The following is a 144,179-nucleotide window of genomic DNA, read 5'->3' as shown; positions in this document are numbered from 1 at the left end:
AGGAACGCTTCAACGGATCCTAGCGGTTCTGAGATTGTTTTTTCGTGACATATTGGGCTTCATGTTAGTGGTAAATTTAGGTCAATAAATTATGCGTTTATTTGTGATAAAAACGGAAATTTGGCGAAAATTTTGAAAATTTGAGTTATGTGACACAAAATAGTTAATAAATAACATTTCCCACATGTATACTTTACATCAGCACAATTTTGGAAACAAAATTTTTTTTTGCTAGGAAGTTATAAGGGTTAAAATTTGACCAGCGATTTCTCATTTTTACAACGAAATTTACAAAACCATTTTTTTTAGGGACCACCTCACATTTGAAGTCAGTTTACGGGGTCTATATGGCTGAAAATACCCAAAAGTGACACCATTCTAAAAACTGCACCCCTCAAGGTGCTCAAAACCACATTCAAGAAGTTTATTAACCCTTCAGGTACTTCACAGCAGCAGAAGCAACATGGAAGGAAAAAATGAACATTTAACTTTTTAGTCACAAAAATTATTTTTTAGCAACAATTTTTTTGATTTCACAATGGTAAAAGGAGAAACTGAACCGCGAAAGTTGTTGTACAATTTGTCCTGAGTACGCTGATACCTCATATGTAGGGGTAAACCACTGTTTGGGCGCACGGCAGGGCTTGGAAGGGAAGGTGCGCCATTTGACTTTTTGAATGAAAAATTGGCTCCACTCTTTAGCGGACACCATGTCACGTTTGGAGAGCCCCCGTGTGCCTAAAAATTGGAGCTCCCCCACAAGTGACCCCATTTTGGAAACAAGACACCCCAAGGAACTTATGTAGATGCATAGTGAGCACTTTGAACCCCCAGGTGCTTCACAAATTGATCGGTAAAAATGAAAAAGTACTTTTTTTTTCACAAAAAAATTCATTTAGCCTCATTTTTTTTTATTTTCACATGGGCAACAGGATAAAATGGATCCTAAAATTTGTTGGGCAATTTCTCCTGAGTACACCGATACCTCACATGTGGGGGTAAACCACTGTTTGGGCACATGGTAAGGCTCGGAAGGGAAGGAGCGCCATTTGACTTTTTGAATGAAAAATTATCTCAATCGTTAGCGGACACCATGTCGCGTTTGGAGAGCCCCTGTGTGCCTAAACATTGGAGCTGCCCCACAAGTGACCCCATTTTGGAAACTAGACCCCCCAAGGAACTTATCTAGATGCCTAGTGAGCACTTTAAACCCCCAGCTGCTTCACAGAAGTTTATAACGCAGAGCCATGAAAATAAAAAATAACTTTCTCTAGTAACCTTCCACGACGGCATACGGAGGTTGCCTCTTTGCCCTAATGGGGAACAGGAAATGGAGAGGTTAAAAGGCCCTCCCACCTCCCTCTCACCAGTGTCTTTCCTGTTCCCCATGGGACAGGAGAGGTTTACTTCGTATGCAGTGGTGGCCGGTAACTACTGCTATGCAGGCTCTGCCTAAAAATTATAACCGGGCAGCATGGGGTCGTTTCTTACCTCCCCTTCCCGCTTATGCTGCTCCCGTCGCGCCGCGCTGCGGTGTCCTCGGGACCTGGTCCTAGCCTTCCCGCGCCCCCGTGAGGGCAAAGCAGGCTAGTGTTCCTATCCGGAGTCCTCCTGGAGCTCTCCGGTGTCCTCTCCTCCACATGCCGCTGGCAACCCGGAAGTGAGCGCGCGCGTCACTTCCGGTCTTCTCTGGGCGCCTAGAGACACTTCCGCCGGCGGCATCTCGTGCAGGACGGCGTCCTCCACCCTGGGCCATGGAGGGGAGGAGGAATTCCAATCGCTGGGGGCTGGGACATGCCTTAGAGCATAAAACCTGCCAGAAGACGTCGCAGGTAAGACTATCCTATCATGGAGAGCAGTACCTGCCCTGCACTTGCAGAGCCCAGCGCTGCCCCTGCCACAGTAAGTGTTGCAGGGACAAGGGGTCCTTAGATGGTATTTTTGGGATATTACTATTAGCATGACTCCCTCTCCCCTCTCATTGCAGGGAGAAAAGTCTACCCCCAAAACTACTACAAAAAAGAAGTGTGCCATCTGTAACGTTAAGCTGCCACCAACTTGGGAGAAAAAACTCTGCAAGACCTGTACTGACAAGATTGTCAGGGCAGAGCAACCTTCTTTATTAGAAGAAATACGCTCCTTGGTCAAACAAGAGGTGCAATCCTCCCTAGCGGCCTTTACCCCCCCACCCCCACAGCCACCCTCCCCAGCTAAAAAAAGGAAAATCCAGGAGGAGGATTCTGAATCCGAATCAGACCTCTCCTATGCCTCATCCTCGGGTAGACGGGAGGAACCTACGTCCCCTATAACCTCTGAAGTTCGGAAATACCTTTTCTCTTCAGAATGGGTTGAGGATTTAGTAGCTGCTGTACGCAGTACTATGGGGCTGGAGGAAGAGCCAGAACCACAGTCCATACAGGACCAGATGTTTGGCGGTATATCCAAGGGTAAACGGGTGGGGTTCCCGATCCACTCAAATATATCTGATATGATCGATCAGGAGTGGGAACTTCCTGAAAAACGTCTCAGTACTCCATCTGAGATGAAGCATAGATTCCCCTTAGAAGGAGATCTGACTAAATGGGATGTTCCGAAAGTTGATTCACAGGTGGCAAGAGTGGCTAAAAGAACGGCTCTTCCATTCGAAGACTCGTCTCAATTGAAAGACCCGATGGACAGAAAAATTGAGTCTGTTAAAAAAATCGTGGGAAACCTCCTCGGTAGCCCTCAAAGCCAACATTGCTTCAACCTGCGTGGCTAGAGCACTTTTTCGTTGGTTAGGTGAACTAGAATCTCATATATCCCAAGGTACATCTAGGGCTGAATTATTGGAATCACTACCCAGTCTCCTTAGAGCCACGGGTTTCCTAGCAGACTCTTCTATGGAAACCATCAGAATTGCTGCCAGGTCATTAGTACAGACCAATTCGGCTAGAAGGGCGCTTTGGTTAAAAATGTGGTCTGGTGACATCACCTCCAAGGCTAAATTATGCGCCATACCATTTAAAGGTAATTATGTCTTCGGACCTTCCCTGGATGACATCTTGGAGAAGGCAACCGATAAAAAGAAAGCCCTCCCAGAGCAAAAAACTCCCAAAAAGAAGTTTTTTCGTCCCTTTCAGGGCCAAACCTCTCAGAGAGGGAAAGGCAAGTCTGGGAGATGGAGTTACCCGAAGGGAGGCGGGAGAAACATCCTTATCCCTCAGCAACAGCAGCAGCAGTCTCAACAAGAGAAGCGGTGACTTCGACCCGGTGGGGGGGAGACTCTCAGATTTTATTCCCCAGTGGCAAAAAATTACCAATTGCTCCTGGGTCCTCAAGGTCATCGAAGAGGGTCTTCTAATAGAACTCATCTCCTCTCCCCCACGGGGTCTAAAAATCACCTCCCTTCCCTCCATGAAAGACCAGTCCACTCTAGAGTCGGGTCTCAGGACCCTGAAGATGTCAAATGTGATATCACAGGTTCCGGAATCAGAGAAGGATCGGGGACACTACTCTCGTCTATTTCTGGTTCCCAAACCATCGGGCGAGTCCCGTATTATTATAAATCTGAAGGGCCTCAACCGGCATGTCAAATACCGGAAATTCAAGATGGAATCAGTGAAAAATGCGATTCCCTTGATAAGCCCGCACTCCTACATGGCCACTATCGATTTGAAAGATGCTTACTTTCACATCCCCATTCATCAGAGGCATCGCCAATATCTCAAGTTTGCAGTGCAGAAGGGACATATGATAGAACACTATCAGTTCAACGTCCTTCCATTTGGGATCTCCTCTGCTCCAAGAGTTTTTTCCAAAGTAATGGGGGAAGTAGTCTCCTTCATCCGGAGGCAAGGCGTCTGTATAGTGCCATACCTAGACGACCTTTTATTAGTGGCTCCCACCAAACAATCTCTGGAGTCTCATGTATCAAAGACCCTCGATATTCTGACATCTCTGGGATGGGTGCCGAATGTAGAGAAATCTCACCTACGACCCTCCAAATGCAGAAAATTCCTGGGAGTTCTTCTGGACTCTGCAAGACAAATGTCCTTCCTCCCTTTGGAACATCGTCTAACTCTACTATCAAAAGTCAAGATGTTCAGAGACACCAGATCTCCTACAATCAGAGAAGGCATGTCTCTACTAGGATCGATGACAGCTTGCATCCAATCGGTACCCTGGGCCCAAGCCCATTCCAGGATTCTTCAGGCACATATCCTACAGAATTGGAATGGTCAGCCCAGTTCTTTGAACAGGAGACTATACACACCGGGCTGTGTCAAGGCCTCTCTGGCATGGTGGATGACTCCGAAAAATTTACAAAAAGGAGTCAGTTGGTCTCAGATTCCTCTGACTACGGTCACAACAGATGCCAGCAAAAGAGGCTGGGGGGCCATGATAAATCACACACCTCTCCAAGGGCTCTGGGATCAATCGACGAGCAGAAAATCATCCAACTACAGAGAGCTAAAAGCTGTAGAGGAAGCCCTCCTGATGGGGGGTCATCTTATCAAGGGACATCATGTCCGAATATATTCAGACAATGTGACCACGGTGGCTCACATCAGACATCAGGGCAGTTCAAAAAACAACAACCTGAAGAAACTATCTGCCAGAATATGTTCCTGGGCAGAAAGACATCTGTTATCCCTGACAGCAGTTCACCTGAAAGGCTCATCCAACACTCAGGCGGATTATCTAAGCCGTCAGGACATTCACCCTGGGGAATGGGGTTTGAGCAACCAAAGTTTCGAAATGCTGGTGGACAAATGGGGTCTTCCAGAAATCGACCTTTTTGCATCTCGGCAAAATGCGAAAGTCGAAGCATTCTTCTCCCTAAACCCCAGAGACGGCTCCAGAGGAGTGGATGCATTGGCCCAGGAATGGAATTTTCGACTGGCATATGCGTTTCCACCAATTCCGTTATTGGCAAAGGTCTTGCAGAAGATTCGGGAAGAACGTACACCAACTATATTGGTAGCTCCTTTGTGGCCAAAGAGGAGTTGGTACAACCTGATTGTGGAATTACAAGTGGATGGGCCATTCCAGTTTCCGATGGAAGAAAATCTTCTCTCTCAAGGACCAATACATCTCCTAGACGTCCACAAATGGAATCTGGCGGCATGGCTACTGAAGCCCAGGTGTTGAGAGCCAAAGGACTATCAGAAGCAGTGGTTTCCACACTTCAAAAATCAAGGAAACCGGTGACCATTGCTATATATAATAAAATCTGGAAGAAATTTTCATCCTTTTGTCTTCCCGAAGTACCAGATCCTCTTAATCCAAATCTGTCGCAAATTCTAGATTTTTTACAAAAAGGCCTAGAAATAGGCCTCAGGCCGAGTACCTTAAAAGTACAAGTTTCCGCACTCAGTTCAATATTTGACCAGGATCTGGCAAATCATCGCTGGATTAAGAGGTTCATGACATCAGCCTCTAGGATGAATCCTAAAAAACAAATAACAGTACCTTTATGGGACCTGAACCTGGTATTACAAGGACTTACAGGTGCACCCTTTGAACCATTATCCTCCTGCTCGCAGAAAAATCTGATTTATAAAACAATTTTTCTAGTGGCCATTACCTCAGCAAGGAGGGTAGGAGAATTACAGGCTCTCTCAATGAGAGAACCATATTTGTCTATCCGTGATGACTCTATAATACTGCGCCTTGACCCCTCTTTTCTTCCAAAGGTCGTATCAGATTTCCACCGCTCTCAGGAAATCATTTTACCTTCTTTTTGCCAGAATCCAACAAATCCAAAAGAAGAGAAATTTCATACTCTGGATGTCAGACGCATTGTATTATTTTACCTAGAGCAGACCAGCTCGTACAGAATTGATCAGAATCTGTTTGTCCATCCATCAGGACAAAATAAAGGAAAGAAAGTAGCAAAAAGCACTATTGCCAACTGGATAAAGAAAGCAATAGCAGAAGCATATCTCGCTCAAGATAAAACTCCTCCAGTAGGAATCAAGGCTCATTCGACTAGATCAACCTCAGTCTCTTGGGCAGAAAGAGCAGGTGCATCAACAGAGCAAATCTGCAGGGCAGCCACGTGGTCTTCGTTGCATACTTTCACCAGACATTACAGACTAGACGTAATGTCCAACAAGGATTTAGTCTTCGGCCGGAAAGTTCTCCAGGCTGTTGTCCCTCCCTAGCGCCAATATTAGTTGGTATTCCTCCGTATGCCGTCGTGGAAGGTTACTAGAGAAAATAGAATTATTCTTACCGTTAATTCGGTTTCTAGGAACCTTCCACGACGGCGCTAGTTCCCTCCCTATATACTCCTGGATTAAAATCTGGGATTTAAGGTAAACCGGTGCTATGGTTTTCAGTTATAAGTCACTGGTGAGAGGGAGGTGGGAGGGCCTTTTAACCTCTCCATTTCCTGTTCCCCATTAGGGCAAAGAGGCAACCTCCGTATGCCGTCGTGGAAGGTTCCTAGAAACCGAATTAACGGTAAGAATAATTCTATTTTTCTTTCCTCAAAAATGATTTTTTAGCCTGGAATTTCCTATTTTGCCAAGGGTATTAGGAGAAGTTGGACCCCAAATGTTGTTGTCCAGTTTGTCCTGAGTATGCTGATACCCCATATGTGGGGGTAAACCACTGTTTGGGCGCATGGCAGGGCTCGGAAGGGAAGGCATGCCATTTGGCTTTTTAAATGGAAAATTAGCTCCAATCATTAGCGGACACCATGTCACCTTTGGAGAGCCCTTGTGTGCCTAAACATTGGAGATCCCCTACAAATGACCCCATTTTGGAAACTAGACCCCCAAAGGAACTAATCTAGATGTGTGGTGAGGACTTTGAACCCCCAAGGGCTTCACAGAAGTTTATAACGCAGAGCCATGAAAATAAAATAAAAAATTATTTTCTCAAAAATGATCTTTTAGCCTGCAATTTTTTATTTTCCCAAGGGTAACAGGAGAAATTTGACCCCAAAAGTTGTTGTCCAGTTTCTCCTGAGTACGTTGATACCCCATATGTGGGGGTAAACTACTATTTGGGCACATGCCGGGGCTCGGAAGTGAAGTAGTGACGTTTTGAAATGCAGACTTTGATGGAATGCTCTGCGGGCGTCACGTTGCGTTTGCAGAGCCCTTGATGTGGCTAAACAGTAGAAACCCCCCACAAGTGACCCCATTTTGGAAACTAGACCCCGAAAGGAACTTATCTAGATGTGTGGTGAGCACTTTGAACCCCCAAGTGCTTCACAGAAGTTTATAACGCAGAGCCGTGAAAATAATAAATGTTTTCTTTCCTCAAAAATCATTATTTAGCTCAGAATTTTTAAATTTTCCCAAGGGTAACAGGAGAAATTTGACCCTAATATTTGTTGTCCAGTTTCTCCTGAGTACGGCGATACCCCATATGTGGGGGTAAACTACTGTTTGGGCACACGTCGGGGCTCAGAAGTGAAGTAGTGACTTTTGAAATGCAGACTTTGATGGAATGGTCTGCGGGTGTCACGTTGCGTTTGCAGAGCCCCTGGTGTGCCTAAACAGTAGAAACCCCCCACAAGTGACCCCATTTTAGAAACTAGACCCCCCAAGGAACTTATCTAGACATGTGGTGAGCACTTTGAACCCCCAAGTGCGTCACAGACGTTTACAACGCAGAGCCGTGAAAATAAAAAATCATTTTTCTTTCCTCAAAAATGATGTTTTAGCAAGCATTTTTTTATTTTCACAAGGGTAACAGGAGAAATTGGACCCCAATAATTGTTGCGCAGTTTGTCCTGAGTATGCTGGTACCCCATATGGGGGTAAACCACTGTTTGGGCACACGTCGGGGCTTGGAAGTGAGGGAGCACCATTTGACTTTTTGAATACAAGATTGGCTGGAATCAATGGTGGCGCCATGTTGCGTTTGGAGACCCCTGATGTGCCTAAACAGTGGAAACCCCTCAATTCTACCTCCAACACTAACCCCAACACACCCCTAACCCTAATCCCAACTGTAGCCATAACCCTAATCACAACCCTAACCACAACCCTAATTCCAACCCTAAGGCTATGTGCCCACGTTGCGGATTCGTGTGAGATTTTTCAGCATCATTTTTGAAAAATCCGCTGGTAAAAGGCACTGTGTTTTACCTGCGGATTTACCGTGGATTTCCAGTGTTTTTTGTGCGGATTTCCCCTGCGGATTCCTATTGAGGAACAGGTGTAAAACGCCGCGGAATCCGCACAAAGACATGCTGCGGAAAATACAACGCAGCGTTTCCGCGTGGTATTTTCCGCACCATGGGCACAGCGGATTTGGTTTTCCATAGGTTTACTTGGTACTGTAAACCTGATGGAACACTGCTGCGAATCCGCAGCAGCCAATCCGCTGCGGATCCGCAGCCAAATCCGCACCGTGTGCACATGGCCTAATTCTAAAGGTATGTGCACACGCTGCGGAAAACGCTGCGGATCCGCAGCAGTTTCCCATGAGTTTACAGTTCAATGTAAACCTATAGAAAACAAAAATCGCTGATCACATGCTGCGGAAAAACTGCACGGAAACGCTGCGGTTTACATTCCGCAGCATGTCACTTCTTTCTGCGGATTCCACAGCGGTTTTACAACTGCTCCAATAGAAAATCGCAGTTGTAAAACTGCAGTGAAATGCGCAGAAAAACCGCGGTAAATCTGCCATAAATCTGCAGTGGTTTAGCACTGCGGATTTATCAAATCCGCAGCGGAAAAATCCGCAGAGGACCAGAATACGTGTGCACATACCCTAACCCTAACCCTACCCCTAACCCTAGTTCTTACCCCAACCTTAGTGGAAGAAAAAAAAAAAAAATCTTTATTTTATTATTGTCCCTGCCTATGGGGGTGACAAAGGGGGGGGGGGGGGTCATTCAGTATTTTTTTTTTATTTTGATCACTGCGATAGGTTTTATCGCAGTGATCAAAATGCACTTGAAACGAATCTGCTGGCCGACAGATTCGGCGGGCGCACTGCGCATGCGCCCGCCATTTTGGAAGATGGCGGCGCCCAGGAAAGAAGACGGACGGACCACGGGAGGCTCCGTAAGTATGATGGGGTGGGGGGGAGCACGGGGGGGGGGGGGTGGATCAGAGCATCGGGGGGTGGATCGGACTGCGGGGGGGTGGATCGGACTGCAGGGGGGTGGATCGGAGTGCAGGGGGGGTGGTTGGAGCACGGGGGGGGGGTGATTGGAGCACGGGGGTGAGCGGACAAGAGCACGGGGGGAGCGGACAAGAGCACGGAGGGGAGCGGAGCAGTGTAAAGGACAGATCGGAGGGCTGGGGGGGCGATCGGTGGGGTGGGGGCACATCAATGTTTCCAGCCATGGCCGATGATATTGCAGCATCGGCCATGGCTGGATTGTAATATTTCACCAGTTATAATAGGTGAAATATTACAAATCGCTCTGATTGGCAGTTTCACTTTCAACAGCCAATCAGAGCGATCGTAGCCACGGGGGGGTGAAGCCACCCCCCCTGGGCTAAACTACCACTCCCCCTGTCCCTGCAGATCGGGTGAAATGGGAGTTAACCCTTTCACCCGATCTGCAGGGACGCGATCATTCTGTGACACAGCATATGCGTCACAGGTCGGATTGGCACCGACTTTCATGACGCATACGCTGTGTCACAGGTCGGGAAGGGGTTAATACAGAGCTAGATAGCAAAAGCCGGCAATTGATTTACCGGCTTTTAAGCTATCTCCTTATAAAAAACGACAGGATATGAGACATGGATCACATACAGTAATCCATTTCATATCCCTTTTTTTTTTTTTTTTACATATTCCTCACAAATAATGTAAGAAGTGTCTGTGTGCAAAATTTGGGAGCTCTAGTTGTTAAAATAAAGGGTTAAATCACAGAAAAAATCTGGCATAGGCTCCTCCACCCCAGAAAAGGTGCATCTGTAAGATGCACCTATTCGGGCACTCTTCCCACTCCCGAGTAGTGGTGGGATATGGGGTATTAAAGGGTTAATGTCACCTTGCTAATGTAAGGTGACATTAAGCCTGGTTGATAATGGGGAGATGTCGACGATAAGACACCTATCCATTATTAATCCATTAGTAATAATGGGTTAAAAAAACCACATTATGAATAAAGTATTTTAATGAAATAAATACACATGGGGTTTTACCATCTTTATTGTACTCTCAATCCAAGTGACGACCCTTGTCATCTGTGGAAAAAAAGGGAAAATAAAAAAGCAACAATATCCCATACCTGTCTGCTGTACAGTCATGTCCCACGATGTAAATTTGAAGGGGTTAAATAATTTTCCAACCAGGAGCCTGCTAATGCAGCTGCCCCTGGCTGTAAAAACTAAAACTGCGGAATGAATGGAATGCAGGGGAACGTAGCTTCATAGACTTGCAGTGATGTGCACCCTGGTGGCATAAACTCATATGAACTCTAGCGTGGGAATTTTTCTGAATATTTTCCCATGCTAGAGTTCATATGAGTTTAAAATTGGACATTAAAAAAAAATTGATCTTTCAAAATACAAGATTACTTCACTCCTATTGTAAATGTCATATAGCTGGGGGAAAAATGGAATGCTAAAATTGCTAATTTGTACCTATCAAAACTTGACTTATTGATACTATTTTGGGGCATAAACCATCAGCTACTCCTCACAAAGCTCCATCTACACACAAAGCTCCATCTACACACAAATCAAATTACAGCTCTGAAAAAAATAAACTGCTTGTCGCCATTTTAGAAGTCTGTTGTTTTTATTTACAATGAAAATAATAAAGGGAGCCTTTTTTTCCCCTTGATTACGCATTATGAAATATTCAAGCTTAAAAAAATAAACTATTCTAGGAATCGCCTTTTAGTTATACAGTCTTAGCAATGTAACTTATAGTTCCAACTTGTTAAAGGGAACCTGTCACCTGAATTTGGCGGGACTGGTTTTGGGTCATATGGGCGGAGTTTTCGGGTGTTTGATTCACCCTTTCCTTACCCGCTGGCTGCATGCTGGCTGCAATATTGGATTGAAGTTCATTCTGTGTCCTCCATAGTACACGCCTGCACAAGGCAAGATTGCTTTGCGCAGGCGTGTACTATGGAGGACAGAGAATGAACTTCAATCCAATATTGCAGCCAGCATGCAGCCAGCGGGTAAGGAAAGGGTGAATCAAACACCTGAAAACTCCGCCCATATGACCCAAAACCAATCCCGCCAAATTCAGGTGACAGAGTCCCTTTAACCATAAAAGTGGGGAAAAAATGTGAATATTTTAGTGGATAACTCGACTAATTATTTGCATTGTTTTGTAATCGTTATTGCTTTATTAATTGGTTGATTCACTGCTATCCCATTTGCAATATACTCCTACTGTTAGTTTTTTCTTATATGGATGTGTTTCTTCCCCCTGCAATACAAGCTTTTATTCCCTGTCCCTCACTAGACTGGACACAGTTAGCATATACTGTACTTTCCGGCGTATAAGATGACTTTTTAACCCCTGAAAATCATCTCAAAAGTTGGGGGTAGTCTTATACGCCGGGTACGGCGCGTGTAGGGAGCGATCCTGGATGGTTCCCAGGGTCTGGAGGAGAGGAGACTCTCCTTCAGGCCCTGGGATCCATATTCATGTAAAAAAAAAAAAATGGGATATACTTACCCTCCGATGGCCCCCGGCTCTCAGCGGTGCAAGCGGTGGCCTCCATTCCTAAGGATGCATTGAGCGAAGGACCTTAGATGACATCACGTTATTATTTATTTTTTTTCACATGAATATGGATACCAGGGCCTGAAGGAGAGTCTCCTTTCCTCCAGGCCCCGGGAACCATCTGGACCGCATACGCCGTATAAGATGACCCCCGTCTTATACGGCGAGTATATACCAAACTCCATATTTTCTATTCGCCAAGACAGCACCCACGAGAGAGGGGATCCACCCCTAGGAACAGGAAACCTACAGAGAGATAAAAGGGGCGGCCCCCCCTCGCTCCTCAGTTGGTTTCCTGTTTCTAGATGGGAACCCTCAGAGAGAATCTCTGCATGTTAAGGAAGAGGAAAGCTCGTCTGGACTGCCGCCTGTACGTCTCTGCTGAGCGGCAGGGGCTCCAGAGCGAGTATCAGAGACGGGGGAATGTTCCTGCTGGCTCCCCCCTCTTCTGATCGCATCAGGATGGATGGTCAGAGGCAACAGTCTCCCTGCTGGGAGAAGGTTGTAGCGCTCCACCGCATATGGCAGAACGGCAATGGCCGGTGAGTACCTGTTGTGTGGGCTTGCCCCTCGGTATGATCATGGGCGGTGCAGATAGCGATGGCTGCGGCAAACGCCTTCCTCCTCCATGGCGGTGGATTCGGCCGCATGGAGAAGACGTACACACAGGTGCGGTATGGTCGGCGTCCCGGAAGTAGTTCCTTGAACTTCCGGGGGCGCGGGGTCAGACTGGCGTTTCCTGTATGGACGCCATTGAATGCAGCTGCGGTGGACGCGATGTCTGAGGCCCCTAATGGAATAGTTAAAAAAAAAAAAAGGGGCAGGAAGGGGTGTGTGTCCTCCGGCGCTATAAATTGCAGCTCAGCTGTGCAGAGGGTGCGTCAGCATGTCGTCCCATGAGGAGGTCTGTGAGCGCCCTGTGGAGGAATTGGTTGCACCCAGTGACAATGCTAGAAAGAGAGGCAGTGGACTATCCAAAGTGAGCGACTCCACTGACAAGTCAGGGAGGAGGTCGTCCCATGGCACACCCCAGGCTGAGCAAAGGAGCCGAGACCCGGTATACAAGTATACTTCAGGGTGAGTGTTATTTAGCTTCATGGAAGCTTATGTGGGTCTCCCCTCCATATGTTTTAATAGGCGAAGAGGACTGGGAAGACCAAGCACAAGCAATGTGCAATATGTATTGAGCCCTTACCTGACTCATATAGTAAAAAACTGTGTCAGGCTTGTATAGAGAACACCCTGTGGCAGGAAGGGTCTGTTAAAATGAATGAAATACGCCTTATGATTCGGGAGGAGTTTCAGAGTTTAAAAGGAAGCAGTCCATCCATAAATATTGAAAGGAGAGTTAGCAGAGCATCCTCGCCTAAAGCTGACACGTCGGCAGAAAGCGGGGAGGTCGAGTCAGACGTCTCTCAGTTATCAGGTTCATCAGATGAGGAGGACTATGTCTGCTTTCCTACAGATGGCATAAAAAACCTGGTTAAGTCAGTAAGGAGTACTATGGGGGTTTCAGAATCAAAAGAACCCCAGACCCAGCAGGAGGTGATGTTCGCGGGTCTTTCTCAACGGAAGGGCCATGTGTTTCCAGTAAACCAGGCTATAAAGGACCTTGTCAAGAAAGAATGGAGTAAAGGTCAGAAAGGGTTTGTGCCAGTGTCCTGTAAAAGACGCTACCCCTTTGATGACGAGGACTTGGCCACCTGGGCTAAAGTACCGAAAGTTGATGCAGCTGTAGCATCTACCGCTCGCCGCTCCTCTTTGCCAGTAGAGGATGCGGGTTCTTTGTCCGACCCAATGGACAGAAAATCTGATGCACTTCTCAAAAAATCATGGGAAGCATGTGTTACTGCATTTAAACCAGCAATTTCAGCTACATGTACTAGTAGATCCATGTTGGTATGGCTGGAACAACTAGATCAAAACATCAGAAGTGGCGTTTCCAGAGAGAAGTTGTGAGCCTCTATTCCATTGATTAAGGGGGCTGCGGCATTTATATCCGATGCCTCAATAGACTCTCCGCCTAGCGGCTAGATCAGCTAACCTCTCTAATACGCCTCGTCGGGCATTATGGCTAAAGAACTGGAAGGGAGATGCCCAATCCAGGTCTAAGTTGTGTGCCATGCCCTGTCAGGGTGAGTACCTTTTTGGAGCTGTCCTTGATGACATACTCACTAAGGCGGGCGAAAGGAAAAAGGGGTTTCCTAATCCCTTTATTCCTTCCTACAGAAGGGCGTTCAGGAAGCCACCATTTGGAAGGAAAGGAGGCTTTAAAGACCGCTGGAGTAACAGGGAGTTCAGGCAGAAGGGCAATCTGTTCAATAAGCGTCCCTTCAGACCAGCGGATAAGTTCCGTGAACCCTATTCCACCGGTGGGCGGTAGACTACTACAATTTGTTGAGCAGTGGAAAGAGATAACGGCCAATACATGGGCCTTAAATTTAATTTCGTCAGGTCTCACCTTAGACCTCATCCGGACGCCTCCGGATTCTTTTCTTCTTACCTCCCTAAAATCCAGGCTGCAGCAAGAAGCACTGGAAACTGAAATCAAGTCTCTTTTGTCCAAACGAGTACTAATAAAAGTTCCATCATCTGAAATAGGAAGGGGCTTTTATTCTCCCTTATTTCTAATTACTAAGCCTGATGGGTCCTTTAGGACTATATTTAATTTGAGGAAGTTGAACTCCTTCATAAGACCTAAAGCCTTTAAAATGGAGTCCATTCGGTCAGCCATTAAAAATCTATTTCCCAACTGTTACATGGTGGTACTGGATCTTAAGGATGCTTACTACCATCTGCCTATACACCGGTTACACCAGCAGTTTCTTAGGGTAGCAGTTGTATTAGATGGTCAGGTTTGTCATCTGCAATACAGGGCAATGCCCTTTGGCCTATCTATGGCTCCGAGGGTGTTCACTAAATTATTGTTGGAAGTAATGTCATTTTTGCGGTTAAAGGACACACTAGTCATCCCGTATCTAGATGATCTAATAGTGGGAAAAGACTCCCTACATTGTGAGCAAAGATTAGAGGAGGTAGCTTTTTCCTTACAATCTCTTGGCTGGATTATTAATTGGGAGAAATCCAGACTCCGGCCTGTTCCATGTCAGAAGTTCCTTGGTCTCCTTTTAGATTCGTTGATCAAGTATGTTGGCTGTCAGATAGTAAAAAAACCTCCATAATTGATAAAGTGAACTTAGCAATCAATAGGCGTAGTATGACTTTGAGAAGTGCCATGTCATTGCTAGGGTCTTTAACTTCTTGTATTCCTGCAGTTGAGTGGGCACAGTTTCATACCAGGCAGCTGCAGAAATTTATATTACAGGAGAGTATTAAAAATCAGGGACGTTTAGATCAGATAGTTTTTCTACCGTCAGAAGTGGTACACTCCTTTACATGGTGGTTGGATTGGGAAAATCTGTCAAAAGGAGTCCTATGGGTAATCACTCCTTCAAATATAGTTACCACGGATGCTAGTCCTGAAGGTTGGGGAGCACATTTTCGGGATCAGATGGTTCAGGGTCTCTGGTCCAGATCAGAGTATAGTAATTCTTCTAATGTTAAAGAGTTAAGAGCTATATATTATTCCCTGCTCCACTTTCTTCCTCAGCTGCGAGGCTCTCACACAAGGGTCCTCTCCGACAACACCTCTGCGGTGGCCTATCTAAACCGTCAAGGAGGTACACGGTCAGACACTCTCATGGAGGTGGCATCAGACATCATAATGTTAGCCGAAAGTCATCTGTTGTCCTTGTCAGCGGTACACATAAGAGGCATAGACAACTTTCAGGCCGATTTCCTCAGTCGTCACACTCTTCATCAAGGATAACGGATGCTCAACAGGAGGATTTTAAAAATGATAACAGCCCGATGGGGCATGCCTCAAATAGACTTGTTCTCAACAAGATCCAACCGTCAGGTCAGAAGGTTTGCCTCCCTATGCAGGCTAGACAATCCAGATATATTCCATGCCCTTCAGGTACCATGGACATTCGACCTGGCATACGCATTTCCCCCATGGAATCTATTGCCCATGGTGATAAGGGAGGAAGGGGCAAGAGTTCTGTTAATAGCCCCCTTTTGGCCCAAGAGGCCATGGTTTTCATGGCTCAGAGCCATGTCAATTACAGACCCTTGGATTCTGCTGTCTCAGGGTCCGTTTTTCCATCCTCAGGTGAAGGGCATGAACTTAACTGCCTGGAATTTGAGAGGCAATTACTAAGTAGGAGGGGGTTTTCTAGTGGGTTGGTAGATACCCTTATGAAGAGTAGAAAGCCTTCTACCACCAAAATTTATGTTAGGGTCTGGAAAAAATTTCTTCAGTTTCACACTACACAAATTTCTTCAGAGGTACCTATATTTTCAATACTAGAGTTTTTGCAAAAAGGACTAGAATTGGGACATTCGGTTAATACTTTGAAAGTTCAGGTCTCAGCATTAGGGGCCCTCTTCAGTTATGATGTCGCAGGTGATAGATGGATATCCCATTTTATATCTGCATGTGAACGGTCGAGACCAATAAATATACCACAGGTGCCCCAGTGGGATCTATCTTTGGTCCTGGATGCATTGACACAAAGCCCGTTTGAGCCTATTCATGAAGCCTCATTAAAGAACATCTCGTTGAAAGCGATATTATTAGTAGAATTAGTATCAGCTAGAAGAGTGAGTGATCTGCAGGCGTTGTCAATAAATCCTCCATACTTATCTATAACACCTGATAGAATAGTTTTGAAAACAGACCCATGTTACCTACCTAAGGTGGCCACTAGTTTTCATAGATCCCAGGAGATCCTATTACCTACTTTTTATAAAGACCACTCAACTCCAGAGGAAGTAAGACTTCATACCCTAGATGTAAAAAGGACTATTCTGGCCTATTTAGAAAGAACTAAGGACTGGAGGAAGAGTAGGGCCCTGTTTGTGTCTTTTCAGGGTAAAACCAAGGGATCCAGAGTCACGAAGGGCACGTTATCTTGTTGGATCAGAGAAGCCATAATTTTGGCTTATAGAGCCAAAGGAAGAGATCCTCCAGTGCATGTGGGGGCGCATTCTACAAGGGCCTTGTCGACTTCCTGGGCAGAAAGGGCGATAGTGCCAATAGAGCTTATATGTAAGGCCGCAACTTGGGCTTCGCCTGGCACCTTTTATAGGCACTATAGATTAGACCTATCTGCTGCTTCTGATCTAACCTTTGGGGTTTCGGTTCTTGACTCGGTTAACCCACCCAATCTATAGTCTCTGTAAATCTCTCGTGGGTGCTGTCGTGGCGAATAGAAAATACCGGATTACTCACCGGTAATGCTCTTTTATAGAGCCCACGACAGCACCCATTCACATCCCTCCCTTTTCTTTATATAGTTGCACGTGGTGCTTTTTTGGTGAGGTGTAAATATTAGAAAGATATAGTATAAGGTTGTAAATATGTATATATGCCTAAGCCTATTAACTAAAACCTGGCGGCGGTTCCTCCTATTCTCTGTAAAACAACTGAGGAGCGAGGGGGGGCCGCCCCTTTTATCTCTCTGTAGGTTTCCTGTTCCTAGGGGCGGATCCCCTCTCTCGTGGGTGCTGTCGTGGGCTCTATAAAAGAGCATTACCGGTGAGTAATCCGGTATTTTATATGGAAAAGTTGGGGGTCGTCTTATACGCCAGAAAAGTAAAACTAGTTGAAAGTAACTAATACATGTGAATAAAATGGGGTACCTTTTAATCATAAAAGCCAATCCACCATGACAAGGTGTACCCCAATTGGGACAGTACCTAACTCCTGTAGTTCACCTCCCTGTGTGGCTACAGATGTCAAAATAGCTGAGGACAATCCAGTATGTAAAGAGTACAAAAAACTAAAGCAAAACCAAATTAATGAGCCGGAACATAATTTTTGCCAGAGCTGTAAGAGACCACCACATCAAAACCCTGTCATGGGCAGCCCAATCTCCAGACCTGAACCCCATTGAAAACCTCTGGAATGTAACCAAGAGGATGATGGATAGTCACAAGCCATCAAACAAAGAACTGCTTTTTGCCCCAGAAGCAGTGTGAGGCAATGTTCCCATATAGCAGATTCGTGAGCGGATTGTTCCGCACTGCGTTTTACCTGCGGATTTCACCTGCGTTTTTACACCTGCGGATTCCTATTATGGAAAACGCTGCGGAATCCACACAAAGAACTGACATGCTGCGGAAAATAAACCGGAGCGTTTCCGCGTTGTATTTTCCGCATTATGGGCACTGCGGATTTGGTTTTCCATAGGTTTACATGGTACTGTAAACCACGTGGAAAACTGCTGTCAATCCGCAGTGTCAAATCCTCAAAATGTGCACATTGCATGAAAGACTGGTGGAAAGCATGCCAAGACGCATGAAAGCTGTGATTAAAAATCATGGTTATTCCACAAAATATTGATTTCTGAACTCTTCCTGAGTTAAAACATTAGTATTGTTGTTTCTAAATGATTATGAACTTGTTTTCATTGCATTATTTCAGGTCCAAAAGCACTGTTTTTTTGTCATTGACCATTTCTCCTTTTCAGAAAAAAAATATAATTTTACAATACAATACAAACTTTATTGCTTGGAACTATGTTGTCAGAAGTTTATAGAATAAAAGAACAATTCAAATTTTACTGAAAAATCTTAATATATACTTACCTTGTAATGTCTTCAAATCCTGTTCTGTCCAGATGTGCCTGGATCCCAGAATTCTAAGTGGCGGAAGTTCACCAACCGCCATATTGGGACACCCAAGTGATGGGTGTCTCAATATGGAAACTGCTGGTGGTACTAGCCTCCAGCGGAACATTGTCGCACCACACACACACACACACTATATGTCGTACGCACCATACACACACTGTACGCCGTACGCAGCTTCTTGCGCGGTACCACCAGCGGAACACCGTCGTACCACACACACTGTATACGCCGTACGCACCACACACACACACACACTGTATATGCCGTATGTACCACACGCGCTGTATACGCCGTAATACCACACACCGTACACACAGCCTCTTGCGCGGTACCACCAGCGGAACACCGTCGTGAACACGCCGCCACTGGGATCAGCTGAATGATTCACTGACCGCCGCCATCTTTGTACAGGAGGAATGCATGCGCAGTTTTAATGTGACCGTTGCTATCTGTCTGCAGAAAGATGTCAGTGGTGTGATTTACTGCATCTGCGCAAATTCCACACAGGCACAGTGAATCATTTGGCTGATCCCAGCGGCAGATGCGCGATGTGCCTACAGGCAGAGGAAGCCGTTCACATTAAAGGGGTTTTCCCATGAATGAAAGTTCATTTTACAAATTGTCTGTCTGACCGTGTACGGAGCATACCGCATCTCCTGGGCAGGGAAGGAAGCAAAAGACAATACTGACATTACAGCAGGGGATCACAGTGGATTCATTTTGTCAGGTAAAATATTTCACTGACTGTTTTTAAACAATATTTTACCTCACAAAATGTATCCTCTGGGATCTCCTCCTGGAATGTCTGTATTGTCTTTTGCTTTTAAAGGGAAAATCCCTTTTAAAAAGCAAATATCAGCGCCAACATGGCTCCTCCTAAAAAGTATGACAATGAAAGGAAAGCAGCAGAGGCACAACGTCGAAGACAACAAAGGGCGAATGAGACTTGAAGAGCAACAGCATCGCTGGGACAAAAACAATGCATATAGCACACTAGATGGAGGCCCGATGCTACTGCATCGGGCAGTGGGGGGGCCCGGCGATGACCCGCTGGAGGTACTGCGCAAGGGCCTGATACCACCAGCGGTTGCCATATTGGAATACCCATCACTTGGGTATTCCAATATGACGACATTGGGCAGCGGGGGGTCCGACAAAAAGACTGTAACATTTAGTCAACATCTACAACCCAGCACAGCAAGCCTCTCTGCCATGTCTGCACACACACAGTGCAACCTACTCCATGCCTCACCTTCAGGTCATTCTCAGGTAAGTACTTGCACTGCCGGGCGATTTCCACTGTAAGGCTGCAGTAGCATCGTACGCAGTGAAGAGGCAGTGACCCACAAAGTTCCAACACAAAAGTCTCTTTAAAGGGAACCTGTCCCCCCCAAAATCGAAGGTGAGCTAAGCCCACCAGCATCAGGGGCTTATTTACAGCATTCTGGAATGCTGTAGATAAGCCCCCGATGTATCCTGAGAGATGAGAAAAAAGGTTAGATTATACTCATCCACGGGCGGTCCCGCTGCGGTCCGGTACGATGGGTGTCGCGGTCCGGGGCCTCCCATCTTACGATGGCTTCCTCTTCTTGTATTCACGCTGCGGCTCTGGCGCAGGCGTACTTTGCCCTGTTGCAGTGTGCAGGCGCTGGGCCTCTGACCTTTCCTGGTGCCTGCGCACTACAGTACTTTGCCCTCAACAGGGCAGACAGAGTGCGCCGGAGCCGCAGCGTGAAGACAAGAAAAGGACGTCATCGTAAGAAGATGGTAGGCCCTGGACCGGACCGCGACGCCCATCGTACCGGACCGCAGCGGGGACTGCCCCTGGGTGAGTATAATATAACCTCTTTTTCTCATCTTTCAGGATACATCGGGGGCTTATCTACAGCATTACAGAATGCTGTAGATAAGCCTGTCACCCCCCCCCCCCCCCAAGGTGTTTTTAACTAAAAGAACCGCCTTGTGCAGCACTAATGCTGCATTCTGTCAATGTGGCTCATCTAGTTCGGGTCCCTGCAAACGCTGAAATAATCGCTTTTATAATGTTCCCCTCATACCTGAATTTGTCAGGGGGCATGTTTCCCCAACAACCCCCCCACCCCCACCGACACAAAAGCCTCCCAGCCATCACTCAGGGCCTCTGGACACACCCTCCATTTCTTTCCTCCTGTGCTGTAAGTTCGAAGGGCAGCGCCAACTGTGTATGCCTGAAAAAAAAACTTACAGCGCAGGTGACGGGGACGTTCAGGAAGGAAATGGAGGTGGCACATTATAAGGGCTCCTACTCGCTTGCGAGCAACTCGGATGATACTCGCATGTTGAAAACTCAGCTCCGCACCCGGCACTCAGAACGGCGCATGCGGCCACATAGGAATACATGCAGCCGCACCCTCCCCTCCTCTGTACCAGGTGCAGTGCCAGGGTATTGCTGTGTGAGACTCATCCAAGTCTCGCGCAAGTGAGTAGGAGCCCTAAAAGCGATTATTTCAGCATTTGCAAGGGCCCGAACTAAAAGAGCCACCTTGACAGAATGCAGCATTAGTGCTGCACAAGTGGCTCTTAGTTAAAAACGCCTGGGGGGGATGACAGGTTCCCTTTAATACACACAAACCTGTGGCCTTCAGGAAAACCCTGATTGGAAAACCGTGACTCCTATGCACACCTATAGACTTCATCCATCTGCATGCACAACCTGGGGAGAACACACTACCGCACATTGCAATCACAGCTACACCTGCGACTGACTTGCACACCTATGGCCTTCATACGCCTTTGTGCGCATTCTGGGAGCACAAACAGCGCCCCCTAGCTGTAACAGGGGTCACAGCCTCACACCACGTACTTATGCAGATCCAGGGGCGCCATTTTGGATAAGGTAGTAACTGTCAAGGCGGGAGGCAGAGGCAACCAGGAGAATGTCACTTCCGGCCCGAACCCCTTCCTCACTTCCCGGTGTAAAAAGAAGATGGGAATGACCTTTCTTTTTTTTTTCTTCAACAAACTTTGTTGAATTTCCTCAGAGCAGACACTGGTGGTAATATCCTAATAGTTCTTGTCCGGTTAATAAAATGGCTCCCAGCGGGGAGTAGTTACACGGGAGGAGGCGGAGGTGACAGGATGTGTTGGGGCTCCTTGTTGGTTTTGGTGGGTTGTTTCGATAATAAGTGACGCATGGTGATGGGGCAATATGGCAGCATTGGGCGGCGGGGGAGTCCCAGCAGCAGGGGGGGAGGGGGGGGTGTCTGGCGATGACCCGCTGGTGGTAGTGCGCAAGAGCCTGGTACCACCAGTGGGTGCCATATTGGAATACCCATCGGCGCGGTGGATTGTGGGATTCGAGGACGTCCAGACGGAATGGATCACAGACAATTTAAGCTAATTATATAAATAGATGGGGTAGACAGGTGATAGAAGAGAGTCAGCACATGGGGGTAGAGATTCTCAACGCTGCAAAGTCTGCCCCCATCGTGACATTACCGCCCTCCCGATGTGATGGCATCGGGCCTCCATCTAGTATACCTATAAAGAGAAAAAAATCAGACAAACTGAACATTTTGCAGTGGTCTCTTAATTTGTGACAGAGCTGTATGTTGGTCTAAGTGCAATGTGTAAGAGCACATTCACATTGTGGCCATTTAAAAAACAGAACCTAGGATAAAAACAAAGTGAGCAAATACTCTGCAGTAAGGAAATATTACATAAAGGCCGGCTTCACACTTGTGAGTTTTACGGACGTAAGAGCGCAGAAACTACGTCCGTAAAACTCGCAAAACAAACGGCACAATTATTCTCTATGCCCCTGCTCCTATCTGCCTTATTTTCCTGATCAGTATTATACGGCTTTCTACGGCCGTAGAAAATCACACCATGCTGCGTTTGTCACCGTATTGCGCAAATAAAACGTCAATGAAAGTCTATGGAAGCCCCAAAAATATGGATCACACACGGACCAGCAGTGTGACTTGCGAGAAATACGCAGCGGTGTTAGAGAGAAAAGCCTGTAATTCATTGCGGTGTACAGTAAAATCACACTGACAGCTTCCAGTAGAATAGGTAGAATAAATGTGTACACATAGAATAGGTATATATATATATATATATATATATATATATATATATATGTGTATATATATATATATATGTATATATATATGTCAGTGAGACACATATATATATATATATATTAATATTTCTTCCAGCGCTAGACAGCTTTAAAGCCGGCAATTCAATTACCGGCTTTTGCTTTCTCCTTCCTAAAACCCGACATGATATGAGACCTGGTTTACATACAGTAAACCATCTCATATCCCTATTTTTTTTTGCATATTCCACACTACTAATGTTAGTAGTGTGTCTATGCAAAATTTGGCCGTTCTAGCTAGTAAATTAAGGGGTTAAATGGCGGAAAAAATTGGCGTGGGCTCCCGCACAATTTTCTCCGCTAGAGTAGTAAAGCCAGTGACTGATGGCAGATATTAATAGCCTGGAGAGGGTCCACGGTTATTGGCCCCCCACCTGGCTAAAAACACCTACCCCCAGCCACCCCAGAAAAGGCACATCTGGAAGATGCGCCTATTCTGGCACTTGGCCACTCTCTTCCCATTCCCGTGTAGCGGTGGGATATGGGGTAATGAAGGGTTAATGCCACCTTGCTATTGTAAGGTGACATTAAGCCAAATTAATAATGGAGAGGCGTCAATTATGACACCTATCCATTATTAATCCAATACTAGTAAAGGGTTAAAAAAATACACAAACACATTATTAAAAATTATTTTAATGAAATAAAAACAAAGGTTGTTGTAATATTTTATTGAACGCCCAATCCAATGACTGAAGACCCTCATTCTGTAACAAAAATAACATAATAAACCAACAATATCCTTACCTTCCGCAGATCTGTAAAGTCCAACGATGTAAATCCATGGTCTGAGTGCCCGACGTCCACATATGGGCGTTGTGCTCACAGCCCAACACCATGCAGGATGCTTGGCATTTGCCACAGAACACGAGGACTGATAAATTCGCCACTGGTGCCCTGTGCTCTTCACAGATAAAAGCAGGTTCACACTGAGTACATGTGACAGAGTCTGGAGATGCCATGGAGAGCGTGGAGATCCTTCAGCATGACTGGTTTGGCAGTGGGTCAGTAATGGTGTGGGGTGGTATTTCCATGTGATCGCCAGAGATAGCCTGACTGCCATTAGCTACCGAGATGAGATCCTCAGACCCCTTGTGAAACCGTATGCTGGTGTGGTTGGCCCTGAGTTCCTTCTAATGCAGGACAATGCCAGACCTCACGTGGCTGAACTGTGTTAGCAGTTCCTGCAAGATGAAGGCATTGAAGCTATGGACTGGCCCGCCTGTTCCCCAGACCTGAATCCGATTGAACACATCTGGGACATCATGTCTCGTTTTATGTTTGCTAATGACAGGTGTTATGAAGGCAATCCATTCTATCTCCAAAAAACAAATCAGGAATAGGAATTCTTGGTTCTAACATAGATTTCTGATCAATAGTATCTTGAATTTTTTGTACATTTATAACGAGATTATCCATTGAAGAGCACAGACCCTGAATATCCATGTCCACACCTGTGTCCAGAATCACCCAAATGTCTAGGGGGAAAAAAAAATGAACACCGAGCAGAAGAAAAAAAAAAAATGATGTCAGAACTTTTTCTTTCCCTCTATTGAGAATCATTAGTTTGGCTCCTTGTACTGTTATGTTTGCTAATGACAGGTGTTATGAAGGCAATCCAGAAACACAGTGTGCATAGCGATCAGAGCGCACACAGTGATCTGACAAATTCCCAAAAATACAAGAACGAGCTCTGAGACGTGGAAACTCTGTAGACTGCACACCTGATCCTATCCTAAACACAACTAAAAGCGGCTGTGGATTGCGCCTAACAACTACCTAGGCAACTCGGCACAGCCTAAGAAACTAGCTAGCCTGAAGATAGAAAAATAGGCCTGACTTGCCCCAGAGAAATTCCCCAAAGGAAAAGGCAGCCCCCCACATATAATGACTGTGAGTAAGATGAAAAGACAAAACGTAGGGATGAAATAGATTCAGCAAAGTGGGGCCCGATATTCTAGGACAGAGCGAGGACAGTAAAGCGAACTTTGCAGTCTACAAAAAACCCTAAAGCAAAACCACGCAAAGGGGGCAAAAAAAACCCACCGTGCCGAACTAACGGCACGGCGGTACACCCTTTGCGTCTCAGAGCTTCCAGCAAAACAAAAGACAAGCTGGACAGAAAAAAAGCAACAAAAAAGCAAAAAGCACTTAGCTATACAGAGCAGCAGGTCACAGGAACAATCAGGAGAAGCTCAGATCCAACACTGAAACATTGACAAGGAGCAAGGATAGCAGCATCAGGCGGAGTTAAGTAATGAAGCAGTTAACGAGCTCACCAGAACACCTGAGGGAGGAAGCTCAGAAGCTGCAGTACCACTTGTGACCACAGGAGTGAATTCAGCCACAGAATTCACAACAGTACCCCCCCCCCCCCCTTGAGGAGGGGTCACCGAACCCTCACCAGAGCCCCCAGGCCGACCAGGATGAGCTGCATGAAAGGCACGAACAAGATCGGAAGCATGAACATCAGAGGCAAAAACCCAGGAATTATCTTCCTGAGCATAACCCTTCCATTTAACCAGATACTGGAGTTTCCGTCTAGAAACACGAGAATCCAAAATCTTCTCCACAATATACTCCAATTCCCCCTCCACCAAAACCGGGGCAGGAGGCTCAACAGATGGAACCATAGGTGCCACGTATCTCCGCAAAAACGACCTATGGAATACATTATGTATGGAAAAGGAGTCTGGGAGGGTCAAACGAAAAGACACAGGATTGAGAACCTCAGTAATCCTATACGGACCAATAAAACGAGGTTTAAATTTAGGAGAGGAAACCTTCATAGGAATATGACGAGAAGATAACCAAACCAGATCCCCAACACGAAGTCGGGGACCCACACGGCGTCTGCGATTAGCGAAAAGTTGAGCTTTCTCCTGGGACAAGATCAAATTGTCCACTACCTGAGTCCAGATCTGCTGCAACCTATCCACCACAGAATCCACACCAGGACAGTCCGAAGACTCAACCTGTCCTGAAGAGAAACGAGGATGGAACCCAGAATTGCAAAAAAATGGAGAAACCAAGGTAGCCGAGCTGGCCCGATTATTAAGGGCAAACTCAGCCAACGGCAAAAAGGACACCCAATCATCCTGGTCTGCAGAAACAAAACATCTCAGATATGTTTCCAAGGTCTGATTGGTTCGTTCGGTCTGGCCATTAGTCTGAGGATGGAAAGCCGAGGAAAAGGATAGGTCAATGCCCATCCTACCACAAAAGGCTCGCCAAAACCTTGAAACAAACTGGGAACCTCTGTCAGAAACAATATTCTCAGGAATGCCATGCAACCGAACCACATGCTGAAAGAACAAAGGTACCAAATCAGAGGAGGAAGGCAATTTAGCCAAGGGCACCAGATGGACCATTTTAGAAAAGCGATCACAGACCACCCAAATGACTGACATCTTTTGAGAAACGGGAAGGTCAGAAATGAAATCCATCGAAATATGTGTCCAAGGCCTCTTTGGGACCGGCAAGGGCAAAAGCAACCCACTGGCACGAGAACAGCAGGGCTTAGCCCTAGCACAAATCCCACAGGACTGCACAAAAGTACGTACATCCCGTGACAGAGATGGCCACCAGAAGGATCTAGCCACTAACTCTCTGGTACCAAAGATTCCAGGATGACCAGCCAACACCGAACAATGAAGTTCAGAGATAACTTTACTAGTCCACCTATCAGGGACGAACAGTTTCTCTGCTGGACAACGATCAGGTTTATTCGCCTGAAATTTTTGCAGCACCCCCGCAAATCAGGGGAGATGGCAGACACAATGACTCCTTCCTTGAGGATACCCGCTGGCTCAGATAAACCCGGAGAGTCGGGCACAAAACTCCTAGACAGAGCATCCGCCTTCACATTTTTAGAGCCCGGAAGGTACGAAATCACAAAGTCGAAGCGGGCAAAAAATAACGACCAACGGGCCTGTCTAGGATTCAAGCGCTTGGCAGACTCGAGATAAGTCAAGTTCTTATGATCAGTCAATACCACCACGCGATGCTTAGCTCCTTCAAGCCAATGACGCCACTCCTCGAATGCCCACTTCATGGCCAGCAACTCTCGATTGCCCACATCATAATTACGCTCAGCGGGCGAAAACTTCCTGGAAAAGAAAGCACATGGTTTCATCACTGAGCAATCAGAACCTCTCTGTGACAAAACCGCCCCTGCTCCAATCTCAGAAGCATCAACCTCGACCTGGAACGGAAGAGAAACATCTGGCTGACACAACACAGGGGCAGAACAAAAACGACGCTTCAACTCCTGAAAAGCTTCCACAGCAGCTGAAGACCAATTAACCAAATCAGCACCCTTCTTGGTCAAATCGGTCAATGGTTTGGCAATGCTAGAAAAATTACAGATGAAGCGACGATAAAAATTAGCAAAGCCCAGGAACTTTTGCAGACTTTTCAGAGATGTCGGCTGAATCCAATCCTGGATGGCTTGGACCTTAACTGGATCCATCTCGATAGTAGAATGGGTAAAGATGGACCCCAAAAATGAAACTTTCTGCACACCGAAGAGACACTTTGATCCCTTCACAAACAAAGAGTTAGCACGCAGGACCTGAAAAACCATTCTGACCTGCTTCACATGAGACTCCCAATCATCTGAGAAGATCAAAATGTCATCCAAGTAAACAATCAGGAATTTATCCAGATACTCACGGAAGATGTCATGCATAAAAGACTGAAACACAGATGGAGCATTGGCAAGTCCGAACGGCATCACTAGATACTCAAAATGACCCTCGGGCGTATTGAATGCAGTTTTCCATTCATCTCCTTGCCTGATTCTCCCCAGATTATACGCACCACGAAGATCTATCTTAGTGAACCAACTAGCCCCCTTAATCCGAGCAAACAAGTCAGATAACAATGGCAAGGGATACTGAAATTTAACAGTGATCTTATTAAGAAGGCGGTAATCAATACACGGTCTCAGCGAACCATCCTTCTTGGCTACAAAGAAGAACCCTGCTCCCAGTGGTGATGACGATGGGCGAATATGTCCCTTCTCCAGGGATTCCTTCACATAACTGCGCATAGCGGCGTGTTCGGGCACGGATAAATTAAATAATCGACCTTTAGGGAATTTACTACCAGGAATCAAATTGATAGCACAATCACAATCCCTATGCGGAGGTAGAGCATCGGACTTGGGCTCTTCAAATACATCCTGATAATCAGACAAGAACTCTGGGACCTCAGAAGGGGTGGATGACGAAATCGACAAAAATGGAACATCACCATGTACCCCCTGACAACCCCAGCTGGATACCGACATGGAATTCCAATCCAATACTGGATTATGGGTTTGTAGCCATGGCAACCCCAACACGACCACATCATGCAGATTATGCAACACCAGAAAGCGAATAACTTCCTGATGTGCAGGAGCCATGCACATGGTCAGCTGGGCCCAGTATTGAGGTTTATTCTTGGCCAAAGGTGTAGCATCAATTCCTCTCAATGGAATAGGACACCGCAAAGGCTCCAAGAAAAACCCACAACGTTTAGCATAATCCAAATCCATCAGATTCAGGGCAGCGCCCGAATCCACAAACGCCATGACAGAAAACGACGACAAAGAGCATATCAAGGTAATGGACAGAAGGAATTTGGACTGTACAGTACCAATGACGGCAGACCTAGCGGACCGCTTAGTGCGCTTAGGACAATCAGAAATAGCATGAGTGGAATCACCACAGTAGAAACACAGACCATTCAGACGTCTGTATTCCTGCCGTTCAACTCTAGTCATAGTCCTATCGCACTGCATAGGCTCAGGTTTAACCTCAGGCAGTACCGCCAAATGGTGCACAGATTTACGCTCGCGCAAGCGTCGACCGATCTGAATGGCCAAAGACAAAGACTCATTCAAACCAGCAGGCATAGGAAATCCCACCATGACATCCTTAAGAGCCTCAGAGAGACCCTTTCTGAACAAAGCTGCCAGCGCAGATTCATTCCACTGAGTGAGTACTGACCATTTCCTAAATTTCTGACAATATACTTCTATATCATCCTGACCCTGGCACAAAGCCAGCAAATTTTTCTCAGCCTGATCCACTGAATTAGGCTCATCGTACAGCAATCCGAGCGCCAGGAAAAACGCATCGACACTACTCAATGCAGGGTCTCCTGGCACAAGAGAAAATGCCCAGTCTTGAGGGTCGCCGCGCAAAAAAGAAATAATAATCAAAACCTGTTGAATAGGATTACAAGAAGAATGAGGTTTCAAGGCCAGAAATAGCTTACAATTATTTTTGAAACTTAGAAACTTAGTTCTATCTCCAAAAAACAAATCAGGAATAGGAATTCTTGGTTCTAACATAGATTTCTGATCAATAGTATCTTGAATTTTTTGTACATTTATAACGAGATTATCCATTGAAGAGCACAGACCCTGAATATCCATGTCCACACCTGTGTCCAGAATCACCCAAATGTCTAGGGGAAAAAAAAAAATGAACACCGAGCAGAAGAAAAAAAAAAAATGATGTCAGAACTTTTTCTTTCCCTCTATTGAGAATCATTAGTTTGGCTCCTTGTACTGTTATGTTTGCTAATGACAGGTGTTATGAAGGCAATCCAGAAACACAGTGTGCATAGCGATCAGAGCGCACACAGTGATCTGACAAATACCCAAAAATACAAGAACGAGCTCTGAGACGTGGAAACTCTGTAGACTGCACACCTGATCCTATCCTAAACACAACTAAAAGCGGCTGTGGATTGCGCCTAACAACTACCTAGGCAACTCGGCACAGCCTAAGAAACTAGCTAGCCTGAAGATAGAAAAATAGGCCTGACTTGCCCCAGAGAAATTCCCCAAAGGAAAAGGCAGCCCCCCACATATAATGACTGTGAGTAAGATGAAAAGACAAAACGTAGGGATGAAATAGATTCAGCAAAGTGGGGCCCGATATTCTAGGACAGAGCGAGGACAGTAAAGCGAACTTTGCAGTCTACAAAAAACCCTAAAGCAAAACCACGCAAAGGGGGCAAAAAAAACCCACCGTGCCGAACTAACGGCACGGCGGTACACCCTTTGCGTCTCAGAGCTTCCAGCAAAACAAAAGACAAGCTGGACAGAAAAAAAGCAACAAAAAAGCAAAAAGCACTTAGCTATACAGAGCAGCAGGTCACAGGAACAATCAGGAGAAGCTCAGATCCAACACTGAAACATAGCAGCAAGGATAGCAGCATCAGGCGGAGTTAAGTAATGAAGCAGTTAATGAGCTCACCAGAACACCTGAGGGAGGAAGCTCAGAAGCTGCAGTACCACTTGTGACCACAGGAGTGAATTCAGCCACAGAATTCACAACAGTCTCGCACCATCCACCAACGTCACGTTGCACCACAGACTGTCAAGCACTTGGCGGATGCTTTAGTCCAGGTCTGGGAGGAGATCCCTCAGGCGACCATCTGTCGCCTCATCAGGAGCATGCCTAGTCGTAGGGAGATCATACAGGCACATGGAGGCCCCACACACTACTGAGCATCATTTCCTTGTCCTGAGGCATTTCCACTGAAGTTGGATCAGCCTGTAATTTGATTTTCCACTTTGATTTTGAGCATCATTCCAACTCCAGACCTCTGTGGGATATTCATTTTGATTTACGTTGGTCATTTTTAGGTTTTATTGTTCTTAACGCATTCCACTATTTAATGAATAAAGATTTACAACTATCATATTTCATTCAGTGATATCTAGGATGTGGGATTTTAGTGTTCCCTTTATTTTTTTGAGCAGTGTATATATAACATAGAGTAGTAGAGTATAGAGTATAACATAGTGTATGTACACTATAACATAGTGTATATACAGTTGTGGCCAAAAGTATTGACACCCCTGCAATTCTGTCAGATAATACTCAATTTCTTCCTGAAAATGATTGCAATCACAAATTCTTTGGTACTGTTATCTTCATTTAATTTGTCTTAAATGAAAAAACACAAAAGAGAATGAAGCAAAAAGCAAAACATTGATCGTTTCACACAAATATCCAAAAATGGGCCAGACAAAAGTATTGGCACCCTCAGCCTAATACTTGGTGGCACAACCTTTAGCCAAAATAACTGCAACCAACCGCTTCCGGTAACCATCAATGAGTTTCTTACAATGCTCTGCTGGAATTTGAGACCATTCTTCTTTGGCAAACTGCTCCAGGTCCCTGATATTTGAAGGGTGCCTTCTCCAAACTGCCATTTTTAGATCTCTCCACAGGTGTTCTATGGGATTCAGGTCTGGACTCATTGCTGGCCACCTTAGAAGTCTCCAGTGCTTTCTCTCAAACCATTTTCTAGTGCTTTTTGAAGTGTGTTTTGGGTCAATGTCCTGCTGGAAGAACCATGACCTCTGAGGGAGACCCAGCTTTCTCACACTGGGCCCTACATTCTGCTGCAAAATTTGTTGGTAGTCTTCAGACTTCATAATGCCATGCACACGGTCAAGCAGTCCAGTGCCATAGGCAGCAAAGCAACCCTAAAACATCAGGGAACCTTCGCCATGTTTGACTGTAGGGACCGTGTTCTTTTCTTTGAATGCCTCTTTTTTTCTCCTGTAAACTCTTATGTTGATGCCTTTGCCCAAAAAGCTCTACTTTTGCCTCATCTGACCAAAGAACATTCTTCCAAACCGTTTTAGGCTTTTTCAGGTAAGTTTTGGCGAACTCCAACCTGGCTTTTTTATGTCTCGGGGTAAGAAGTGGGGTCTTCCTGGGTCTCCTACCATACAGTCCCTTTTCATTCAGACGCCGATGGATAGTACGGGTTGACACTGTTGTACCCTCGGACTGCAGGGCAGCTTGAACTTGTTTGTATGTTAGTCGAGGTTCTTTATCCAACATCCGCACAATCTTGCGTTGAAATCTCTTTTCAATTTTTCTTTTCCGTCCACATCTAGGGAGGTTAGCCACAGTGCCATGGGCTTTAAATTTCTTGATGACACTGCGCATGGTACACACAGGAACATTCAGGTCTTTGGAGATGGACTTGTAGCTTTGAGATTGCTCATGCTTCCTCACAATTTGGTTTCTCAAGTCCTCAGACAGTTCTTTGGTCTTCTTTCTTTTCTCCATGCTCAATGTGGTACACACAAGGACACAGGACAGAGGTTGGGTCAACTTTAATCCATGTCAACTGGCTGCAAGTGTGATTTAGATATTGCCAACACATGTTAGGTGCCACAGGTAAGTTACAGGTGCTGTTAATTACACAAATTAGAGAAGCATCACATCATTTTTAGAACAGTGCCAACACTTTTGTCCACTCCTTTTTTATGATTGGTGTGGAATTATATCCAATTTGGCTTTAGGACAATTCTTTTTGTGTTTTTTCATTTAGGACAAATTAAATGAAGATAATACTAACAAAGAATTTGTGTTTGCAATCATTTTCAGGAAGAAACGGAGTATTATCTGACAGAATTGCAGGGGTGTCAATACTTTTGGCCACAACTGTATAACATAGTTAACACTATTTTAATTAAGTGTGTAAAAGCCATCCCACCGTGACAAAGTGTACCCGATCAGGATGGACCGTAAGGGTATGTGCACACGCTGCGGATTTTGCTGCAGATCCGCAGAGGTTTTGACGCTGCGGATCTGCAGCAGTTTTCCATGACTTTACAGTACCATGTAAACCTATGGAAAACAAAATCCACAGTGCACATGCTGTGGAAGAAAACGTGCGGAAACGCTGTGTTGTTTATTCAGCAGCATGTCAATTCTTTGTGCGGATTCCGCAGCGGTTTACACAGGCTCCATAATAGGAATCCGCAGGTGTAAAACCACAGGTGGAATCCGCACAAAAACTGCGGTAATTCCTCAGTAAGGCTATGTGCACACGTTGCGGATTAGGCTTAGGAATTTCTGGTGCGGATTCTGCCTCTCCTGGCAGAAAACGCACCTGCGGTTCCGCAGCGTTTTTTGTGCGTTTTTGCTGCGGTTTTCTTGCGGATTTGCTGCGGTTTTTACCCCGCGGTTTTCTATAATGGAATGGGTACAAAAACGCTGCAGATTCACAAAAAAGAAGTGACATGCTACTTCTTTTAAACCGCAGCATTTTTTTTTTTCTCATTGATTTACATTGTACTGTAAATCAATTGCGGATCTTCAGCATTTCTGCACCTCAAAAAACTCTGCGGATCTGCAGAGAATCCGCAACGTGTGCACATACCCTAAATCCGCAGGTAGTCCGCAGTGCGGTTTACCTGCAGATTTACAAAAACAGGTGTGGAAAAATCCGCAGACATCCCACCTACGTGTGCACATACCCTAACTTTTGTATTTTCCCTCACTATGGGCAGCAGACAATGCACTGGACAGAGCCTGGGGCACTCACGAATTTAGCTCAGCGTTTTGTTGGTTTTTTTTGTGAAGAAACTCTGGGATTCTGCACGTTAAAAAAAAAGTTACATAATTTTTTTTCTGCCATGCTCCTCATAGACTATAGAAGAATAAAGCCGCTAAAACCTCACAGTGGCCATGAGTTTACACAAAATCCCATTAACTTTGCTTGACGTGTTAAACATAGCAGATTTTCTGGGTAAAAAAAAATACTTTTTACGCCACATGGGCGTATGGCCTAAAGCTTTACCTGCAAAGGTGTCTGTAACTAAACTTTGGAGAGTATTTTTATATAACATTTGAGGCCCTTAATATTGAGCAGATTAGTACATGTCTAGGTCCTGAGACCCCCACTGATTACTCACAGGTGGAGACGGCAGAGAGTGCACCCACAGGGAAGTGTGGATCGTCTAGAAGCCGTACTCTGCTGAGTGCTTGTGTTTCTCCAGCTGCGCACTTCTAAGGCTAGTTTCACATTTGCGATCGAATCCGCAGCATTTAATCCGCATTCGCAAGTGCAGGAAAAAACGCATAGAAACACGTACAAACGCGTTTTTTAGACGCATGCGGGAACACATGCGGTTAATAAAACGCCGCGTTTTCACGCTTCATCATGCGTTTTGTCATGCATTTGCATTTTTGATGCACAACAGTAGACTGTACCTTTGGGATTCTAGTCTCAAAATGGCGCATTCTTGTAACAGCCATTAATCTAAAAATGGAGACAGTCTATGAAGTGGTCAAAGCCTGTGTGGTTCTCCACAATTACATAATGGCTAAGGAGCGACCCAACATTGAACTGGATAAACCAGTTGCAAACCTATTGCCAGATTACCAGCATCACCCGCTGCGGTCAACTGCTGAAGTTAGCCACATGCGGGACTAATTTGCTGCCTTTTTTTATTCTGATATTGGACGTGTGGCATGGCAGGACAATATTGTGTAAATGTCCTGTTGGGATTTGGTCTGTATCAGTTATGTTTTAAATGTTACTAATATTTATTGTTAATAAACTTTATTTTTTGGTATCTTGACCGTGTCTCCTATGTATTTCCTCTTCAAACCACTTAGGCTGCCGTCACACTAGCAGTATTTAGTCAGTACAGGTCCTTCTCAAAAAATTAGCATATAGTGTTAAATTTCATTATTTACCATAATGTAATGATTACAATTAAACTTTCATATATTATAGATTCATTATCCACCAACTGAAATTTGTCAGGTCTTTTATTGTTTTAATACTGATGATTTTGGCATACAACTCCTGATAACCCAAAAAACCTGTCTCAATAAATTAGCATATTTCACCCATCCAATCAAATAAAAGTGTTTTTTAATAACAAACAAAAAAACCAACAAATAATAATGTTCAGTTATGCACTCAATACTTGGTCGGGAATCCTTTGGCAGAAATGACTGCTTCAATGCGGCGTGGCATGGAGGCAATCAGCCTGTGACACTGCTGAGATGTTATGGAGGCCCAGGATGCTTCAATAGCGGCCTTAAGCTCATCCAGAGTGTTGGGTCTTGCGTCTCTCAACTTTCTCTTCACAATATCCCACAGATTCTCTATGGGGTTCAGGTCAGGAGAGTTGGCAGGCCAATTGAGCACAGTAATACCATGGTCAGTAAACCATTTACCAGTGGTTTTGGCACTGTGAGCAGGTGCCAGGTCGTGCTGAAAAATGAAATCTTCATCTCCATAAAGCATTTCAGCCGATGGAAGCATGACGTGCTCCAAAATCTCCTGATAGCTAGCTGCATTGACCCTGTCCTTGATGAAACACAGTGGACCAACACCAGCAGCTGACATGGCACCCCACACCATCACTGACTGTGGGTACTTGACACTGGACTTCAGGCATTTTGGCATTTCCTTCTCCCCAGTCTTCCTCCATACTCTGGCACCTTGATTTCCGAATGACATGCAAAATTTGCTTTCATCAGAAAAAAGTACTTGGGACCACTTAGCAACAGTCCAGTGCTGCTTCTCTGTAGCTCAAAAGTGGCTTTACCTGGGTAATGCAGCACCTGTAGCCCATTTCCTGCACACGCCTGTGCACGGTGGCTCTGGATGTTTCCACACCAGACTCAGTCCACTGCTTCCTCAGGTTCCCCAGGGTCTGGAATCGGTCCTTCTCCACAATCTTCCTCAGGGTCCGGTCTCCTCTTCTCGTTGTACAGCGTTTTCTGCCACATTGTTTCCTTCCAACAGACTTACCATTGAGGTGCCTTGATACAGCACTCTGGGAACAGCCTATTTGTTGAGAAATTTCTTTCTGGGTCTTAAGGCCCCTTCACATTTAGCGACGCTGCAGCGATACCGACAACGATCCGGATCGCTGCAGCGTCGCTGTTTGGTCGCTGGAGAGCTGTCACACAGACCGCTCTCCAGGGACCAACGATGCCGGTAACCAGGGTAAACATCGGGTAACTAAGCGCAGGGCCGCGCTTAGTAACCCGATGTTTACCCTGGTTACCATCCTAAAAGTAAAAAAAAACAAACACTAGATACTTACCTACAGCCGTCTGTCCTCCAGCGCTGCGCTCTGCTTCTCTGCTCTCCTCCTGTACTGTCTGGGAGCCGGAAAGCAGAGCGGTGACGTCACCGCTCTGCTTTCCGGCTCACAGCCAGTACAGGAGGAGTGCAGAGCACAGCGCTGGAGGACAGACAGCGGTAGGTAAGTATCTAGTGTTTGTTTTTTTTTTACTTTTAGCATGGTAACCAGGGTAAACATCGGGTTACTAAGCGCGGCCCTGCGCTTAGTTACCCGATGTTTACCCTGGTTACAAGTGAAGACATCGCTGGATCGGTGTCACACACGCCGATCCAGCGATGTCAGCAGGAGTCCAGCGACGAAATAAAGTTCTGGACTTTATTCAGCGACCAACGATCTCCCAGCAGGGGCCTGATCGTTGGTCGCTGTCACACATAACGATTTCATTAACGATATCGTTGCTACGTCACAAATAGCAACGATATCGTTAACAATATCGTTATGTGTGAAGGTACCTTTACCCTCTTGCTTGAGGGTGTCAATGATGGCCTTCTTGACATCTGTCAGGTCGCTAGTCTTACCCATGATGGGGGTTTTGAGTAATGAACCAGGCAGGGAGTTTATAAAAGCCTCAGGTATCTTTTGCATGTGTTTAGAGTTAATTAGTTGATTCAGAAGATTAGGGTAATAGGTCGTTTAGAGAACCTTTTCTTGATATGCTAATTTATTGAGACAGGTTTTTTGGGTTATCAGGAGTTGTATGCCAAAATCATCAGTATTAAAACAATAAAAGACCTGACAAATTTCAGTTGGTGGATAATGAATCTATAATACATGAAAGTTTAATTGTAATCATTACATTATGGTAAATAATGAAATTTAACACTATATGCTAATTTTTTGAGAAGGACCTGTATTTTACATCAGTATTTGTAAGCCAAAACCAGGAGTGGGTGATAAATGCAGAAGTGGTGCATATGTTTCTATTATACTTTTCCTCAAATTGTTCCACTCCTGGTTTTGGCTTACAAATACTGATGTAAAATACTGACCAAATACTGCTAGTGTGACAGCAGCCTTAGGTTGTTAGTGGTAAGGCTGTTCACGTCATTGCGTCCTGATTCTGTTCTGCAGTATCTATTGGACGCAGACTGAAGAGACGATGGCTGTTTAATACAAAACAGATCTATACTCATCAAGTCAGGTGTCAGAAATAATGGATTCATAATGCACATATAACAGCCTCATGAATTCACTATTTCTGACACATGTCCAGGTGAGCATAGATATGCCGTGTATGACCGCCATCGTCCCTTCACTTTGTGTGACATAGATTACGTACACAGAAGAGAAAAAGGAGGTTATACAAGGCAGTTCTCTATTCACCAGGTCAGGTGTCCTAACTAATTAGTTTTTGGACACATGACCTGTTGAGTATAGTTCTGCATTGTATTGCCGCCATTTTCTCTTCAGTCTGCAACACTAGTCACAGACTAAGCAGAAGGAAGAGATTATGGAGAAAATACAAGTATAAATTTTTTGGCCCATCTTATATCTCTATACTAAAGACACACAAAGCTGCAGTGTTGTACTTGCTAACTACTGGAGCTATGATGTGGACAAATAAAGCGTGTGGTGCAGTGTTTTATTTGGCGCACTGTGTGTGTTGCCGGCGGCGAAATACACAACCACACATAATTGGGGGGCAAAAAACAGTAGTATTATTTTAGAACAACCAAAATATTTATTTAACTGCGCCTGCTTGGGGTAGAGTGATGGAAATGGGGGGTGTGTAGCTGTGAGGTCTGGCTAAGTGTGGACGACACAGGGGTGGCAGGAGAAGGGCAATTAAACTAGTGGGGTCTGGTAGTTCAGGGATGGGGCTTGACACATGAGAGGCCTGAGACGCACTGGAAGGGTGAGACAAACCTGACATTACTGACACACTGGGAGGTGAGGGGGAGGAATACTGATAGTACGCAGTTTTTTATCTTTTTTCCCTTTCTGGGATCTACGTGGTCTGGGAAGCCTCGGTGGGCTCATTTGTTGCGGCCTGGTCGTGGTGGGTGACCTGTCAGGGTCCGGCTGCACTGTGCTCGTAGAGCGTGCAGTCATGCCAGAGTCCATTGTGCTCGTAGAGCGGGCAGCCATACCAGAGTCCATAGTGCTCGTAGAGCGGAAGGCCATGCTAGGGCCCATTGTGCTTGTAGAGCGGGCAGCCATACCAGAGTCCATAGTGCTCATAGAGCGGAAAGCCATGCTAGGGCCCATTGTGCTCGTAGAGCGGGCAGCCATACCAAAGTCCATAGTGCTCATAGTGTAGAAAGCCATGCCAGGGTCCTGCTGCATTGTGGTGATGGTGGAGCGGAAGGCCATGCCAGGGTCCTGCTGCTGCATGGTGGTAGCAGTGGAGGAAGTCTAAGCAGGAGCAGCAGTTGTCATGGTGGTGGCGGTTGTTGTGAATTCCGTTCTTGGGCTCCCTCCGGTGGTTGTAAATGGCACTTTTGTGAATTCTGCCCTTGGGCTCCCTCTGGCCATAACCCTTCCACTTGGCTCGTCCTGATCGGCCTGGGGGCTCTGGTGAGGGTTCGGTGACCCCTCCTCAAGGGGGGGGGGGGTACTGTTGTGATTTCCGTTCTTGGGCTCCCTCCGGTGGTTGTAAATGGCACTTTTGTGAATTCTGCCCTTGGGCTCCCTCTGGCCATAAGTCTGAGGATGAAACGCCGAAGAAAAAGACAAATCAATGCCCATCCTAGCACAAAAGGCCCGCCAAAATCTAGAGACAAACTGAGAACCTCTGTCAGACACAATATTACTGTTGTGAATTCCGTTCTTGGGCTCCCTCCGTGGTTGTAAATGGCACTTTTGTGAATTCTGCCCTTGGGCTCCCTCTGGCCATAACCCTTCCACTGGAGGGAGCCCAAGAACAGAATTCACAACAGTCCCAATCATCCTGATCAGCAGACACAAAGCATCTCAAATAGGTCTCCAAGGTCTGATTAGTTCGCTCAGTTTGACCCTGTTTCCCAGAAGATGTCTGTTATCTGGGTCAAACTGAGCGAACTAATCAGACCTTGGAGACCTATTTGAGATGCTTTGTGTCTGCTGATCAGGATGATTGGGACTGTTGTGAATTCCGTTCATGGGCTCCCTCCAGTGGAAGGGTTATGGCCAGAGGGAGCCCAAGGGCAGAATTCACAAAAGTGCCATTTACAACCACCGGAGGGAGCCCAAGAACGGAATTCACAACAGTATGTGGGCTGTCCAACAGCACTCGGCATGGTGGTGGTGCTGTAGTGGTGTCCGGCACTGCTTAGAATGGAGGTGGCCATGCAGTGGTAGGCAGCAGAGGTCAGCATTGAGGTCAAGTGTGACAGTGTAGGCACAGGTGGATATGCCGCCACTGTCTGCTGAAAATACTGACTCTGCTGCATAGCCTGCACGAAAGCAGCATCGCAGGCCTGCATGACACTAAGCTGGAGATCAGGAGTAAGGCGTTCCGACATGCCCTGTTCAATTTGATTTAAAAAATGATGTGCTGGCCTCTGGAGGTCGGCTTTTACTTGGTCAAGGCTTTTGGTGACCTCCTGGATACGAGTATTCATATGGCTAATGGCAGTATCCATTCGGTCACACAAAGCCTTGAGTCCATCATGAAAAACCAAGCTCAAGTGCAAAAACTCGGCATGAGTGACTTGTCCGATGTCCTCTGCCGCTGCCGGGAGGAGCCCCCCAAAAAAGGGGCAGAACCACTCCAGAACCACTGAGAACACGGCTCTCTTGACGCAGGTCCTTGTTGAAGTGGTCCTTCATTAAACGCCAACGTGTTTTAACTTTGAGCACTGTTGAAAAAAACAAAAACAATGGTTAGACAATGGACTTTTGGCCATGCTCACACAACTGTGTGTGATGAGAGAAACTCCTGAGAGTTTCTCTCATCACACACAGTTTTAGTGCGCACGGCCAAGGTCTCTGCTGCATCACATTGCATTGCAATACTTACAAAATGCATTTCGGACCTGAGTCGGGGCGTTGTCCCAGCCATCCCACATCGCTTTGGCCACCTCATTCCATAGCCGCCGTATCGTCACGTTGTCCGAGTGCTGGGGGACCCGGGTGTCCCACAATGGGACTCGCTCATGGACCATTGAGATGAGGATATCGTTGTCAATGAGGTCCTCATCCCGTTCTGGAACCTAAAAAATAAATGAAGACATTAATGTTGGATACATTAACATAAGGATAAGAATGAAAACAGAGGCAGAGAAATGGCATGAATAAGGAAATTCAAGATAAAAATGGAGTCCAGAAGAAAAATGTAGAGAAAGAGGAAAGTAAAGAAAGGATGATTCAAGAATACTAAAGTGAGAATACAGTAAACAGTCAGCCAGGTATACTTACACGCTGCCGCCTTGCCACCCGTCTGTGACCCCACTGCTCCCGCTCACCCTCTGCCGCAGTGGAAGAAGTGCTCTAAAAAAAGGAATAAAAAATTGTCACCTGTGTAGATGTGACAGTGAATACTTACCAATCTGAGGAGTTGAGTACTCACTTCACTGACATGTTCGGCTTGTGAAGGCCCAGGATGTTGCTCCTCATCAGAAGAAGATGACATTCTGATGCATGCAGAAAGAAAGAAATGGCAGAAATTAGGACATGTAGAGACAGAAAATGGAAAATAAAGCCATTGGCTAGGATATACTCACATTGTTCTGATTGTAGATTCCTTCCTTCTGCTGCGTCTGGAAAGCTTCTCTGTCTGCTCAGTAGTAACCTGCAAATGTCCACTCCCTCCTTTTATCACCTTGTATGTGGGGGGGGGGTGGCTAATCAGTGCCTAGACATGTTTTTCTGTGGTGTAACGCATGCGTTCACAAATGCAAGCAAACGCATGTGCTTGTGGCCGCATGCGTTCACATAGACAGCAATGCGTTTTTTTGCCGCATTCCATCCGCTAACAACCACATACGTTTCTAGGCGGAAAATTGACGCCTCTAAAATTACTACATGTAGCGTTTACCGCGCCAAACCGCAGACGACGAAACGAAGCATGCGTCTTCAAACACGGCAAAAAGCAACCAATCGCAGACTCATGCGTCCCTAATATTAAATATAGGAATACACAACGCATGTGGATAATGGCGGAAGAAACTCTGCGGACACAACCACAAATGTGAAACCGGCCTAAGAGTGAGTGGAGATTGCCAAATCATGACAGTGTGTACAGTGGCAGGATCCCTCCACTATCTCTAGTGGGCAGTCATGTGTAAGGGGGTGAAGAGGAAGAAGTGCCCAAAGGAGGTTGCTATCCCTGCTCCTTACCTGGAACCACTTAGCCGGACAGCTGGGTTGTTGGGGGGAGGACTCTCTGCCCTGGACGGAGGAGACCATGTGACTGCTGGGAGCAGACAGCAGAGAGGAAGAGGTAGGGGTGGTGGTCCAAAAAGCGGGCAAGCAGAGGGCATGAAAGCAGAGCGCACCAGAGAGAGGGGACAGCGCGCCAGAGAGAAAGCAGGCTGCAGCACCATTCTCCCCAAGAGAGAGTGCTCCCCGTGAGGGCACTGAGGCTGAGATACGAGCCATAGTGAAGGCTGGATGTGAGGGTGTGGACTCGGAAGCCTCCATGATCAGAGGAGACTTTCCCCCTGACAGTGCAGAGACAGTGACCTGAGCGTGCAGCCCCAGTGACCGCAGTGACAAGCCGAAACCCCTGAGTGTGACAAGTAAACTGCTCAGTGTGTGTAGCATTGCTACTGCAGAGAGACTGTCAGCTTAACATACAGAGACTCAGAGGCGCCCTCTGCTGGTTGTTCCTGGAGTGTGGGAACTTTCCTAGAAAGCTCCCAGGCTCGAGTTCATATGAGGACAACCATCAGAGAGCGCCTCACTGCAAATGAAGGTAAATATAGGTCATTGACCTACTTTACCTTCATTCCCCGGGGTTTTGCAGCCAGGAGCACCGCTGCATTAACAGAGCTCCTGGCTGCAAAATATTTTAACCCCTTCAGATGGATTTACATCGTGGGACCTTACAGATCTTCGGAAGGTATGTATATTGTTGGTTTATTATTTTTTCTTTGTTACAGAGCGAGGGTCTTCAGATGGATTGAGCGTAGAATTACAACAACCTTTGTTTTTATTTCATTAAAATAATTTTTAATAATGTGTTTGTGTTTTTTTAACCCTTTACTAGTATTGGATTAATAATGGATAGGTGTCATAATTGACGCCTCTCCATTATTAATTTGGCTTAATGTCACCTTACAATAGCAAGGTGACATTAACCCTTCATTACCCCATATCCCACCGCTACACGGGAATGGGAAGAGAGTGGCCAAGTGCCAGAATAGGCGCATCTTTCAGATGTGCCTTTTCTGGGGTGGCTGGGGGCAGATGTTTTTAGCCAGGGGGGGGCCAATAACCATGGACCCTCTCCAGGCTATTAATATCTGCCCTCAGTCACTGGCTTTACTACTCTGGCGGTGAAAATTGTGCGGGAGCCCACGCCAATTTTTTCCGCCATTTAACCCTTTAATTTAATAGCTAGAACGGCCAAATTTTGCACATACGCACTACTAACATTAGTAATCTGGAATATGCAAAAAAAAATGGTGATATGAGATGGTTTACTGTATGTAAACCATGTCTCATATGTCGGGTTTAGCAAGGAGAAAGAAAAAGCCGGTAATTGAATTACCGGCTTTAAAGCTATCTAGCGCTGTATGATATATTAATATCTATACATATATGTGTCTACTGACATATCTATATATATAATTGTCTAAGGGTTTTTCCGTCTGTCTGTCTGTCTGTCTGTCCTGGAAATCCCGGCTCTCTGATTGGTCGAGGCCGCCAGGCCTCGACCAATCAGAGACCGGCACAGCATCGACGTAGAAATCCCGCCAGGCCTTGACCAATCAGCAACGGGCACAGTGACAATGATGTCATAAAGGACGTAGAAATCCCGCGTCTGATTGGTCGAGGCCGCCAGGCCTCGACCAATCAGCAACGGGCACAGCGACGATGATGTCATAAAGGACGTAGACATCTCACGTTTCTGATTCAGCGACGGGCACAGTATCGACGTAGATGTCATAATGGTTGCCATGGCGACGATGATGTCATAAAGGTTGCCTCGACCAATCAGCGACGGGCACAGTCTGCCGCGAATTCTGGAATCATCATTGTCCATATACTACGGGGACATGCATATTCTAGAATACCCGATGCGTTAGAATCGGGCCACAATCTAGTATATATATATATATATATACCTATTCTATGTGTACACATTTATTCTACCTATTCTACTGTAAGCTGTCAGTGTGATTTTACTGTACACCGCACTGAATTGCCGGCTTTTCTCTCTAACACCGCTGCGTATTTCTCGCAAGTCACACTGCTGTTCCGTGTGTAATCCGTATTTTTCAGGCTTCCATAGACTTTCATTGGTGTTTTTTTTGCGCAATACGGTGACAAACGCAGCATGCTGCGATTTTCTACGGCCGTAGAAAGCCGTATAATACTGATCAGTAAAATACGGCATATAGGAGCTGGGGCATAGAGAATAATTGGGCCGTGTGTAATGCGTGTTTTACGGACGTATTTTATGCGCTCATACGTCCGTAAAACTCGCTAGTGTGGCGCCGGCCTTACAGGTTGATCACAGGCTGCCGAACGGTAATTGGGCAGCATCTGAGATCCTTTTGGATCACAGGCATAGTTGGCACCAAAACAGTAAAAAACATATCTCCGCAATGGAGGCACTAAACAAAAAGCAGCAAGGGGATTTTGGCAGGTCCTGTTTAAATGGAATCTGTCAGCAGGTTTTGCTATTTAATCTGAGATCAGCAGAATGTAGAGCAAGAGATCCTGATTCCAGGGATGTGTCACTTATTAGGCTGTGTGGTGTTTCAATACAATCAGTGTTTTATGAGTAGGAGATTAGCCCTACTGCTGTGCTACCTAGTCCTGCAGTGATAATCTGTGTAACTGATTGGCAGTGTACACAGGAAGCTGGCAATCAGAGGTGTGGGCGGGTTATACACAGCTCACTTTTCTGACCAATGCTACCTGTACAACAGAGTAAACAGGGACTGTATCTAAGCTCCATCAAGCAGCCCAGTAAGTGACACATCGCTGGAATCAGGGTCTCTGCATCATTCTGTCTCAGATTACATAGCAAAACCTGTTTACAGATTCCCTTTGAGTGTCTCAGTGCTAATAATAGACCATTGAAACCTGCACAATTAAGTACATAGGTAGATAATCATTGTATGTTGAGTACCTTCATTGTTACTGAGCAAATCAAAAGAGCTATGTGCAAATCCAAGCCAAAGACCGTGATTGTTCTAGCCCTAAATTAGGGCTAATTAGTTGGTTAGTCACTTCTGGCTGTAGTCTGAGGTTTTCCAAGAGCAGTGCTGGGCGGGGAGGATTGCTTGTTTTTAGGTTAGAGTACAGACAAGCAGGTAAGTTCTCTGTTTATATGGACTGATTATTCGCCTACTGTTGCTTGGGTCGCCTATATACTGAATATCTCACCAGCACTGGGGTAACGCGTTCACAGACTAAAGCCCGGACATTGGGGGGAGTGAGTCCTGCACCCTGAATTATTCAGATTCATCCTAAAAGATACTTTCTCCCCTCCCAACTTGTGGCGTACATGCGGTGTAATGCCCTGGTCAGGCTGTCCGGAGCACCCGTGTGCATTAGTTTGCACAGGACAAAGTGCCGCCGACAACGATAATTTTTAAGCAACGTTCCCACGGTGAGTATTTGGTCAGATATTGATGTTGTAGATTAAATTAGATTACATGCTTTTTTGACAACCTTTAAATTCTTAAAGGTGACCTTCTGATTTAGGGTTAATTTTTAGGTACATAGTGTTAAAATGCTGCTTGGTCAACTTACTGAAAGTGCGACTACGGAGGGAGAATGAATTTGCATTCGTCCTGCAGTCAGTCACTTTAAGGTTATGTTCACACGTTGCGTTTTTGCAGATTTTTTACGCAAATTGAAAGCTGCCTTTTATAGTGCCAGCAAAAGCTATGAGATCTCATGCATGCTTGCTTGTTTTTCCCCCCTGGCCGAAATGGAAAACCGCTGCGTTTCTTAAATCCGCAGAGTCTTCTCTTTCAGCTTTTTTTCACAATACAAAACAATGATGATAAAGTGCAAAAAACCAACAACAACAACAATGCATTTTTTTTTTTGCTGAATTAAACTAACTTTATTAAACATGTATTGTAGACAAATGACACGTGTAATACGCAGATGAAACCAGCAGGTTTTGGCTTTAGAAAAAAAGTTTGGTAAAAAAATGTGTGAAAAATGTGTGAACATTGCCTTAGGCCTCATTCAGACATCAGTTTAAAGGTAATGTTACACTAAACGACTTACCAACGATCACGACCAGCGATACGACCTGGCTGTGATCGTTGGTAAGTCGTTGTGTGGTCGCTGGGGAGCTGTCACACAGACAGCTCTCACCAGCGACCAACGATGCCGAAGTCCCCCGGGTAACCAGGGTAAACATCGGGTTACTAAGTGCAGGGCTGCACTTAGTAACCCAATATTTATCCTGGTTACCATTGTAAAAGTAAAAAAAAAACAGTACATACTCACATTCCGATGTCTGTCACGTCCCCCGCCGTCAGCTTCCCGCACTGACTGTGTCAGCGCCGGCCGTAAAGCAGAGCACAGCGGTGACGTCAACACTGTGCTCTGCTTTACGGCCGGCGCTAACAGTCAGTGCAGGGAAGCTGACGGCGGGGGACATGACAGACATCGGAATGTATGTAGTGTTTTTTTTTAATTACTTTTACAATGGTAACCAGGATAAATATCGGGTTACTAAGCGTGGCCCTGCGCTTAGTAACCCAATATTTACCCTGGTTACAAGTGAACACATCGCTGGATCGGCGTCACACACGCTGATCCAGCGATGACAGCGGGTGATCAGTGACCAAAAAAGGTCCTGATCATTCCCCAGCGACCAACAATCTCCCAGCAGGGGCCTGATCGTTGGTCGCTGTCACACCTAACGAGATCGTTAGCGGGATCGTTGCTACATCACAAAAAGCGTGATGTTGCAACAATATCGTTAACAAAATCGTTATGTGTGAAGAGGTACTTATGAGTGATATTTTTTTTCTTTTTTTTTCTTTTTCTTCTATGTTTCTCCACCATCTTGTATTGGAAAGGTCATGAAAAACAGCAGGAGGCTGACACTAGGATGTGAGCTATTCGCATGTGTGAATGGAGCTGAAGTGACATACAAAAAGTGTCTGGAGCCTGGTGTCCTTGGCTGTGATCACACATTGTTCCAGCTCCATTTTACAAGTCCTTTTTCTTCTAATTGAGTCAATAATTTCCTAAGACCATTGAGGCCATTGTTTAACAACAAGAATCAGTAAAGGTCTTAGGTAGTAGAGTATTCACACTTCATTGTCTATCCAGAGAAAACCAAAGTTATCATCAGGAGGGATTGTCCAAGTAGTGGACTACCCCTTTAATAATGGCTGTTTTACAAAATGAGGCTGCATACAAAGGATCAAGGCTGGTGTAACCACCCAGGGCCATGGAAAGGCGTGGGGCCCACTCGCTGTCAGTGACACCGGCATGCTGGGGGCCCGGTGTCAGCACTAGCCCTGCGCCACACCTTAAACTGTTTAAAATACTTGCTGCTCCGGTCTCCTCAGCATCTTCTGATTCTGTGACGTCTCAGTGCAGAGGGCACTATGATGTCACTACAGCGCGCCCTCTGTGCAGAGCCAGAAGATGCTGAAAAGACAGAGGGAGGGGAAAGAAGTGAGCATTTGATTATTTTTTATGAATGGGGCATTTTATGGGGGCTTTATACTGTAGGGAGTACTATATGGGGCCATTATACTGTATGGAGCACTATATGGGGGCATTATACAGTATGGAGCACTATGTGAGGCCATTATAATGTATGGAGCACTATGTGGGGCCATTATACTGTATGGAGCACTATATGGGGCCATTATACTGTATGGAGCACTACGTGGGACCATTATACTGTATGGAGCACTACATGGCGCCATTATACTGTATGGAGCACTATGTGAGGCCATTATACTGTATGGAGCACTATGTGGGGCCATTAAACTGTATGGAGCACTATATGGGGCCATTATACTGTATGGAGCACTATGTGGGGCCATTATACTGTATGGAGCACTATGTGGGGCCATTATACTGTATGGAGCACTATGTGGGGCCATTAAACTGTATGGAGCACGATATGGGGCCATTATACTGTATGGAGCACTATGTGGGGCCATTATACTGTATGGAGCACTATGTGAGGCCATTATACTGTATGGAGCACTGTGTGAGGCCATTATACTGTATGGAGCACTGTGAGGCCATTATACTGTATGGAGCATTATGTGTGGCCAGTATACTGTATGGAGCACTATGTGAGGCCATTATACTGTATGGAGCACTATGTGAGGCCATTAAACTGTATGGAGCACTATATGGGGCCATTATACTGTATGGAGCACTATGTGGGGCCATAATACTGTATGGAGCACTATGTGGGGCCATTAAACTGTATGGAGCACTATATGGGGCCATTATACTGTATGGAGCACTATGTGGGGCCATTATACTGTATGGAGCACTATGTGGGGCCATTATACTGTATGGAGCACTATGTGGGGCCATTATACTGTATGGAGCACTATGTGGGGCCATTATACTGTATGGAGCACTATGTGAGGCCATTTTACTGTATGGAGCACTGTGTGAGGCCATTATACTGTATGGAGCACTGTGAGGCCATTATACTGTATGGAGCATTATGTGTGGCCATTATACTGTATGGAGCATTATGTGGGGCCATTGTACTGTATGGAGCACTATGTGTGGCCATTATACTGTATGGAGCACTATGTGAGGCCATTATACTGTATGGAGCACTATGTGGGGCCATTATACTGTATGGAGCACTATGTGGGGCCATTATACTGTATGGAGCACTATGTGGGGCCATTATACTGTATGGAGCACTATGTGGGGCCATTATACTGTATGGAGCACTATGTGAGGCCATTTTACTGTATGGAGCACTGTGTGAGGCCATTATACTGTATGGAGCACTGTGAGGCCATTATACTGTATGGAGCATTATGTGTGGCCATTATACTGTATGGAGCATTATGTGGGGCCATTGTACTGTATGGAGCACTATGTGTGGCCATTATACTGTATGGAGCACTATGTGTGGCCATTATACTGTATGGAGCACTATGTGAGGCCATTATACTGTATGGAGCACTATGTGAGGCCATTATACTGTATGGAGCACTATGTGAGGCCATTATACCGTATGGAGCACTATGTGAGGCCATTGTACCGTATGGAGCACTATGTGAGGCCATTATACAGTATGGAGCACTATATGGGGCTACTGTACTGTATGGAGCACTATGTGAGGCCCATTATACTTCATGGAGCTCTATGTGGGGCCCATTATGTTGCGTGGAGAGCTGTGTGGGGTCCATAATGCTGCATGGAGCACTGTTTGGTGCATGTTATTCTGTATGGAGCATTTTGAGGTGCCCATATTACTTTATGGAGCAATATACTGTCCGGTTTCTGAGGTAATGTAGAATGTACAAAAGATATCACTCATGTAATGTAAGAAGTGAAATCCTTGGCATTGGACTATACCTATATATCTCTGCTGTATCTGTGCATCAGGAATCGTGGTATGTGTTAAAGGGGGGGGCACTGAGACTGTCGCCCAGGGCCCACAAAAACTTGGAGCCAGCCTTGTGAGGGGCAAAGAAAACAAATCGTCCAGGTCTTCAGCTGAAACAATCTTTATTCGCTCATGTGATGAAGACAGGAGGCGCAGGTAATCATCATCCTCCTCTCTGTGGCCCCTGTCAGGAGGCAGTGATGGAGGGGTCACCCCACACCGTGTGTGCCGCTGGCCCCCATAGCCATGGAGCATGCACAGTGCCCCCGCTCAGGGGGCCAAACAAGAGCTGTCAGGGGGTCTGCTCCTACACGAGTCCCAAAAGGTGGCCATCCCCTTTAAGCCCCCGGTTACTTGCCTTTATGCACAGTCCCCGCTAGTTGTATTTGATTGTAACCTATTACTTTAGTATCAAGGACTTATCATGGGGCGTTATCAAGGCCAGGGCTCCACTGTTATGGCAGGAAAAAGTGGCAAGGCAACATTTGGTAAAATTTCCAGGGAAGGTTATTCATAACCCGGCAGAGGGCGCTCCTGCTCACTTCCAGCAGGCCAGTGACGAGTTGTGCTTTCTACATTCAGCACGTGACAAGGCGCAACAAGTCATTATAGATGGAGAATAATATCATTAGTGGAACCGTCAGGCTACTAGAAATGGTCACATGACCACAATAACACCGGAAACTAATCCAGGCCACGCCCAGGCACGCTGCCCCGCCTCTCGCAGTGTCTTCGCTCTTTGGATGGGCGTGGTTTCCATACGTCTTATGGGCGTGGTTTGCCGACTTCACCTGACCTATAAATACCGGAGCCTCTGCGGCTTTTTACCACTGTCAGACCGGAAGCGGCAGCTGCGACGATGGGTTCTCGGGCGTCTACACTGCTGAGGGACGAGGAGATAGAGGAGATTAAGAAGGAGACCGGATGTGAGTGCGGGGAGGACTGCTGGGGGTTGTAGTTCTGTGCGGACGCTGTTCCTATGGAGTTTCTCCCTGGGGCTGTCAGTCTGCTCAGCTGTGTGGCTGATATACTTACTGGACGGTGCAGCTTTTTAAAGGAATTGTCCACTTTAGTTAATTCTTCCCTTTGTTCTATAACTGAGATTCATGTATTTGGGGATAAAAATAATTTTAGGAATTGGGGGTCATTATAAATGTTGCACCTATTTCCAACTGCAGGATGAGGTAACTGAGACTTGTCAGTGAGCTCTTTCTAACGGTTCATAGCACGTTTTCTGGGTGTCAGTGGATTTATCATCATATTAAGGTTCAGTGTTCAGGGAAATGGCAGGAAGGTGCAACATTTTTTCTGAAACTGGATTGCAAAATTTTATATATATATATATATTATTATTTATTATTATACATTTTTATAGCGCCATTTATTCATATATATATCTATATATATATATATATATATATATATATATATATATATATATATATATATATATATATATATATATATATATATCTATCTCTATATCTCAATCCAGTTTCAGAAAAAATGTTGCACCCTCCAGATATAGATATATATATATATATCTCTGTCCTTTTAAAGGTGGACAATTCCTTTAAGATCTTATGTGAGTGAGGTGCGACTACCAGGACCCCTATAATACAGGAGGACTGGGCCGTCTAGTTGGTCAATATGTTTTAAGGATTCTCGTTAGTCCTTAGTTATCACTTAATTCTGAATTCACACGGGAATTTTTTTTCCCCTGTGCTTTAAATCTAAAATGTTTGAGTTAAAAGATATCTGTTGGAAACATATAAACATGTCCCCTGGAATAGGTGTAGGAAGAGGAAATAATGATCGGGCTGATGACTTTTAATATGCCTACTCCTTTTTCCATATATATGCCAACCCCAGAGGTAACATGTGAATGTGGAGCAGGGACTGGGCTGCTACCAGATACTCCGGAGAACAAGAAGGTTGGGCATGCTGAAATCAATCAGTCCGATCCTTTTCTTACTCAACATCTGCCATTTTGGCAGGGTGGGCACTATAACCCCCATATATATCAGATGGTCAGTGGGGTTTGCCATCATATGTCTGTGCACAGCCACCTTAATAAAAAGTGCTAGCAGAATCCGTGTGGCAATTCTTAAAGGGGTTGTTCCACAAGTGCTGCTCATTGATCTACCAAAATAAATGTTATAGCAGATGTTGCCATATAGAGTGTTGGGATAAATGTGTAGCCGACTGCCCCCCTAAGGGAGCCAACCTGGCCTGTATATAATGGCAGCCACATCTCGGCTGTGGGCCGGGCTCGTCTCTATGGTGGCTTCCGTTTTTTTTTTTTTTTTTTCTTTGTACATGTAATGAAAAATTAAAATAATTCTGGAAAGAGATCTTTCAGAAATTTTGTATTTTCTGAAGCTGTTCCCACTTAAACTTCGTCCTTAATTAAAAAAAAAAAAAGCCATGTGCACATAATTCTTCACTCCAGTTTTGTGATGTACAGTGGTGAAGGATTTATGAAGCCTTCTTTTTCTCCATCTCCTCCGTCGTGGTCCCAGAGTAGTCCCCTTATGACTGATTCAGTAGCTCTGATCTCTTTGTGGAGGTGACTGAAGCAGTAGTTGAGCAGATATTGCCGCCGTTCACACAGGAACTTCAGGACCTCCCTTTCCAGTTCAGGGAGGGCATCTGTCACTTTCCAGGAACGCTCAGGCCAAATCTGGGGGCAGCGTGTGATTCTAGGGTTCGAGCTGATGCCCTTTAATTCATGCGGTGCCCCCTCCGTTATTACACTTAGCGCCCCAGAACGCCCTTCAGGCTGTGTTTTCTGCCTGTGAGCCCCTCTGACGCCTTGTGTGCAGGCTGGGGACAGTGTACAGGCTTCTGTTATTTCCTTCCCGGAGGACTGTGTACATAGCGTCAAGGTCGGGCAGAATCCACGGCACTTAGGTGTAATCTGTGGCAGGGTCCTCGGATGATTTGGACATCATGCGGATCTGTACGTCGGTGATACGTGTGTGCGCCCTTTGTATTTTTGCTTGATTATGCAGACGCCTGAGGATCATTATTGTGGCGGACTAGGGAATGTTTACAGTCCTTGTGTATGGGCCAGTGTCGGTGGTATGGGGGCAGAACAATTGGGTCACCACCAAACAGCTTGCATGGACTGGGCGATGTGTTGCCAATAACGATCACATTGGCCCCCCGTAAACTCTGATTGGCTGTGTTTTTTTTTCCGCTAGATGGTGGATCGCAGGGGTGATCGGGCTCCTGCTGCTGTCTGATCACTTTTTACCTACCCATAGTAAGGGGGAGACTGTGAGTCTGGAGGTCGGGGGCTGTTTGTGCACAATCATGGCTCTGACTTTGTGCCAGTGAGATTAGCCATTAGGGCTTTTGGCATCTGCTGCATATCTACATTTCTGCTGTGTAATTGACTGACGGATCTGCTGAAGAGGTATTTAAAGGGATTGTACGGCCAGTGAAGTACGAAGTTCTTTATAGTTAAAAAAAACTATTTCTCACATTCTGCTTTACTCCTCCTCCTCTGGTCCAATGCTGAGTCTCTGCTGCCTCTGTCTGAGTCTGTAAGGCCACGTGTACATATTGCGGAAAGTGGTGTGGATTTTTCCGGGCTGATTTTGGTAAACCACACTGCGGATTTACCGCGATTTTTGTGCGGATTCCACCTGCGGTTTTACACCTGCGGATTCCTATTGAGGAGCAGGTGTATACCGCTGTGGAATCCGCACAAAGAATTGACATGCTGTGGAATAAACGACGCTCCATTTCCGCAAGTTTTTTTCCGTGCCATGTGCACTGCGGATTTTGTTTTCCATAGCTTTACATGGTACTGTAAACTCATGGAAAACTGCTGCCAATCCGGAATGTGTGCACATACCATTAAGGTACCGTCACATTTAGCGACGCTGCAGCGATACCGACAACGATCCGGATCGCTGCAGCGTCGCTGTTTGGTCGCTGGAGAGCTGCCACACAGACAGCTCTCCAGCGACCAACGATGCCGGTAACCAGGGTTAACATCGGGTTACTAAGCGCAGGGCCGCGCTTAGTAACCCGATGTTTACCCTGGTTACCATCGTTAAAGTAAAAAAAACAACCACTACATACTTACCTACCGCTGTCTGTCCCCGGCGCTCTGCTTCTCTGCACTGGCTGTGAGCACAGCGGCTGGAAAGCAGAGCGGTGACGTCACCGCTCTGCTTTCCGGCTGCCAGGCGCTCACAGCCAGACCAGAGAAGCCCAGCGCCGGGGACAGACAGCGGAATGTAAGTATGTAGTGGTTGTTTTTTTTACTTTAACGATGGTAACCAGGGTAAACATTGGGTTACTAAGCGCGGCCCTGCGCTTAGTAACCCGATGTTTACCCTGGTTACCAGTGAAGACATCGCTGAATCGGTGTCACACACGCCGATTCAGCGATGCCAGCGACGAAATAAAGTTCTGGACTTTCTGCCCCGACCAGCGATATCACAGCAGGGGCCTGATCGCTGCTGCCTGTCACACTGGACGATATCGCTAGCCAGGACGCTGCAACGTCACGGATCGCTAGCGATATCGTCCAGTGTGACGGTACCTTTACTGTCTGCTGCGCTGATGTCTCGTCAACAGCACTGCAGTCAATCAGTGAGGGCAGTGGCTCTGCCGGAGTAGACTGCATGAGTCGCTGATTGAGGATTAGGAACTGTTAAATGCAGATTGTAAGATGAGCAGCTAGTGTATATAGTTTCTTAGAAGGAACCCGATCCGGGAGCAGCATGTATCAGACGCCGGCTGCATGGTATCGGCCTTAGAAGTTTGACTCTGGAACACTGCCGTGTTTTTACAAAAAAAAAATGTAAAGGCGGCAAAGGAGACTGGCCGGAAAGACTGGTCCCCAGTCCACTTCAGCACACCAGCTGCCAGTGACTGATGGGCGTTTCCTGCATGCCACCCACCATAACTGATAACACCTGCATGTGGCCCAACCTGTCCATCAGTACCTCCCATTGAAGTGCAGTTTCCTTGTATGTAAGCCATGTAATGGCACAGGCCTATGACCCCATGGGCATGCTTTGGTGTGCCCCGGGAGTTTTCTTTGTATTCAGGGCAAAAGTAAAACCCTAGTAAGTTGCCCTTAGATCCAACAATGTGAGATTTCTGAAAACTGTTTATTTTTAGTAATATATAATATTTTCCTTTTTTCTTTTTCTAGTTTCTCACAGCCAGATAACACGGCTGTACAGCCGCTTCACCAGCCTGGACAAGGGAGAGAATGGGACATTAAGGTAAATCATTGGCTTTATAATCCCAAAACACTGGATTGTGTACCTGTTACACGTCTGCAGCCATTAAAGTCTTGCTTCACCTTTACGCAGCCTTTCCTAGTCTATATAAAGAATTATGAAGAGCTTTTAAAACTTTATTACGTCTCCTATAGCTCCGAGTTTCTCACTTTTTCTGCTCTTTGGGAATTCTTGCTTAGTCTACCTGTAAAATGCTCTGTGCAGGGATTTATTCAGAAAGAAATGCTGGGGGATTTTAGAAAGCTGCAGAATTATGAATACAGCTCTGGGATTGGATGGACATATCTATCTCCATGTTAGCATTGCCAAAGCATATGGTAAAAATACGGGGGTGGGGGAGGGAGGTATATAGAGGTCCAGGGTATATCCGATTCCTTTTAGAGGATAGGGGATGTTTCCAGGGTGGGGTATAGGAGTCCATGACATATCAGGCTCTTCAGTCGTGGGGATAGGGATATGTCCAGTGTTGGGGTACGGGAGTCCATGACAAATCAGGCTCCTCTTAGTCTGTGGCAGGCACTGACATATTCCGCTGCTACGGCCACTGCACTTTCCTCTTCCCCCAGTATTATCGGCAGTTTCTCTTCCTCCTCCTTGGAGGTGAAGTCTGGGAGGAGATCAGACAGTCTCTTGAAGTGAGTGTCCCTCACTGCGGAGTATTTGGGGCACCTCAGCAGGAAGTGGGCCTCATCCTCCACGGCCTCCTGGGGGCACTGCTGGCAGAGTCTGCTCTCTCAGGGCTAGTAGTTCTGTCGGTGCCGCCCGGATTCGATGAGTAGGCTGTGGGCGCTCAGTCTGTACTGGCTCAGGATCTGTCGATCTTTGGGGTTTTCTAGTTTCTCTAGATATGGGGCCAGTTTGTACTCCCTCTGTAGATTCCGGTATATTGTCAGTTTCTTGGATTTGTTTGTCATTCCTCCAGATGCTGAGATATTCCTCTTTGACTTTGTGTACCATCTTCTGGATTTCACCTTTTGTCAGGCCATGGAGGTTGATGGCTTGGTCAGACTGGCTTTGGGTACTTTTTCTTGGGAGGCTTCCTGGTGTAGGAGGGCTTTGTGATGGTAGGAGCTGGGACTGCTACTTTGTAGATGAGCCTTGAATGACAGTGCCTTCTTCTTTATTGCAATGTGTAGTGGGAATCTGCCCAGCTCTGCTCGGCAGGCGCTATTTGATGTGCTCCTATGGACTTGGAGAAGATGCTTGCAGAACCGTAGGTGGAATATTTCTGTCGGCCCAGCGTCCCACTTTGACCAGTTTGGGTATGAGGCTGGGCCCCAGACCTCACTACCGTATAGAAGGATTGGGGCAATGATGGAGTCAAAAATTTTTAGCCATACGGTTACTGGTGCCTTGAGGTGGTACAGACGCCTTCTGATGGCATAGAAGGCTTTGGATGCCTTGTCTTTTAGTAACTCTGTGGCTTGCTTGAAGCTCCCTGACTGGCTTTCTAGGCCCAGGTAGGTGTACCTGTTGGTTTCTGTAAGTGGACGGTTGTCTATCATAAAGGTAGGATGGCCGGTGGGTTTCTGCTTTCTTTTCTGGAACACCATGATATTAGTTTTCTATTCGCCACGACAGCACCCACTAGAGAGAGGGGATCCGCCCCTAGGAACAGGAAACCTACAGAGAGATAAAAGGGGCGGCCCCCCCTCGCTCCTCAGTTGGTTTCCTGTTCCTAGAAGGGAACCCACAGAGAAAACTCTATGGCTAAGAAGAGGAAGGCCTGCCTGGGCTACCGCCTGTACCGACTCTGCTGAGTGACAGGGGTCCCAGAGCAGGTGGACAGTGTCGGGGGAATGTTCCTGCGGGCTCCCCCCTCATCTGGTGCGGCTGACAGGGAAGCCTGAAGGTGCCAACGGTCTCCCTGCTGGGACACCGTTGGGTAAGTGCTAATGAATGCACGGCGCAGTGTGGATACCTGCGGTAATGCCCTCCTAAGTGGAGCTGAGCAGCGGTGCGGCGTCCCTGGGCGGAATCTTCCCTCCGTTCCCTCCAGAGGTAAGAGGCGACATGGTGTGGGAAGCAGCGCTTAGGGCGCTTCCGGTATGCAGCAGACGCGGGCGCATGCGCAGTAGCGTCGGCGTCCCATGGAAGGAAGCTTGAACTTCCGGGGTCGCGGTGTCAGAGGACCATTTCCGGGGGAACCGCCATATTGGATTCCCCCATGCGATCCCAGTGTCCGGACGCCGGACTTGTGAGTAAAAAAAAAAAAAAAAAATTTAGGAGGGGATGTATGCAGGAGTGGCTACACTATAAAGGTCAGGATTAGAAGTGCAGTCAGTGTGCATTATGTCGTCCCAAGAGGATGTCCGTGTGCACTCCATGGAAGAGCCACTAGTACCTAGTAGCGAAACCAGGAAAAAGAGCAGTGGACACTCTAAGATAAGTGACTCCACTGATAAATCGGGAAGGAAATCGTCCCGTTCCACATCCCAAACTAAGGCAACCCCGCAGCCGGTAAAATTAATACGCTGGGTGAGTGTACACATAGCTTCACTGAAGCATATATTGATTCCTTTGCTTGTATTATTCTAGGCAAAGAGGACGGGGAAGAGTAAGCACAAACAATGTGCTATATGTACCGAACCCCTGCCTGACTCCTATACTAAGAGTCTGTCAGGCATGTATAGATAACACCTTACGGCAGGAGGAATCGGTGAAAATGAATGAGATACGGCTCATAATTCGGGAAGAACTTCAGTCGTTAGGGGGCGGTTCTTCCTCGATTAATATCGAGAAAAAGAAAAGAAGAGTATCCTCACCTAGAGCTGACACGTCAGCAGAGAGTGGGGAGGTCGACTCTGATGTCTCTCAACTGTCTGATTCTTCAGGGGAAGAAGACTTTGTTTGCTTTCCAACTGAAGGCATAAACAACTTGGTTAAATCGGTGAGAAATACGATGGGGGTATCTGAGTCAAAAGAACCCCAAACACCACAGGAAATCATGTTTGCTGGTCTTTCCCAACGGAAAGGCCACGTGTTTCCAATAAACCAGGCCATAAAGGACCTCGTTAAGAAGGAATGGGGTAAAGGTCAAAAAGGGTTGGTACCAATACCCTGTAAGAGGCGCTACCCCTTTGATGACGAAGATTTGAGTACATGGACCAAAATACCAAAGGTCGATGCTGCAGTTGCATCTACATCTCGCCGGTTCTCCTTGCCCGTGGAAGATGCAGGTTCCTTATCAGATCCCATGGACCGAAAATCAGATGCGCTCCTTAAAAAATCGTGGGAGGCCTGTGTCACGGCATTCAAACCGGCAATTGCAGCCACATGTACTGGCAGGTCAATGTTAGTCTGGCTGGATCAGCTGGAGCAAAATATTAAAAATGGTGTATCCAGGGAGAAGTTACGAGCATCTATCCCTTTGATCAAAGGTGCGGCTGCCTTTATATCGGATGCCTCTATTGACTCCCTACGACTGGCGGCCAGAACAGCTAATATCTCCAATACGGCTAGGCGGGCTTTATGGCTAAAAAACTGGAAAGGAGATGCCCAATCTAGATCCAAATTATGTGCCATACCCTGTCAGGGTGAGTACCTGTTTGGAACAGTCCTTGACGATATACTCACGAAGGCAGGTGAAAGGAAAAAAGGATTCCCTAATCCCTTTGTTCCATCTTACAGAAGGGCCTTCAGGAAGCCACCATTCGGAAAGAAGGGAGGCTTCAGAGACAGATGGAACAATAAGGATTTTAAACAAAAAGGAAACCTGTTTAATAAATGTCCATTCAAGCCAGCCGACAAATTCCAGTAATTATATTCCTCCAGTGGGTGGAAGATTAAAACAGTTTAGGCAACAATGGGAAGAGATAACAATAAATACTTGGGCCATTAAATTAATATCTTCAGGCCTCACATTAGACTTTATTAGAACTCCACCGGACTCCTTCCTCCTTACCACCTTAAGATCCAGGCCTCAGCAAGAGGCGCTTGAAACAGAGGTTAAAACCCTCCTACGCAAACAAGTCCTAGTGGAAGTCCCATCTTCCCAGATGGGGAGGGGATTTTATTCTCCCTTGTTTCTGATTAGTAAGCCGGATGGCTCTTTCAGAACCATAATTGATTTAAGAAAGCTGAACTCCTTTATAAGGCCTAAAACATTCAAAATGGAATCCATTCGTTCAGCCATAAAGAATCTATTTCCAAACTGTTACATGGTAGTATTGGATCTTAAGGATGCTTACTATCATATTCCTATACATCATTTATTCCAGCAGTTCCTTCGGGTAGCAGTCTGTATAGAGGGACAAATTCGTCATCTACAATATAAGGCGATGCCCTTCGGATTATCCATGGCCCCAAGGGTTTTCACAAAATTGCTATTGGAAGTTATGTCTTTCCTAAGAGTAAAAGATACTTTAGTCATTCCATATCTAGATGACCTATTGATTGTGGGTAAAGACCCCCTACAGTGTGAGCAGAGGTTACGGGAAGTAGTGATTTCCTTACAATCCCTGGGGTGGCTGGTTAATTGGGAAAAATCTAGACTTCAGCCTGTTAAGTGTCAGAAATTCCTGGAGCTCCTTCTAGATTCAGCTGACCAGATTTGTAAGCTGCCTGAGGATAAGAAATTCTCCATAGTTGATAAGGTATCCTTAGCAATAGAAAATCGTAGTATGTCACTCAGACAGAGCATGTCATTACTAGGTTCTCTGACATCGTGTATTCCTGCGGTCCAGTGGGCTCAGGCTCATACTAGGCTTCTACAAAAATTTATATTAGAGGAAGACATCAAGAATAGAGGCTGTCTGGATAGAACAGTTTATCTAACAACGGAAGTATTACACTCCCTTAAGTGGTGGTTAAATCAGAAAAACCTTTCAAGGGGGGTTCTCTGGGTAATTTCCCCCTCTAGTATAGTGACCACAGATGCTGGTCCTAAAGGCTGGGGGGCACATTTTAAGGATCAGTGGGTTCAGGATCTTTGGTCTAGTTCGGAACTGGATAGTTCTTCGAATGTCAAAGAGTTGAGGGCAATATATTATTCCCTACTTCACTTTCTTCCTCAGCTCAGCGGCTCTCACACAAGAGTGTTCTCCGACAACACCACGGCAGTAGCTTACTTAAACCATCAAGGAGGTACGCGGTCGGACAGACTCGGGGAGCTGGCATCAGACATCATGGAATTAGCCGAAGGTCATCTGCTATCACTATCAGCAGTTCACATCAGGGGCACAGACAACTTTCGTGCCGATTTTCTGAGCCGTCACACCCTCCATCAAGGGGAATGGATGCTAAACAGAAAAATTTTCAAAATGATAACAGCGCAATGGGGTGTTCCTCAAATAGACTTGTTTGCCACAAGAGCCAACCGACAGGTCAGGGCGTTTGCCTCTCTAAACAGGGAGGACAAGCCGGACATACTCGATGCCCTCCAAGTACCCTGGACTTTCGACCTGGCATATGCTTTTCCTCCATGGAATCTACTACCTTTGGTAATAAGAAAAATAAGGGAAGAAGGAGCAAGAATTCTATTAATAGCCCCATTCTGGCCCAAAAGGCCATGGTTCTCATGGCTGAGGGCGATGTCAGTGTCGGACCCGTGGATTCTGCCTCAATCCAAGGACCTGCTCTCTCAGGGTCCGTTCCTTCATCCTCAGGCAAAGGGCATGAATTTAACTGCATGGAGTTTGAAAGGCAGTTACTAAATCTCAGGGGGTTTTCTAGTGGGTTAATAGATACTCTGATGAAAAGTAGAAAACCCTCAACTACCAGGATTTATGTTAGAATTTGGAGGAAATTCCTTCAATTCCATACTACACAACTTTCCGCTGATATTCCTATATTTCCAATATTGGAATTTCTACAAAAAGGTCTGGAATTAGGTCTTTCAGTAAGCACTCTGAAAGTACAGGTGTCAGCCTTAGGAGCTCTTTTTAATTTTGATGTAGCAGGTAATAAATGGATATCTCGGTTTATATCTGCCTGTGAGAGATCGAGACCAATTAGCATACCTCGGGTCCCTCAGTGGGATCTATCGATAGTCCTAAATGCATTGACTCAATCACCTTTTGAGCCTCTCCATGCAGCCTCACTAAAAAATATTTCTTTAAAAACGGTATTATTAGTGGCATTAGTTTCTGCCAGAAGAGTAAGTGATCTTCATGCTTTATCTATAGATCCTCCCTTTTTTGTGGTAACATCAGATAGGATACTTTTAAAAACAGATCCTTGTTATCTCCCTAAGGTGGCTTCTACCTTTCATAGATCCCAGGAGATCCTGTTACCTACCTTTTATGAGAACCACTCAACTCCAGAAGAAGAAAGACTTCACACCCTAGACGTAAAAAGGACTGTCTTAGCCTATTTAGAGAGAACTAGGGACTGGAGGAAGAGTAGGGCTCTCTTTGTGTCTTTTCAGGGTAAAACCAAGGGTGCCGGAGTCACAAAGAACACATTATCTCGCTGGATCAGAGAGGCAATAATCTTGGCGTATAAGGCTGGAGGGAAAGATCCTCCAATGCATGTGGGAGCGCACTCTACAAGAGCCTTGTCGACTTCCTGGGCAGAAAGGGCAAATGTGCCAATAGACCTTATATGTAAGGCTGCAACTTGGTCTTCACCGAATACCTTCTATAAGCATTATAGATTAGATCTATCCTCTGCTTCTGATCTAACTTTTGGTGTATCGGTCCTTGACTCAGTAAACCCACCCAGTCTATAGTCTCTGCAATTCTCTCTAGTGGGTGCTGTCGTGGCGAATAGAAAATACCGGATTACGTACCGGTAATGCTCTTTTATAGAGCCCACGACAGCACCCGTTCACATCCCTCCCTTTTCTGTATATAGTTGCACATGGTGCTTTTTTGGTGAGGTGTAAATATTTAGAAGATATAGTATGAGGTTGTAAATATGTATATATATGTATATACCCGAACCTGTTAACTAAAACCTGGCGGCGGTTCCTCCTATTCTCTGTAAAACAACTGAGGAGCGAGGGGGGGCCGCCCCTTTTATCTCTGTAGGTTTCCTGTTCCTAGGGGCGGATCCCCTCTCTCTAGTGGGTGCTGTCGTGGGCTCTATAAAAGAGCATTACCGGTACGTAATCCGGTATTTTTTTCTCGTTGATTGGCAGTGCCCATGTGCTACTGAAGGTCTCTAGGATTTTCAGATGGTCTTGGAGGCCTTTCTAAGTTGGTGATAACCGCACGAGGTCATCTGCATACAGCACAAATTTCACCTGGGTGTCATGGAGGGTAAGTCCTGGTGCTGAGGAGGACTCTAAGGCCACTGCCAGCTCATTGATGTAGATGTTAAAGAGCGTTGGACTGAGGCTGCAGCCCTGTCTCACTCCTCGACTCTGTTGGAAATAGGCCGTCCTCCTTCCGTTGACCTTAACACTGCAACTGTTCTCAGTGTAGGAGCTTCGGATGACATCATATGTTTTGCCTCCTATTCCGCTCCCCAGCAATTTTAGGAATAGTCCTGGGTGCCACACTGAGTCGAAGGCCTTCTTGAAGTCCACAAAAGAAGCGTATATCTTCCCGTTCTTTGTATTGTGGACGTGGCTCTTGATGAGGCTGTGCAGAATGTAGATGTGGTCAGTGGTGCGGTGGTTTGGCATGAACCCTGCTTGGCTCTTGCTGAGGACGTTGTGCTCGGTGAGGAAGGTGAGGATCCTCTTGTTCAGGATGCAGTTGACGAGTTTACCCAGGTTGCTGCTGACACATATCCCTCGGTAGTTTGCTGGGTCGTACTTGTCCCCATTTTTGTGTATAGGGGTTATGAGGCCTTGGTTCCAGTTTTTGGGGAAGCAGCCGACCTGCAGTACAATATTAACCCCTTTACCCCCAAGGGTGGTTTGCACGTCAATGACCAGGCCAATTTTTACAATTCTGACCACTGTCCCTTTATGAGGTTATAACTCCGAAACGCTTCAACGGATCCTGGTGATTCTGACATTGTTTTCTCGTGACATATTGTACTTCATGTTAGTGGTAAAATTTCTTTGATAGTACCTGCGTTTATTTGTGAAAAAAACGGAAATTTGGCGAAAATTTTGAAAATTTCGCATTTTTCAAACTTTGAATTTTTATGCAATTAAATCACAGAGATATGTCACACAAAATACTTAATAAGTAACATTTCCCACATGTCTCCTTTACATCAGCATAATTTTGGAACCAATTTTTTTTTTTGTTAGGGAGTTATAAGGGTTAAAAGTTGACCAGCAATTTCTCATTTTTACAACACCATTTTTTTTTAGGGACCACGTCTCATTTGAAGTCATTTTGAGGGGTCTATATGATAGAAAATGCCCAAGTGTGACACCATTCTAAAAACTGCACCCCTCAAGGTGCTCAAAACCATATTCAAGAAGTTTATTAACCCTTCTGGTGCTTCACAGGAATTTTTGGAATGTTTAAATAAAAATGAACATTTAACTTTTTTTCACAAAAAATTTACTTCAGCTCCAATTTGTTTTATTTTACCAAGGGTAACAGGAGAAAATGGACCCCAAAAGTTGTTGTCCAATTTGTCCTGAGTACGCTGATACCCCATATGTGGCAGTAAACCACTGTTTGGGTGCATGGGAGAGCTCGGAAGGGAAGGAGCGCCGTTTGACTTTTCAATGCAAAATTGACAGGAATTGAGATGGGACGCCATGTTGCGTTTGGAGAGCCCCTGATGTGCCTAAACATTGAAACCCCCCACAAGTGACACCATTTTGGAAAGTAGACCCCCTAAGGAACTTATCTGGATGTGTGGTGAGCACTTTGACCCACCAAGGGCTTCACAGAAGTTTATAATGCAGAGCCATAAAAATAAAACAAATTTTTTTTTCCCACAAAAATTATTTTTTAGCCCCCAGTTTTGTATTTTCCCTAGGGTAACAGGAGAAATTGGACCCCAAAAGTTGTTGTCCAATTTGTCCTGAGTACGCTGATACCCCATATGTGGGGGGGAACCACCGTTTGGGCGCATGGGAGGGCTCGGAAGGGAAGGAGCGCCATTTGGAATGCAGACTTAGATGGAATGGTCTGCAGGCGTCACATTGCGTTTGCAGAGCCCCTAATGTACCTAAACAGTAGAAACCCCCCACAAGTGACACCATTTTGGAAAGTAGACCCCCTAAGGAACTCATCTTGATGTGTTGTGAGAGCTTTGAACCCCCAAGTATTTCACTACAGTTTATAACGCAGAGCCGTGCAAATAAAAAATATTTTTTTTTCCACAAAAATTATATTTTAGCCCCCAGTTTTGTATTTTTCCAAGTTTCGCAGGAGAAATTGGACCCTAAATGTTGTTGTCCAATTTGTCCTGAGTACGCTGATACCCGATATGTGGGGGGGAGCCACCGTTTGGGCGCATGGGAGGGCTCGGAAGGGAAGGAGCATCATTTGGAATGCAGACTTAGATGGATTGGTCTGCAGGCGTCACATTGCGTTTGCAGAGCCCCTAATGTACCTAAACAGTAGAAACCCCCCACAAGTGACCCCATATTGGAAACTAGACCCCTCAATGAACTTATCTAGATGTGTTGTGAGAACTTTGAACCCCCAAGTGTTTCACTACAGTTTATAACGCAGAGCCGTGAAAATAAAAAATCTTTGTTTTCCCACAAAAATTATTTTTTAGCCCCCAGTTTTGTATTTTCCCAAGGGTAACAGGAGAAATTGGTCCACAAAAGTTGTTGTCCAATTTGTCCTGAGTACGCTGATACCCCATATGTTGGGGTAAACCCCTGTTTGGGCACACAGGAGAGCTCGGAAGGGAAGGAGCACTGTTTTACTTTTTCAACGCAGAATTGGCTGGAATGGAGATCGGACGCCATGTCGTGTTTGGAGAGCCCCTGATGTGCCGAAACAGTGGAAACCCCCCAATTATAACTGAAACCCTAATCTAAACACACCCCTAACCCTAATTCCAACGGTAACTCTAACCACACCTCTAACCCTGACACACCCCTAACCCTAATCCCAACCCTATTCCCAACTGTAAATGTAATCTAAACCCTAACCCTAACTTTAGCCCCAACCCTAACTGTAGCCCCAACCCTAACCCTAACCCTGGCCCTAATGGGAAAATGGAAATAAATACATTTTTCTTATTTTTCCCTAACTAAGGGGGTGATGAAGGGGGGTTTGATTTACTTTTATAGCGAGTTTTTTAGCGGATTTTTATGATTGGCAGCCGTCACACACTGAAAGACGCTTTTTATTGCAAAAAATATTTTTTGCAATACCACATTTTGAGAGCTATAATTTTTCCATATTTTGGTCCACAGAGTCATGTGAGGTCTTGTTTTTTGCGGGACGAGTTGACGTTTTTATTGAAAACATTTTCGGGCACGTGACATTTTTTGATCGCTTTTTATTCCGATTTTTGTGAGGATGAATGACCAAAAACCAGCTATTCATGAATTTCTATTGGGGGAGGCGTTTATACCGTTCCGCGTTTGGTAAAATTGATAAATCAGTTTTATTCTTCGGGTCAGTACGATTACAGCGACACCTCATTTATATCATTTTTTTATGGTTTGGCGCTTTTATACGATAAAAACTATTTTACAGAAAAAATAATTATTTTTGCATCGCTTTATTCTCAGGACTATAACTTTTTTATTTTTTTGCTGATGATGCTGTATGGCGGCTCGTTTTTTGCGGGACAATACGACGCTTTCAGCGGTACCATGGTTATTTATATCTGTCCTTTTGATCGCGTGTTATTCCACTTTTTGTTCGGCGGTATGATAATAAAGCGTTGTTTTTTGCCTCGTTTTTTTTTTTTTCTTACGGTGTTTACTGAAGGGGTTAACTAGTGGGACAGTTTTATAGGTCGGGTCGTTACGGACGCGGCGATACTAAATATGTGTACTTTTATTGGGTTTTTTTTTTTTATTTAGATGAAGAAATGTATTTATGGGAATAATATTTTTTTTTTTTTTCATTATTTTGGAATATTTTTTTTAATTTTTTTTTACACATTTGGAAAATTTTTTTTTTTACTTTGTCCCAGGGGTGGACATCACAGATCAGTGATCTGACAGTTTGCACAGCACTCTGTCAGATCACTGATCTGACATGCAGCGCTGCAGCCTTCACAGTGCCTGCTCTAAGCAGGCTCTGTGAAGCCACCTCCCTCCCTGCAGGACCCGGATCCGCGGCCATCTTGGATCCGGGGCTGGACTGAGCAGGGAGGGAGGTGAGACCCTCGCAGCAACGCGATCACATCGCGTTGCTCCGGGGGTCTCAGGGAAGCCCGCAGGGAGCCCCCTCCCTGCGCGGTGCTTCCCTGCACCGCCGGCACATCGCGATCATCTTTGATCGCGGTGTGCCGGGGGTTAATGTGCCGGGGGCGGTCCGTGACCGCTCCTGGCACATAGTGCCGGATGTCAGCTGCGATAAGCAGCTGACACCCGGCCGCGATCGGCCGCGCTCCCCCCGTGAGCGCGGCCGATCGGCTATGACGTACTATCCCGTCCAGGGTCAGATAAGCCCAGGGCACCTCGACGGGATAGTACGTCTAAGGTCACAGAGGGGTTAAACAGTTTTGTTATTGCAGCCTGGATGTCTGGAGGGCTGTATTTCAGCATTTCTGGGAGGATCCCATCTGGACCGCTGGCTTTTTTACCTTTTATCTGTGTGATCCGTTCTGTTATTTCTGTCAGAGTGATTGGTGTATCCAGAGGATTTTGGAAATCTTTGAACTTTTCCTCCATATCTTTCAGTCTTTTCACAAGCTCTTTTTGTGCCAGGTTCAGGTCTTTACTTGGGATGTCATTGTAGAGGTCCTTGAAGTGCTGGAGCCAGATGTTGCCGTTCTGGATGTGGAGGCTGTTGCTTTTCTGGTTGGATCCAAGGTGATTCCACAGTTCCCAAAATTTGTTGTCTTCAAGGGCATCTTGGAGTTGGGGGAGTTTGGTAGAGATGTCGTTTTGCTTTTTCTTTCTGAGGATGGCTTTGTAATTTTGTTGCACGGTGTGGTAGGCTTCTCTCAGAGTGGGGTTGTTGGGGTCTCTGTGTTTTTTATTTGAGGCCATTCTTAGGGCCTTCCGTATGGTCTTGCATTCTTTGTCAAACCAGTTGTTGGGATTTTGTTTACTCGGTCTCTTGTTGATGCTTCTTTTCTGGTCAGACATTTCTGCCATGGCATGTAGAATGTCGTTAAGGTCTCTTACCGCTAGGTGTACTCCTTCTGGGTTGAGTTCATACACATTATTATGGAAACATTGGAGCTTCTCCTTGATCTCTGGTCTGTTGATGGCATCTTTGTATTTTGGGGCCGACATCTTTGACCATTTGAAGGATGGTGGCAGGCTAAAGAGGCCGGTCTTTTGCGGGGTTTGTGAGGGTGATTTCTTTGTGGATTTGATGTATAGGAGCAGTTGGTTATGGTCTGACAGATGTGTTTGTGGAGTGACTATAAGGGCGCCAATATTTGTAGGGTCCATATCTGTGATGGCATAGTCTATCACACTGCTGCCCACATGTCTTCTCTATCTATCACCAAATCCGCTGTGACCATGGTGCGGAAAATACTGCGCGGAAACGCTGCGTTTTAGTTTCCGCAGCATGTCAATTCTTTGTGCGGATTCCGCAACGTTTTACACCTGCTCCTCAATAGGAATCCGCAGGTGAAATCTGTGGTAAAACGCAGTGCATTTTACCTGTGGATTTTTCAAAAAACGGTATGGAAAAATCCATACACTAATCCGCAATGGGGGTACATAGCCTGACAGCTCCTGTCCTGTAGTCACAGATTACTGATGTGGCCGATGGACTGGGACGTGAGAATCAGTTTAATTTGGAAAGAGTACAGTCACTGAGACCCTTAGTCATCTATTGATGGCTATGCTAAGAAAATAACATGCATTTTAAAGCCAAAACTGATTGCAGAAAACTATGGGGATAAAGGAAGAAATAATGTACTCCAACACTGCTGATCAGACCAGAAGTAATGATTGCCTTGCTGGATTTCCATTTTGTTGTTTTAATAAAAGCCAGAAGAAAAAAAAAATATTTGCAGGGGATTTAACCCAACATCCATTCCAATAGGTGGTTGGGATTGTAGAGGGCCCACTGGGATAAAACGAGTTAAACAAGTAATTTTAGCATTACTAATTGCCTTGTAGATATAATTGTCATGGTGCTGACCACTAATTACACTCATAAGAACCTGCATGCGTTAACGGCATGACCTTTCATTAAGGAGCTGGTTATGTAAGGCATGCCGCCGTTATCGTCTTCTAGGGCCATTTAGTAATATTTTAACTCTATAAAGAGGTACAGCCTTGTCACATGATGTGGCGCTTACATTGTTGGCTTGGAGCATAGCTGTAAACGATAGTGACCTTTTTATGGGGGTTTGCTTAGCCTTGTATACAGAGATATAAAGCGTGACCTTGTTCAAGGGGTTCTCTGCATTGGACAATCCTTACTTGTTGGGATGGGTTTCTAGACCATAAGCTAATTGGAAGTGCCTCCCCCATCCCTTCCTGGGACCAGCAGCTATAATATGTAAGGACCCTGAGAGCAGGAAAACACAGTTTCCAGGACGTCATCCTGACAGCACCCTGGAGGACGTCCTCCTCCCCTTGCTGGGACAGGAAACACACGAGTTTAAAAGGTCAAGTCCCACCCACAGTCCTCAGTGTTTTTCCTGTCCCTGCAAGGAAGGGACGCACGAGTGAGAAGCTGCGCAGGACTTACCGGAGCTCAGGGGGATCGTGCGGCTTGCCAATACCCTTCCCCCTGTCAAGAGGCTCAGGGCAGAAACCCTCCGGTGGGGGGTCCCTCTGCTCCAAAGACCAGGAGTGGACGAAGCTCCTGGTGGCAGCCGCTCCTCCCGGTGGGAGGCTCTCGGCTGCGGACGCTATCCACGCGGTGTGCGGCCATCCTGGGCAGCGTGGTATCCAGAACAGCGTCTCCTGGCAGGAAGTTGTCAGAACGCGTCACTTCCGGTCCGTCGGCATTTCGTTACCGCTACTTCCGGTAACGCTGTATGTGAGGGGGAAAGCGTGCAGTGAATCGCACAGCGGCAGAAGCGCTCCTGATCTGGCACTGAGAGCTGCGGGGACCTGCTACCCTCATCATGGACACAAGCACTCCAACCGAGGAGGGGGTAAGTGCGCATGGCGCAAGTTCCCCTATCTATATGCAGAAGCAGGCTCACCCCAGTGCTTATCCCTTCTTATGTCATTTAAGGATAAGGGAAACCCCGCGGGTCCTCCTGTTCAGATTAAGAAATCCGGCAAGGCATCTGGGAAATCCTTTTGATGTCCCTTTTGTAATATGAAACTCCCGGACTCCCATGGGAAATCTTTATGCGGGGACTGCACAGCTAAGGTCGTAAGGGACGAACAACCCACACTGCTGGCTGAGATGAGATCCCTTATACGCGAAGAAGTACAAGCTTCTTTGTCTACCATGGTGCAGAAATCCAGTCCTATCACCACCCGTAAGCGGGCCAGACGGGAGCAGGACTTAAGAGAACAGGAGGTTACTTCTGAGGACAAGTCTAACTCAGAGGACTTCGTCTCAGAGGAAGAGGGAGAGCTTCCGTCAGGAAGCCAGGATTACCAAAGAAAATACCTCTTCAAGGCACAAGACACAAATGATCTGGTGCAGGCGGTGCGATGCACTATGCAAATAGAGGAGACATCTAAACCACAAACCAGGCAGGACTTGATGTTTGGTGGACTTATGTCACGTCAGCAGACAGTATTTCCGGTTAGCGAGCACATTAAGGCCATGATTCTGGAAGAGTGGAAAGAGGCAGAACGCAGGCTGGTGTTATCCAAGGACTTTAAAGCTCGTCTACCTTATGAGCCTGATGACATAAAACTATGGGACGAAGTTCCCAAAATTGACGTTCCTGTGGCAAAGGTGGCCAAGAAAACGGCCATACCCTTTGAGGACTCATCAAACCTGCGTGATCCTATGGATAGGAAGGCTGACATATTGTTAAAAAGAGCCTGGGAATCTTCTGCGGCTCTAATAAAAACAAATATAGCGGCTACTTCGGTGGCTCGGTCTATGTATCTATGGATGGGTCAATTGGAGGAGCACCTATCCAATAAGACCCCGAGATCTGAAATCATAAATTCCCTCCCTATGATGAAATCTGCCACGGCTTATCTGTCTGATATGACTGCTGAGTCAGTCAGGTTTTCGGCCAGATGTAGTTCCTTATCTAACGCGGCTAGGAGGGCGGTCTGGCTAAGGTCCTGGTCGGGGGATAATGCTTCCAAATCTAAACTTTGTTCAATTCCCTTCTCAGGTGAAAGGGTTTTTGGACCCTCCCTGGATACCATTTTGGAGTCAGCCTCCGACAAAAAGAAGGGGTTTCCAGAGGAGAAATCTAAGAAGCCCCAGTCCTTTCGGAGAGGATTCCCCTTCAGAAGGCAGTCTGAGTTTAGAGGAGGCAGATCCAATAGAGGATCTTACAGGGGCTCCCGTAGCCAGGGCAATAGAAACAGAGGTTTCTTCTTCAGCCCTTCCTCAAAATCTAAATCGCAATGACGCCAGTCTCATAGGGGGTCGGCTCCGCCAATTTTCGCACAATTGGGCTCGGATCACTCAAAATCAGTGGGTCCTTCGGACCATCTCAGAAGGCTACAGTATAGAGCTCTACTCCCCCCCCAGCCCCCCCCCCCCCCACCAGACAGATTCATCAGTCCTACGGTAGTATCGCGAGACTCTCCCATGTTGGCAGACCTGATGGAAATGCTCTCCTCAGAGGTCATAATTCCGGTACCATCTCTGGAAATAGGCTTAGGACATTACTCCTCCCTTTTTTCCATAATGAAACCGTCCGGCGAATCTCGCACTATAATAAATCTGAAACCTCTAAATGCCTGGGTCAGGTACAAGAGGTTTCGTATGGAATCCATCCGTTCGGCAATACTCCTAATAGATCAGAATGCTGTGATGTGCACTCTAGATCTAAAGAGTGCCTATTATCAGGTTCCCGTCCACCCTTCTTCTCATAGGCTTCTGAGGTTTGCGGTAGTTCTGCCGTCCGGGACCTGTCACTTCCAGTTTCAGTGCCTTCCATTTGGTCTTGCCTCAGCACCTCGTATCTTCACAAAACTGGTGTCGGAGATTGTCGCTTTCCTAAGAAATCAAGGGATCAGAATAATCCCTTATCTCGACGACTTTCTCCTGGTGGCAAGAACGCCAGAGATTCTATCAGACCACAGGAACCGAACTATTTCAGTGATGGAAGAACTTGGTTGGGTCATAAATTGGCGGAAATCCGATTTGACTCCAGAGTGCAAGAAGACGTTTCTGGGAGTACGTCTGGATTCAATGAACAGAATATCCCTCTTACCCGAGTCCAAGCTGATTGCAGTACAGTCTCAGGTTTGGCTCCTGCTGGAGCACAGGGTGACGACAAGGACGGCCATGCGAGTCCTCGGCCTGATGACGGCCTGTATTCCGTGTGTAAGATGGGCTCAGTTCCATTCAAGACCACTACAGAAATTGATTCTTTCCAGATGGGACAGGAGTCTGTCTTCTCTGGACAGTACTTTACACCTATCACATTGTGTAAGAAGGTCTCTCCTCTGGTGGACAAAGCCAGAGAAATTAAGAAAAGGAGTGTCATGGTCCGCAGATCCATACGTAGTAGTTACTACAGACGCCAGCGCTTGGGGCTGGGGAGCTCACCTAGAAGACAGGATCCTTCAGGGGAGATGGCCGGAAGACGTCATCCACAGCTCCTCGAACTTCAAGGAACTATACGCGGTCTGGGAAGCTTTGAGAAGGAACCGACACATCCTGGAAAATCGTCATGTCAGGATAATGTCCGACAATGTGACAACAGTCTCTTTCCTGAAACATCAAGGAGGTGCGAAACACCATGCGCTTCAGGAACTGACAGAGAAGATATTTCGTTGGGCAGAAAGATCGGTCCTTTCTATTTCAGCGGTTCACCTGGAAGGCTCCCAGAACGTTATAGCGGACTATCTCAGCAGAAGGGAGGTGTCTGCAACAGAGTGGGAACTCAACCAGGACGTCTTCCAGGCCTTATGTCTTCGCTGGGGAACCCCCTGTATAGACCTATTCGCAAGCAGGAGAAATTCAAAGGTCTCAAAATTCTTCTCTCTGAACCCGCGGGATCTTCCAGAAGGGATAGATGCTCTGAGCCAGGATTGGACGGAACCTCTCTCGTATGCATTTCCCCCTCTGGCGTTGGTTCCGGCTGTTCTCAGAAAGATCAAGGAGGATCGAGCTCTCGTCATATTGATCGTTCCATACTGGCCAAGAAGGAGTTGGTTTTCCCTTCTACTAGAGCTAGCAATCGAGAATCCAGTAGAGCTCCCTCTCAGAGCGGATATAATCCACCAGGGTCCGGTATTCCACCCAAACCCAGAGAAGCTCCATCTCTCGGCATGGATCCTGAAGGGTCCATCTTGAAGGCTAAGGGTCTATCAAGCCAAGTAATATCTACTATGAAGTCTAGTAGGAAGCCTGTTACGTCAGCAATTTACTTGAAAATTTGGAGACGGTTCTGTCTGGAGGGTGGCAGGTCTGAGGTTTCGGCAGGCACTCCCGACTTACCCAGAATTTTAGATTTCTTGCAGGCCGGGTTTGACAAAGGTCTTAAACCAAGCACTTTGAAGGTGCAGATCTCGGCACTTAGTTCTTTCCTCGACTATCCCCTAGCGTCACACCCGTGGATAGTTAGATTCATCAGAGCTACCCAAAGGTTGCGCCCCACTATCAGACATATGTCTCCTTCTTGGGACCTTAACTTGGTCCTCAGATTTCTCTGCAAAGACCTCTATGCGTCAGTGGATAATATGCCCATTTCCATTCTTACACGTAAAACGGCGTTTCTTGTGGCAGTGACTACGGCTAAAAGAGTGAGGGAAATTCAGGCCCTGTGTACTAGGGACCCATACCTTCAAATTAGAGAGGATTGTATAATTCTTAAACTCGACCCCTCTTTTATTCCAAAAGTAGGAACAACTAAAAATAGAAATCAAGAGATTGTGTTACCATCTTTCTGCAATAACCCGGCTAATGCTAAAGAAAAGGTCCTTCATTCTCTGGACTTCAGGCAGGCAGTTCTTGACTACCTGGCAGCCACCAACACTTGGCGCATCGATCCAAACCTATTCATTTTGTATGGGGGCAAGAATAGGGGTAAAAAGGCCTCTAAGGCCTCTATTTCTCGGTGGATCACGTCCGTGATCTGAGGCCTACCAATCTGAAGGGCTCTCTCCTCCGGAGGGTCTCCATGTACATTCGACTAGAGGGATGGCTACTTCTTGGGCAGAGAGGGCAGGCGCCTCTCTAGAACAGATTTGTAAGGCCGCGACATGGGCTAGTGCCAATACCTTTTGCAAACACTATAAACTTGATGTTTTGTCTGGTCAGCATACTGCATTTGGGAGAAAGGTTCTCCAAGCGGTTTTCCCACCCTGAGGAGGTGCTTTGGTACTCTCCAGGGTGCTGTCAGGATGACGTCCTGGAAAATAGGTATTAAGCTTACCGTTAATTATGTTTCCAGGAGTCCATCCTGACAGCACGGATAGTTCCCTCCCTGTATTATTATATGATGCAAGGTATTCTAGCATGTTTGTAACCTATTCCTAGCATATGATGTAATATGTTCCTGGTTATAATGTGATATGTTTGCTACCATTAAACAAAGATTTTTTTCTGCATTTCCTTGAGGCGGTTCTTGTTACAACACTGAGGACTGTGGGTGGGACTTGACCTTTTAAACTCGTGTGTTTCCTGTCCCAGCAAGGGGAGGAGGACGTCCTCCAGGGTGCTGTCAGGATGGACTCCTGGAAACATAATTAACGGTAAGCTTAATACCTATTTTCTCTTCCATTGTATCTTAAATGGAGTCACGCTCGTGCACCCTCTGCTCCAGTGGCTGTCTTTGGGACCACCACTTCTTTCTTCTATAGTGATATGTCGGGGTCCCAGCAATCATACACTTATCATGCAAACATTAGACAGATAATTTTCTTGGGATATTCCCCTTTAATCAGTATGATAAAATCTATAGGTTTTGACCCACTCCTCCAGAGACCTCTTCTCTGACCAAGACATGGGCATCTCAAGCTGCATGGGCCTCTATCTTTTTAATGGGAATATAAAGGTGGTTTATAAACTGGACATCCCCTTTAAGCCCTGGGATGGTGGGTGATCCAGTCTAGAAGGTTCTTGTAATGATGTTGTGTGTACAGGGTCAGGCAGTTCTTACACCAAGCTAATGTTGGCACCACTGCAGAAGTGATGTTGGGAATGACACTTGGTTATATGGCTGTGGTGGCGCTTGGTAAAACCCCCAGCAATCGTCCTTTCTTACCACGAGAAGCTGCAGGAGCCATACTTGGTCTGGTTACTCATGTCCTGGATAAAGGAGTTGAGCTCCCAAGATCTGCTTGATGTAAGGCTCTTGCTTTCCTCATAAGAGAACCCCTTATAATGGCATTGTTAGCGCTAAAGCCCCCCCATTGTACACCTTTAGCCTAATGTCAGCCGATCCCGCATATAGTGATGAGTTTGGCTGATAGTTTGTGTATGGGGCCCCCAACAGACGATTGTTGGAAGATCAGTAGCCGGCATGTCTGATTTTAGAACTGCCGATCCGTTTGTTCTCACAGAGAAGACCTAGGCAGACATGTCTGGCAGCGACTATCTTACAGCATATGAGCGCTCCTATGTATGGGAGAGTCAGAGATGGCTGACGGCTATCTAAAGTGTATGGGGGGGCGGGCTTTAGCCTTGCATAGTAGGTATGACTGAGCACCACAAAGGAGAAGGGACCCCTGAAATTCCTAAGCGTTAATTTTCTAGCTTGGGGCAGCCTTTTTATAACCTATGCTGTGGCACCTCACCAGATCTTGAAAGGCCTTTTTTCAATAGACTGATGGCCGGGCATACATATTCAGTGGTTAGCCCTGCAGCCTTGCAGCGCTGGAGTCCTGGGTACAAATCCTACCAAGGACAACATCTACAAGGAGTTTGTATGTTCTCCCCGTGTTTGTGTTGGTTTCCTCCTGGTTCTCCAAAGACATACTGAAAGGGGTTCACAATCTGAATTCCCTATGGGGACAGAGATGATGATGTATGTAAAGCGCTGTGGAATTAATGGCGCTGTATAGGTAAAACATAATGATCGCAATCTTGTCTGTGGGACTGGCAGAGTACAGCACTCAACCATCTCCACCAGTCCTATAGACCAGTAATGGAGCATATCACTGAGCTCTAATGGGGCACTTCAGGGGTCTAACTGACCTCCGTTTTAGATTAAACTGCCTACATTCAGATTCATACAAATGTGGTTCAGTCAAATGCAACAAAATGATCTGCAATCTATAGCTCATCAGTACTGTAAGACCACAGTTCCCAGCATGCCTGACTGAAGTTGTAGCTTTCCATCTGATATGACAGCTGGAGACTTGTGCTCTAAGCTGTGTACAGAGTTGGGTGTTCCTCTTGGCCTCGTGCACACCCAAGATCCAAAATACTGCACCCACAGAAATCTGTTGGTCCTTACCATACCTCTATTATTTTCCTCTGACCAATAAGGCCTCTTTCACACTTGCGTCGTTTGGCCTCCGTCGCAATGCGTCGTTCTGTGCAAAAAACGCATCCTGCAAAGTTGCCCGCAGGATGCGTTTTTTGCCCATAGACTTGTATTGCCGACGGATCGTGATGTATGGCCATACGTCGCGTCCGTCGTGCACTGGATGCGTCGTGTTTTCGCAGACCGTCGTATTGAAAAGATGTTCAAGGGAACGTTTTTTTCGTACTTCAGATCCTGCATTTCCTACCGCGCATGCGTGGCCGGCGCTCCGCCCCCTCCTCCCCGGGACTTTATAATGGGCAGCGGATGCGTTGAATAACTGCATCCGCTGCCCACGTTGTGCTGAATCTTCACAACGTCCGTCAGTACGTCGCGTCTACGCTTAGCGACGGCCGCGTACCGACGTAAGTGTGAAAGAAGCCTAACTAGTGGTGGTCTGTGTCTGGCTACCACTGGCCACCATGCGGCTAGCTTGATACTTGGCACCTGGAGTTGACGACAGTTGGAGGATCTGCCATTTGCCGGTTTAATATGTGTTTTCTTTACCTGGTGTAAATGGCGCTGTTTTCCTGAATCCGGCGTTTTTCTGGTCATCTTGCGCCTTTGTTCCTCAGACATAAGTTGTTTTTTTTAGCAAGTAGGTGAGGTCCTCTACTTTTGTCTTTTTAAGGACCACACCCATTTGTCTAAAAGACTAATTGAAGTGCATATATGGAAGAAGGGCCATATCTCAGGAACGGGGAGGCGTAGAAACAAACAAACACCGGATTCAGGAGAAAAGCTGCACTTACACCAGGTAAGAATATGAGCTGGTTATGTCTGGTGACGGGTCACCTTAAGGCTTCCATGTACAATGTCCTGGTTGTGTGCGTCTCTCGACTTCCCATTTATCTCTGCTCTTTTTATTAAACTATTTGTCTTTCTTAAACAAGACTTGAGGGTGGACTTTGCTCGGCAGTCTGTAATAAAGGTGAACATTACCTAACGAGCAGCATTAACTGGATCATTGCCACCACTAAGGGGTTTACAAGACATTACTGCAGCTCCACCATGAAAGACCCACTGTCGTTTGGGGTATGGCATTGATTTGATTATAGTGGGACTAGAAGGTTTTTTTTTTTTTTGTTTTTTTTTTTTAAATCCAATGTATTTAGTGCTAATTTTTATGGTCTTTGCAGAGTATCCTAAAGACACGCCCCTGTGGAAAGACCATAAAAATTTACACTAAATAAAAAGGCCCATGTATCTGAGACCACATCTCAGATTAAAAAAGAAAACACAAGAATTCTCATGTAGCAGCTGAAGTAAAATTAGAGCAAACACTGCTGAGCCCCACCATACTGTTCATAGGGGTTGTCTAGTTACATCTTCACTCTCAATCTAACAGAAGGCCTGTATCTAAAATCGCCAGCCAAGACAAATTATTTATTTATATAGCACCATTGATTCCATGGTGCTTTACATGAGAAGGGATTACATACAAATTACAGTAAACAGACTAACAATTACAGACTGATACAGAGGGGTGAGGACCCTGCTCTTGCGGGCTTACATTCTACAGGATTATGGGGAAGGAGACAATAGGTTGAGGGTTGCAGGAGCTCCGGTGTTGGTGAGGCGGTAGCTTCAGTAGTAGTGAGGAGGCAACGGGGTCAGTGCAGGCTGTAGGCTTTCCTGAAGAGGTGGGTTTTCAGGTTCCAACTGAAGGATCCGAATGTGGTTGATAGTTGGGGCAGAGAATTCCAGAGGATGGGGGATATTCTGGAGAAGTCTTGGAGGCGGTTGGATGAAGAGTGAATAAGTGTGGAGGAGAGAAGGAGGTCTTGGGAGGACCGGAGATTACGCGAGGGAAAATATCGGGAGATTAGTTCAGAGATATAGGGAGGAGACAGGTTATGGATGGCTTTGTAGGTCAGTATTAGTAATTTGAACTAGATACACAAAGGGAATGGGAGCCAGTGAAGAGATTTGCAAAGGGGGGAAGCGGGGGAGTAGCGAGGAAAGAGATGAATTAGTCGGGCAGCAGATTTAAGGATGGACTGGAGAGGTGCAAGGGTGTTAGCAGGGAGGCCGCAGAAAAGGATGTTACAGTAGTCAAGGCAGGAGATGATGAGGGCATGGACAAGCATTTTAGTAGATACAGTTGATGAAAGGACAGATTCTGGAGATATTTTTGAGCTGGAGGTGACAAATGTCAAACGCCCAGTGTTGTGCATGATCTGGGACGGCTATCTTGCCAGTGTTCCGCCCAGTGTTGTGCGTGATCTGGGACGGCTATCCTGCCAGTGTTCTGCCCAGTGTTGTGTGTGATCTGGGACGGCTATCTTGCCAGTGTTTCGCCCAATGTTTCTTCTTGTGATATCAGATTGGGTGGGAGCGTCTTCTTTGAAGTAGGGTTATTACTGCATGTTTTCCTGAATGATAGTGACGCTATTCACCACACCAGTAACGGCCGGGCTCTGTGGTCGCTGCTTATAATTGTCAATGGGTAACTCTGCACAGTATGTTTGGTTATTATGTTTACTTTTCTCTTCTTAGCCGGGAAGATTTCCAAAGGATTCCAGAACTGGCCATTAACCCCTTGGGAGATCGAATTATTAATGCGTTCTTCCCAGAAGGGTAAGATTTATAAGGCGCCGGACGCACCGACTGGCTGGCTTCCCATAAAGGGGTTATTCCCAACTTCCTAAATGGGTGTTTTTGGATATGGCTTATAAATACAAGCAATTTTCAGCTGTTCTTGAAATATTAACCGGTTGTTGGGCTCTAAATAAAACTATCAATATCCCGAGTACATATGTACCAGGAAAGATATATCAAAGGGTTTCTCTGACACCGTCCAGAGATGATGACGTTACTGTCCCCACACGCCCTCTGAGGCACACGCGTGGGCTTCTCATTAAAATAGGACATGTCTGGGGTCATACCTTCATCTTGGCTCATGTCTGGATTTGCCATTGAGTGGTGCCAGATAACCCCCCCTTAAATTACAAATTTTTTTTATTCTTTAAAATATGGACAGCGACATTGAATTCCCCCCCCCCCCCTTTTTTCAGTAGACTGCATGAGTCAAAAAATAGATAATGGTGCAGGTGCCACACATAACATTTCTTGGGCAAATGACCAAGTCCCTCAGTGAAACATCAGAGGGGGGGAATGAAAATTGCAACAGTCTAATTCATGATATGTATATTAAATTTTTTCTTCTATATTATTTTTAGGGAGGACCAGGTTAATTTCCGTGGCTTTATGAGGACACTAGCTCATTTCAGACCCATTGAAGATAATGAGAAATCAAAAGATCTTGCCAGCTCTGAGCCCCTGAACAGCAGAAATAACAAACTATTGTGTAAGATTTGTTCTGCCCTAAACACTCTTTGAGAAAAAAAAAAAAAATTCACTGAAATCGTTAATGTCCCTTTTTTAGGATTTTGTAATCTTAAGTGATGAAATCTATTCCCAGTAATGAACTGTCATTTTTTTTCTTCTGCACTCTGCCTCACTGTTTGCTTTGCCTGGAATTGTAGTGTAACTTGCTCACTTCTAAGGGGATGAACTGCAATACCAGTTAATGACTACGAGTGGCGCTGTTCCTTAAAGATTAAATTGGGACAACCTCCTAATGACTTTCTTTCCAACTAGATGTTTTCTGAATGTGAAATGACCATTTCGTTAAGAATTTTCCATTTCTTATAGTTGCTTTTAGGCTTTATGACCTGGATAAAGATGACAGAATCTCCCGGGAGGAACTGCTGCAGGTAAATTAAATTCTACTTTTTCCAAAATGGTCAAAATATTAAGCCCCTGATTCTGTGGAGCTGAGAGACTCTCACTTGCTTAAAAAAAAAAAAAAAAAAAAAAAATTGAGCTAAATTTGTAAAAATGCCTGATTCTGCTGCTCTTTTCTGTTTTGTGCTGAGTTGCTCGTTGCAGAGATACCTTCACTTTTGTTGCTTTAGGAGAGCAGGATGTGAAATCTCTGCTTGCAGCTTGCTTGGGTGTTTCTTCAAGGGAACCTGTCACCCCGTTTTTTGAGATTGAGCTATAAATACTGTTAAATAGGGCCTGCGCTGTGTGTTCCTGTAGTGTACCCCGATTCCCTATGTATGCTGAGAAATAACTTACCAAAGTCGCCGTTTTCGCCTGTCAATTAGGCTGGTCAGGTCGGGAGGGCGTGGTGACATCGCTGGTTCTTCCTCAGCTTTACGTTGGTGGCGTAGTGGTGTAGTGGTGAAGACACAGCGCGCGATCTGCGCTGTAATCCCTTGCATCGGTGGGGGCGGCCATCTTCCTGGGGCCGCGCGTGCGCAGATCGAGTGCTCTGCTGCACGGGGCTTCAGGAAAATGGCCGCGGGATGCCGCGCGTGCGCATTAGAGATCGCGGCGGCCATTTTCCCAAAGCCGAGATGCAAACCGTCAGCTCGGCACGCAAAAAATAAGCCCTCAACCGACCCCAGATCATGAAAAATGGAGACACTACAGGTATTGGGAAAACTGCAAATATATATATATGTATTTATGTATATATATATATATATATATATATATATATGTGTGTATGTATGTATATGTGTGTGTGTATATATATATATATATATATATATATATATATATATATATATATATATATATATATATATATATATATATATATATATATATATATATATATAATTTTTTTTATTTTTTTTTAGCAAAGTTTGGAATTTTTTTCACCACTTAGCTAAAAAAAAGAACCTAGACATGTTTGGTTTCTATCAACTCGTAATGACCTGGAGAATCCTAATCATAGGTCAGATTTAGCATTTAGTGAACCTAGCAAAAAATCCAAACAAAGTGTGGGATTGCACTTTTTTTTGCAATTTCACTGTAATTGGAATTTTTTTCCCGTTTGCTAGTACACGACATGGTAAAACCAATGTGTCGTTCAAAAGTACAACTCGTCACACAAAAAATAAGCTTTCACATGGCCAAATTGATGAAAAAATAAAAAAGTTATGGCTCTGATAAGGCGTGGAGCGAAAAATGCAAAACCGAAAAAAGCTCCGGGGGTTAAGAATGAATGGAACTGATATGTGGCCACCAACCAGGGCAGATGAATGCGTGAGTTTGTGGTAACGCTGGAGTACTGCCCGCAATCTTGTGCACTTATTTGCACCTGTAAGAAGCTGTGGCTATGACATATGTCACCACATGGTGTGCAATTGTATCATAGAGATGAACAATGCTGTGAATAAATGGAATTTCTTGTAATTCAATGTGTTATGGACTTGTGCAAGGAGCTGCTTTTTGTTTCCTTCTATAACTGCGCCACCTGTCCTGGGGAGTATAGATGTGCGCGCCACCTGCCCTGGGGTGTATACTCTGCATTCCTGTCTAAGCTTTTCTACTGTCATGATGTATGGTTATTTCGTACAACTACACAGTGAGGCCGACGTCACAATAGCGAGTTTTACGGACGTATGAGCGCAGAAAATACGTCCAGAAAATACGCATTGCACACGGCCCAATGATTTTCTATGGGGCAGCTCCTATCTGCTGTATATTACGCATCCGTAATATACAGTATGTTACGGGCGTAGAAAATCGCAGCATGCTGCGTCTGTCAGCGTATTGCGCAAAAAAAATACGCCAATGGAAGTCTATGGGGGTGAAAAAATTACGGATTACACACGGACCATGCATGTGACTTGCGAGAAATACGCAGCGGTGTTCTATAGAAAAGCCGGGAATTCAGTGTGGTATACAGTAAAATCACACTGATAGAATAGGTAGAATAAATGTGTACATAGTATAGGTGTGTATTCATTGGTCGCGGCCTCTGTCTGTCCTGGAAATCCAAATCGCTGATTGGTCGCGGCAAAACAGCCACGACCAATCAGTGACGGGCACAGTCCGGAAGAAAATGGCCGCTCCTTACTACCTGCAGTCAGTGGCCGGCGCCCGCATACTCCACTCCACTCACCGCTCACACAGGGTTAATGCCGGCGGTAACGGACCGCGTTATGCCGCGGGTAACGCACTCAGTTACCGCCATTAACCCTGTGTGTCCCCAACCTTTTACTATTGATGCTGCCTATGGTGCTTCAGCACCACAAGCTGGGGGGACAGCGCTTGCTGTAGCGCTGTCTCCTGCACGGCACACGGACAGCATCTGTGTGCGGTACGTGTTTTACACGGACCTATTGACTTTAATGGGTCCGTGTGATCCGTGCGTTCCCACAAACACTGACATGTCTCCGTGTTTTTCAAACGGACACACGGTCCATGAAAACACGCTGACATGTGCAGAGACACATTGATTTTAATGTGTCTACGTGAGTCAGTGTCTCCGGTACGTGAGGAAACTGTCACCTCACGTACTGGAGCCACTCAAGTGTGAAACCGGCCTTAGGCTGTGCCATCCATAGCGTATCATAGACCCAGATAACCACTGCTGACTGAGGAAGTGTCCACAATGAGGGTGGATGGGCGAAGCAGGTAGAAAGCCCCCTTGTGGGTACTAGACCCATGAGACAGTAGCTCCTTTGTGGACATCAGCTGACCCGGTGGCAGAGGTTATACCATTTACAAAAGGGGGAAATTGATACAGAAGGGTTAATAGTCTGCCTTTTGCCTTTAATTGCTAGAATTACTAGAATCTGTTGATGCAGTAGTCTGATGGTCTCCTCTTCAAGGAGACTACACTTCTTATCATGTATGTTCTCAATAGTCAGCCACAACATGTTCTGGGTACGTGGTGAGAAATAAAGGTCAGTATGACCCTGGGTGATGGTGGGGGCTACATGAATTGCATTGAGAGTTACATTTGTTGTAAATGGTATAAAATACTGCCTCTTGCTGCATTATATCAGATAAAAGTGACTTGCTTACAGAATATGTGTGAGGTGTCCTTTTGTCTCCAAGCGCGCTTGTAAAATGACGGCCGTAACCTCCTGATCTGGCCTCACTGGTGATCTGTCATGTCTGACATTGGGTCAGAACGAAAACAGCTATGACAGTATTGGCGCCCAACGTGTCTCACACGCACGCACGCACGCACGCACGCACACACACGCACACGTTGGGCGCCAATACTGTCATAGCTGTTTTCGTTCTGACCCACATATATATATATTGTGGCCTGATTCTAACGCATCGGGTATTCTAGAATATGCATGTCCCCGTAGTATATGGACAATATAGACTGGTCGAGGCAACCTTTATGACCTCATCGTCGCCATGGCAACCATTATGACATCTACGTCGATACTGTGCCCGTCGCTGAATCAGAGACGCGGGATGTCTACGTCCTTTATGACATCGTCGTCGCTGTGCCCATTGATGATTGGTCGAGGCCTGGCGACATCGACCAATCAGACGCGGGATTTCCTGGACAGACGGACGGAAAAACCCTTAGGCAATTATATATGTATGTATATATATATATATATATATATATATATATATATATATATATATATATATATATATATATTTATTTTAGACTGTGTATATGTTTTAATAATATTTGAGCCTATGGATCCATGATATGTCCATTTTGCAAGCCTGCGAGGAAAAAAATCGCCGTACGGAAGCCATATGGATGACACACGGATAAGTTTGTGCGTAAAAATCGCATCTTCGCATTGAATACGGAACAGTGTTTTGGGACAATTACTGCGTATTACGGCCGTAAAAAACGGACCGTATTTACTTACGCCTAGTGTGACGCCGGCCTAATAGCTGTAGTTTTCCCCCTTTTCTAGGTCCTGCGGATGATGGTGGGAGTGAACATATCGGATGATCAGCTGGGAAGCATTGCTGACCGCACTATCCAGGAGGCTGACCAGGATGGAGACTGTGCCATTTCTTTCTCCGAGTTTGTTAAGGTCTCCGCTTGTTTCTCATAATTTATTATTTTCACATATTATGTGACGTCTTATCTATTTAATTACACCCTGCGCTCAGCGCTGGGGAGGGGGTCACATGGATAAATGTTGTGACCACCCCAGCTGAATTCCCACAAACGGGCTGTTGTCCACTCTTTACCATGGACAGGCGGATTAAGAAATTTTTTTTTTGTTCTTAGAAAATTTTTTTTTTTTTTTTTTTTTTACAGGTTCTGGAGAAGGTAGACGTTGAGCAGAAAATGAGCATCCGATTCTTACACTGACCCATCCGGACTGCACAGATGAATCCAGCAGAGAGCTGGGGTAATATTTGGAGGATTGCCTTCTGCCTGCAAATGAGGGCGAGCTCAATCCGAAGCACAACACTAATGCCGCATTGTTTCCTGTCTGACGTGCTACTGTAACTCTACTAGTCATAAGTCGCTATTTATAAAAAAAAAATTTTTTCTTTGCAATTGCTGTAAAAACTGTAGCTTATGCAAACAGACAAAAAAAAAAGTGGAGGCTGTCAAATGATTTACAGCCTTGTCCGTGCCTTTTTTGTTATGTTGTAACTGTGTACAAAGTGGTATTATTAAGCTCAAGGCCAAACTTGTCTTCGTTATCATCCCGAATAGTTCCAGTAAGTGACTGCTCTTTCTTAGTAGTAAAAAACTGGCAACTGTAGATTTAATCAGCACGTGGACCGCTTGTAACTGTAAATAAAGTTTTGAGAATGAAAAAGATGAGTTATTGTAGTTGACTAAACAATCAACATAAAATAACACAATTGTAGCATACATTCTACATGCATAAAAGATGATCGTAATATTAAGACAAAAAGTCTTATGTCTCCTGCATGAATATCAGGACCGCAAGGCTATGTGCACATGTTCAGGATTTCTTGCAGAAATTTCCTGAGCAAAACAGGACATTTTCTGCAAGAAATCCACATGTGTTTTTTGCACGTTTTTCTCTTGTTTTTGGTGCGTTGTTTTTTTTTTTTTGTGGATTTTTCCGGAGGTGCCCAATGCAATAATATAGTGGGAAATCCGCAAAATTAATGAACATGCTGCGTTTTTTTTTTTACCGCAATGCGTTTTTTTAGCGTAAAAAACGCATCATGTGCACAAATTGCGGAATGCATTCTAAATGATGGGATTCATAATGTATGCGGGTTTTTTTTGCGTTTTCAGGGTATGTGCACACGTAGAATGGACCACTGCAGATTTTTCCGCAGCGGAGTTGATAAATCCGCAGTGGAAAACCGCTGTGGTTTTTAATGCAGATTTATTGCGGATTCTACTGTGGATTCCGTTGCGGTTTTCCATCTGCAGTTTTCTATTGGAGCAGATGGGAAACCGCTGCGGATTCCGCACAAAGAATTGACATGCTGCGGAAAATAATCCGCTGCGTTTCCGCGCAGCTTTTTCCGCAGCATGGGCACCGCACTTTTGGTTTCCCATAGGTTTACATGGTACTGTAAACTTATGGGAAACTGCTGCGGATCTGCAGCTGCGGAAACGCTGCGGTTCCGCAGCAAAATCCGCATTGTGTGCACATAGCCTTATAGCGGAAAAACCCGCGAAAAATCTGCAACATGTGCACACAGCCTAAAGGGGAAAACTGCACAATGAAAATGGCAAATATCACAACGCCACAATCGTATGATCCCATAAAAATGTAAATTTTATTAAATCTACAGAATACTAAAAACGAACAGCTACAATAGCAAAGATGAGGGAAAATGTGAACAATGAATGGCAGTGCATCAAAAGAGCTATGGGTAGCCACCACTGCAACAACATACCCACAAATAAATGAATTGGCCACCAGGAGATGCACGTGTATTGCAATGAATATCTAGCGTATTACTATAATGTCCTACCATCAATCCCAGAAAAGCCATACAAATTATTGTAATGGAGTATTACCTGGTATGCGCCGCAATGGGGGGCCCACAGCCCACCCCGACACACGTTTCGGTGCACCAAGCTCCTTCCTCAGGGGGTGCAAGGAGAATGTATCATATGGCGTCTATTTATCCAGCTAAAAACGGAAACGCTGCACTTACATATAACGCCGCTCACTGAACCAGCCGAGTACAGCGTCACCGCCGTCCACCGATACTGGAAACACGCAGGGCCCCACGTGATCCGGCATCAGGTGACAGGAAGGACGCCGACACAGGAGGAAAACGAGCAGCGCAATGTAAAAAAAAAAAATATGGAAACAGCCATGGGAAGTAAGGGCAAAGAAGTGGGAAAGTAGAAAAAGGAAAAAATAAATAGAAAAAATAAAGACAAATAATAGAAGTAAAAATAATGGTGCTAGTACAACCCTTTTGTAAGTATATCAGCTGCAGCAATATGTATACAAAAGATCATAAGTGCCACTCAAAACATGCAATAACTATAAATGCAGACATATAGACCTAGCAAAGCGCACTATAATAGTGAAAATTGCAAACAACCAGAAAATGACATGCATGACAAATTAGTGCCGCATATGTGCAAATACATATATCGATGCACAATATTGTAATAACACAACCTGCTAACATAAGCATAACTAGCTCTAATATTGGACAACTAGTAACATAGTTACAATAAAGAATTTCAATAGAAAGAGAAATGAAACCATGCCACATCTGTGTCGATTTACCATCAACATGTTTGAAGAGAGAGGGTCCTACCTGATGAGAAGAATGTGTCTGTATGCACTCGTGTATACTGGATACAGCATGGCGTTCATGATCGAGGTGCCATGAGCATGCAGAGTTAACTAAAATGTGACAAATGAGGCGCAGTGGGACTTCTGGTTGGCCTGTGTATGCCGAGGCCAGTGCGGTCTTTAAGGACGTGTTCACATCTGCAGTGCTTTCTGTATACAATAGAAACTAAGATGCAGCGCCTGTGATCTGTCCTACTGATCCTATGAAGGAAGCTTACAGGGTCGATCTCACTTATGCCCTTCAGGGTTGGGATTTCACTTATTTTTCTTACACCTGGTGTATTATGGTACACTAATATAAATTTTATATAAACATTGCATCTTTGATGGTCTTAATTTCTTTTTATTTCCCTGTTTTTGTATTCATATATTTTACAATATGCTCTTTAAGGCCATAGAAGACTTTGGAGTAGCATTTCAATATATTCGTCCCAATGACCGGAGACATGGAGCCTTCCAATTGTGTATACACAGTGCTTGTTCAACGATGGGAAAGGCAGAGCCTGTAATAAACCATCTCTGCGTTATCTATCGGGAGGAGTCTGGCTGTGTCTGACTGCCAGGTCCTGCATCTATATGATGTCGTGCAGCTGATTCACTATACAGTGACCCTTTAGAATGTCTATGGAGTAGAACAGCACTGTTACAGTGAATTAGAGACTCGCTGCTGATTTATAATTATACTCTATGGGATCTCCTGAGAGTATTTGGCTACACAATTCCTGGCAATGATCAGTGTCTCGGTCAGAAAGGTTTTGTCTTCAGTAATCTAATCAGACTGTGTTAGGGATCGATAAACAAAAGACAGGATTTTAGGTGTTGCTTAAAAGGATCCCCCATAAGATCATGTAGAAATTAACTACTTGGCCTAGTAGCATTTACTTAGTAGATCAGTGTTCCCCAACTCCAGTCCTCAAGCGCCACCAACAGGTCATGTTTTCAGGATTTCCTTAGTATGGCCCAGGTGATGGAATTGTTGCCAGTCTAGATTATAGCGTTCTCACCTGGGCAATACTAAGGAAATCCTAAAAACATGACCCGTTGGTGGCTCTTGAGGACCGAACTTGGGGAACACTGTAGTAGATGGAGGAGGGAGGGTACCCTGTGTGACACTGGGAATACTGGTCTGAAGTCGGAAACCTGTGTGGCCCTTGGGAATGTCCAGGCCGGGTCTTGCTGCTTGTCTGACCTGGCTCCATCTTCTGCCTCCCAGTGCCTTTTTTAACCTGTGAGTGATTCTTACTGTCTGCCATCAAGAGCTTGTACAAAGAAATATGCCAAGTTTGTGGTGGTGGGGCATCTCAACAGGCATTCAAATGTTTAACACGTTCCCTACCTGGCATGAGGGATGTCGGCAGTGTAACATGCTATGTGAGACTTATTGTACTCTAATAGCCTAATATTACCAGAGACTCGTCAGTGACTGTCATCTTTTGTAGTTGTCTGTCCGTTTTCTAGTCAATCTGGTCCAGTCATGATTTTTCAAGCTACACTCTCCTTCCACATTACACCTACAGAAGATTTTATGGCCTCCAAATTTAGATCCATATACATTAATATGGAAGCTATAACAGCTTCCACTCTTCAGGGAAAGTTCCTATGAGATTTTGGAGGTATAGGGCAAAAATTCCCATGTTTCTCGATGAATATTTATTTAAGACAATAATATTGGAGGAGAGGCCGGGCTCACAGTCTCTATTCTAGGTTATCATAAAGGTGTTGCATGAGGTTAAGGTGCTTGTTCTGTGCGGTCATGGTCTTCTACACAAAATTCCCACCCCAAAAGTGTCTTTTGGACTTTGCTCTGTGTACTAAGTTGTAGGTATAGAAAAAGACCTTCCCCAAACTTCTCACAAAGTTGGAAGCTACAAGTGTCGACAATATCTCTTGCTAAATTAAGATTTCCCTTCACTGGAAATAAAGCGACAAGGCTGAACCCTGAAAAACATCCATTAGCATTATCCCTCATCCACCAAACTATAGCTGGCAAAATGCAGTCAGGCGCTGTCTCCTGGCATTCACCAAACCTAGAGTCGTCCCCCAAACTTATCTAGTGCAGTGAGCACTTTGAAACCCCCAGGTGCTTCATAGAAGTTTCTAACGTTGAGCTGTAAAAAGCTTAAAAAAAAATCATTTTTACTACAAAAAAAATGTGCCCCAAATTTTGTATTTTCACAAGGGAAACAAAAGAAAATGGACTCGAAAATGTGTTGTGCAATTTCTCCAGAGTTCACCGATACTCCATATGTGGTGGAAAACTACTTTTGAGGCACAGTGCAAAGCTCAGAAGGGAAGTAGTGCCATATTACAGTGCAGATTTTGCTGCACTTGTTTGAGGGTGCCATGTTACATTGGCAGAGCTCCTGAGGTGCCAGAACAGCAGAACCCCCATAAGTGACCCCATTTTACAAACTACACCTCTTAATGAGTTCATCTAGGGGTGCAATGATTATATTGACACCACAGGTGTGCCCCAAAACTTTATACCATTGGGCAGTAAAGAAAAAAAATTACATTTTTAGCACTAAAGATTGTGTGTTAGCCCCAAGTTTTACATTTTCACACTGGGAAATGGGTAAAAATGGCACCAAAATATGTCCCACAATTTCTGCTGAATGTAGAAATACCCCATATGTGGCTGTACAGTGCTACTTGGCCATATGGAGAGACGCGGGAGGGACGGAGCACTATTTGCCTCCTGTAGCGCAGATTTTTCTAGAACAGTTTGCAGACTCCATATACAGAGCCCCTAAGTGCTAGAAGAGCAGAATCCCCCCTCAAGTGACCACATTTAGGAAATTCTAAACCTTTGGAAATTTACAGATATAGTGATGACTTTGACGCCATGGGTGTTTTCCAGAAACAAGCAGCAGTGGGTGTCGCTGAGTGAAAATTGCAAACTGCTGTTGTAGTGACCAGTACGTTGCAGTCACCAGAACATTATGCCCAGCTCATGCTTCTGGAGACACACACCTGTAAACTAGGCGGGCTCTCATCACTACAGAAATGCCAAACATGTGGGAGCTAAATGTTGTTTAGACACACTGGGGCTCAGAAGGGAGGGGGCGGTTTGAATTTGGGAGCACAGAATTTGCTGAATTTCTTTTGAGTGATGAGGAGCCATTACAGTGAGTGCCTCCGAGAGATATATAATTTACATTATGTACAGTGTCCTCCCCTAGTGATATATATGTATATACAGTGAGTACCTGCTATATACAAAGTGTCCTCCCCTAGTGATATGTACATACAGTGAGTACCTCCTATGTAGGTAGTGTCCTCCCCTAGTGATATATAGGGATATACAGTGAGTACCTGCTACATACAGTAACTCCTATATACATAGTATCATCCCCTAATGATATATATGGATACATAGTGTACCTCCTATATAGGTAGTGTCCATCCCCTAGTGATCTGTATGGATATATAGAGTACCATCTATATATTTAGTGTCCTCCCCTAGTGATACATATCTACATACAGGGAGTACCTCCTATATAGTACAGTGTCCTCGTGATATATATGTATATATAGTGGATACCATCTATGTACAGTGTCCTCCCCTAGTGATATATAGAGTACCATCTATATAGTGGTGTCCTCCCCTAGTGACACATATGTATATACAGTGAGTACTGACATACAGTATCCTCCCCTAGTGATACATATGTATATACAGTGAGTACCTGCTACATCCAGTGAGTATATCCTATATACAGTGTCCTCCCCTAGTGATACATATGTATATACAGTGAATACCTCCTATATGTATAGTGCCCTCCTCTAGTGATACATATGTATATACAGGGAGTACCTCCTATATACATATAGTGTCCTCCCCTAGTGATATAAACAGAGGACCTCCTATATATTAGTGTCCTCCGCTAGTAATACATATGTATATACAGTGAGTACCATCTATATACATAGTGTTCTCCCCTAGTGATACATACAGTATGTATAGACAGTGAGTACCTCCTATATAGTACAGTGCCCTCCCCTAGTGATACATATGTATATACAGTGAGTACTATCTATATACATAGTGTTCTCCCCTAGTGATACATGTGTATATACAGTGAGTACCTCTTATATACGTATAGTGCCCTCCCCTAGTGATATATACAGAGTACCTCCTATATAGTGCAGTATCCTCCCCAGTGATACATATGTATATACAGTGAGTACCATCTATATACATTGTGTTCTCCCCTAGTGATACATATGAATATAGTGAGTACCTCCTATATAGCAGTGTCCTCCGCTAGTGATACATATGTATATACAGTGAGTACCTCCTATATACGTACAGTGCTCTCCCCTAGTGATATATACAGAGTACCTCCTATATAGTAGTGTTCTCCCCTAGTAATACATATGTATATACAGTGAGTAACATAGTAAGGCCGAAAAAAGACATTTGTCCATCCAGTTCAGCCTATATTCCATCATAATAAATCCCCAGATCTACGTCCTTCTACAGAACCTAATAATTGTATGATACAATATTGTTCTGCTCCAGGAAGACATCCAGGCCTCTCTTGAACCCCTCGACTGAGTTCGCCATCACCACCTCCTCAGGCAAGCAATTCCAGATTCTCACTGCCCTAACAGTAAAGAATCCTCTTCTATGTTGGTGGAAAAACCTTCTCTCCTCCAGACGGAAAGAATGCCCCCTTGTGCCCGTCACCTTCCTTGGTATAAACAGATCCTCAGCGAGATATTTGTATTGTCCCCTTATATACTTATACATGGTTATTAGATCGCCCCTCAGTCGTCTTTTTTCTAGACTAAATAATCCTAATTTCGCTAATCTATCTGGGTATTGTAGTTCTCCCATCCCCTTTATTAATTTTGTTGCCCTCCTTTGTACTCTCTCTAGTTCCATTATATCCTTCCTGAGCACCGGTGCCCAAAACTGGACACAGTACTCCATGTGCGGTCTAACTAGGGATTTGTACAGAGGCAGTATAATGCTCTCATCATGTGTATCCAGACCTCTTTTAATGCACCCCATGATCCTGTTTGCCTTGGCAGCTGCTGCCTGGCACTGGCTGCTCCAGGTAAGTTTATCATTAACTAGGATCCCCAAGTCCTTCTCCCTGTCAGATTTACCCAGTGGTTTCCTGTTCAGTGTGTAATGGTGATATTGATTCCTTCTTCCCATGTGTATAACCTTACATTTATCATTGTTAAACCTCATCTGCCACCTTTCAGCCCAAGTTTCCAACTTATCCAGATCCATCTGTAGCAGAATACTATCTTCTCTTGTATTAACTGCTTTACATAGTTTTGTATCATCTGCAAATATCGATATTTTACTGTGTAAACCTTCTACCAGATCATTAATGAATATGTTGAAGAGAACAGGTCCCAATACCGACCCCTGCGGTACCCCACTGGTCACAGCGACCCAGTTAGAGACTATACCATTTATAACCACCCTCTGCTTTCTATCACTAAGCCAGTTACTAACCCATTTACACACATTTTCCCCCAGACCAAGCATTCTCATTTTGTGTACCAACCTCTTGTGCGGCACGGTATCAAACGCTTTGGAAAAATCGAGATATACCACGTCCAATGACTCACCATGGTCCAGCCTATAGCTTACCTCTTCATAAAAAGTGATTACCGTATATACTCGAGTATAAGCCGAGATTTTCAGCCCAAATTTTTGGGCTGAAAGTGCCCCCCTCGGCTTATACTCGGGTCACGGTAGCGGTGGGGTCGGCGGGTGAGGGGGAGAGGGCGCTGAGGTATACTTACCTAGTCCCAGCGATCCTCGCGCTGTCCCTGCCGTCCCACGGGCTTCGGCGCTGCAGCTTCTTCCTCTCTTCAGCGGTCATGTGGGACCGCTCATTAGAAAAATGAATAGGCGGCTCCACCTCCCATAGGGGCGGAGCCGCCTATTCATTTCTCTAATCAGCGGTGTCGGTGACCGCTGATAGAGAAAGAAGCTGCGGCACCGAAGACAGCTGTGACAGGCGGGGACAGCGCGAGGATCGCCAGGACTAGGTGAGTATGTTATATTCACCTGTCCACGTTCCAGCCGCCGGGCGCCGATCCATCTTCCCGGCGTCTATCTGCGCTCTGACTGTTCAGGTCAGAGGGCGCGATGACGCACTAGTGTGCGCGGCGCCCTCTGCCTGATCAGTCAGAGCAGAGAGACGCCGGGACCGGACGCTGGGAGCTGCAATCAGCGAGGTGAGTATGGCTTTTTTTTTTTTTTTTATTGCAGCAGCGGCCATGGCACAGACTTATACCGAGCATCTATGGGGCAATATGAGCGCAGCAGAGCACAGTATGGGGCAGATATGGGGATATATGAACGCAGCAGAGCACAGTATGGGGCAGATATGGGGATATATGAACGCAGCTACTGATGTCTCAATTAATTTTACTTTTATTGGTATCTATTTTTATTTTTGAAATTCACCGGTAGTTGCTGCATTTCCACCCTAGGCTTATACTCGAGTCAATCAGTTTTCCCATTTTTTTGTGGCAAAATTAGGGGGGTCGGCTTATACTCGGGTCGGCTTATACTCGAGTATATACGGTAGATTGGTTTGACAGGAGTGATTTCTCATAAACCCATGCTGATATGGAGTTGAACAGTTATTCTCATTGAGATAATCCAGAATAACATCCCTCAGAAACCCTTCAAATATTTTACCAACAATAGAGGTTAGACTTACTGGCCTATAATTTCCAGGTTCACTTTTAGAGCCCTTTTTGAATATTGGCACCACATTTGTTATGCGCCAGTCCTGCGGAACAGACCCCGTCGCTATAGAGTACCTAAAAATAAGAAATAATGGTTTATCTATTACATTACTTAGTTCTCTTAGTACTCGTGGGTGTATGCCATCCGGACCCGGAGATTTATCTATTTTAATCTTATTTAGCCGGTTTCGCACCTCTTCTTGGGTTAGATTGGTGACCCTTAATATAGGGTTTTCATTGTTTCTTGGGATTTCACCTAGCATTTCATTTTCCACCGTGAATACCGTGGAGAAGAAGGTGTTTAATATGTTAGCTTTTTCCTCGTCATCTACAACCATTCTTTCCTCACTATTTTTTAAGGGGCCTACATTTTCAGGTTTTATTCTTTTACCATTGATATAGTTGAAGAACAGTTTGGGATTAGTTTTACTCTCCTTAGCAATGTGCTTCTCTGTTTCCTTTTTGGCAGCTTTAATTAGTTTTTTAGATAAAGTATTTTTCTCCCTATAGTTTTTTAGAGCTTCAATGGTGCCATCCTGCTTTAGTAGTGTAAATACTTTCTTTTTACTGTTTATTGCCTGTCTTACTTCTTTGTTTAGCCACATAGGAAAAACCCAATTTCTAGTCCTTTTATTCCCACAAGGTATAAACCGCTTACACTGCCTATTTAGGATGTTCTTAAACATTTCCCATTTATTATCTGTATTCTTATTTCTGAGGATATTGTCCCAGTCTACCAGATTAAGGGCATCTCTAAGCTGGTCAAACTTTGCCTTCCTAAAGTTCAGTGTTTTTGTGACTCCCTGACAAGTCCCCCTAGTGAAAGACAGGTGAAACTGTACAATATTGTGGTCGCTATTTCCTAGATGCCCGACCACCTGCAGATTTGTTATTCTGTCAGGTCTATTAGATAGTATTAGGTCTAAAAGTGCTGCTCCTCTGGTTGGATTCTGCACCAATTGTGAAAGATAATTTTTCTTGGTTATTAGCAGAAACCTGTTGCCTTTATGGGTTTCACAGGTTTCTGTTTCCCAGTTAATATCCGGGTAGTTAAAGTCCCCCATAACCAGGACCTCATTATGGGTTGCAGCTTCATCTATCTGCTTTAGAAGTAGACTTTCCATGGTTTCTGTTATATTTGGGGGTTTGTAACAGACCCCAATGAGAATTTTGTTACTATTTTTCCCTCCATGAATTTCGACCCATATGGACTCGACATCCTCATTCCCTTCGCTAATATCCTCCCTTAAAGTGGACTTTAGACAAACCCCTCCTCCTCTCCGATTTTTACGATCCTTTCTAAACAGACTGTAACCCTGTAAGTTAACTGCCCACTCATAGCTTTCATCTAACCATGTCTCGGTTATTCCCACTACGTCAAAGTTACCTGTAGATATTTCTGCTTCTAGTTCTTCCATCTTGTTTGTCAGGCTTCTGGCGTTTGCGAGCATGCAGTTTAGAGGATTTTGTTTTGTTCCAATCTCCTTGCTGTGGATTGTTTTAGAAATGTTCTTGCCTCCCTTCTGAGTATGTTTTCCTGGGTCTTCTTTGTTCGAGTCTAATGTTTTTCTTCCCGTCCCCTCTTCTTCTAGTTTAACGCCCTCCTGATGAGTGTAGCGAGACTTCTGGCGAATGTGTGTTTCCTCCTATATACGTACAGTGCCCTCCCCTAGTGATATATACAGAGTACCTCCTATATAGTAGTGTTCTTCCCTAGTGATACATATGTATATACAGTGAGTACCTCCTATATACATATAGTGCCCTCTCCTAGTGATATATAGAGTACCTCGTATATAGTAGAGTCCTCCCCTAGTGATACATATGTATATACAGTACCTCCTATATACGTATAGTGCCCTACCGTAGTGATATATACAGAGTACCTCCTATATAGCAGTGTCCTCCCTTAGTGATTACATATGTATATACAGTGAGTACCTCCTATATACGTACAGTGCCCTCCCCTAGTGATATATACAGAGTACCTCCTATATAGTAGTGTTCTCCCCTAGTGATACATATGTATATACAGTGAGTACCTCCTATATACGTACAGTGCCCTCCCCTAGTGATATATACAGAGTACCTCCTATATAGTAGTGTTCTCCCCTAGTGATACATATGTATATACAGTGAGTACCTCCTATATACGTACAGTGCCCTCCCCTAGTGATATATAGAGTACCTCCTATATAGTAGTGTTCTCCCCTAGTGATACATATGTATATACAGTGAGTACCTCCTATATACGTAGTGCCCTCCCCTAGTGATATATACAGAGTACCTCCTATATAGTAGTGTTCTCCCCTAGTGATACATATGTATATACAGTGAGTACCTCCTATATACGTACAGTGCCCTCCCCTAGTGATATATAGAGTACCTCCTATATAGTAGTGTTCTCCCCTAGTGATACATATGTATATACAGTGAGTACCTCCTATATACGTACAGTGCCCTCCTATATACGTACAGTGCCCTCCCTGTTGTGAATTCTGTGGTCACAAGTGGTATTGCAGTCTCTGGGCGTCCTCCCTCAGGTGTTTTGGTGAGCTCGTTGGCTGCCTTGCTATTTAGCTCCACCTGAGTCTGTCTTCCTTGCTCCTTGTCAATGTTCCAGTGTTGGATCTGAGCTACTGCATCTTTCCTTGGGCCTGCTGCTCTGCTAGATAAGTGCTTCTAGTTTGTTTTCTGTTTTTTCTGTCCAGCTTGTTATTATCTTTTGCTGGAAGCTCTGAGAAGCAAAGGGGTGCACCGCCGTGCTGTTAGTTCGGCACGGTGGGTCTTTTTGCCCCTTTGCGTGGTTTTCGTTTTAGGGTTTTTGGTAGACTGCATAGTTCTCTTTGCTATCCTCGCTCTGTCTAGAATATCGGGCCTCACTTTGCTGAATCTATTTCATTCCTACGTTTGTCTTTTTCATCTTGCTAACAGTCATTATATGTGGGGGCTGCCTATTCCTTTGGGGTATTTCTCTGAGGTAAGTCAGGCTTGTATTTCTATCTTCAGGCTAGTCAGCTCCTCAGGCAGTGCCGAGTTGCATAGGTAGTGATAGGCGCAATCCACTGCTGCTTCCAGTTGTGTGAGGACAGTTCAGGTACTGCAGTCTACAGAGATTCCACGTCTCAGAGCTCGTCCTATTGTTTTGGGTTTTTGCCAGATCTCTGTATGTGCGCTGATTACTGCACGCTGTGTTGCCTGATTGCCAGCCATAACAGTACAAGGAGCCCAACTCAATGATTTCCAATAGAGGGAAAAAAGAAATCCTGACATCATTTTTTTTTCTTAGCTCTGTCTTCAGTCTTTTTTTTCCCCTAGACATTAGAGTGCTTCAGGACACAGCTGTGGACATGGATATTCAGGCTCTGTGCTCCTCAATGGATAATCTCGTTGTAAATGTACAAAAGATTCAAGATACTATTGATCAGAAATCGATGCTAGAACCAAGAATTCCGATTCCTGATTTGTTTTTTGGTGACAGAACTAAGTTCCTGAGCTTCAGAAATAATTGTAAGCTATTTTTGGCCTTGAAACCTCATTCTTCTGGTAATCCTATTCAACAGGTTTTGATTATTATTTCTTTTTTGCGCGGCGACCCACAGGACTGGGCGTTTTCTCTTGCACCAGGAGATTCTGCATTGAGTAATATTGATGCATTTTTCCAGGCGCTGGGATTGCTTTACGATGAGCCTAATTCAGTGGATCAAGCTGAGAAAAATCTGCTGGCTTTATGCCAGGGTCAGGATGATGTAGAAGTATATTGTCAGAAATTTAGAAAATGGTCAGTACTCACTCTGTGGAATGAATCTGCACTAGCGGCTTTGTTCAGAAAGGGTCTCTCTGAAGCTCTTAAGGATGTAATGGTGGGATTTCCTATGCCTGCTGGTTTGAATGAGTCTATGTCCTTGGCCATTCAGATCGGTCGTCGCTTGCGCGAGCGTAAATCTGTGCACCATCTGGCGGTACTGTCTGAGAGTAAGCCTGAGCCTATGCAGTGCAACAGGACTATGACTAAAGTAGAACGGCACGAACACAGACGTCTGAACAGACTGTGTTTCTATTGTGGTGATTCTACTCATGCTATTTCTAATTGTCCTAAACGCACTAGGCGGTTCGATAGCTCTGCCGTTATTGGTACTGTACAGTCCAAATTCCTTTTGTCCATTACCTTAATGTGCTCTTTGTCATCGTATTCTGTCATGGCGTTTGTGGATTCAGGCGCTGCCCTGAATCTGATGGATTTGGATTATGCTAAACGTTGTGGATTTTTCTTGGAGCCTTTGCGGTGTCCTATTCCGTTGAGAGGAATTGATGCTACACCTCTGGCCAAGAATAAGCCTCAGTACTGGGCCCAGCTGACCATGTGCATGGCTCCTGCACATCAGGAAGTTATTCGCTTTTTGGTACTGCATAATTTGCATGATGTGGTCGTGTTGGGGTTATCAGAGAGGTTCTGGTTGCTCAGTGTTCAAACCATGTGCTTTCTTTTCCAGGAAATTTTCTGCTGCTGAGCGTAATTATGATGTGGGCAACCGAGAGTTGCTGGCCATGAAGTGGGCATTCGAGGAGTGGCGTCATTGGCTTGAGGGTGCTAAGCATCGCGTGGTGGTTTTGACTGATCATAAGAACCTTACTTATCTTGAGTCTGCCAAGCGCTTGAATCCTAGACAGGCCCGTTGGTCGTTATTTTTTGCTCGTTTTGATTTTGTGATTTCATACCTTCCGGGCTCTAAAAATGTGAAGGCGGATGCTCTGTCTAGGAGTTTTGTGCCCGACTCTCCGGGGTTATCTGAGCCGGCGAGTATCCTCAAGGAAGGAGTCATTGTGTCTGCCATCTCCCCTGATTTGCGGAGAGTGTTGCAGAAATTTCAGGCTAATAAACCTGATCGTTGTCCGGCCGAGAAACTGTTCGTCCCTGATAGGTGGACTAGTAAAGTTATCTCTGAACTTCATTGTTCGGTGCTGGCCGGTCATCCAGGAATCTTTGGTACCAGGGAGTTGGTTGCTAGATCCTTTTGGTGGCCGTCTCTGTCGCGGGATGTGCGTGCTTTTGTGCAGTCCTGTGGAATTTGTGCTAGGGCTAAGCCCTGCTGTTCACGTGCCAGTGGGTTGCTTTTGCCCTTGCCGGTCCCGAAGAGGCCTTGGACACATATTTCGATGGATTTCATTTCTGACCTTCCCGTTTCTCAAAAGATGTCTGTCATTTGGGTGGTCTGTGATCGCTTTTCTAAGATGGTCCATCTGGTGCCCTTGGTTAAATTGCCTTCCTCCTCTGATTTGGTGCCTTTGTTCTTCCAGCATGTGGTTCGTTTACATGGCATTCCTGAGAATATTGTTTCTGACAGAGGTTCCCAGTTTGTCTCAAGGTTCTGGCGAGCCTTTTGTGGTAGGATGGGCATTGACCTATCTTTTTCCTCGGCCTTCCATCCTCAGACTAATGGCCAGACCGAACGAACCAATCAGACCTTGGAAACATATCTGAGATGTTTTGTTTCCGCTGACCAGGATGATTGGGTGTCATTTTTGCCGTTGGCTGAGTTCGCCCTTAATAATCGGGCCAGCTCGGCTACCTTGGTCTCTCCATTTTTCTGCAATTCTGGGTTCCATCCTCGTTTCTCTTCAGGACAGGTTGAGTCTTCGGACTGTCCTGGTGTGGATTATGTGGTGGACAGGTTGCAGCAGATCTGGACTCAGGTAGTGGACAATTTGACCTTGTCCCAGGAGAAGGCTCATCTTTTCGCTAATCGCAGACGCCGTGTGGGACCCCGACTTCGTGTTGGGGATCTGGTTTGGTTATCTTCTCGTCATATACCTATGAAGGTTTCCTCTCCTAAATTTAAACCTCGTTTTATTGGTCCGTATAGGATTTCTGAGATTCTCAATCCGGTGTCTTTTCGTCTGACCCTCCCAGACTCCTTTTCCATACATAATGTATTCCATAGGTCGTTGTTGAGGAGATACGTGGCACCTATGGTTCCATCTGTGGAGCCTCCTGCCCCTGTTTTGGTGGAGGGGGAATTGGAGTATATTGTGGAGAAGATTTTGGATTCTCGTGTCTCTAGACGGAAACTCCAGTATCTGGTCAAATGGAAGGGCTATGCTCAGGAAGATAATTCCTGGGTTTTTGCCTCTGATGTCCATGCCCCAGATCTTGTTCGTGCCTTTCATGTGGCTCATCCTGGTCGGCCTGGGGGTTCTGGTGAGGGTTCGGTGACCCCTCCTCAAGGGGGGGTACTGTTGTGAATTCTGTGGTCACAAGTGGTATTGCAGTCTCTGGGCGTCCTCCCTCAGGTGTTTTGGTGAGCTCGTTGGCTGCCTTGCTATTTAGCTCCACCTGAGTCTGTCTTCCTTGCTCCTTGTCAATGTTCCAGTGTTGGATCTGAGCTACTGCATCTTTCCTTGGGCCTGCTGCTCTGCTAGATAAGTGCTTCTAGTTTGTTTTCTGTTTTTTCTGTCCAGCTTGTTATTATCTTTTGCTGGAAGCTCTGAGAAGCAAAGGGGTGCACCGCCGTGCTGTTAGTTCGGCACGGTGGGTCTTTTTGCCCCTTTGCGTGGTTTTCGTTTTAGGGTTTTTGGTAGACTGCATAGTTCTCTTTGCTATCCTCGCTCTGTCTAGAATATCGGGCCTCACTTTGCTGAATCTATTTCATTCCTACGTTTGTCTTTTTCATCTTGCTAACAGTCATTATATGTGGGGGCTGCCTATTCCTTTGGGGTATTTCTCTGAGGTAAGTCAGGCTTGTATTTCTATCTTCAGGCTAGTCAGCTCCTCAGGCAGTGCCGAGTTGCATAGGTAGTGATAGGCGCAATCCACTGCTGCTTCCAGTTGTGTGAGGACAGTTCAGGTACTGCAGTCTACAGAGATTCCACGTCTCAGAGCTCGTCCTATTGTTTTGGGTTTTTGCCAGATCTCTGTATGTGCGCTGATTACTGCACGCTGTGTTGCCTGATTGCCAGCCATAACACCTCCCCTAGTGATATATAGAGTACCTCCTATATAGTAGTGTTCTCCCCTAGTGATACATATGTATATACAGTGAGTACCTCCTATATACGTACAGTGCCCTCCCCTAGTGATATATAGAGTACCTCCTATATAGTAGTGTTGTCCCCAGTGTTACATACATATGTATATACAGTGAGTACCTCCTATGTACGTACAGTGTCCTCCCCTAGTGATACATATGTATATACAGTGAGTACCTCCTATATACGTACAGTGCCCTCTCCTAGTGATATATAGAGTACCTCCTATATAGTAGTGTTCTCCCCTAGTGATACATATGTATATACAGTGAGTACCTCCTATATACGCAGTGCCCTCCCCTAGTGATATATAGAGTACCTCCTATATAGTAGTGTTGTCCCCAGTGTTACATACATATGTATATACAGTGAGTACCTCCTATGTACGTACAGTGCCCTCCCCTAGTGATATATATAGAGTACCTCCTATACCTATATAGTGTTGTCCCCAGTGATACATACGTATGTATATACAGTGAGTACCTCCTATATACGTACAGTGCCCTCTCCTATTGTACCTCCTATGTCCCCAGTGTTACATACGTATGTATATACAGTGAGCACCTCCTATATACGTACAGTGCCCTCTCCTAGTGTACCTCCTATGTCCCCAGTGTTACATACGTATGTATATACAGTGAGCACCTCCTATATACGTACAGTGCCCTCTCCTAGTGTACCTCCTATGTCCCCAGTGTTACATACGTATGTATATACAGTGAGCACCTCCTATATACGTACAGTGTCCTCCCCTAGTGATATATAGAGTACCTCCTATACCTATATAGTAGTGTTGTCCCCAGTGTTACATACGTATGTATATACAGTGAGCACCTCCTATATACGTACAGTGCCCTCTCCTAGTGTACCTCCTATGTCCCCAGTGTTACATACGTATGTATATACAGTGAGCACCTCCTATATACGTACAGTGTCCTCCCCTAGTGATATATAGAGTACCTCCTATACCTATATAGTAGTGTTGTCCCCAGTGTTACATACGTATGTATATACAGTGAGCACCTCCTATATACGTACAGTGCCCTCTCCTAGTGTACCTCCTATGTCCCCAGTGTTACATACGTATGTATATACAGTGAGCACCTCCTATATACGTACAGTGTCCTCCCCTAGTGATATATAGAGTACCTCCTATACCTATATAGTAGTGTTGTCCCCAGTGTTACATACGTATGTATATACAGTGAGCACCTCCTATATACGTACAGTGCCCTCTCCTATTGTACCTCCTATGTCCCCAGTGTTACATACGTATGTATATACAGTGAGCACCTCCTATATACGTACAGTGCCCTCTCCTAGTGTACCTCCTATGTCCCCAGTGTTACATACGTATGTATATACAGTGAGCACCTCCTATATACGTACAGTGCCATCACATACATGCAGTAATTGCGGTGTGTGCACACGAGTGCGGTAAGTATGGGCAGGGGGACCCGGCCGCCGCTGTGAGGCCGCCCCTGATTTCCGCAGTGACCCTGATGACGGCGCCTCACACTTCCGCCTGGATACGATGCCGCATACAATGTGACTTTGGCGGCGGGAGGCGGGGGACTGGTAGCGCCGCAGCCTGAGCGGAGCTGCGTGTCCTGCGGCAGCCATGTAGCGCGTCTCCCCGCCGCGGGCTCGGTTGTTCGCAGAGCAGCAGCCATAGTCCGGTGCACGGCCGGCCGGTGCAGTGCGGGCTGGCCGCGGCGGGTACCGCAATGTCGCTGGGAACATGGCTGCTCGGACGAGTGACGGGGGAGAGCTCCTGCAGCAGATTGTGACCGGCTCTGCACCCGGCGCCAGGTTAGTGGCCATACAGTGTATACTGTGCTATTTCCCCACCAAATCATTGCGCCAGTAGAAGTCCTTGGAGCCCATTACAGTGGAGCTGATGACATTGGTGGTAGATCTGGACGTTCTGATGGGGCAATGAAAGCACTTTATCCTGGTGGATCATAATCCCTGCTGACTGCCATGCAGCAAAACATAGTGGCCATCAATATCTTAAATCCTCAGAAGTAAGGCGACGTTAGACCAAGTAAAACCGTATCTCTGCTGGAAAAATCGGTCCCGCCATTACTCAGAAATCCGGTAAGTTTTATGTAAATTAGCTGTAAGTGCATTTGGGGCGTGTCAAAGCACTTCCAGCTCTCCACCCCTAGCTCCTTGTTTCTCCTGTCATCTGCCGCCCCTCTCCAAGATGTCGCGCCTGCAATGACAGTGTATGGGCAGCAAGATCTGGACTTACCTGTCAATCAAACGTAGGAAGCAGGGAACAAGGGCTGGAGTGCTGGAATTGCTTTGACACCACCCCCAATGCACTTACAGCTAATTTGCATGTACCTGCAATGTCGGATTTCTCAGTGATTGTAGAGCCGACGTCTACAAGAGTGGTGTCTATTTACTCAGGGTAACAGCACCTATACATCCATACTTTTTTAGGTTAAACTTCATTCAGTAGCTCTGTCCACATCTGCATCCTGAGGTTTCTGTACATATTGCAGAATTAATTCAGTTTGCAGTATTCAGGCTTTGTTCACACTTGGCTTCTGTTTACAACACACAACGGAGACCACCGGCTCTTGCATCACCCCATCAATTTGCAATGAGTTCTGTTTTTTTGAAAGGAAGAATCAAAACGGGAAAATTCCAGCATGTCTGACGAATGATGGATGAGGCTGTGGCGTCTTCCACTGCTAGGCTGTTTATTGGGGAACTCCCAGTGCGAGTGTGGTATATACACCTCCGATTCCAGAACATAGAATATATCTATATACCCCAGTATCGTCACTGCCAGCTAGCTCCGCAATAACTAAGTAACTACTCGCTGTCCCCACCAATCATTTATACAGGTCAAAGGACCACCAATTACAGGTAGCGTATGGCTTCAGGGGTGCGGTTTACAGATCAAGAGGAACGGAGGTATTATATTTTATAAACGAGAATATAGCACTGGCTCTCACCACCGTAGGATAGGGAAACTGGTTCAGAAGCCGCTGGGGATTAGAACAGGTTCTGTGTATATACCTGTTGAGAAGACGGGTATGCTAGTAAAAATGGTATGTAATCGCCGCGCTAACTGAACTGTAGTAGGGATGCAGCAAAAGTGAATAGTACCGAAACTGGATTAAAATAAGGTTTGCTTTGTACTCGCTTGCATAAGTGGCATAGAAATGTGTAGGTCAATCAGGGATTTCTGTTGGCTGGTGCAACTGTTGGGAAGGTTATAAAAATTATACTGTTTTTGTGGTTCACTTGAGGTATTTGTTAAATATGTCAAGTGTGTACGGTGTACTTGGGTTGTAATTATTGCGGTATACTTACTAGTAATCTCGTATGTGGTATAGCGTGCACTACAGGACCCGTGCAGGGGGTAGTGAATAGGCAGTCTGATGTTGCTGTGCCGGCTTTGGAAATTCTGTCAATGAGGAGGAATATTGCCGCGTTTTAGCGGTCAAATGAGGAGCCTTTGCTGTGCACAGATCAGAATATCCTTATGGTTCAGTTGAATCAATATAAAATGAGTCAGGTATATATGTAAACTAATACAGTGCACTTGGAGTAGTCAATTCAGAGGAGCACTTGTAGTACCATTAGTGATACAGCGTGCACTGCAGGACCCAAAGGGTGGTAGGTACGCAGTTACTGAGCCGGAGTTCGGCGCTTGGGAGTTGCTGCCGATGAGGAGGAATGCTACCGCTTAGAGCGGTGTGGTGAGGAGCCTCTGGAGTGCAGAGGGACGCCAGCAGCCTGCGTGCTCCTGCTGTGAGCGATGCTAGGATGCGGGGTGGGCGGAGAAAAATGTGACATCACAAAATAGCGAGGATGGGAGCTCGGTTAGGGCACTAACCAACGCGTTTCAAGAGGTGTCTCCTCTCTTCATCAGGGTTGTCCCTAATGCTGGCTGACCGTCTTTATATACCTACGTCTCCTCATAACCCCATGAATATACCCACGACTGGCACCAAGTTAACCAGTTTAGCTTAGTGTCAGTAGGAGGTGGACACAGGCCTTTCACTAGACCCGTATACCTCGGTTTTCAGCGTTTTTTAGTAATGATTTATCTTTTCTTTTTCAAAAGGCTCTTCTTTATCTCTAGGAGGGAAACTGTGTGAACAGTCACACTGTAGTGCCACGTGGAGGCCAGGATCACACTTGCGAGTTCAATGCGAGAAACTCGCGCATCAAGTCCTGGCACTGCCACCGGCACTCGTGATCGGAGCGTTCAGCTGCATAGAAATACATGCAGCCGCACGTTCCGGTCCCGAGTGCCGGCGGCAGTGCCCGGGACTTGATGCGGGAGTTTCTCGCATTGAACTCGCAAGTGTGAGCCTGGCCGGAGACAGAGAGCATGGCATGGACTCACACCTTGTATCCTCATGTGTCTATCCGGCAGGACTCTAGCTACTAATGCACAAGATGATCAGGTGATCCAAAGAATGGTCCTGGCCCCCCCATTCCTGCCCGTTCACCTACCAGAAAACAGGCAGCGTCAGGAAGTACAGACGTCTCGCAATCCACTGAACTTTGGACGTCTGTTTGCGCTTCAGAGATATCTTCAAGGAGGAAGAGGAACCTTTCTTTCCACAGGTCCCTCCTCCATCTCTTTTCCTGTGCAGATGCACACCTACAAGAGGATCTTCATTATAGTCTCCACAGGATCAGTGTTATCGCTGTGTGTATGTGTGATTGCGCTGGGCATAAAACCCTTCCTGCACCTTTTTTATGCCTCCGCGCCACTCCCCCCCTTCATCAGCCTCACTTTCTTCTTTAGGCCCCAGTTTCTGTGTGGCCACATCCCTCCCTTCTTCTTTATCTTGCCGGCATTTCTGGTGCCTAGCGCAGACATGCCCCGCCTCTTCCTCCATGCGGCCGCCTTTTTCAGGCATCTATACTCCTGTGTCACAGGAGCTTCTCCTGAGCTTAGACACTGGTCTCCTGGCGGTACCTCACCTCTCCTGTGGATAAGCTGTGCTCCGCAGACTGACACTCTCCTCAGCAAAACTTCTGTTCTGTCCCTTAAAGGGAACCTGTCACCCCAAAAATCGCGGGTGAGGTAAGCCCACCGGCATCAGGGGCTTATCTACAGCATTCTGGAATGCTGTAGATAAGCCCCCGATGTTACCTGAAAGAGGAGAAAAAGACGTTATATTATACTCACCCAGGGGCGGTCCCGCTGCGGTCCGGTCAAACGGGTGTCTCTGGTCCGCTCCGGCGCCTCCCATCTTCATTACAAGACGTCCTCTTCTGATCTTCAGCCACGGCTCCGGCGCAGGCGTACTTTGCTCTGCCCTGTTGAGGGCAGAGGATAGTACTGCAGTGCGCAGGCGCCGGAAAAGTCAGAGAGACCCGGCGCCTGCGCACTACAGCACTTTAAAGGTTCCCTTTAACCTCTGGCATTAATTAGTCAACCTTCCTATCTTCTGTCATGTCTAAATCTAAAGGAGAGTGCTCTCACCCTCCGGCCTCTACTACTCTTGTCAAACACTTTGTTTGTTCTTCTTGTAAGTGCAGACTTTGATCAGGTCAGTCGTCTTCCCTCTGTCAGGATTGCAGTAATCCCTCCATTTTGGCTACCCAGGAGTCCTCCACTTCTTCCATAGTGAGTGCACCCCTTATCTCAGCTTGGGCGTCTTCTTTGCCTCAGTCCGTTGCAGATCTAAGCAAGGTGTCTCAGTGCTGGTCAGGTTGTCTATCCCTCCCACCGCTGTTGCAGGCGGACTTCCAAGAAGTGTTTGACCAGTCTTCCCTTCCAGGGATCACGCCTGTTTGGAACCAGGCTTCACCAGATCATAATGGAGGCCACAGGAGGGAAAAGTTCTCTTCTTTCTCAGGTCAAACCTTGGCACCTTCCCCCTAAATGCAAATGTTGTCCCTTTTCGTCCTTTTCAGTGCTTATTGTGTGCGAAAGATTCTTCCCACCAGGAGAGGCAGCAAGCAGACAGGAAATGGGAAGGCCCTCTTTCAAACCAATACACTCCTTGTGTCCCCCGCAATGCGCAAGGCAGATACTCCATAAGCAGGCCTAGCAGATTCTCCTCCGCATGACGCTTACCTGGGAGTTACTCTTGGTGGGCAGTCGTCTCCTGTTATTCAGGGATTCTTGACTCACTTCTGTCGAGGATGCCTGAGTCAGAAAGTTGGTATCGTCGTGATACAAAATAGAATTAATTTTGCAACCGAGATCGTTTTCCACAGGGATCCCTCACTGGTTCTGTGTTTTCTCCCAGCCCTCCCGAACAGGTGTCCTTGTTCCTGTCTCTCCTCATGAACATTTTATTACTGGTTTTTATTCAAACCTCTTTGTAGATCCAAAAAAGGACGGCTCGGTTTGACCCATCCTGGATCTCAAGTTACTGAACAAGATGATCCGTCTACAATATTTCAGGATGGAATCCCTTCGTTCAGTAATAGCTTCCATGGAGTTGCAGAAGTTACTGTATTTGGTGGATATCCAAGAAGCCTATCTCTCGATTTCTCCCCCTCCCCCCGAGTCGACAGAGATTCCTACATTTCGCAGTAAGGCAGGACCACTTTCAGTTCGTCGCTCTGCCTTTTCTCCTGGCAACTGTTCCCAGGATCTTGCCTCATTACCAATCAACATTCTCAAGACGGGACATTCTTCTGTCCCTTCTCCTCTGGCAGGATCTTCTCAGGGGCCTACAAGTTCAAGTTCAGACAAACAACGCCACGGCAGTGGCATATGTCAACCACCAAGGTGGAACTCTGAGTCCCCTAGCCTTGACCGAGGTTTTCAAGATCCTTCTCTGGGCTGAGAACAAGGTCCCAGCAATTTTGTCATTGCACATTTCTGGCTTAAACAATTGTTCCGCCGACTTTCTCAGTCACGATGGTCTCGCGTCGGCAGAATATTCTCTGCATCAGGACGTCTGACATCAGATTTGTCTATGGTGGGGCACTCCGGACGGGGATCTCTTGGCGTCTTGAATGAACAAAAAGGTCCCGCAGTTCGTCTCCAGGTTCCGAGATTCTCTCGCAGTTGGCATTGACACTCTGGCGATACCCTGGTCACACACAGTTCGCTCTTCCTTATCTGTTCTTGACTCTTACCTTTTGTCCAAGGCTGTTAAAGAAGATCAAGTCAGAAGGGGTGCTGGTTATCCTAGTAGTACTGGATTAGCCCAGGAGGGCCTGGTATACAGAAATTGTCAATTTGCTCGCAGCCGCCCCTTGGAGGCTCCCGTGTAGACCAGATCTGCTTTCTCAGAGTCCTATCTTCCACCGGAATTATTAGTCTCTTGATTTTACAGTGTAGCTGTTGAAACCGGGGTTCTAAAAGCGAATGATTCAGATGATTATCTGGGCTTGGAAGCCAGCATCGTCTTGAATCTACTATCGGACTTGGAAAGCCGCCTTCCGTTGGTGTGAGACTAATCAAACCGTGCCTATAGTTTTCTTTCTTCCTCCTCTTCTGGCCTTCCTTCAAGCCAGACTCGATGCAGGTCTAGCTCTCATCTCGTTGAAGGGCCAAGTGTGCATTCACAACCTTTCTCCAGGCAGTGGCTTATGCAGCTCCTCCCTATCGACAGCCAGTAGATCCCTGGGACCTCAGTCTTTTTCTGGAGGCTCTCAGATGTTGAACCACTCAGAGAAGTCTCTCTAATTCTCCTTTCTTGAAAGGTGGTGTTTCTCGTGGCCATCACTCCATCAGATGGGTTTCAGAGCTGGTGGCTTTTTCATATCGCTCACCCTTCCTTATTCTGCACCAGGATAAGGTCGTTTTGCTCCTATACCTTTTTTCTTCCCAAGGTAGCGTTCGCCTTTCATCTCTATAAGGACATTCTCGTCCCTTCTTTTTGTCCATCTTCAGCTTGACCTCTGTAGCTTTCACTGGTCAGGGCAATTTGTGTTTACCTTGACAGGACTTCCCCTTTTCGGAAGACAGATTCTCTTTGTTATCCCTGAGGGTACTCGTAGAGGCCTTTTGGATTCAAAGGCTACAGTTGTTCACTGGATCCTGACGGCAATCTTGAAAGTGTATCTGAGTGAGAACAGTGCACCTCCCTGTCCCCCCTGAGCTTAAGGCTCACTCTACCCAAGGAGTGAGTGCTTCCTGGTACATTCGCCATTGGGCATGTACTCTACAGCTTTGCAAAGCAATGAACTAATTTTCCATCAGCACCTTCACCAAGTTATACAAGGTCCATACCTGCGCCTCGGCAGATCCAGCTTAGGTAGGAGAATCTTGCAGGCAGCATCGGCTAGTTCTCCGACATGAACGGAGTTTCTGCTGTTCCCTCTCCAGGGACTGCTTTGGGACATCCCATGGTTTTCTTGTGTCCCCTAATAAAGTGATAGAGAAAACAGAATTTTTGTTTACTCACCATAAAATCGGTTTCTCGAAGCCTTCATTGGGTGACACAGCACCCTCTCATGTTTGATATCTGTATTAACTGTTTTCTATTGTTACAGGTTGATGTTATATTCTTCTGTTTTTCCTTTAAATGTTGCTTCTCCTACTACTTTCTCACTAACTGTTTAACATGGTGCCAGTCATTGGGGTGTGCACTGCTGGGGAGGAGATAATTTTTTGTGTGCATAGTGTCAGCCTCATAGTGACAGCAGCATACACCCATAGTTTCATGTGTCCCCCAATGAAGTCTCCGAGAAACAGATTTTATGGTGAGTATCCAAATATCCTGTTTTTCATCTGTGATAGCAAAATCTTGGGTGACCTGTGATCAAAAGCTCCAGCAGGTTTGGGTTTTCAGTAACCGTTACTGTCACAGCTCCACCGTATCCGATAGACAACAACGTTCCAATACTTGTGTAGTGCAAGCTTAAAGGGAACTCCACTTTCACAGAATGGGGGGGTGCAGATGGGAATAGGTTTGTTTTTTATTTGTTGCCATGGAGACAGACACAAATGACAGATACATGATGGTTTTTTGTTCTCTTTTAGGCACAACATATAAGAACTTTACTCGCTTGCAAACTATAAGAAGTGGACTAGCAATTAGGAAGGAGAAGGTACACTGTCCTTGCAGCTTCTGATCCATAGTGGTTGCAAAATGATTGAAGGTCCAGTCAAGAAGAGCAGAAGGAAGCTCCTTGTGTGAGTGCCTTGTATCTGCTTCTGGTTATGTTGCTATGCTGAAATACGCCATGCTCTAAGCCTGTGATTGTGACATTCTACATCTGATGGTAGGGCAGAAGCCAAGTTAAGGACCTCCAGCATGTCGGAACATTGGGCCCCCAATCTGGAGCACGGTCATTACTTACAGCCCCACAAGATGCTTGAAAGTCTGCAAATTTCTGATTTTTATTTAGTAGGCCTTCCAGAACGCATCGTATTTTCCCTCAACTACAGAAAGTCACTGGAGAAAGATGGTACCTGGCTCTGTAAGACTAAGATTGTCCAGCAATGCTGTCTGAGCAGATTCCTTTTTTTAAAGCGGGTCGGGCAGCAAATTTATCACTATTAAACCAATAACTGTGCAAGTAAGTACACTAAAGGGGACCTGTCACCAGGACAGAATTTACCAATTTTTGCTCCTCTTCTTTTTTCCCGCTATTCCCCTGAGTATTATGCTATATATATATTTTTTTTTAAATCCATATGTTTCTGGAAATATGGACATTTTTATTTAGTGCTGTTTTTTACGGAGTTTATGAAAAGGACTTGGCTTACAGGATCCTCTGGGGCGGGTCTTTTTAATGTTCTGCATAATTAACATGTGAGCCACACCCCCTTGTACAGACCATAAAAGTACCATAAAAGACCATCTCTGGAATTGTATGGAGGATTTAAAAAACAAACAAAAAAACGGAATACTCCGAGGAGCGGAGTGAATAAAATAAGAGCAAGATCTGTACACTATTAATTTTTTCACACATCTTTAAGTGTGTGAGCTGGCACTACGCTGGTTTAGCTGGGATAAATCAGACTGTCTTTAGCTCAGCCTGCCAGTCCATATAGATTTATAGCCCAGTATGTCTTGTAATCAGTCGACACTTGAGAGCTACGTGTTGGAGGCCACTAGTAATGGAACATTTAGATGGGCAGATTTGTACTCCTAAATGATCACCAATGAACTCCATACAAGTCATTAGGCGCCTGTTCACACACCTGATTCAGACCTTATGGGGACAGAACAATCATTATTACAATTGTTCTGTGGCCAAACAGCAGGCATCATGTCGGTGGCACATCTCCTGTTTACACTGAGTGATACGCTGCTGACATTTGCCAAAGGAGGAATGTTATGGGCGCTTGTTCATGATCATCAGTCAGACTAAATGCACCTTTGTGTATAGTAAGAGGCAAATGTGATCTGGAATCCAGTAATCTATTAGGTACACGATCGTGCACTGGATCCCAAATAGAATGGCAATGCATATCAATGGGGACATGTCTGTGGCATTATTTCCATTGGAGTATAAAAGGGGGATTTTTTTTTGTATTACTGTAAGAAATGCAAAAGTGGTCATGTGTATGTATGTGTGCTTTTGGAGTTGATCCCTTTTTTAAAAAAATTCTGGCAAATCTACAGGCGATTTCGTTAAAGGGGTTGTCCAATTAAAATGAGTTATTGCCTATCCATGGGAATAGGACATGTGTTGCTCATTGTCAGATTGGGGTAGTTACAAGATGGCATGGCGTGGTGGGATGCTAACAGCCTCTCCATTTATTCTCTCTGGAGCTGCTTAGAAAGGGGAATGAATTGGTCATAGGTCAAACATGCAACAAAGATCAACTTTCAGCCGATCGGAGTGGGTACCAGTAGTCAGACCGCCACGAATCAACAAGTTGTCATCTATGCTTTGGATAAGACCTTTAATTTCCTTCTTCAGGGTTCTTCATGAATCAGTACTTTGGGGATCCACTCCTAAACCAGCGGTGTAGTACCCTTCTGTGCAGTGTGGAGAGACACCATTGTATGTGGAGTGGTACAGTTGCTGAGGCAATCACTGTATGCCCGGGTCATATCATGCATAGATCCCAATAATTAGAATAGGACCTGTGCACAATACTTGCCGGGCATTGTATGGGCATCTCTCCAGACCGGGCAGTAGGGTTTTCCTACACTCCTTCCAGTACCATAGTCGGCTGTTGTGTGGGAGTCTCCTAGTGGGCAAGTCTGGCATGTGTATGTTGGTGCACAATACATTTGGCCTTTCTTTTTTTTTTTTTCTCTCTAGGTTTGTCTGATGAGCGATACAACAAAGAATGAGTGGCACCTTCTCAGCATATGAGTGTAACCTGTCTCCAGTGCTCCATCCATTAGGCCTGTCCTAGAGAGAAGTCACATCTTATCGTGTTGAGTTCCGCCTCGCTAACTCCCCGGCCATCTTCCATACCTTCACTATGTACAGTTGTATGCCAGAACAGTGCGGAGATGTCTTCAGTACTAATATATTGTTTTCACGTCAACTCCTCCTTCCTATGAGAACGGATGCCCTACAGATTCACATTCCTAATCCTAGTGCCCACTACGGAGGTCGAAAATAATGAAGAGAACGGAGCCTTGTGATACACATGTATACAGCTCGCTGATTATCGGGTCCCCTCCGTGAAGACAGGCAGCGGAGCTCGGACGTGGATGGCTATGAACTGTTCACAGCGTCCACTTTTCCCTTCGCTCGTACCGATCCGTTCAGAGCTGTACATAGAAGACCAAAGTTGACTTTTTTTTTGGGAGGGGGTGGGGGGTGATGTACAGTATGTCTTGATTCTGGGACATTTCTGGCTTCTCACATTCCCTTAGCACTGAGGATCTTAGGCTGGATCACGATGTTAACCATTCACTGCTCCTTCCGTTATCCGCGCTTCATTTATTTCAGTAGCAATTAACGAATAGCAATGAATTTATAGGAAAAATGCAAAAGTTTTCCACGAGGAAGTCCATAGATTACCTCAAACGTAGTGCCAGGTAAGCCAACCGGGAACTGATGTGCATACGGCGCAGACTTTGCAATAAACGCAATAATGTTGAGTTTGCTTAATTCTCAGGTTTTCCACCAAATCTAAGGGTTGTTTTTTTTTAATACACATTGACTGGTGGAGTCCGACCCTTTTACTGTTCAGAAAATCTGCAGAGTCCGTAATGGGGTGATCTCTACTCAAGAGGTAATGTTTATGGAATGACTGCTGCTTAGATGCAGAATAGTTTACCCTATGGTTTATGTATCAGTTACATTGAGAATGTGGGACCGTGTCATAATTGTAATGTGTCCGACCACAGGATGCCCATAATAAGCACTTATGACATGTGAGATTGATCAGGTGCTCCGAGAAGTATTGCTGTCTGCACCACGAATCAGGATGGTAAAGGGTAGAACGAGCCCTCGCGGTAAAGTGTAGGACAAGCCCTCGAGATGAAGTGTAGGATGAGCCCTCGCGGTAAAGTGTAGGACGAGCCCTCGCGGTAAAGTACATGGAGCATCCCTCTCTTTGGATGACCCAGCATGTCTATGCTATAGCCAGGCTTGTGATTTCATTTTAATGGCTGTGTAATACTTCATTTCTCCTGTAGAGGTGCTGCAGGGAAATTTAACACTTGCCATCTAGTTTCTTCACAGATTAAAGTTGAGCTGATCACTTTGGTTTCCAGTGATCAGTTTAAGGAGCCCTGTTTAAAGGGAATCTGTCAGCAGGTGTTTGATACCTAATCTGAGAGCAGCATAATGTAGGGACAGAGACCCTCATTCCTACAATGTGTCACTTACTGGGCTGCATGCTTTAGTTTTTATAAAATCACTGTAGAAGATTATCAGTAGAGGACTAGTTGTCCTGCTGCCAGCCAGTCATAGTCCCACAATGCACCCTCTGCTGATTGGCAGCTTTCTGCCTATGCACAGTGTGCACAGAAACCTGCCAATCAGTACTGTGGGAGGGGCTATAAAGAGAACTACAAGATCTGCCGCTGAGAAAAACATTTTTAACCAAAATTGCAGCAAGCAGCCCAGTACGGGTCTGAGTCCCTACATCATTCTTTGCTCAGCTAGGTTAGCACAAACCTGTTCCCCTAACAAGAAGAGTGTTTAAACATTTCCCCTCCCACCCCTAAACAACATTTATCACCTATCCTGTGGATAGTTGATAAATGCGTGATCAGTGGAAGTCTCATTACTAGAAAACCCAAGAAGTAGGGTGTCAACGTCCCGTGTGAATGGAGCCATAGAGTAGCGCCCTCCCATGTACCACTGCTCCATTCAAGGACCCCCAAACCAAATAATGCCGTCTACACCCCCACACAAGAGGACAGGTGTCACTATTTAAATAATTTGCACATCTTTAGGTTTTTTTGTTTTCTTCTTCTTTGTGGTTACTGTGATAGTAACAGGTCGTAATGAAACAATGGGATACGTGCAATATTAGTGTATGTACTATATATTTTACTACTTGTGGACAAAATGATGTTACAAGTTGTCTGAGAACAACAAAATCACCAATGTCTTCCATTTTTTTGATATGTGTATAGTTCCATAAAAGCATTAGTATTAGGTAGCGAGTCGTTAGTGCCACTATAGGGCCCAGTGCATGATATATTAATGTTTTACTATATATCTGAAGTATATACGTATAGACAGGAAATATTCTTTCACGATAGTCCATTTACAGCATGGTTTTTGGCTTTCATCACACCTCACGGACGGTATTTCCAATTGTATCACGGAGGTATGTCATCAAAGTATTTTTTAGTAATCTGGTCCTACATTAAATGCATAAAGGATCTTCGTTCTGACGAGCACTTAATATACTTGATGTTGTTTGGGAATCTGATTGCTTCTTGCAGTTCCCGTCGGTGTATTCTGCATGCTGATGTACATAATTCCGGTCCAGGGGACCACCTTTCCCCTACATGTACTGTAGCATTCGTTCAGTTTACAGGACCCCACAATAATGATAAAATCCCCTTTCGTAAGGCATGTGCCATGTATTTAACAGGGCAGCTTAGAGTCACTATATACTCCATTATTGAGTCTTGTGAAATGACTGTTTTAATTGGCCATATATGTCGGATGAATGCTGTCCGAACCTGTTATTTTTTGACAGGTCCGGTCGATCATCACGTCTTTAAGGGGTTGCCCTGAATCTTTCCGACTGCAGATGTTGAGCTAAATAAGAGCTGAGCTTGTTGATTGTCAATATGCCTGATCCTTTTGTTCTCAAGGGAGGTGAATCTGTTAGCATGCATGTACAGTGGAGCTTGAAAGTTTGTGAACGGCTCAACATTTTTCATATTTCAACAAAAATTTTACCTATTACTCCATCGTGTTTTTCACACAAGACACAGAACCAATTCGAAGAAATAAGGCAAAAACATTACTCTTTGCAAAATATGAAATGTCTGTGAGTGGTATTTACATAAAAACTCTATTTTGGTCTCATCTGTCCACAAAACATTGTTCTGGTAGGTAGCCTTCTGACTACTTGAACAAGCTGCAGACGGGCAGCGATGTTCTTTATAGAGAGCAGTGGCTTTCTCTTTGCACACTGTATTTGTTCAGTGTCCTCCTGACTGACTCATGAACATGGCCTTTTGTTGCTTAGAGGTTAACTTGGGTTCCTTTGTGATACGACATACTCTTGAAGTGATCTTTGTTGGTCTACCGCTCCTGGTGAGGGTAACAGTGGTCTTGACTTTCCTCCATTTGTACACAATCTTTAGAGATGGTAAATAATATAATTATTATTTCTATAGGGCTATCATATTCCGCAGCACTTTACATTTTAGAGGGGACTTGTACAGAGAATTAAGACATTACAGTAACAATAATCACATAACTCAACAGGCACCAAGAGTGAGGGTCCTGCTCGCAAGCTTACAATCTATAGAGGAAATAGGGGAGACACGAAAGGTTGATGGTAACAATTGCTTGCATTGTTTGGTCCAGCCATAATGTAATAAATAGGTTGTTCACATAACGCTGCTTGAACCAGTTACCAGCCAGTATATGTACAAGTACAGATACAGAGGGCTCTTAAGTTCATGGAGGTGTGTGGACAGATGATATGTGGGTCCTGGTTTTGAAGAAATGTTTGTATGGGAAATACAGGGATAGTTAGAAAAGTGAGGTGGGGTGGTAGACCCATCTAAGGAAAATGCGTTTTTAGGCCACACTTAAAACTGTTGGTATTGTGGATTTTGTAATGGATCATTTTCCTATAATCCATTAGAAAGTCTTAAAGTTTTTAACTCCTTTGTTTGATTTAGTTTTTAAGGCGTGTGTTAAAATCTGGTTTCGTTTTTGGTCAAATTTAGGTATAAATATAGAATATTCCAAAGGGTCTCAAACTTTCAAGCACCAATGTATATGTAACATTGGGGGGGGATATCTGGTGAGACAGGTTTTCACTGGTTGACTTTGTTGAAGTCTGGTTTACTTGGCTGGAGACTGGTTGACTTGAGGGCCCCCATGCACAGTGGGAGTCTAGTGGGATGGCCATCACCTGATTTAGCGGTCGGTCAACAAGTCTTCTCGGCAGTATAGGCTCCCTAAGTGCATGAAAGCCAAAGGACTTGAGTCTGTTGCCAACTCTGTGATTGTGATGATTAGTAATTCTAATAATTGTCTGTGTGATGGCTACAATTCATAATGGGTAAGAAACGTGTAGGGGTTGTACACCGAATAATAAAGGTGTACACAGTTATGACCTTCTAAATAGATGGAAGAGTCAAATATGTAAAGATGGAGTCTTACACCTACATTCAGATGAGCTTCATCTTGTCAGATAGGACCTAATCCAATAAAAGTTTCTGCATACCTGGTCTAGTGCTAGGTATCTAGCTTGAAAACTGTTCTTCTTGCACTAGTTTATTTACCCATGGTAGATACATATGGCTCTGTCTTACTGTATCTGTAAAGTGTAGGACTTTATTATAAGCATGGACGTGTACCAAATATACTATGTAACACACAGGTTACAAATACAGAAGGGGAGGAAAGGATAAAATTCCCCCCAATGGGGCCATTTTTAATGTGTTGATGACATACTGTAGTATTGCATGTGTATCTAACACGGTCTATGTGTGGAGGAACTCAAATGCTTTTCCTTGGCTCCAATCTGCATATTGTAGGTAACATTGATGGAAACTGGTCTCTATGGTGTACTACTTAAAAGCATGCATTGATAGAATAGTGGGGTGCATATACAGACTGATTTCTAAAAGTTAATATGCTAGACAAGTGGAGGTATTAAAAGCAGACATGATCCACAAGTGAGTATGATAAAGGTGCCCATACACAATGGAATAAAGTTGATGAAAATGGATGATTCCTAACATCATGAGCATTATGGGGGGAATGCAACAAATAAAGATAATTTTTGACGGCCAATAACCTACAATCATTATCCGGAGGAGTCGGCCATGTTTGAATTTTTATTGCAATAGTCGGTGGAATAATCTTTGTTTCTATCAAAAAACTCTTTGGTCTGCAACGTTCTTACCTTGTTTCGAGAAGATATTTCCTTCCTCTGGCATCACTGAAAATGTATGGCCAGGTTTGGCTGAAATGACCTAAAATATGGGTGGTGGTGTCGGTGAAGTACATGTTCACAGGTTGGTTCTTCAACCGTCACATCTACTTTTACCTAATCTATATATTTACCTTAAAAGACCCCCAATCCTACGTATAACATTGTCTGAACTGGCCAATCATGTTGGGTATATGGAGTCTTCCCAACTTTTCTCCTAAATAATGAGGTCAGGGGAGGGAATAATAGGTCATGTTGAATTACAAAGCCAGATCCCTTTGTTTCTCCAGGAGATAAATTAAAGATGTCAAGAAGTGGCATATTCTGCTGTCTCCATCGGAAGCACTTTCAGTTGACCAGAGACCATGTGTATGTATAAAGGAATGGAGAGAAATAGCTTTTGGCCGAACGAGCATTCGGCTGGCCGCTATGTAAGGTGTATGGACACCTTAAGATCTGTAGGAACAGTGGAGAACATATGGAGATATACTTTGCCAAAGTGTCTTATCTCCTACTGCAACAAGAGCTCGGAGAAAGTGAGATCAAAATTGCCAGTTCCTTGGTTTTATATGCCTACGCGGGAGGGCTGGAAGGTGCCCATACACATTAGGTCATTGCCAGCTTTTGTATTGATATTAGAGCTTCTGACTGACCTCAGCTTGATCGGCCTACATTATGACAGTGTCATCACCTTCATACTTTTCAATGGTAAACCTTATACTTTACAAGAACTTGGAATCTCGCAGCGTACATGAGGGGGGGGTAGGTTATTTCTTCCGATAGTACAGTTTATACTCGTAAATCCTTTTCTGCCTATCTCCTTGCATGGTTAGAGATACATGTTTAGTAATATAACCCGCATGTCTAAAACTCTTTACTGTGAATTCACAAAGAATAATGGTATGCCCTTAGAAGAAGGACCAGATGGACTAGGTGACTGCAGCATGGGAGGAGACAGAACCCGGCAATATTTTGCAGCAAAACCTAGTATTCTATATTCCAAATATATAAATATCATTGAGTTTATTTTTAAACAGCATGCTCATTGTAAGATAACTGATGTCTGTTGTAAGACGGCTTTGCATAATGTAAGCCTTTCTACTGTTTGCTGACAGATACACAGATATGTAAATATGAATGGACATGGTGTAAAGCGTATGTTGTAGTATCCTCCAGGTATTCATGTCGTTCTAATCTACTCCAATGGAGGAAGCAATAAGAGCTGAACTTTTGCTTGCAGTAGCGTACAATATGAAATACCTCTGAAACTGTAATGCAAAATAGCACAGTATGTACCTGTTGACGCAGACAAAGCCATACAATGTGTTCGATGTTTTGCAGCAATAACTGTCTTGCATGGTACAGTATCGGACTGTCAGATCAGTCCCACGTAGCAGTGTGCATGTATCTTTGGGTTCCCCTCATTTATAGATTCTTTATTTTTTGGGAAGGGGAAATCGTTCTAACTGGCCAGATGATGCTCCACATTTATTTTTTAATTTCTTTCATTTCATCTAATACATTATATTGCCTTCTTTTTGTGTTAATGGTCATAGAACTGAAAAATGAATAAAGTTGACGTATTGCAACTATTTCAGTCTCTGTTTGTTTTTTTTACTCTAAATTTTAGCTGTACTGCTCCTCCCCCACACTGCCTGCCATGATGAAGCCTGAAGAAGTGTAAGTAAGCGCACTCCTCGCTGCTCTGCTCCCGACACTATATAACCACACGCGGCTCAGCAGGGCTGTCGATCATTACATGTCTCAGACTGAGAAACCTGATCTGAGCTATTGTAGGGGGGTGTTCTTCTTTTCCCTACATGCTGCTGCCTGCTTATGATTGGTCAACATCATATAGGGGGAAGATGTACACTCCCCCTCCCCCCCATAGGCAGATTGTATTATTAATAAAGAACTCTTCGAATGCCCCCATAAATACATTTGCTTTAGTTGGTGCCACCTTAGAGTCCTTTGCGGTGTCCGGCGTTTGATACTGTTCATTTAAAAATGTGAAGAAATTCTTCAAGATAAAGTCAAGGCAAGTGTAGATGAAGGATTTTTGTTTGTCCTGTAGTCTGTTGTCCCAGACCTAAAAAAAAAAAAACTCTTAACGCATTAATCCTATATCATGGGAGATGTTCGAACATAGGGAGGATACATCAAGGGTAAGAAAAATATATTTTGGATTACAATTATTTTTTTGGAGTATTTGGATGAGATGTGTAGAATCTGTGATAAATATGTAGTTTCAATACATGATGTTGCATTATTTTATCAATGTATTCTGAGAGATTACTAGTTGGAAATGATCAGAGAATATAGGTCTCCTAGGAGGATTCTTGGGATCCTTGTGTATTTTGGGTATGTGGTAGAATGGGGTTGTAGTTTTTTTTTTTTATTTTGAGAAACTTTTTTTTTTTAGTATTGTGTATTTAGTATATTGTTCTCTGCTGCCTTATTTGTTATATTATTGTAAATTGGAATTAAAGGGGTTGTCCAACTCTTTCTTGAACTAAATGTTTGGGCCCAATAAAGTAAAAAAAATACTATACTCCTTCCACCCATGCTGGCGCTGTCCCATCAGTGTTGGCACTCGCATCCCGAAGCTTTCATGCGGTACTGTGACATGTGGTGCCCAGCGCCCAATCAGCGCTGGTGTCACTGTCTCCGCCTTCGTACGGATTAAACGTGGAGAGGAAGTCTGGGCTGCATCTGATCTCTAACATACTCTTCATGTTCAGTTGAAATGCTGGTCTCCTTGGATGAAACACTTCAGAGAAGTAAACTGCGAATCCGGAAAGAAGTTTACCCTGTGCGGGGATTACTTGGCACCAAATCTTGCTTGCAGGAATACAAAATACATTATAGATAATATAATATTAGTTGATCACATTCTTATTTGTTCTTGCTGTTCAACCCTTCTAAGCCATGCATGTAGAGCAGCACTTTATCTGTTCATTTCATTCATTCAATAGCGCAATTTTTTTATTATATATTCATATTTTATATTATCATATTTTTTCACTCATGATGTGATCTTAATGCCAAATGGAACCTATCCGTATCATTTCACTCATTCACTTTAACCCCTTCACGACCTTCGCCGTACTAGTACGGCTCTGCAGAAACTGCATGTCTGCCCGGTGCAGTACTAGTATGGCGGCACAATCACCGCGGCCTCATGCTGAGCGCTGCGGTGATTAGGTGGGGGTGTCAGTGGTATGTGACAGCTGACACCCCGCAGCAACACCCACGATTAGTGTTAGCACCGATCGTGGGCATTTAACACCTCTGATGCCGCTTTCAGTACTGACAGTGGCATACAGAACAATCGGTCGGGGGCTCCTTGCTCTCTCCCACCGGAACAAAGCGATGCGATCGTGTTGTTCCTGTGGTCTCCATGGAGATCCCCGGCTCCAAGATGGCCACGGGGTCCTTCCGGGTCCTTCAGTGAGGTGGCTGTCAGCTCCTGCTAAGAGCAGGCGCTGGCAAGCCTCCTACACTGCCTGTCAGATCGCTGATCTGACACTGTTATGCAAAGTGTCAGATCAGCGATCTAATGTAATATAGTGATGTCCCATCCTGGGACAATGTTATAAAGTTTAAAAAAAAAAAAAATATATATATATATAGAATGTCAAAATATGAAAAAACAATCCCCAAATAAATAAATTAAAAAATAGTTTTTATTGTATAAAAGCGCCAAAACATAAAAAATAATATAAATGAGGTATTGCTGTCATCGTACTGACCCAAAGAATAAAACTGCTTTAACAATTTTACCACATGCAAAACGGTATAAACGCCCCGCCCCCCAAATAGAAATTCATGAATTGCTGGTTTTTGGTCATTCTGCCTAACAAAAATTCTGAATAAAAAGTGATCAAAAAATGTCATGTGCCCGAAAATGGTACCAATAAAAACGTCAACTCGTCCCGCAAAATACAAAACCTCACATGACTCTGCAATAAAAAGCGTCTTTTAGTGTGTGACGGCTGTCAAACATAAAAACCCGCTATAAATAGTAAATAAAAACCCCCTTTATCACCGCCTTAGTTAGGGAAAAATAACAGAAATTTAAAAAATGTATTTATTTCAATTTATCCAAATAGGGTTGGGACTAAAGTTAGGGTTGGAGTAGAATGGGGGTTGAGGTTTAGATTACATTTACGGGTGGGATTAGGGTTAGGGGTGTGGTTAGGGTTGTCAAAAAAACAAGGAAAATATGTAAATTAAGATAAAAAAATGAAAAAGCAAAACAAAAAGAACCTTATGTCATAATGAAATTGAAGATAAAACTTAATATTTATTTAATCACTTTAAAAACAAGAAACATACAGTCAACATGCAGACAACCGTGCTGAACTAATATATCCCTCACACTGTTGATCCTAATTGAAACTGCCTATCAGTGGAGGTTGGCATCCTACAATTATTACGAGATAGGTGCCCCCGCTCCTCGGCGGCTGTCCCTAAAACTCCTGTGTGTCACCTGTGCCCACTGTGACTCAGATAAACCACCATTTGACCACAACAGGAAAAAGAAAATGGACAGTAATTGCCGACGGAGAGTTTGTTGCATGGCAGTCATTAAACGGTGTGAAAGGGAGTGAATGACATGATAACAAAAAGTGCAGAAGTGCATGATACACACACAGTACCTCACTACAACTGTTCCCTGCTGATATAAAAGGCCTGCCTACCTGCGGGGGTTGGCGCCCCCGCTCAACGGCGGCTCACCCTAAGAAGTCCCTAGAGCTAAACTGATACTCAGAGGGTACCATTTCTTAGGCCCATACAATGGCCATAATAGCAGGCAGGCTGAATTCAATTAGAGCAGACCTGGGCAAGATGCGGCCCGCCTGATGATTTTAAACGGCCCGCCACCGCTCGGCCAGCTGCCAGACGCTTCTGAGCAGCCCATGATTAGATGGCCGCCGGAGTGCGTTGGTCATTTGACTGCACCCTGCCATGCCCACTGACTCCGCCCGCTGTCTGATGCGTTGATCATATGGGGCCCCATGTGATCTTGCATCAGCGGTCAGGGCGACGCTGGTGGCGGGGCGGTGCTCACTGGCCGGCCCTGTACGTCACTGCAGCACCACGCGGGATGTGCTGCGGTGAAAGTTGCTGGCTGGTGGTCTCCTTCGGGTGAGTAGCCACGCTGTCGGGGGGAGAGGGGGTCCCTATGTTGCTGGGGAGAGTGAGGGAGGATGCCTATGTAAATTATTCATCTCACCTAAAAGTTCAAGTTATTTCATAAGGGGGAGCGAAATGGCTCCCTGACTGACAAAGAAACAACCGGATCAGGGACAGCGATCCACACACGCCCATGGCCGAGCCGGCCCTTCTGGCATTAGGTAGTGACAGGACTCCTGCATTTCCTAGTGGAGCCGTGGAGAGGAGGCCAGCAGGGACGTGTGATGGGAAGATGAATGGTGCAGACTCGGGGAATGTACACGTCCATGTACTACCTAATGCCGAGGTGGACACGACACGGGTATGACGAGACATTAATCCGCAGCTGAAGCCTGTGTGTCCGGGGTCCATATCTGCTCCCAGGGAAATCCAACCAAAGCAATCCTCAGAATCAGCAGAGAAACCAGCAAGCATCAATTTCCAGAGAGCCAGGGCCCAGTCCTGTAGGAAGCACGTGTGTTCTGGACTGGGGGTGAATGGCAGAGGTGGCATCTCTTATCTGCACTTATAAGAGATGGAGGGTAATATAGGGGACACAGACATATAGTGCAGCCACCGGATACCCAGGGCGACACGGGGGTGCAGGATACACAGAGAGACACAGGGGTGCAGGATACACAGGGGTGCAGGATACACAGGGTGACACGGGTGCAGGATACACAGGGTGACATGGGGGTGAAAAATATCCAGAGAAACACAGGGGGGCAGGATACACAGGGAGACACAGGGGTGCAGGATACACAGGGTGAAACGGTGCAGAATACACAGGGTGACACAGGAGTGTTGAATACACAGGGTGACACAATAATTGGGGGCTACATGGAGAATACTACCTAAAGTGGGGGAAAAGATAGCATATGTATACTACAGTATTGGGTAAAAATGAGTTAATTATATTAGTCCGGCCCTCTAAAACCTTCCCAATTTCTCATGCGGCCCCATGGCAAAATTAATTGCCCACCCCTGAATTAGAGCATGCAGGCACGCAGTACAGATATGAGACTGGTGTCTTATTTTGCTTCAAAACGATAACAGATGTAAAAGGAGGGTACTCATCATATCAGATGTTCAAGAAAAAGCACCTCAACGCGTTTCAGTGATCAGGATCATCAGGAGGCCCAGATGTACAGATGCTGTATGGTGACCACCTATGTCTCTACTGAATATATAACTATGGGTGAGCTCTAAACCAATGAGGAGGAGTCTCCTCCAAACGATAGAGGCAGGAGTCAAAGTCCACAGAAATGGGGCCCAGAGCAAGTCCTCTGTATTATATCTAATACCCATCTCATCCTCTATATTTTCATACTAGCTGAAGAGCCCGGCGTTGCCTGGGCATAGTAAATATCTGTGGTTAGTTATAGCACGTCACTTCTCTTATTTTCCCATCACGCCTCTCATTTTCCCCCTCACATCTCTCACTTTCTCCCTCACACCTCTTATTTTCTCCCTCACTCCTCTCATTCCCCCCTAACACTTGTCATTTCGACCTCACATCTGTCATTTTCCGATCACTACACTATTTTCCCTCACTCCTCTCATTTTGCACTCACACCTTTTCATTTTCACCTCACACCTCTCATTTTCACCTCAGTATATACATGTTTGTCATCTCCCTTATATATAGTATACACCTGTATGTCATCTGTATATAGTATATACCTGTATGTCATCTCCCCTGTATATAGTATATACCTGCTGTGTGTCATCTCCCCTGTATATAGTATATACCTGTATGTCATCTCCTCCTATATATAGTATATACCTGTATGTCATCTCCTCCTATATATAGTATATACCTGTATGTCATCTCCTCCTATATATAGTATATACCTGTATGTCATCTCCTTCTATATATAGTATATACCTGTATGTCGTCTCCTGTATATAGTATATACCTGTGTGTCATCTCCCCTGTATATAGTATATATCTGTGTGTCATCTCCTCCTGTATATAGTATATACCTGTATGTCATCTTCTATATATAGCATATACCTGTATGTCATCTCCTCCTGTATATAGTATATACCTGTAGGTAATCTGCTCCTGTATATAGTATATACCTGTGTGTCATCTCCTCCTGTATATAGTATGTACCTGTATGTCATCTCCTCTATATAGTATATACCTGTGTTATCTCTCCTGTATATAGTATATATCTGTGTGTCATCTCCCCTGTATAAAGTATATACCTGTGTGATCTCCTGTATTAGACCTCGTTAACACGTTATTTGCTCAGTATTTTTACCTCAGTATTTGTAAGATAAATTGGCAGCCTGATAAATCCCCAGCCAACAGGAAGCCCTCCCCCTGGCAGTATATATTAGCTCACACATACACATAATAGACAGGTCATGTGACTGACAGCTGCTGTATTTCCTATATGGTACATTTGTTGCTCTTGTAGTTTGTCTGCTTATTAATTAGATTTTTATTTTTGAAGGCTAATACCAGACTTGTGTGTGTTTTAGGGCGAGTTTCGTTTGTCAAGTTGTGTGTGTTGAGTTGCGTGTAGAGACATGCATGTACCGACTTTTGTGAGATGAGTTTTGTGTGGCAATATGCGTGTAGCAAGTTTTTGTGTGTCAAGTTGCATGTAACAGGTTAGTGTAGCAAGTTGTGTGCAGCAAGTTTTGCGCATGGCGAGTTTTGCGCGTGGTGAGTTTTATGTCTGGTGCCTTTTGAGTGTGCAAGTTTTGTGTGAGGCAACTTTTGCATGTGTTGCAAATTTTGTGCATGTGGCAATTTTTCCGCGTGTGCAAGTTTTGCGTGTGGCGAGTTTTCCATGAGGTGAGTTTTGCACTTGTGGCGAGTTTTGCGTGAGCCTAGTTTTTGCATGTGGCGAGTTTTGCGCGTGGCGAGTTTTGAGCGGCGACTTTTGTGTTTCGACTTTTATGTGGCGAGGTTGGTGTATGTGTGGTGAAATGTGTGCTGAGGGTGGTATATGTGTTCAAGCACGTGGTAGTGTGTGGCGCATTTTGTGTGTGTGTTCATATCCCCGTGTGTGGTGAGTATCCCATGTCGGGGCCCCACCTTAGCAACTGATCGGTATATACTCTTTTGCGCCATCGCTCTCACTCTTTATGTCCCCCTTGTTCACATCTGGCACCTGTCAATTTGCCTCCAACACTTTTCCTTTCACTTTTCCCCATTATGTAGATAGGGGAAAAATAGTTTGGTGAATTGGAAAGCGCGGAGTTAAAATTTCACCTCACAACATAGTCTATGACGCTCTCAGGGTCCAGACATGTGACTGTGCAAAATTTTGTGGCTGTAGCTGCGACGCCTCCAACACTTTTCATTTCACTTTTTCCCCATTATGTAGATAGGGGCAAAATTGGTGAATTGGAAAGCGCGGGGTTAAAATTTCACCTCACAATGTAGCCTATGACGCTCTCAGGGTCCAGACGTGTGACTGTGCAAAATTTTGTTGCTGTAGCTGCGACGCTTCCAACACTTTTCCTTTCACTTTTTTCCCCATTATGTAGATAGGGGCAAAATTGTTTGGTGAATTGGAACGCGCGGGGTTAAAATTTCGCCTCACAACATAGCCTATAACGCTCTCAGGGTCCAGAAGTGTGACTGTGCAAAATTTTGTTGCTGTAGCTGCGACGCTTCCAACACTTTTCCTTTCACTTTTTTCCCCATTATGTAGATAGGGGCAAATTTGTTTGGTGAATTGGAACGCGCGGGGTTAAAATTTCGCCTCACAACATAGCCTATGACGCTCTCGGGGTCCAGACGTGTGACTGTGCAAAATTTTGTGGCTGTAGCTGCGACGGTGCAGATGCCAATCCCGGACATACATACACACACACACACATACACACATTCAGCTTTATATAGTAGATAATAGCATCTTACAAGATCCAGGATAATCATAGGAGAATTGATGTAAAAATACCAGCATCGGTCTCCTACCTCGAAGTATGTCCGGCTTGCGTTTCACATAAAATGCTAGTATACTTGCTGGCAGTACTGCGCGTGTCCGGAAGCGCATCATACATCGTTCTGCCAAGGGATGGAACAACAAGTATGCGTCCCACTGGTACTGCGCATGTCCAAGAGGAAGCCAGCTGTGATTTACATCACAGGAGGCAATACATTTTTGTCTCCCCGATCATAGCATTATGGACATGACTCCCCCATGTATACCACCAAGATTTCTGGCTCTCACAGACCTGTAACTTCTTCTTTAAGAGTCTCCTCTTTCCTCCACTCATTACCTGTAGTAATGGCACCTGTTTAAACTTGTTATCAGTATAAAAAGACACCTGTGCACACCCTCAAACAGTCTGACTCCAAACTCCACTATGGTGAAGACCAAAGAGCTGTCAAAGGACACCAGAAACAAAATTGTAGCCCTGCACCAGGCTGGGAAGACTGAATCTGCAATAGCCAACCAGCTTTGAATGAAGAAATCAACAGTGGGAGCAATAATTAGAAAATGGAAGACATACAAGACCACTGATAATCTCCCTCGATCTGGGGCTCCACGCAAAATCCCACCCCGTGGGGTCAGAATGATCACAAGAACGGTGAGCAAAAATCCCAGAACCACGCGGGGGGACCTAGTGAATGAACTGCAGAGAGCTGGGACCAATGTAACAAGGCCTACCATAAGTAACACACTACGCCACCATGGACTCAGATCCTGCAGTGCCAGACGTGTCCCACTGCTTAAGCCAGTACATGTCCGGGCCCGTCTGAAGTTTGCTAGAGAGCATTTGGATGATCCAGAGGAGTTTTGGGAGAATGTCCTATGGTCTGATGAAACCAAACTGGAACTGTTTGGTAGAAACACAACTTGTCGTGTTTGGAGGAAAAAGAATACTGAGTTGCATCCATCAAACACCATACCTACTGTAAAGCATGGTGGTGGATACATCATGCTTTGGGGCTGTTTCTCTGCAAAGGGGCCAGGACGACTGATCCGGGTACATGAAAGAATGAATGGGGCCATGTATCATGAGATTTTGAGTGCAAACCTCCTTCCATCAGCAAGGGCATTGAAGATGAAACGTGGCTGGGTCTTTCAACATGACAATGATCCAAAGCACACCGCCAGGGCAACGAAGGAGTGGCTTCGTAAGAAGCATTTCAAGGTCCTGGAGTGGCCTAGCCAGTCTCCAGGTCTCAACCCTATAGAAAACCTTTGGAGGGAGTTGAAAGTCCGTGTTGCCAAGCGAAAAGCCAAAAACATCACTGCTCTAGAGGAGATCTGCATGGAGGAATGGGCCAACATACCAACAACAGTGTGTAGCAACCTTGTGAAGACTTACAGAAAACGTTTGACCTCTGTCATTGCCAACAAAGGATATATTACAAAGTATTGAGATGAAATTTTGTTTCTGACCAAATACTTATTTTCCACCATAATATGCAAATAAAATGTTAAAAAAACAGACAATGTGATTTTCTGGGTTTTTTTTTCTCAGTTTGTCTCCCATAGTTGAGGTCTACCTATGATGTAAATTACAGACGCCTCTCATCTGTTTAAGTGGTGGAACTTGCACTATTGCTGACTGACTAAATACTTTTTTGCCCCACTGTATGTCTAGTCCTGTGTATGGACCTCTACCAGCTGTAGCCACTATATACTCTATTAATTACTCCACAATATACCGATATCCTGTCACTGCTTACTGGTACAAACTAGGACAAATACACCCGCATATCCTAACTGCCCATTCACAGCAGGGACCGTATAATCGGTCGATAGTATTACCTGTATGGCGGGGATACCAGAGTAAAGCTGTAGTCCGGACGAAAGCATCTGCCTACAGCTTTACTCTGGTATCCCCGCCATACAGGTAATACTATCGACCGATTATACGGTCCCTGCTGTGAATGGGCAGTTAGGATATGCGGGTGTATTTGTACTAGTTTGTACCAGTAAGCAGTGACAGGATATCGGTATATTGTGGAGTAATTAATAGAGTATATAGTGGCTACAGCTGGTAGAGGTCCATACACAGGACTAGACATACATATAGATGCCATGGAGTTTAGCTGTTGTGCCGGATGATTGTGTCAGCTACCTATGTACCACACAGAGCGTATGTGTTGTTCCATTTTCACCCTCTGTCCCAATTTGGTGTGATGTAGTTTTTAATTGGTGTTAATAAAGTTTATATTGATTGTTTCTATAAATTGATCATTGCATCATCTTTTTTTTCGGTGGTATACATGTAAGGTTTATGATGATGGGATCGGTAGTCCTAGCAGACACATGATGTGGGTTAATATATGGCTAGTTATTTGGATCATGTGTCTGTGTCATTTTTGCTTTACATGACTCCCTCAGAAGAAGGCTCATTCAGCCGAAATGTACGTAGGGATTCTTTGGCGCCACAGCAGGTCATAGGTAATTACTTTTACTCCAGTGGCATTTCCCTATCTCTGTTTTGTGACTGTTCACTTGACTGATTGCTACTTTTTTTATACTTTTTCACCTTCAGTAATTATTTCACTCACATTACGTTAGCAGGAGTTTTTTTCATTTCAATTCCTTTTACAAATACCTTGTAACATTGCTGTTGGCGCCATGTTGTGGCTAACTCTGGTATATATATATATTTTTACCTTTTGTTTTTTGGTATTTATCTTAATTACCTTCAATAAAAATATTCTTTTAATACATTCCTTGTGTAGTTTGGTTTATTTACACCTTTTTTTTATATGATTTTTACTTGTATTAGAAGGTAACTTCAAATCTCAGCGAGACAGAAGGATCTGGGAATATAAGCTGATGATGACCTTTGACACTCTCGGTGCAGGAATGAATGTTTCGCATGGATTTATGTCTTTTTACATCAACTAAGGAATTTGCTCCTCAGACCATGTACACCATAACATAGAACCAGACCCCAATCAGATTACAATAAAACATTTACAAACCTTATCTATGAACTGCTCCAATATTTGTGGACATAACTGTTTATCACTCACATAATGGTAATAATGCTTAACGTCACCTGTCTTATCTATGGCATTTTTCTGTGCTGTGTTGTGCATAAATATGTGATTCTTCAGAATTTGTATTAGTCTATGCCTGATAAAGAGACCTGTGTAGTCTCGAAAGCTTGCAATTTGTTACCATCTTTTCAGTTACTCATTTTGTTTAAAACATTCCAAAAATTCCTATGAAGCACCTGAAGGGTTAATAAACTTCTTGAATGTGGTTTTGAGTACTTTGAGGGGTGCAGTTTTTAGAATGGTGTCACTTTTGGGTATTTTCTGTCATATAGACCCCTCAAAGTCACTTCAAATGTGAGGTGGTCCCTACAAAAAAGGTTTTGTAAAATTTGTTGAAAAAATGAGAAATCGCTGGTCAACTTTTAACCCTTATAACTTCCTAAGAAAAAAATATTTGGGTTACAAAATTGTGCTGATGTAAAGTAGACTTGTGGGAAATGTTATTTATTAACTATTTTGTGCGATATAACTCTCTAATTTAAGGGTATAAAAATTAAAAGTTGGAAAATTGCAAAATGTTCAACATTTTTGCCAAATTTCCGTTTGTTTTTTTTCACAAAAAAACGCAAGTCATATCAAGGAAATTTTACTGCTATGATAAAGTACAATATGTCATGAGAAAACATTCTCAGAATTAGTGGGATCCTTTTGAAGCTTTCCAGAGTTATTACCTCATAACACTGGTCAGAACTGTAAAAATTGGCTGGGTCAGAAAGGTGAAAACAGGCTGTGGCGCAAAGGGGTTAATTGCATATGCAACTATATGCCCACATATACAAATCCATATCTTCATTTAAACACCATTAGTAGGCTCATGAACTAATGACCTTCATCGCTGTGTTTCTTCACACACACCTCAGTGTTCGAGTCCAGACAAACCGGAAAATAAAAAATATATTTATATATATTGTCAGGAAATAGGAAGAATATCTTGTTGTCCCAATTGCACTTCCAGAACTTTCCACTGCATTTGCTGATACAAAAGCAAAGCCCTATGGCAGACACACGCTGTGGGCTTTCTGATCCCCCTCCTCACACTGCCTGTCATCTGTGTAATCCTATACTCTTCCCCCCCCCCCTCAGGAATGCATTTGTTTGCAGCTATGCGTCTTCTGAGTTATGTGAGAATTATTCATGATGAATAATTCAACCTCAGGTGGGGTCAGAGATATTAAAGTTATATATTTGGGATGTGCAACAATAGGGCTACACAACAGTGCATTTTCTAAGTGCAGCGCCTAGCAGAAACAGAGAAACTGATTACTGCTTAACCCGGGGCTCATATCCAGTGTTTATACTTAAATAAACCCCCATGTCTTGCTGAGCATAATGATAACTTTCTCTTTCTTCTACGAGGTTCATACGCCGAGATATGTTTAGAGATGGTTTTTCATATCTTTAAGAAAGTGGAGTATTCAGCCACCCAGTGAGGTCACCACAGGGGGTGGGGGGGTGCCTTGGTTTTGGGCACCAGTGTAAGATAGTGAGACCTCATTTTGCAGTAGCCTTTGTCCAGAAAGCTGAGAGACACTCTGTAATGCATCTTGATATATCGTCCCTCCCCTGTACCGCATGGTCTGCTATGAAATGACATAAGCAACTGTAAGTTTATTTTCATCTTTAATCCCTGGTATTTTTGTAATTATCTGTACATACTTGTCTCCTTTTATAATATCTTTTTATACGTTTTGTAGCATTTCGCATACTACGTGTCTTGGGGGGACACTTGCTTGGCACGGGATTCAAGCACTTTGGCACGCTTTTTCCACTTAAAGCAGTTTGGTTTATTCTCTCCATAAACCATAGAAACAAGAACAAACGCTAAACAATCTTACATCAGACAGATAAATCTTCAATGTCCATAGTAGAGCTCCACTCTCTCTGGTCTGTGGGCACACAGGCTATGCTATGTCCAGCACGCAGGCTCTACAGCCTAAACACGGTCTCTCTGTAGTGTCCAGCCGGGACACATGGAAGTCTGTTCACACTGGCAGACTCCCAAACACTCACTACCATGTGCTAAACACACCTCCTTTAGGTAGGCTGTAACCACACCACAGGTGAGGTAACATCACATGCACTGTCACGTGATCATGACATCACTGCAGATCCTCAAACTCCTGCAGGGAAAAGCGTACAGTTAGCGCCCCCACTCAGAGGTGAGGTATATGGGTAGCCAAACCCTCCCATCTCTCATAGCTACCCGCAACCCGGACCCAGGTGCACTAAATTACATCTTTAGTGCTCATGTGCACTAAAGACAAAATACTCCAGGTTGCATCGCAGGGAGCATCCATCCCTGTGATACATATCTCCCATTAACCACGCGACCACCAGTCACACCACATATTCCCCCCTCTGTTCAAACCTGTGGGGTTGAACACTTGTCCTAAACCGAGGGCCTCGAGACAGGGCACCCATATAGCCTTGCTCTATCTGTCGAGAGAGCCTTCCCAATTGGTTTTGAGCGTCAGCTCCTGAGACATAGTCCGTCACTGTCACCACATCCCTGTCTGTGAACAATGTGCTATCAGACTTTGTCGCCTCATGTTTCAGCGTCAACAATCTATTAGGCCTTCACCGCCTCCATCGGTCAGTACGGAGGCATAATCCCCTTGTACCCATACGTCCTGTCTGGTCTGACTGTCATTTTGTCCACTACAGGGTCTCCCACTTAGGTCACTTAGCCCTGAGCTAACTGAGGCATCACTGCTTCTACCTGTTCCATCAGGCCATCATCTGTTATGTCTCTGCTGGCCACTTCTCCCATGGTCTTTATTGCCTGGAGAGCAATCCATCCATTTTTCTCTATGTCCTCTATTAACTTCCGCTTGAGGACTTCCAGTCTTATGCGAACCTCTTCGCTTCTTTATACTGCGAGCTGAAGGTTGTGGCAATCTGTTTGCCATTTCCTGCAGTTCTATATTGATCTGCTCCCTCTCACGTCTTAGCTGCCCAACTTCTTTTAGGTAACCCACGAGATACTCCAGGAGCATCCGGATATTCTCAAGACTCTCCATGGATCCGACAAAAAGGAATGGAACCATCACATCTTCACCCACGACCTGGGCCTTGTCATCACCCAGAACCCTCAGTCTCTTCACACCTGATCTATTTACAATCTCCTGCATCACTCGCCCAAGCCTTCCGATTACTTTTCCCACCAAATTTCTGGGTACCAGAATGATGTCTTCCACCAAGCCGAGCCTATTTTGAGCTTCTCTCGCTAGCTCCAGACGTCGAGCGGCTTCCTCATTCTTCAACATGATCATTTGTTTTGTGCGGAGGCATTGTAGATGCATCTCTCTCAGGACAGCCACCCGCTTCACTGTGACTTCCCTAGTCGACAGTATGACCAGTTGATGAGTCTCAGGTGCCCAGTGCACCCTATATGCTTCGACCGCCTTTTTAAAAGCTTCATGAACCTCACTGGCACACGCTTCTTGCATGTCTTCGGGTACGTCTATTACGCACTTGAAAATCGAAGTCTCACCTTCTTGGTCATATTGTTGGACCTCCTCGTCCTTAGCGTCAGCGCAGTTTTCCAAGACCTCGACGTCCTTTGTTCGGCCATCTGCGTGGCACTTCCCTTGCTGGATTTCTTCCTTCGTGGAGGTCCCTTGTTTGGTCAGCCCCTCCAGCTCACTCTCCTTCATTGCGATCAGATCGGGAGAGTGCAACAGTTCGATTTCCTGGTCATCTGTGGATTTCTGGAGCTGGGTATTCGTCTCCTTTATCTTGGGCTCCTCTACCAGGCAGCGACGCTCATCCTCTCTCTGGAAAAGCTCCTGCTGATTCTTCTCTTGGGCCTCTCTGAACACCTCCATATCTTTCAACATGGCCTTGATCATGTTTTGACACGCTGATAGGTGACCTCTGAGCTCAGAGACTTCCTTCTCCAGGTCACCTACTCTGTGCTCAATTGCTTGCCTCAGGACCCTTTCTCGCTCGACTGTTTCTTTAAGCAGCTCTATGTTATGTTCCTGCTCTCTTTTGGCTAGCACATGTTGCACCATCACTTCTTTAATTAGATTTTCAGATGGGGTCTCTTGCCCACCTACACTCTGCCTCTTCAGAGTTCCACCTGTTTCTGCATCAGGTACTTCATCATACTGAGCCATTTCACTCTTTCCGGGCATTGCAGATGTGGGTCTACTACAAGTCTGTTCTAACCCCAGCCCGTCACTAACTACCTCAGTGCTAGGGTTTGTCAGAGATAAAGTGACCCCCTCATCAGGGACGATAACGTCATCTGCACGTGACCCCATCTTTCCGCCACCCCCACGACGAGATGAAGATGTGTCATTTTTACTCGGCTCCCCCTTACTGCACTCTTTTCCCCTTGCGTTTGAGTCAAAGTCTGAATAGGAGTCACACCCTCTCACCCTATCATCCTGGAACAACAAGTGTCCACTTAAACAGGTGTCAGACCCACACTTTCTTCTGGTCACCCGTAACTCTGGACTATTGACCTTAGGTGGCGCTACCTCCTCTTTATGCATCCCATTAACAGGAATCCCCACAGCCTGTTGCTGTAGTGGGGCTTCAATACGACCGTTCCGTCTCTCCCCTGAGCAACCCCACACTTCGTCAACTTCCCATACGTCTTCAAAGATCACAAAGTCCTGGCCCCTTTCAAAGGGGTAGAACAAGTTTGGTGTTATACCGCCATCTTGGCACTCGACACTTTTGGACATATCAATGGTCACTCTGTCTACAGTATAGTCAACAGTGACCCCATGGATGCAGCGAACATTGACCTTTTTTGTTAGTTAGACAGAAGACGAGAGGAGTCCCTGTCAGTCACCTGACTCTTTGAGTCCAGCAGTCCAGATACTCCTTCACGGTGTAACATAACAGTACACACCTGCGGCCTGTCATCAAATGGGAAGTCTATGCCGCACTCGGAATACGCAAAACACAAACACTGTTGTTCCCCAGACATGTCTCCTGAGGTAACCAGTACCGCCCCTTTTGAACGCTCCACCCCTTTTATTCGGACTCCCAAGACAGCACTACGAGAGAGGGGATCCGCCCTTCAGGAACAGGAAACCTACAGATACAAAAGGGCGGCACCTCTCCCATGCATCAGTTAGTTTCCTGTTCCTGAAGGGACAGGATCCTACAGATGAATCTCGTAGGAATGGATCCCAGGCCGGCCGGTCGAATCAGGTAGCGGGGGGGTCTCCTACCTCGGCCGGTGCGGAAGCCCCTGGAAGACGTCACGGTGGTCCTGGCTGGACTGCACGTCAGTGACGTAGACAGCAGGGAGCAGAGTCCGGAGGATTCCTGATCTCCTTCAGCGCCGGCGCCGGTAAGTATAGCGCTCCTTCGGTCCATGTGGGGGCGCAGCGCGGTGGTGAAGTAGCGGTGCCAGGAGGGGAACGCTATGCGGAGCGCTGCTGCGTGCTCTTCGGCGTCCTGCATCGCTCTCAGCGTTAGCTGGAGCGTTTCCTGGTGCAGTGACGTTGAGGGGGCGGAGTCAGCAGGAGCTTCCGGGTCACTGGGTGACTGCGCATGCACAGTTCATCCAAGATGGCGGCGCCCATCGATCCTGAACGCCGGACTCCTCACACACTGCGCTGACCCCCCAGCTGTAGCCTCATCAGCAGGAACCAATGAGAGTGGCGCCAGGCAGCCTGCTGACCGGATCTGAGGGGGATTTAAGCAGGAGCTGGATTTAGAGCTCTGCCTTTGGTCACATCTACATCATGGAAAGTGATGGTGAGCGGCAGCTTCAGCTGCCGGAGGAGGTGCGACAAAAGCCCACGGAGAAGGAGCATGCCAGGAGTGACCAGTCCAGCCGTAAAAGCTCGTCCAAGCAGGGATCTAGAGCATCAACTGGCAAAGAACCCCCTCGTGTTCCGGTACCTTTTTTGGCGTACACTGGTAAGTGATCTACGTGAATGCTCACTCAGTGACGCGGGCCCCTTATACTTTGTCATTCTAGGGGAAGAAAAGTGCAAAGTCGAAACATAAGGAGTGTGCCCTGTGTGAAGTCCCGTTACCAGATTCTTATACTAAAAAATTATGCGCCTCCTGTATACAACAGACGGTGAGGTCTTCAGGAGTGGAGGGGTTGAGTGACATCAGGCTAGATAGATGGTATCACCCTTATTGTCCTCCCCTAGGTAGCGGAAGAATCTACTTCTACGGCTAATCTGCGTGAGATGATCCGTACGGAAGTAAGGGAATCCCTGCGGTCTATGTCCCAGGCGGGAAGTTCAAAACAGAGAGCCTCAGTGATCTCTGATTCGTCAGAGGAAGATAAAGAGGAAGGTTCTTATGGCTCAAATCTCTCTTCCTCGTCATCAGAAGAGGAATCTGGCCGATTCTGTCTGCCTCTAGACCGGGTGGATAAACTAGTCAAATCGGTCAGAGGCACGATGGGCCTAGAAGAGCCTAAGACTCAGCCTTCCCGTCAGGAGCTAATGTTCAGTGGCTTGGAACACAAGAAGCGTAGATCCTTCCCGGTGAATGATAAAATTCAAGACCTGATTCTCCGGGAATGGAAGAAACCGGAGAAGAAAGGCTCATTACCACCAGTTTTAAAACGCAGATATCCCTTTGAGGATACGACTGTGGATACCTGGGACAAGGCCCCTAAATTAGATGCCGCAGTGGCAAAGGCATCAAAGAGAGCCGCATTACCTTTCGAGGACATGGGATCCCTTAAAGACCCTCTTGACAGGAAGGCGGATACCTTCCTTAAAGGTACTTGGGAGATGGCAGCCGGATCCTTGAGACCGGCAGTGGCTGCGACTTGTACAGCCAGATCCCTAATGGTCTGGCTGGAACAGTTGGAATCCCAGCTTAAAGAAGGCGCTTCCAGAAGTTCTATTCTAAGTGCGCTTCCGGTGATTCAAGATGCTGCGGCTTTCCTGTCGGACGCGTCGGTTGATTCGGTCAGAATGGCGGCCAGAGCAGCAGGACTCTCCAACGCGGCTCGTAGAGCCCTGTGGTTGAAGTGTTGGTCGGGTGACATTCAATCAAGGTCCAAATTATGCGCTATCCCATGCAAAGGGGAATATCTCTTTGGGCCAACCTTGGATGAGCTGCTTGAAAAGGCTGGAGATGACAAGAAAAAATTCCCTAGTTTGTCATCAACCTCTTATCGGCGTCCATTCAACAGGAGGAGATTTGGTCGCGGAAGGAAGCGCGCATCCTCGCCCTCTAGAGAGAATTTTAGATGGGAGGATAGACGCAGGAGAGGTACGGGTTACATGTTCCGCCGTTCCTCAAAAGAACGTAAGAAACCGGACCAATGACTAGCAATCCCTGTGGGAGGGAGATTGTCAGCCTTCTCTTCCGCATGGACTAACATCTCAAATAGTGTCTGGGTCCGAGGTATTATTTCAGAGGGTCTGAAATTGGAATTTACTCACTGGCCTCGGGATAAATTTATGCTAACCCCCTTACGTTCCTCCACTATTGAACAGACGGCTTTAGAGGCAGAAGTTGTGAGTTTATGCCTTAAAAACGTGCTGATTGAGGTCCCAGAGTCAGAAAGAGGGAGTGGATTCTACTCTCCTATATTTCTGATTCAAAAACCAGACAGGTCATTTAGGACTATTATTAACCTTAAATCCCTTAATGAATACCTGGTTAAGGCCACATTTAAAATGGAGTCAATCAGCTCTGCAATTAAAATGTTGTTCAAACACTGCTTCATGGTAGTTGTGGACTTAAAAGATGCGTATTATCATGTTCCTATCCATAAAAACTTTCAGAGGTTTCTACGTGTGGCGGTGTCTATGGGGGGTATTGTTCGACATTTTCAATTTAGAGCCCTTCCCTTCGGCCTCTCAACGTCTCCCCGAGTATTCACTAAAGTTGTTGCGGAGGTCATGGCGCACTTACGTGAATCTGATATCCTCATAATCCCTTATCTGGATGATTTCCTGATAGTTGGAAACTCAGCAGACCATTGCCTTGCTCAGGTAAAAACAGCTATGTCTAAACTAGAACATCTGGGCTGGATCATAAACTATGAAAAATCCCGACCCCTAAAAACCCAGAGATTTCTAGGGCTGCTGTTAGATTCCGAGTCCCAACAATGCTGTCTTCCACCTGATAAACTGCTCCATATCCAACAACAGGTATTAAAAGCAATTAATAAACCAACCATGACTCTTAGACAGGCTATGTCTTTGTTAGGTTCCCTAACTTCCTGTATTCCCGCCGTCCGTTGGGCACAGTTCCACTCCAGACCTTTACAGTTTGACGTACTGAATTATGATAGAGTCTTACAGGGTTCCTTGCAGGGTCAGATGACTTTGAGTCCAGAGGTTCTGGCATCTCTTAGATGGTGGCTAGATGAAGACAATCTGTCAGCAGGAGTTCCCTGGGTGACTCAAGTGACTCGGGTAATTACGACGGACGCCAGCCCCACGGGGTGGGGGGCACACATGGGTGACGTAGTAGTCCAGGGTTTATGGGATCCCCAAACATCAGCCTCTTCCAATCAGAGGGAGTTAATGGCAATTGAATTCTCAATTAAAGAACTCCTCGTATATCTACAGGGTCACCATGTCAAAATCCTCTCCGACAACCAGGTGGCAGTGGCCTATGTGAATCACCAGGGTGGAACACGCTCCAAGTCCCTAATGGAAGTAGCGGATCGCCTGCTCCAGACAGCAGAAAACCATTTTCTATCTTTATCCGCAGTTCACATAAGAGGGAGAGAGAATATAAGAGCAGACTTTCTAAGTCGAAGCACCTTAAAACAAGGAGAATGGTCTCTGAACACAAAAATCTTCAACCGGATTGTCCGCATGTGGGGTCATCCAGAAGTGGACTTATTTGCCACCAAGCACAACAGAAAGACGATAAATTTCTGTTCCTTAAATCCCAGGGAATATCCACTGGCAGTGGATGCCTTCCTGATCAGATGGGATTTCCGATTGGCATATGCGTTCCCCCCGCTCAATCTATTGCCGCTGGTGGTCAGAAAGATAAGGGAGGATCAAGCGAGAGTCATACTGATCGCTCCGTTCTGGCCCAGAAGAGCTTGGTTTTCCTGGCTCAGGACCATGTCCGTGAAAGACCCCTGGGTACTGCCGGACATTCCGGACTTACTTCATCAAGGTCCGATCAAACATCCACAAGTGAAGGGTCTCCATTTGACGGCATGGTTTTTGAGAAGTCATTGTTGAAAAGCAGAGGTTTTTCTCCAAATCTAATTGATACCCTTATGAAGAGTAGGAAAAACATAACAACTAAGATCTACTCTAGAACTTGGAGGAAGTTTCTGGCCTCTTCAAATTTTAATATTGAAGAGGGTATACCAATCAACCAGATTCTAGAATTCCTGCAGAGGGGGCTAGAGCTAAATCTATCCACAAGTACACTAAAAGTACAAGTCTCAGCCCTGGGGGCTCTATTTTCTTGTAACATTGCGGGTAACTACTGGGTATCAAGGTTTATCAAAGCAGCTAGTAGATCCAGACCTATACACAGGAATAGGTCAATGCCTTGGGATCTCAATCTAGTCCTTTCAGCCTTGACTAAGGAACCATTTGAGCCCTTACATTCAGCCTCACTTAAATTACTATCCCTCAAAACAGCGTTTTTGGTGGCAATTACATCTGCTCGTAGGGTAGGAGACATACAGGCTCTTTCTAGGCTGTCCCCTTATACAGAATTTCTACAGGACAGAGTAGTCCTCAGACCAGATCCAGCTTATTTACCAAAAGTGGCCTCAGATTTTCACAGATCTCAGGAGATAGTGTTACCGTCATTTCTCCCTAATCCTTCTAATTCCAAAGAGGAGTTACTCCATACGTTAGATGTTAGGAGATGTCTATTAGAATATATATCAGTCACTGATGCTTGGAAGAGAGAGGATGCGTTGTTTCTATCCTTCCAAGGTCCCAGGAAAGGACTTAGAGTATCAAAGTACACGCTAGCGAAGTGGATTAGGGAGGCTATCTCTCTGGCTTATACTGCAGGTGGAGGTCCAGCTCCGCAGAATCTGAGGGCACATTCCACCCGGGCCATGGCTAAATCCTGGGCTGAAAGATCTGGAGTTTCGATCGACCAGATATGTAAGGCAGCTACGTGGTCATCCCCTTCCACCTTTTTCAAACACTATAGGTTGGACTTGGGGTTCTCTTCTGATCTCACCTTCGGGTTAAGGGTGCTACAGGCTATAGTCCCTCCCTAAGGTAGTTTACATCTCTGTAATTCTCTCGTAGTGCTGTCATGGGAGTCCGAATAAAGCATTAAGCTACTTACTGGTAGCGGCATTTTTCGGAGGCCCATGACAGCACCCTTAGTTCCCTCCCTATTCACGTGGGGGTTGCACTTCCTATAATGTATATAATGAGATAGATAGATCTCACGTATGGTATATAGTTCAATATGATGGATTATTTTTGTACATAAACTGTATATAATGTATATTATGTAAGACGTTTATATTTTCTGTATAAAACAGAAGAAAGAACGCACGTAAAAACATCTTCACGGCACGGGGGAGTGGAGAAGCAAAGGAGGTGAGCGGGGAAAGGACGACGGCCGTTTCACGCCTGACCGGCGCTTCTACGGGTCAGGCGTATGTTTTTACGTGCTTCCTAATAAAGACAAGACTTGATCACAGGTCCGGTGAGTGCTGCCGCGTTCTTCTGTTTTATATGGTATGTTCCTGTTTTTTCTACGCGAGCTCCTCCCGAGACTGTCAGTGTTCCATGATTAAGGACTGAGTGTGTACCTAACCTCGCTTGAGGCTGTGCTGCTGTGTTTTTCTTTTCTCTTGTTTGGCAGGTTTATATTTTCTGTTTCTTGTTTTTATTCATATGTGTATGCAGTTTTTTAATCATTTGATTTTGGATTATATGCAAAAATATATACGGTATGTATTTTTTTCTCAACTTGAACTGCATCCTGTGCCTATCCTATGAACTCTGACGCATCACACACAGTCATTTGAATTTTTTTTTCTTCCTATATCAGAACTCACCTCTATATAAACCCTTCATATGTATATTTTTATCGTTTCCTAAATAAGAAGTGGGTTACACTTTGAATTGCGTAGATAAATAAAATAAACTGTTATTTTATAATACTTCTGGCGTCTGACGTTTCTTCACAAGCTGGCAGCGCGGATATGGACCACAAACTTTCCATGTTTTATGTTCTTTAAAGAAAAACAGCTTGGAATTGATGCAGATATCACAGTTTCAAAATCAAGGTATCCTCTAAAGGGCTGCCCAATTCAATGCAGATAAATCATCACCCATCCAGGAAAAGAATGATAACGTAGTTTGGTGGGTCCTGCTCGGATCAGTAGAGTTGGGTCCATTTATACCTGTAAGAGCGGATTAAAAGTGTACACGCTCTGTTCATTGTGGGCTGCCAAGCAGTGTGGTTGACTTTTTCCGGCTGCCTATAAAGAATGAATGGAGATGTTGTTGGGCATGTGCACCACTGACGTTCCATTCTAACGAGAATAAAAGTGCCCTGTTTTGCCTATCATTGTGGGGGTCAGACTGCCATGGCCCCATCAATGCCGAGAACCGGGGCTCTGAAGAGGCCTGTGTGAATAGAGCGGTGGTCGATCATATGCACTATTCATTCATAATGGAAGCTCTTGAACTTGCTGAACTCAGCAGTTGTCTGATCTTCTTTAGAATGAATGGAGCTGTAGCAGTGTCAGACTGGGGTGACAAGGGCCCACCAATAACATTGACTTTGGGAGGACCCACTTTTCACCTGCATGCAAATATACTACTTTTGTTCACAAATTTACCTATATTTCTATATAATAATAAACTGGGTAGCATGGTTAATGAATGATGAGATGCTGCTTTTTTTCTGTACAGAGTGAATCAAGTGAATTATCCCAAGTACTGCCCATACAGTGGGGTTGGGGGCCCAGATCTACACAGGCCCTGTTACCCTGTGGGCCAGACTGAGCCTGAGCTGCAGTGTGCATGATTGACCACCGCTTCATTCACCTAGAGCTCTTCAGATCCCTCATTCCCAGGGTCAGTGATGGACACGGTGGTCAGACTTTATAGCAATGAGAAATTTGTCCTCTATCCTTAGGATAGGGGATAGGTTGCAACCTTGAAAATACCCTGTTACCCCTTCCCGACATGGCTATTGTCCATTTTTGTTTTTCCCTACCCTTCTTGCAAAAGACATACTTTTTTTATCTTTATGTCCACATAGCCACGTTAGGGCTTGTTTTTTAACTGTGCAAGTTTCACCTTTGAATGACACCTACCATTCTATTTAACCCTGTTCCCAGCTTAGGTCTTTGCTGTGTATAGCATTTCCTATGAGTTGTGGTTATTGGTGCTAGTAGTATTGGTTGCTCTCTTTTCAGGTTTATCTTGGGGCTCTTCTCCTTGTCTCTTCGTGATACAATCCCAGGGTTTCTCGCAGAGGTACCTACCTTGTTCTTGACAAGGAACGTGCCGTGTCACCGGATGCCAGCTGCCCAGTGACAGCTGACATGGGAAGGGCTCTGCCAAAGTCCCCCTCCCATTTAATGGGAGATGGGTGAAGTGTATCCTGGCCCTCTAAAGCTCACCTAGCTGGGGCAGCTTGAGTCAAGTGCTTCTGTGGCTACCTATTTGTTGGTTTGGTGCAATTCTTGCAGGATCTGTGTGACGCTAGTCACTTTTCACGGCCAAGCCGTGAGAATAGTCAAGGAGTCCAAGGTCAGAAGCCAAAAGGGCATGTCAACAACAGAAGGAAGAGACAAAAGCGTGTTCAGGTAACGCTCCAAGATCAAAATACAAAGACGATAATGGATCAGAGCAGAAGGGGTTAAACAGACTGACTGTCAGAACGAGTGCCAAGGTCAGGCAACGAAAGATCAAACATACAGAACTCAAGGCACAGAGAGAACAAACTTCATTAGCTGAATGTACTTCTCGGAGAAACTGCTCAGCTAAAGCCCCCGTCACACATAGCGAGATCGCTGCTGAGTCACAAGTTTTGTGACGCAACAGCGACCTCAGTAGCGATCTCGCTATGTTTGACACGTAGCAGAGACCAGGCCCCTGCTGTGAGATCGCTGGTCGTGTCGGAATGGCCTGGACCGTTTTTTGATCGTTGAGGTCCCGCTGGGTAGCACACATCGCTGTGTTTGACACCTTACCAACGACCTCGTTGACAGGACGTCCCATTGAATCGTCATGAAATAGCATCGTTGTACAGGTCGCTACAGGTCGCCGCATCGCTGCTGCGTCGTTGGGGAGATCGCACTGTGTGACATCTCACCAGCGACCACATAGCGACGCAGCAACAATCCCTGACAGGTCGTATCGTTGTCGGGATCGCTTAAGCGTCGCTATGTGTGACGGGGCCTTTAGTAATGGCAATCACCTGGGTTAATGAACACATGGACACAGCCAGCGCTTCCCAGTCTCAGATTGGTTAGTTAAGCTGTCAATCAACACACTGACAGCTCAGAACGCCCCTGTACCAGACTGAATGACTGAGCTGTTAATCAAAGCACTGACAGCTCAGCATGCTCTTGCACCAGATTGGATGGCTGAGCTGTCAATAACTACTCAGACACAGTGAGGGGTAGAACCGTCACCGTCTGTGTTAGCGCATAACTGAATACACAGTCCTTTAAATTTATATTAAAAAAATGGATCTGGTCAAGCAGCTTACTGGCCAGATGCAGAGTCTTCTAGGAATGTTCCAGAATTTGGTGGGCACCGCGAATCAACACAGCCAGACCCCCAACACCGGCAAGTTCCAACTCAATTCCTGCAGCAGGGGTCATTCACATACCACCTAAGGTGCCCCTTCACAATTTTTTGGGGGGGCGATCAGAGGCAATTTAATATTTTCAAGGAGTGAGGCAAGTTATATTTCCAACTTCTATCTGTTTCCTCTGGGAAGGAAGGTCTTGTTATTTGCCTTAGGCTACTTTCACATGTCCGTTGGTACGGGCCCGTCGCAATGTGTCGGGCCGACGTACCGACGGACGTGAAATTACTGCACGACGTGGGCAGCGGATGCAGTTTTTCAATGCATCCGTTGCCCATTCTGCTGTGCGGGGAGGAGGGGGCGGAGTTTCGGCCACGCATACGCGGTCGAAAATAGCAGACGCGACGCACAAAAAAACGTTACATTGAACTTTTTTCGTGTGTCACGTCCACCAAAACACGACGGATCCGTCGCACGACGGACGCGACGTGTGCCCATCCGTCGCGATCCGTCACTAATACAAGTCTATGGGCAAAAAACGCATCCTGCAAGCACATTTGCAGGATCCGTTTTTCGCCCAAACCGACGGATTGCGACGGAGGACAAAAGACGGAAATGTGAAAGTAGCCTTAGAGGGGATTCCCAGTCCTGGGCATTTTGATTACCCTCTGGTTCACCCATACTCTCATCAGTAGATTACCGTATATACTCGAGTATAAGCCGAGATTTTCAGCCCAAATTTTTCAGCCCCTCTCGGCTTATACTCGAGTCACGGTAGCGGTGGCGTCAGCGGGTGAGGGGGAGAGGGCGCTGTGACATACTCACCTAGTCCCGGCGATCCTGACGCTCCCCCTGCCGTCCCACGGTCTTCGGGTGCTGCAGCTCTTCCCCTCTTCAGCGGTCACGTGGGACCGCTCATTAGAAAAATGAATATGAACTCCACTCCCATAGGGGTGGAGCCGCATATTCATTTCTCTAATCAGCGGTAACAGTGACCGCTGATAGAGGAAGAGGCTGCGGCACCGAAGACCAGCTGTGCGGGAGAAGGAGCCGGACGCCGGGAGCAGGTAAGTATGTCATATTTACCTATCCCCGTTCCACACGCCGGGCATCGCTCCATCTTCCCGGCGCCTCTCCACTCTGACTGTGCAGGTCAGAGGGCGCGATGACGCATATAGTGTGCGCGGCGCCCTCTGCCTGATCAGTCAGTGCGGAGAGACGCCAGGACCGGACGCCGGGAGCTGCAAGCAAGAAGGGTGAGTATGTGTGTTTTTTTTTTTTTATTGCAGCAGCAATGGCAGAAATTTCTATGGTGCATCAATGGGGCAATAATGAACGGTGCAGAGCACTATATGTCACAGCTATGGGACAAAAATAAACGGTGCAGAGCACTATATGGCAGAGCTATGGGGCAATAATGAATGGTGCAGAGCACTATATGGCACAGCTATGGGGCAATAATGAACGGTGCAGAGCACTATATGGCAGAGCTATGGGACAAAAATGAACGGTGCAGAGCACTATATGGTACAGCTACGGGGCAATAATAAACGGTGCAGAGCACTATATGGCACAGCTATGGGGCAATAATGAATGGTGCAGAGCACTATATGGCACAGCTATGGGACAAAAATGAACGGTGCAGAGCACTATATGGCACAGCTATGGGGCAATAATGAATGGTGCAGAGCACTATATGGCACAGCTATGGGGCAATAATAAATGGTGCAGAGCACTATATGGCACAGCTATGGGACAATAATGAACGGTGCAGAGCACTATATGGCACAGCTATGGGGCAATAATGAACGGTGCAGAGCATTGTATATGGGGCACAGCTTTATATGGAGCATCTATGGGGCAATAATGAACTGTATGGAGCATTATATGTGGCACATTTTTAAAGAGAGCATCCTATGGGCCCATCATGAACTGTATGGAGCATTATATGGGGCTCCTGATTCAATATGGATATTCAAAAACACTTAACCTACTGATGTCTCAATTCATTTTACTTTTATTGGTATCTATTTTTATTTTTGACATTAACCGGTAGCTGCTGCATTTTCCACCCTAGGCTTATACTCGAGTCAATAAGTTTTCCCAGTTTTTTGTGGCAAAATTAGGGGGGTCAGCTTATACTCAGGTCGGCTTATACTCGAGTATATATGGTAATTTTTTTGAGGCTATGGGGCCGATTTATGATGAATGAGACAGGGTGGCCTTAACTGAATCCAATCTTAAGGAGTTGTCAGCGGGATCTCACTGAGGAGCACTACTGCTCCCAGTTTCATAGGTGGGTAATAGACAGGGCCGGCGTTAGGGGCAGGGGCCACCCCCCAATTCTGATTCAACTTATCGGTATCATAGACGTCGATACAGTTGAAAGCAGTGATGGAGGAGAGAGCGTCATGTGACACTCTCCCATCACTCCCCCTTTGCTTGTAACTCAGTGGGCGCACGATGACGTCACTTTATCATGCAGCATACTGTGCCAGCAGTGGAGCCGATGAGACCAGAGCAAGAGAGCCTGGAGCTGCGTGGGGAACGAGGAGGGGCGAGTTTTGTGTATGCATTATTGTGTGTGTATGTATATATGCATTTTTGTGTGTGTGAGAATGCGGGGGCTGCAATGTATGTATGTATATGTTGGGGGAGCTGCACTGTACTGTGTGTGTGAGCTGCATTATACTGTGTGTTGGGGGAGCTGCACTACACGATGTGTTGGAGGAGAGCCGCACTGTGCTGTGTGTGTGGGGAGCTGCACTTTACTGTGTGTGGGGGGAGCTGCACTATACTGTATGTTGGGGAGCTGCACTATACTGTGTGTTGTGGGAGCTGCACTGTACCGTGTGTTGGAGGGAGCTGCACTGTAGTGTGTGTTGGGTAGCTACAATATAATGTATGTTGGGGTGAGCTGCACTATACTGTGTGTTGTGGGGAGCTGCACTATACTGTGTGCTTTGTTGGGGGGAGTTGCACTATACTGTGTGGAGGGGGGCTGCATTATACTGTGTGTGTATGTGTAGCTGCAGTATATTCTGAGGGGGGCTGCAGTATATTCTGAGGGGGGCTGCAGTATACTCTATGAGGGGGGTTGCATTATACTCTCAAGGACCATGGGGATTGCATTATACTGTATGGGACCTGTGTTATACTGTATCGAGGACTATCTGTCTCCATCATTCTTCCTCAGCCGGTGTAAAGAAACTCGGGAATAAGCGTCGAACAACTCCAATGCCGTCCATCACGCTCGTTTAATGGCCTGAAATCTGCACCTGTAAATACAGCCAAAATGTTTGCGTGATGTGAAATATGTGAACATTTGGGGCTCCACTTTAAACTTTTGCCCAGGGCCCCACTTTCTCTAAAACCTGCCCTGTTCATAGAGAGTGGGTGGAATGATGCTGCTCTTCATAGTACTTTCCTGTCTGGGCTTAACGACCATATTAAATATATGCTAGTGCACTACTCTCCTCCTTGGTCTTTGGAGGCTGCTATGATATTAGCTGTGCAACTTAACCCCTTCCCGACCCATGACGCCACGTAGGCGTCATGAAAGTCGGTGCCAATCCGACCCATGACGCCTATGTGGCGTCATGGAAAGATCGCGTCCCTGCAGATCGGGTGAAAGGGTTAACTCCCAT

General features: G+C 45.4%; 2 protein-coding genes and 1 long non-coding RNA gene across 4 annotated transcripts; all 3 read left to right on the top strand.

Annotated features, from left to right (window-relative positions):
* Positions 1-48,864: 48,864 nt before the first annotated feature.
* Positions 48,865-82,483, top strand: CHP1 (calcineurin like EF-hand protein 1). The gene is made up of 7 exons (XM_069729367.1): positions 48,865-49,019; positions 53,273-53,345; positions 76,407-76,487; positions 77,090-77,217; positions 77,565-77,626; positions 81,617-81,739; positions 81,970-82,483. The coding sequence occupies exons 1-7, from the start codon at positions 48,953-48,955 to the stop codon at positions 82,021-82,023; spliced, it is 588 nt and encodes a 195-aa protein (XP_069585468.1). The 5' UTR covers positions 48,865-48,952; the 3' UTR covers positions 82,024-82,483.
* LOC138641723 (lamina-associated polypeptide 2, isoforms alpha/zeta-like) lies at positions 53,354-76,395 on the top strand. 2 transcript variants are annotated; one of them, XM_069729356.1, is made up of 2 exons: positions 53,354-60,407; positions 74,539-76,395. In XM_069729356.1, exon 1 carries the CDS (start codon positions 56,029-56,031, stop codon positions 57,121-57,123), a length of 1,095 nt encoding a protein of 364 aa, XP_069585457.1. In that variant the 5' UTR covers positions 53,354-56,028; the 3' UTR covers positions 57,124-60,407; positions 74,539-76,395. The 2 variants fall into 2 exon arrangements, with proteins under 2 accessions (XP_069585457.1, XP_069585448.1); XM_069729347.1 differs by having other exon boundaries at positions 57,107-60,407.
* A 17,277-nt stretch (positions 82,484-99,760) lies between the features above and the next one.
* On the top strand, positions 99,761-116,272 carry LOC138641717 (uncharacterized). Its single transcript, XR_011313936.1, has 3 exons — positions 99,761-100,039; positions 107,160-107,312; positions 109,400-116,272. It is a non-coding gene; the product is annotated as an uncharacterized lncRNA (long non-coding RNA).
* Positions 116,273-144,179: the final 27,907 nt, after the last annotated feature.

The sequence above is a fragment of the Ranitomeya imitator genome, chromosome 1, assembly GCF_032444005.1.
Source record: "Ranitomeya imitator isolate aRanImi1 chromosome 1, aRanImi1.pri, whole genome shotgun sequence".
NCBI lineage: Eukaryota > Metazoa > Chordata > Amphibia > Anura > Dendrobatidae > Ranitomeya > Ranitomeya imitator.
Note: the sequence above shows the minus strand (reverse complement) of the source record. Positions and strands in the feature narration are given on the sequence as shown.

Excerpts from the sequence above, each read along its gene's own strand:
- CHP1 (XM_069729367.1), top strand. The coding sequence starts at position 48,953 with ATGGGTTCTCGGGCGTCTACACTGCTGAGGGACGAGGAGATAGAGGAG. Across the intron at positions 77,218-77,564 it reads CAGAAATAACAAACTATTGT|TTGCTTTTAGGCTTTATGAC; the intron begins GTAAGATTTGTT and ends CATTTCTTATAG. Across the intron at positions 81,740-81,969 it reads CTTTCTCCGAGTTTGTTAAG|GTTCTGGAGAAGGTAGACGT; the intron begins GTCTCCGCTTGT and ends TTTTTTTTACAG.
- LOC138641723 (XM_069729347.1), top strand. The coding sequence starts at position 58,597 with ATGGATGCTAAACAGAAAAATTTTCAAAATGATAACAGCGCAATGGGG.